This window comes from Epargyreus clarus, unplaced genomic scaffold, assembly GCF_041222505.1.
Source record: "Epargyreus clarus isolate Ecla_fem2 unplaced genomic scaffold, WU_Ecla_fem_2.2 ptg000007l, whole genome shotgun sequence".
NCBI lineage: Eukaryota > Metazoa > Arthropoda > Insecta > Lepidoptera > Hesperiidae > Epargyreus > Epargyreus clarus.
In genome coordinates, this window is record NW_027332215.1 from 10393811 (window position 1) to 10537989 (window position 144179).

Here is a 144179-nt window from a genome sequence, read left to right on the forward strand (position 1 = left end):
AGATCCCGGAGTCCTCTACGCAGCGCCGCGGACGGCCACCGTGGGGGTTTTAGTGCGCTAAGAATCCCACATAACCCCGTGCCGCTCCCACGGCATACAAAAAAAAACAAAAACGCCACACAAAAAAAAATGGCCCTGGGAGGCAAACTTCTTGACGATTTTTTTTTGTTTGCGATATTGTTAGCTTTCTTTTTAACGCGGGTAAAACCGCGGGGCACAGCTAGTTTTTAAATATTCTTCTCTTTAAAAATTCCGCGGACGAGGTCGCGTGAAATTGCTAATTTTTAATAAAAAAAAATGAATTCATTTGATTTTAGTAAAAATATTGCGCAATACTGACCCTACAAGATGCAATAAAAATGTGGTGCAATAACAATTAAACTCGCTCTAACATTCGTTCAATATTTGCGTAATATCAAAATCGACGCTGGAATGTGTAATTGCTGTAAATCCAAAAATCTTAAAATACTTAATATACATATCGGGAAAACACTCTTAGGGCTCGAACACAAAACTGCGATGCGACGCGATGCGAATTCGCAACGCAGAAAATTGCGATGCGAATTGCTGCGATGCGATATCGTGCGGCGTAGCGTCTCTCAGGGTGACGAACAACAACAACCACTGTGCGATGCGAATCAATTCGCAAGTTCTTGCGATGCGTCGAGGGAGCTCGCAGATTTTTGCGATGCGACGTCGCATCGCAGTTTTGTGTACGAACCCTTAGGGCATCAAAGGGACGCGTCAGTCAGTAATTCAGTATCAATAAAATAAGTTCTCATAGTCAGTCGGTCAAGTATATAGCAAAATAACAATAGCGATTCAATGCGTTAATTAGGTAAACCGACAGTTTTGGAGACGTGACCGGGTCCGTGCCTCACGGTAAACTACCCTCATTCTCGAATACGACTCGGTCCGCATGGCGCACCTTTTTTTAAATAAAAGTGACGTCACGGCTTCTACCTGAGGTACAGATAATAAAATTAGCAATCTTATCAAACAACTATATCGATATCCACAACATACATATTATTACTTCATATACATTAAAATGCAGTAACCCTGTAAAAATCCATCGTTTTATTGTACTGCGCCTATTACACTAATTTCACTATCATGGCGATATCAAGTGATACCACCAACATGACCTCACCCGGGGTAACTGTATTCTTCGCCTGGGACTTCTCCTACTGTATCACGTCTGCGGTGGATCTCCCTCTGCGGAATCTGAAATGGTTGTCAGACAGATCCAGACCGACATCCCCGAGATACCCGTCCTCGTCAAAAAACACGACGGAGCGGTACGCAGATTGGGATCCGCTGGACGCCCTGCTTTCCAGGGGGACCAGACGATCTGTCTTCCACTGTTTTAGTATTCTGGACTGATACCCATCTATAAATCAAGGTTGAACGCGACTGTTGTCCTTTGTCCAGTGGACGTCTAGACTAAAGTATAGAGATTTTTTTGCGAGCTTTGATGTATAGGTGTATCTGGAGGTTAGCTAGCATGATCGGCTGATGGGACCACGTAACATACGCCAACGGTTGGTCAATGCTATCGTACCGAACTTTCGGCCTTGGCTCTTCGCGAAAGGTCATGCAACATACCGGTTGACACAGATATTCACCGGACATGGCCGTTTCGGTGAGTATTTAAACAGGATTCCGCATAGCACACGCTGCAGTACTGCCCAGCGTGGGAGTCTCAGCGGTGGATCCTCGTGTCAGAAGTGGGACCGGACTTGTCTCCAGCGCCATTGTTGGAGCGAGAGATATGGTTAAGCGTAGCAAAGCCTGGGAGGGCATGATTTTTTGCGACATTGTCATATCGACGAAGGAAGACGCCGAGCGAGCTATGGAGCGCACAGCTCGGAGGAGGAGTCGCCGCGGGCGTACATAACGCCCATCTGTCCCTGTAGTTCCGAGACCAGAATAGGGTTACGGTATCCTCTACCTGTCTTAAGGCCTACCTGGGCTTCCAGGGTTGCGGATGGCAAAAGTGAGAGCTCGAACCGCCCGGGCAGCTACTCCGGGAAGGACGATAGTATGTGTGGTCGCATACCGTTGTGCACACCAGACGGAGTGGTGAACGTCATGCTCACCTGGGCGGAGCCCGACGGGTCAACGCGCTAAGTGGACTCCGGTTGCCCGATTAATATCCTTTGGAGATCCCGAAGGCCGCTACGCAGCGCCAAGGACAACTACCGGGGGGCTTTTAGTGCGGTGAGAATCCCACGTAACTCCGTGTCGCTCCCACGGCATAGGGGTACCTTTTGAAGGTTTCCCCTCTTATTAACAAAATAAGATGTATCTGGAGGGAAGTATAATAGGTACCTTTTTATGTAATATAGGAGTAGCAGATGAACATGCAGTGCAGACAGTAGCCACTTACCATCAGTAGGACTGATAAAGCCTTGTACTAAAGTAACAAGATTGTTTAAAAGAAACAGGCGAGGAAGATGATGACGTACAAGAAGAGTGATAACGAAAGAGACAAATTAATCAATGATGAGATGAAAGGTCTTGTGAGTTGTGTTGAGGCGTTAAAAAATCAGAAAAGTTTAATTGTTACGTTTAAGAGAAAATTATTTAAAGTTACGATCTCAGTTTTTTAAGATCCCATTACAATGTACGACTTTTTTTCTTAAGTTGTTTCAATTATATTTAAAACGTTAATGTATTACATTTTCATTACCTGCAATAAAAAATAAAGTAAGATTTTAAAGTGTTTAGTTTTAACCAGATCCCTAAATAAGTCTTTTTATTTAAATATTAATTTTGTTTATGCCACAACTTACAGCTTTTTTTCACGTAAAAAAAATAAACTCATCGGATTATAACTTTTTAAGGTAACAATGAGGTACATATATTTTTTTTATAACATAGGAGTCCACCTGATGGTAAGTGGCTACTGCCGCCCATGGACATCTGCAATCAACCCTAGATAGGATTAGATATTCCTACCTGAGTTTGGCCACAGATGCGCCGCTATCCCTGAGGAACTACTATACTAAGCTGGAACGCCTCGGAAAAGTATGTCTCCCTTACCACACCCTTCAAAACGGAACACAGCAGCGCTTAACACTGCTGTTATTAGGTAGAAATAGGTGTGGTGGTGGTGCCGCCGGAGTCGAACCACAAAGGGTTCTACCACCATCAAGAAATAGGTGTGGCGGTGGTACTGCCAGAGAAAAATATAATGTTTACGCTTTCCAAAAAAAGATTACAAATTTCTTATTCCAAACATTGATATCTTCTACTTACGACGTTTACGAGGTCTCAAAAAAAAGTTGCAATTGTCGTAAATGGGTTTCAAATCGAAACAAGCTAGTTTAGTCGATGTCTTCTTGAAGGTAGTCATGTATAAGTATAGTAACACATATGGTACGGAGTAACACTATTACAATTACACGTAAGTAAGTACACACTAGGGATAAGAGGTATTATAAGTATATCCCCATTATTAAACTGTTCTTGCTGATGTCTCCGACCAAAATGCCGCTCTATGTTAGCTCGAGTGCCGCCATAAAATCATCCCCACTTGACTTCCCCACTGCATCTGTGTTTGAACTATGGTAATGGTAATCAAATGAGTGACTCATTATTCTAAAGTACTATTATAAAAATGCGATATCGTTAATATCCAAGCTTCGTATTAACGACGATAACACTACTTTCGACGAAATCGAATTAAATAAAATAACAGCTTAACAAAAAATACACTATCTGCCCAAAAATCATGTTTCTAGACGCAATAAATAAAGTTATGTTTTTTTTTGTCTAAAATTAAAAAAGTTTTTTGGCTACAGCAATTAGGCTTTCTAGCGTCGATATTAATCCTAAACGGTCAATAACATTGCACAATTTGCAATATTGGACGATATAATAAAGGCGGTCTCTTAGTACTAAACAGATTGTGTTGTAATGTAACCTTTAATTTAAGTGCACATTACTGTAATGTTGAAAACTTTTATTTTGTATAATTTTACATAATATGTACTTAGTTGGTACGCCTATAATAAATAAATAAATAAACAAATAATAACCTCTCTTCTTTGGAAAGTCGGCTAAAAAATATGGCGAAAAGCAAGAATCTAAGATTAAAAACTTTTAATTTAGTTTGGATTGTCACAAGATTGAGTGACAGGCGTGACAGCTGACACATAAATTAATTGACAAATTGACAATTCGGTCACTCCGTTTAAATCGCAGGAGGAATGTGTATGGTATTGTGGAAATGTGGTTGTTTAGCGCGCTCACATCGTAACTGCAACGAGGCCGGACGATTTCGTCAAGAGGAATATTATCACTGATAGTAATTTATCTTGATATATTTTTTCTCCATGCGTTACATCTTGGTTTAGTTATAAAACTGTACATTTAAAATAAACCGGATCCGCGCAGTTTTTGCCCTTGCAAACAAAAGTTTGTGTATTCCTATTGGATTTTACTGGTCAGGTACGTAGTTTTTTTATTCCTTACACTGCTCAACAGGTTATTACGGTGAAATTGCACGCGGTTGTAGTTTTTAATACGATCTCCTTTAGTTTAAAAGTAACTTGAAGAGTATTTAATTTATCAATTTTTATTTATTTAGTAATATCTTTAACTTGGCATGTATTCTTAGTATTGGATAACCTGTTCGACGTTAATTCTCCATAGTCTTTCGTTTGTTAAACAGAGCAAGCGGTTGGTTATTAATATGGTCTAAATTAGAATTTAAATTAATACAATAACTGTGAATTCAAAATTAATTATTACATATATTGTGGATGTATTTCACAAATTAATCATATCTTTTCAGGTTTTGATGCAGTGGCCAAAAATGAAAATCAATAAAAAGCTGTTACCCATAAAGGGACACTATTTTCTATTTAATGCAGGTAAGATTTCTATTTTCATAGATTTGAAAACAAATGTTCTTATTATGTAGTATAATTAAAAATTTAGAGGACTTTATTATTGTAATTGGAAAAATACATAATATTAATCCCATTATAAATAATGGATTGATAAAAGCTATAACTATTGTATCAGAAAATTCTTGTACGATTTTTATTATACTTATAAACATAATTCAGTTATTCCTAAATAATTATTCAGCTGTTGTACTGTATGCTCATGCATCCACAAATTCGATAACATGCCTACAATACATAAACTTTGGTATCAGAAAATACCCAGCTTACAATTTATTTCATAAGGAAAAAACTGTACCTATTAGCTAATAAATATTTAACATAGTGCATATAGGGTGTCTTTATGCATACGTAATGAGCACTGTGATCTGTATTGGGAAATTGCAAGTTGGAAAATACCAGTGAATCAACATTTTTAGTCTCGAGTCTTATATTAGATCAGTGATTGTCAGACTTAAGGATATATTATAGGTCCTTTTATGTCTTAACTGAACATGTGACCTTCATGTTTCTTCATAGTCTAAGACAACCGCATGATTTCTTTTTCCATCTGCTGTTTAAAATATAAAGTTTGATAAATTATTATTTATAGAAGATGAATAAAGTTATGGTGGATTATTTAATTATACATTACAAGTAATAATTATTTAAATAAATCTTATTTAAATGGTTAATAGTATTCTCTACATGATAAACAATAGTTTCTTTATATCATAGGATAAATAATCAGTTTTAAAGATAGACTATGTATTATCGTGTTTCAAAATCGGTGATTTTCCATTAACAGCAGTGTCACAGTTTCAATAAATAATTGGCCAAATGAAAGTTGAACTCTCATACAAGGGCTTCTGTACCACCATGATTTATTTTTATTAAGCTATTGCATATTTTCAATTTTTTTTTTAAAGTAAATGCATTGTGATAATTTGAACAGTCAACCTATTATGGTTCAAAATATAAAGTGAATAATGTCGATAAATAGTTCTTTCTTGTTTGGCAACCCCCATTTGTTTATTATAATTGGTACTTTTTCTTAATATAGCCACCTTTATGCATATGCATTAAAACATTTAAATCTCTATTTATTAAGGTTCAAGAGATAGGGCCCTGTGACAGACTGGAGGCTTATTAATAGGGTTCCACTTTTACATTTTGGGAACCCTTAAAATAACATTTTATAATAAAAAAAAGTAATAAATAAATATGTTATACTATAATGTTTCATATAACATCATGATGTGTTCTGATACGTCTGTTATTGAAACTTGACCTGTATTCTGTAATTTATCTTTTATAGCATATTTATCACATCACTGGTGATGTGTGCATTTGAAATTGATAAAAACCATTTGTAAAATTATCATAAAGTAATAATGTTGTTATATCTTCATAATAAATATAATTATAATGTGGTATAAGTACAGTAATCCGGATGGAACTGGTTATAATAAAGTTTAATATGTATATTAAACAATTCTACTAGAAAATATTTGGCGCTCTTGTATAGAATTTGAAAGAATAAGGTTTTTAGTAAGCTAGCTTGCATTTAGTGAGCATGCAACATGACTGAAAATAGACCTTTGAAACCAATCCTTAGACAGCAATACATAAGGCACTTAATGCCTCATAGATTTCTTGTTGCTCTTACAGAAAAATTAGAATGCCATAAAAACAATGGCTGACATGTGCAATATACATAGAGGTTTATGTATACAATTATAATAATAATTTTGATGAACTTAAGACATCTAGATTTGTTGATTTCACACTCATTCATTCACTATTTAAGTTCTTTCAATTTTGGTAACTTATTTAGTTATCATCAAATTGGCATATAGATAAAAACCGAGCTAGTTAACGTATCTACTGATATTCTAATTCTAACACAAATATATCTTTATCTCTAGGAAATATCATATTAAATGTTATAATCCTAAAATATTAAAAATCTATGACTGTACAAAGTTTATATTAAAAGGGCCCATAATTGTGTAGATATTCAAATAAAATTATTTTTTGTCAGAATCTTTAGGATATCAATGGATTGAAATAAAATTATAGTAAATAGCCTTAGACAATGGAAATCCCAGACATGTAGGTTTCCTCACGATATTTTTTTACTGTCAAAGTGAGTAATAACTATAATTAATTGAAAATTATTCCACTTTCACGTGTTTCAAGAATGGCCCTTGGAGTTGAAGTTTTTTTACTTTTAGAAATGGAATATTAACTTTATGTTTCAGGTACCGCTCCGTTAGTACCGTACTTATCGACATATGCAAGACAACTCGGATTCTCATCAGCAACCGTCGGCTTAATATATACAGTACTGCCGATATTTGGTCTTATTGCAAAACCGTTATTTGGCATTATAGCTGACAGGTAAGTCTTAACCAAAATAAATTAGATATAAATAATATAAATTAAATATAATAAATTTATATGATATTAAAACTTGTAGGTTGAATTAAGTAAACCTGGGGACAATGCCGTGGCATATGTTTGGAACCCAATTTACGGCACCTTATATTTTAAAATCCATTAGGTAAATTATTTGGCCTGTAAAGTGTGCCAAAATAAGGCATACATACATTTAGAATGTACCTATGTACATTTTAGAAAATTTTACATCTTGGTTGGATAAATATACTTTAGTATAATAAAATCATGTAACAAATGTAGGTACACTTCGTAGATATAGTAGTACATTTGTAATAATAGTACAAACATTTAGAAAAATATCCATTAACTCGTAGTAATATAAGTTACGAAAAAAGAAAATCATATTTGACCATGATTGACATTAAATGTAGCTATGGAAATAGGTCCTTTTGTGAAGAATTTAATAACACTTCTCCCGAAATCTTTTAATTAACATAATTAGTTAATCGTACGCGTGACTAAATATACCATTCAACTTATAGTAACAGTAATATATCTGATACCGCAAACTCTGAAGCAAAATATTTGCGATTAAAACATTGTTGCAAAATTCAATACATTACCTACTATAGGTCAAATGACTTGCAACAATGTTTTATTGTGTTACGACGTCAGTTTTATATCACCAGGATCAGTAGAGTAGCTGTAAATTGTAGAGCTGGAGTCCATTATAGGGCAATTACGTTTAACGAGCTTCCCTTCGCGACTTCGCTTGTATCCTTCTTGAACTCCATCCCAAGATGTATATCAGCCTGTATTATGCCACCATAAAGTCTGTCGTTTCGTGACAATCCACTTAGAAGCTGTTTACCAGATTAGATACTGAAGAACGCAAAATTCAAAATTTCTGATATAGTGTTTTAGTACAAATAACAGCTTATAAGAAGAAATGTTATTTAGAAATTACAGTCAGTCACTTCCATTTATTTTCACAGATATCAACATTTTTACTATATCACCAGTATCAGGGACTCAAGTAGATGTAAATTGTGATGTACAGCTGAAGACCACAAGGCAATTACTTTAAACGTTGGTACATACTCTTTCGCAGTACCCGAGCGCGCCACCAGTACCTAAATATAGCTCAATTGATGCGGTCTCAGAAAGCTTAAGGGTCAATCCATACTCATCCGGCCTCGGTGCGTTCAGGATGCACAAGTTTTTGTGCTATTCATTTGATTGTCATCTACATATGACCTTAGTTGACCGATCGTAACTGGGCTCATCTCTGCTATATCTTCTGTACTGAGATGATGATTGGCAGCTCTGACCTGAATGAAATTGTAAATGCTCGTAATAACACCACTGCCTAGTTAGAAAAAAATATCTCCCGCGACCATTTCCTCTTTACGTCCATATTGGATACTTGTACTCCATAAAATATAACTTCCAATTTTGAGCCCTTTGAGGTTCATTCTACTGCTGTCTAGATTAGATCATGTGCATAATCTGCATCATCATCATTTGATCATATGTAATTTACCATACAAATATATATTTTAAAAGTTTGTAGAACGAGAATGGTTTCATTGATGCATCGCAGTCACATCTATTTCTAAAAGCAGTTGTTGCGTTTCGGTGGAAGGATGTTGATTACTGTGGATGCCAACTGACTTACACATGAGACAACTGTCTCAGTACTCAGGAGTGTTGCCAACGGCTGTGATAGGAGTTAGGTAGAGCTCCTGTCCTACACGAGTTTGTTAAGATGTCCATAGGCAGTGGTTAGCACTTACCTTCGCTCCTTTGCTACTTCAATCTTATGAAAAACCTTTCTGCGTAGAAAATAGGAGCGGAACGAAATATTATTCGTGCACGAACCACAAGAAGACTATACGCCTTCTACTGTGAAAAAAAAAACACCAAAGAAGTACATATTAAATACAATGCTACATCATTTCCCTAGTCCGTAGTGAAGTTTGATGAACGTATTATACAATTAGGAAATACGTACGCACGTCATACATAATAAAATGATATAATAATAATATTTCCCTCAAAGATCGCTATCAACATTGCGGACTGCTTACATTCTTAATCCCTTGTATTGTTTAATTTATCGTAAACCTTATCAAACCTTATCCTTTTCAAACTTCAATTAAAGTGTACGTAATCTTCCGTTTGAGCACTATTTAAGGTCATTTATTTTCTTGGAATGAAAACGATGAAAGAAAACTATTTATTTATTATTGCTAACTTGTTACATTTAGGGAAATGTAATCATCATCATAAACGATCATAAAAGTAAATAAGATTGACTAATTCAACACAGTACCCAATGTTCAACACGAATTACAAATGTGGCACATTATATAAATTTTTACAATAACAATGTGTTTATGTATCTAACTACTACAATCGCGTGATACCGTTCCTACCCATCTATGTACGAGGGCCAAACTGGAAGTTTTTAGAACTGGCCACTTAAAAAACATTATATTCAAATAATAAGTTTACTGTTTACCAATATTATTAGATACATATTTCATTAATTTGTCATTTGTTTTACAATTTGGCGAAAAATTGAAAGTTGTTTGTGCACGTCAGCATGAATATAAGCCGAGAAAATTTACGTGCAATGATTTTTTAAGACTTTCGATGAAATTTAAGTCAACAAGAAAGTTATGATAGACTTCGATAGACCTTTCACGATGAAGCCCCATCTCGTGCCACAGTTTGCAACTAGTTTAATGAATTTAAACGTGGTCGCACTAATCTCACCGATGATCTGCGTAAGGGACGCCCTTCTACAGCGACGACTGAAGATAACATCAGTGTTGTGCGGCGTATGATGGAGACTGACAAAAGAGTGACCTATCAGCAGATTCTGACAAGCCTAGGCATTGCTATGAGTCAAGTGCTCAAAATCCTCCATGAACATTTAGCGGTCAGGAAACTTTGTGCCCGCTGGATCATTTAACCGAGGTCCAAAGATGCCGAGAAATTATTAAAAAAATTAACGGAGGAGACTCAAATGCTGTGTTCGACATAGTAACGGGTGACGAAAACTGGATTTATTGCTGTGATCCGGAAACCAAAAGGCAGTCTGCTCAGTGGGTGTTTTCTTCCGAGGAGTTGCCAACTATAGTGAAGAGAGTTCGAAGTGTTGAAAAGAAGATGGTGGCCTCGTTCTTCGGAAGGACAGGTCATTACGCGACAATTGTCTTGGGGGATCATAAAACGGTTAATGCAGAGTGGTACACTAATAATTGTTTGCCACTTGTCTTGAAAAATTTCGCGAGAAACGACCACGCAGCAGGATCCTCCTTCACCACGACAATGCCTCGTCGCACACCGCCACGAAAACGATCAACTATTTAGCGACCTCAGACGTGGAATTACTGAGTCACCCACCGTATAGCCCCGACCTTGCACCCTTCGATTTTTATTTATTCCCTAAAATCTTCGAGGAACACGTTTTACGGACGCCGAGGAAGCAGTGGCTGCGTTTCAAAAGGCCGTCGAAGAGGCCCCCAAGTCCGAATGGGCAAAGTGCTTTTCTCAGTGGTCCCATCGGATGCAGCTATGTATTGATGTGAACGGACACTATTTTGAAAAGTTATAATAAAATAAATGACTTGTTAGTTTGCTTAGTTTTTGATTTTCTAAGAACTTTCAGTTTGACCCTCGTATGACAAAGTTAAACACACACACACAATAGTCAGTTAAAAATGGGTGTGTACAAAATTTAAAGTTACACTTGTTTATATATGTTATATATTATAAATATTTTTCATTAAAATAAATAATGATTAACTGTATATCATCTCTTGTTTCAGATTCAAAGTCCAAAAGCCGATTTTCATAGTATTCCAAATAGTGACGATAGTGAGTTTCCTAGCTATATACTTCATACCGGAGAGCTCGTCCAAGCTGACAGTAGAGCTGGACTGCGGCGATGGCGCCACGATGCTGAAGAGCTGCTTCCAGACCCCATACCATATTGACCAGTGCAAGGTTGGCTCGCTCGGAAACCTGAACACAACAGCTTCCTGTAAAGTGAGTCTATTATTGAATGTAGCAGCAATACAGGCTGTGATCGTATGATTTATGATCACATATACCACAATCTTCTAAAGAACATACCATACGTGCTTTTTTTGTTCTACTGTTGTGAACTAAAGTGAAAGTGAGGTTTTGAATTTGGAAAAAAGTGGTCGAAGTTTTTGAAAAAATATTTTGTAAATTCCCGTTTTATACGTATATTTTTTTTTTATTAAAAATAGATTTTTCTGTTAAAAATTTCAATCAATTTTCTATACAAACCGCTAATAAAATAATTTACTTAGATTTTTTAATGTACGAAACATTACTTTAAAAAAAATATGATTTTAATTTATACCATTCTTTAGAAGCTCATAACTCGACAAATAAGCACTATATAAAAATAATATTGTATGTCCACATTCCTATCCACTTAGAGTATAATTGATCCCAATATGAACAAAATTCAGAACCTTACTATTTTTTCCTGTCCGCTTGGCTTGAAATGCCCCAAATTAGTTGTCATAGTCATATCAATAAATAATTAGTCTTGTAGGCAATACAATTGACAGATTTCTTTAGGACTTCGTTGGAAGGCCTCCTGTTATTGGGCAATCTGGTAATAGTTTAGGCACAGAGCAAGAAAAAACTAGACAATAAGTATCAAGAAGTCAATAACACAGGGAAATCCTAAAATTTCACATTTAACATTCATTACATAATTATTTTTATTTTTAGATGAACTGTGACATGTCGTCTCCAAAGATGTGGCAGACGGTTTGCGAGCACTGGCATTTGCCGCAGTACTGTTATAACGGCATCGAAACTATAAAGTACACATCAGATATCAATACGATTACAACGAAAGACCATTGTATGTACATAGCAGCAAAAAATGTCACAATGGATGGTGAGTTTGGCGATTTATTTAGAATAACATGCGTTTGGTGTTCGGACTTCAGTCATAATCTTCTTTAACAATAAAGGTAAAAAATAGTTAGTAATAACACTAAGCTTGTCAAAAGCTAACAAAAAAAGGAAATAAAAAGAAAAATGTTTAAAGATTAAAATCTAAGATTTATTGACCCAATAGTAAACATTTTATTGCAACCGGTTACGCCCTTTGGCAGGAAATTATGTTCCAACTGCATCTTAATGTATTATACAAACTTACTACTATAACAACCGTTTTCCCTGAGTTTATTCATTTAATGATATATGATGCATAACGGTATTGACCAATATTGCATTGCCACTCAATGCTCATCGCACTGCTGTCGCGTTGTCTCTGCGCTGGCCTAACTACCTACCTAAATTATAGTACAATTATTTTTCTACATTATATAGCACAATTGACTAAAATATAATTATAGGAATAGTGGCAACCCAAGTTGGCCGCATCGTGTTAAACGTAACACGAGCGCACGGTGCTCACTGCGATAAACGAGAGAATATGGCCGGACACTCGCTTCTATTCGATTCTTTGAATCGCGCTTAAAATCGAAAAGGTTCGATCTCCGGGCATGCAGCGAGGCAGGATGAGCGCCTTGACGGAAGACGGGAAACACACATGACGTATCTGCCCACTTCCTTCAATAGTCATAGTGTGTGGCCGCATTAGTTAATATTTGTCACCACGCTTGAAGTATGCAGAAGATGCTTTTTTACCTCGTATGACTCACATTAAGTAAATAGTTTCTATTTGTAACACCCCACTCGAAGTTTTCTAAAGTAGTTTTTTTTCCTTTGATGAGTCATAATTAGTAAAAATTACTCAGAATCACAGATCTGTATTGCTCATAGTACAATGATATTGACGAAAAAAGAGGTTTTACTACTTTTACTATACCCTGCAAATTAGAGCACAACATTATTCAGCGGTGTATAGAAAAAGATGTATAAGGCGCATGTCATTTTAAAATATGGTTTTATTATATGTCAGATCTTGAGATATCCTATGTTTTGTATATCGAGATTCCTCACTTATTTTAAACATTATTTTCAGGATATACTTTCAAACCAAGCTGTCGAATTGGCGGCGGATACGTTGATATCAATGCGCCCTGTAACCTGAACTGTACAAATCAAAGATTATCATCGTTGGTAGGCACGAATAAAGCCAATATGACATGCTTGGATGACATCCTCAACTACCGCGTTTGCGGGAACGACGACCCGCAAGTCACAGATGTGGTCATAGGCCTACATGATCAATGCGAGGTATGATTTTATCCATGAAACGAGTGTATGTTTATAGTAGATTTTGTAAAAAGCAAACTAGAAATTAAATTTCGATTTCTGTTGAATTCAGTGTAAACTTTTTAATTTTATTTTATAATTCAGCTGCTGTACTTTTAGTATATTCCTCAATTGTCTGAAACACTTTATTATATTTAATTTAATATTAAGTTTGATGTCGATGAGACGACACTTTGATAGTAAGCAGCAAATTTTCTCCATGCGGTCTTAAATAGCTTACAAATATAAATTACAACTAGTACTTTATTTACGAGTACGCTAAGAATCATTTAAAGCACTTTTAACTATCCTATTTTAACACCCAAAAGAACAATGAGCATGTCCATATATTTATATTTTTTTCGCGAACTCGATACATTTTGTTTCAGGCGAGCTGCGACATTGATAAGTCATGGCAAATGATGGAGATCTGCGAGGGTTGGAACGCGGATATTACGAAAACGTGTGTTCCGAATACAACTTTTCTTCAACAATTGCCCCACAATCTGTCCTTCACTGGATCCGTACTACTGTCTTCCACGATAAAAGAGCACGAATGTGTTTATATGAAACTGAAACACGTAGAGATGCCTGATCGTAAGTTTTTGACCACTACAATGTTTGGGTGGTGGGGGTATACAATCACATGAAACTGCATTATTGAGTTTGGTTCATTTTTAAAGCAAATTCCATATCGTGTACCATTATAGCACTTTGACCGTCTTGTAACATTTTTGATTCAGACGATTTAAGAGCACAAATTTAAAGGTAAATTTCATAGATTAAAATACACATCTTAAGGATGTGACTAATAGAAGTTCTACAAGCTTTAAAAGTTACAATAACACTATTTATAATTTCCAGATTCAATACATTATCCTAATTGCATATCCAAGGCTCAATATGAAATGGAAGAACATCTGTTTCAAGTAGCTTGTGAAATTAACTGTGATAATACCTTGGTATGTATATCTTTGCCTGTTATAGTAAGTTCAATTAATTTCTTCGAAAAATCAGGGATTGCTGGGTAAACAAACTGGATCTCCAACGCAGGTGGTCATTCACTGCATTTCCACGTCACTATTAACAAAGCATTTGTTTATCTAAAAAAACAATTCATTTTTTTTATATATTAACTAGCAGAGAAACCCTTTGGTTTTTTAATTTTAGTAGTTGCACTTATTTTGGTACTTTCTAAATCTTCTAGAATTTTTTAGAACTTTCTAGATCAGTCAGCAAATTTTCAGAACTTTCTAGATCATTCTAGAAATTCTCTAAATCTCGAAAGATTACAACAATCGCACATATGTTGGAACTGTCTAGATCATTCCAGGAATTTTTCGATTTTTCTAGAACATTCTAGATTGATTACATCAATTGCACACATTATGAAACTTTCTTGACCATTCCAGAAATTTTTATAACTTTCCAGAAGCTCACATGAGTTAGAGAAGGACATTTATATTCACATTTACATTAGTTAGAGAAGGACAGATATATTATTACACATTTTCGCTACCTACATCCACCCACTTCCACCCACCCCGACCAAACTCCCTTACGCACAACAGGAGACCAAGGGGTATCTGCCATCTCAATAGGAAGTTGGTCAGAATTGCGGAAGATAGAGTAAACTCAGAATTTACTAACATTTGCATTTTATATAATATATTAAGATTTTAATAGGAGTAGCCAACTGATGGTAAGTGGATACTATCGCACATTAATATACAATCCCAAATGAGGTTAGATCCCTGAGGTCTGCCACAGAAATGCTGCTACCCCTACTGCTAGGACTAAGCTGAAATGGACCCGAAAAGTTGTTGAAAAACACTGTTGTTGTTATACAGAAATAGGTGTGGCAACAGTGCCGCTGGAGTCGAACAAGAGGGTTCTACCACCTGTTTATAAAGAACATGAATTTCTTGTTAACAGGCTAATGAACTGTTCATGGCAGCGGAGGAAAGCAAGAAAGAGAGCACCACACAGTACACTAAACAGTTCTGGATGTTCTTCACAATGATGATAATCAGCTGGATCGGACAGGCAGTTGTTGTCACCTTCGCTGATGCTATATGCTTCAACTTACTTGGTCAGTATAAGTATAAAGTTTTGGATCAAAATCTGCAATTCCGCCTTTGTAAGCTGGGGTAGGAAGGTCATCGAATGGAGACCACGTCTCGGCAAAAGGAGTACAGGACGCCCCCCGACCAGGTGACCTGAAGCGGGCGGCGGGTAACCGCTGGATGCAGACGGCTCAAGACCGGTCGGATTCGCGCAGACTAGGGGAGGCCTATGTCCAGCAGTGGACTTGTAAAGGCTGATAGATAGATAGATAATAAGCTGTTGAATGGGTGTGATGGGTCTTTGGATATAAACCATCTCACAATCAATACTTATAAGAAGTGTATAATTTTTAAAACCGATTGAATCGCTCGTTTAAAACTTTAATTCTATAAATAAATTGTTCATGCTGTGTTTGCCTTAAAAGGTATACACATACTTACTTTGAATTGGCTTAAGATACATGTGTTGTTATTATTGTATTTGATGTAACCTTTGGCAAACCGAATAAATAAATAAATAAATAAAGATAATATATTTATAATTTATTACTGAGTTGTCAATAGTACTCTTGAATTTCTACTACTGTATAATCCGCGTAAAACTGCTAGTCCGCTTTGAATATAAAAATGAATTGCGTCGCCAATGCAAATTGTACGAGTACACGTCCTCGCAACAACTTCGGAGCGGACTAGCAGTTAGGCACAGACTATAAATGCTCAAATCGTGCGCGCGCTGCGTCGATTGCTTGTTACATTACAGCAATCTGTACCCACCTTTATGATATTACTATTTATGAAAGGGTTTTCCAAAAATAATAAGAGAAACAGAATGATGCTACTTAAAGTTTTTTGTCAATACTTTTTTAATGTAAATTTATTTTCCAGGTACAAAAATATCTCACTACGGCAAGCAGAGGCTGTGGGGCTCAGTGGGTTGGGGCATATTTTCTCTCCTCACGGGCACTCTTATCGACTTGTTCAGCGATGGTGCCTACAAGGATTACACCATTGCGTTTATCCTCATGTTCGTCTTCATGTCTGGGGATGTGACCGTGTCCTGTTTCGTAAAAGTGAGTAAGATGATAAGGGTACCTTTTCACGAGAGATTGCGAGGTAGCTGAGCTATGGATGTACGTCGGATGGGCCGAAAGCTTTCAAATTCAAATCTTTATTGCTCATGCATATAGTACATAATTATGATGTTACAAATAGGATTTTCGGACATGTATGCACCCTGCCCTATGCCCTTTTTTTGTTTACGAGGGGGAAACCTTCAAAAGGTACCCTATGCCGTGGGAGCGGAACGGGTTTATGTGGGATTCTTACCGCACAAAAACCCCCCCGGTGGCCGTCCTCGGCGCTGGATCGGCGGTGGATTTGTTGATTTTTAATGAAATATATTTCTTTGAATAAATATTGAGCAACACTTCAAATCTTTGGTGAAAAGGTGTACTGCACCTACTCGTACTCCATTTAATAGTATGACATTCCCATACAAACACGCATGCACGCACCCACACATATATTTATGCATACGCATGGTTATGATTAGGAGACACTTATACGCGATATTGCAACGTAGTCCTCAGGAACAGCAAAGCACTTACACATAAATGTAAATAAAATGTACTAAACATACATAAATAATATCTATACTCGTACATACAGATTTACAGATTACATTACATACTACTTCGTCCCTTTTTCGAAGTCTGCAAAACTCGGACTAAGCTATAGACATGCTTACATATTGAAAACATTCCCATTTATTTATACTCCATTTAGTTCAATACTCCCAACATTTTTTTATAAGTTTATTGTTCATATAATCTTTTTAGAACTTATTTAAATAGTATATACCCTCAGAACACAATTTGTAATTCCAGAATGAGTCAACAAAGATGTCAATCAACATATTAGCGGATGTGAGCACACTGCTCACGTCGTTGCCAACGTTCGTGTTCATGCTGTGGACCATCGCAGTTGGTTTATGCACCGGTTTGCTCTGGAACTTCCTATTCTGGCATCTGGAGGATATATCTGGGAAGACGTGCGATGGCTCCGACTATATCAAAACGTTGCAGGGCCTCGTCAGTGCCATACAGACCTTCTGTGGCGAGATACCGTTCTTGTTTTTGTCTGGTGAGTCAATTTTGTTAACTTTTCTTTATGAGAATTCGTAACCAAAGACACAGGATGAGGTTATATTCCGTACTTAACGTCTAATCCAAAGGAAAGTAAAATATATCTTGAATCTTCATTGAAAACCTATATATATACATCTCAAGATAGCAAGTTGGAAAAAAGAGGTAGACATGACCTCCATTAAATCCTGTGATTTTTTTATCTTGAGTTATACACATTAATAAATATACATAAGATTATTTATCAACTTCATTAAAAACAAGATATGTGGTAAATTAAATTGGCTTAATTTTAATTCATATCATTGATAATCGATATGATTTCATCATATTAATGTGGAATTATTGAGTTCAATAAAAAAAATCAATGATGTACATTTTCATTTCAGGTTTTATACTCCGTAAACTAGGCCACGTGAACATGATGAGCTTAGTGTTGTTCGCGTTCGGTGTCCGTTTCATACTCTACTCGTTTCTGACCAACCCCTGGTGGGCGTTGCCCATAGAGATGCTCCAAGGGATCACCTTCGGAATGTTCTACCCCACGATGACGTCATACGCCAACGTTGTATCACCCCCTGGGACGGAAACTACGGTGCAGGTACGCTTTTCGTACAGATCAAAGTTTATTCGTTGCTCTGTATGCCAAGTTTAGTTAATGTCCGCAGAATATATAATATTAGTACAGATAGTAGGTGAACGATGATGAAGATAGTAGATGAACGTGCAGTCTATCTGATGGTAAGTGATTACTGCCACCCATGTACATCTGTATTAGATGAGATTAGGTTTCTACCTGAGGTCGACCACAGATGTACAGCTACCCCTTTGGATTAAGTTGGAATGCCTCGGAAAAGTATGTCTCACTTACGATTAAGCTGGAATGGACCCGAAAAGTATATCTCCCTTCAAACCAGAACAGAGCGACACTTAACGTTGCTGTTAATAGCCAGAAATAGGTTTGGACTTTATCGAAGGCACTCGAACACCTCCTCGATAAGCATTAATAATCCTCGTGTTCCTGATAAGGACAATGGGCCAAAATTATTAAAATCATGATATTGTGTAAAATTTTGAACTAACCTTTGACCGTTCAAAGTGGGTAAAAATCGAATTCAAAGATTCCGATCAAACATACGTGTCAAGCGTGGTATAAATTGTAAGGTAAACTACACGTGCGCATGTTTTCAAGCCAGAATGTTGCCTTTGTATACATTAAAACGATGAAATGTTAATAAAATTCATATAATATTTCAGGGGCTAGTGGGCGCAATATTCGAAGGTGTGGGCACGTCGTTAGGCAACTTCATCGGCGGTCATTTATACGACACGTACGGTGGTTGGAATACGTTCCGTTGGTTCGGAATAGGTGCCCTTATAGCGTCAATAGTCCACGTGGTCGTACAATACGTCTTGAAGGATAAGAACACGCACGTCGGACTACAACAAGGTAAAGAAGTCTACTCCGCTGAGTAATTTTGTACTACTACTGCTGCTAGGTCATAAGATTAAACTCTAATTATATACGTAAGAATAGGTGTTAATAAAAATGTGTGTTTGGGTCAATAATAATTGTAATTGCTTGCTCGTGTATTTACAATATAAAAGAAAACCATATTGCCTTGATCAATGTGATATAAGATAGGAATATGAAAAAAAGAGTTTCACGCATGGATGTGTAGAAAACGCGTAATCAAATAATTTTTCCCACCACCTATACGCATTATTTCAGTTAATATATCATAAATTCACACTGACATTTTGTCTTCTATATTATATTTAAAATCAGTGATGTTATTTTTTTATCTTTAAAACATAAGATCGCTGAGGGTGACGTTATTTCAGTTTATTTTTTTTATATTCCAACGAAAAATGTAAAATGTACCATGTTTCACTGTGTGTTCTTATCATATCAATAATATAATACTAAAATAAACTAAGATCATAAATTTAACCTATCATAAAAATGGAAATTATAGTTAAGAGGTTTATAAATCATTGCCTTATCAATAGACATAATAGTAAAATAATATAAATATGTGGTCTTTAAAATGTTTAATTTTGCTACTTTTTGAAAAATTCACCATGTATATTCGCTTAATAACATTGGTTTTCGACTATACAATCATGTCCAGTTATCATAGGTTATTATAGTGCTGGGGATTTATTTCAAGAATTATGTATTTACTTTCACAGTTATCCCCACACTTCACTAATAATAACATTTTAATAACCTGATAAAAGTTATTTTACGATTGATAAAATTTTATAGTTTTGTTATATCTTTATTAACCACATGCTTTATTTAATCAATACGATAATGTTTTCATTTCAGTAAACTACATTTTACAATATTCTCTTATATTTACTTCCATCAAACTTGAAGCAAGTTTTATAGACCAGTAATTTTATTCAAATATCCAGTGAATTTGTAATTGTTAGGACTAAATTATTGTTAGAAATTGTGATATTCCTTAAACCTGTCTTGGCTGTGTAGTTTATTTATTTTATAAACTTGGGTATAACTTGTTTCAATAAATAATGTTATATAATAAATCTGATATTTTTGTATATGAAACGTGAACGCTCACCAATTAGTAGGAAGGACGGGGAGATAGATAGAAATATCGCTGTTTAGAATTTCAACGTTTATTGAAATAAGTTAAATACTAAGTTTTCTTGTGACGAAAGTAACAATAATATTTGACGTAAATATTATTGTTCTGTGACGATTTTTACCTGTTCATTTACTTCTTTGTACTTATTTATTTTAATTCAATAATGTCAGACATTATTTTGCGGAAATCCTTGTTACAAAGTTAGGATGCAAACTACTTTGTTACAATACGCTACCAACATGGAAGACCGTATCTATTTTAAGCTGCAGATTATTTTTCTTATATAATAAAGGTAGTATTGTTGTATTTATTTGGTTATTTTAATAATTGGATTTAAAATACTTATAGTAATGTGCGATTAAACTTTGCTCAATGTATAATGAATGAGATTAAACCTTAAATTATAATAAAAAGGTGAAATGAAGAGAATTATCTTTGTTTGTACTTGTAAAATTTGGACTTACTTTCTTACGAATGTGTCAAGTGTATGTAAATTATGTAAGCCATACACGCTACGGTCTACAGTACCCTTGCCAGGAGTACATCCTGATCTGATACAATCCGCTAGGGGCGCTGATTGGAAATTGTATGGGCAAATATGTAAACAAATACCAAAACAGTCATATTTGTCAAAACGTAAAAACTCATGGTAAGGGTACAGGACAGTTCACCTGCGCAGATTTGCCTGTACAGGTTAACCGCACATCAGTAGCGTGTATGGGGACGTTCCGATGTATCGTAACGGTGACGGTGTTCAGTTCTGTTTGCGACGGCATCGATTGAAGACGATGACGTACTGTATGGTGTCACCATAGATTAGTAAAGATACTTCGCCGCCTTGAAATTGAATGAAGCCACAAGCGGCTGATTTGTCGGTTTTTTTTTTAATTCTTGACAAATAAAAACTTTTAAGAGAAAATTTACTAATAAATACCTAATGCTGCGTAATTTACGTAGTAAATAAATAAGTATTTCAAATATTTTAGGGATATTGTAGCACGGAGATGTGGTAAAACTTTTTTACGCAACTTTTGCAATACTCAAAACTGGTTACATTTTCTTGTTAGGAGTGAGTAACCTTTACTAATCTATGGGTGTCACTCGAAATAATTTATTTTTGATCTTGCCCCGGTCACCTGCATAGTTTCATAAAACTGCACAGGTCTGTTGCCACACTTACTCCGGTGTACCCGCACAGGCATACCTTAACAGGTGGACCTCTCCGGTGCTCCTTGGTGTGTATGGCAGGCATTAGATTGTGTCAATTGTCAAAAAGTGATTTTATATTTGTTTCGTCGCACTATTTATTTACCATTATTCAGCATATGTGTGAACAAAACATAAATAATTGGAATTATTGCATGCCATACCATACCAAAATTGACTGAAACTATCTATAAAAGATAATATTAGAATTTAAAACAATCGATTTAGTTACTATTTTATATTCTGAAGTTTACACATTAATCGTGAAATATTTTCTTGTCTTAAGGTCGGTACAGACTGCTGTAACGTAACATGCAATGAAACACGCAGTGAAAGAATTTACCGTCCACATTGTCGCAATATATCACGCAATTAAACATAATTCCCATAGTGTAGATGTCTTACGCGCACGGAGTGTGCACACCACGCGCGCAAACAGAGCATTTCTACTCGTACGCGTCGCGATCCGGCATTTGTCAGTTTTTTCGAACATCAACAATCATCGTCGCTAATATTTGGTCGTCACGATCCATTATTTTCGGTGTTCTCGACAGACTGAGCTATGTTCGCCGCGAGCATGCTGGAAACAGATGCGAGCAGATACATGCTTAGTTCGTGCGCGCGCTGCGTTCACACTCATGAAATGCTCCTTTCATGTTACATTGCATGTTACATTATAACTTTAGTGTATAATAACTATAATTAGCCATAGAAAATGTATTAATGTATGCCATTTGTAATTTTCTTCCCCGAAGTATGCAATTTGTAATAAAGATAAAATGAGAATATGTGTAAACTCATACAAATATAAAAACATAATGAACATACAACTTTTACTGTGATACCTTATAAAATAACTCGAATTGAAAACGGAATAAGAAACCTTATCTCGAAAAATATGTATTATGTATTCGTCTTTCTTATTTTATTTATGTAGATATATCTGGTATAAAAGATTGGAATTGACTGCTTCTACTAAGTATGAATGTAATCTATATAAACTGTGTCTTAGACATTCCTAGTTGTAGGTATATAGTATCTTTGCCACCTGCTGTTCTGTTATTTTGTTTTTAATATCAACTTTAAGCGTTCTTTTAATAGCTACTCAGATAAATTAGGCTTAGTAAACGAACCCACCACACAACCGTACATTTACAGACTTACTGTATTTAACTATCCCCATGGAATAAGTAATAATCAATGACTGAATAAATTAGCATTGTTTAGCCGTTGAAAACATTTTTTCAGCTTATCAAAATGCGAAACGCTCTCAAGAGTACTAGGTTTTCGTTTGTCAAAAGTGTCGAATAAAAATAATAAACAATTTCCACGAATTCCTATGAATTGTAACATATTATTTAATACAAAGATGACTTGGCTATAATTAAAACTGTTTAAAAAATTATCTCAAATACATATTATTATGTAATCTTAGACTTTACCTTATATAGGCTGATCTTCTTTATATTATTTATTCTCAGACGTTATTTATCATATTTATTACTTGGTGGTATTTTTAGAACAAAATATCAATGATATTATTGTGCATTTTGTGAATTTGTAAGTTCCTTTACCCAGTATTACATTTTAGATGTAAATTTATGCGTGAAATATATTATTGGACATTAAATATCACTTTGTGTTTAATTTTCTAAAAATCCCGTCGGTCCACTTTACTTACTCGTTTTTACTGTTGCTTTAGTTCTTCGCAAAAAAATAATTATAAAACATTTACTTCGCTTTATAAGAAAATACCATAGATAATTAAGAATAATTATTAAGTAATTTAAAACCTAAAAATAGTCAGTCTTTAGCTTTCTGTCTTTTAATCCTCAGAGTTGTGAGTAGAGTAAGGTTATGAAATAAAAGCAAGTACTTTCCAACCTTTTATACACCTTATCAACCGGTTAAGCCATTGTAAAAATTATATCAGCATTAACAACATTTATAGTGTAATTTGTTTAACAATGTATAATAAACGCTTGTAATGCATGTCATAATATGTGAAGATTACGTTAACTTTATATAACTTAGTATAATCGTGATCTTTGTTCCAGGTTACACCTCCATAATTCGATATGGACACACAAACGATGTGGTGTACATTCTCGATGATATGGCTGATAACAGCTAACCAGAGGCTCGGACGCGAAGAAAATTAAGAAAAGCCAGGCGTGGTTGAACTTTAAGGTGGGTACAGGCTGCTGTAACGTAACATGCAATGTAACACGCAGTCAAAGAAATTAACGTCCACGTTGTCGCAACGTATCATGTAATGTAACAGAATTCCCATGGTGTAGACGCCTTACGCGCACGAGCCGTGCACACCACGCGCGTGAACAGGGCATTTCATCTCATACTCGTCGCGATCCGGCATTTGTCGGTTTTTTCGGACATCGACAATCATCGTCGCTAATATTTGGTCGTCACGATCGATTATTTTCGGTGTTCTCGATAGACTGAGCTATGTTCGCCGCGAGCATGCTGGAAACACATGCGAGTGGGTAGGTACATGCTTAGTTCGTGCGCGCGCTGCGTCCACACTCATGAAATGCTGTCCTGTGCGAACAACAGTCTGTACTCACCTTTACACAATGTGAATTCAATGCATACCTACAATAATTTAGTGGCCAATATAAGTAGCAATGTATATCATGACAGCGACTTTTCTATCACAATCACTGCCTCAAGGTATGTATACTGTCTCGAATTCCTGTAATCTCAAACATTAATCTCGTCTTTAGATCCTGTAAAATTTGACCAAAATTGGTTGGTTTGCGTTAAGTATATTAGAAACATTGTGCAATTTAGTTTATAAGAGTAGAACGATTATGAAAAATGACATTTGGATTTGGATGATTATATTAATGGAATTGATTTGATTGAAGAGTAGGTTTATTTCAAATATCAGTATAATATATTCTTGCAATGCTACGGGGACCAATGACTTTGTAAACTATAACTTTACTCATTACATTAAAATATAATCCTACTATATTAAGTAAACTAATATTCTAACTTTAACATTAAGATTGTCATACTACAATAAATTAGAATAAAGGGGTCATCCATGAAATATCAGGACAAAAACTCTAAAGTTTTATTTTATTCTGTAGTGAATATTTTGTGGCAACCCTACGAAACGAACAAGATGAACATGACAGATATATTCATCACATATAAATACTTCCAAAATTTAAATCATTGTTTTTAAACTTCTTAGTGCGTCGCTCATGATACGTGGACTAGAGCGAAACTAGCGGTTGTAGATAATGTAAACCTAAGAGATAGAGGTAACCTAAAGTACACGGTACGGTAACGGGTCCAAAGAATATTGTTGAAGTGGTTAAGGGGAGCTTGTTGAATCGTGTTTTATTAGACTTAATGAATAGAGCAAATGTGGAGGTCCACGGTATGTACCTACTTGGCCTCTTTTTACCAGTTACAAGAAGTTTTCGACTATCGTTTATGGAGACGCTAGAGGTAATCGATTCTAAAAGTGGGTGACATACAAAATAATTTTGAGAAACCCTGGTGTAGACCTTATTAATCCCGGGCCAGGCAAACTCCTATTTTATAAATTACGATTTCCAATGTAGGTGTGTTTATCGTCTTATGTAATAAATAACTTATGGATGACCCCTAAGAATAAATAAGAAAATATATTCATTAATTTATGACTCGTATATAACTGTATATAAACCAATTGAAACAAAATGAAAAGTACAATGATTGACACTGAAATGTTAATTATTTTTGGTTAGTATTTATTAGGCTCGAAACTTTTAAAATTACATGCAAATATTTAAAATGTGATAAAACAAATTTTATTATATAATGTGATGTTAGTATTAGTAGCATAATGACTTTATATGTTTTTGCATGTGTAGTATTTACACTTTATTTTAAATGTAATTGTAATTGCATATCTTATGAGGCAGCTACTCCGTTTTAGTTTTATATTACCTATTCTTAAGTATTGTAATACCCTATAAGTTTATTGTATTTTATTTATAATTGATATTTTTACCTGACTTCTAATAGTAGGGGAGCCCAAGATGCTAAATGTGTACAAGCTCGAGCGTCATTGGGACCTATATGATTGTGTAGAGAATTAGAATGAAGAAAAGGTTATATGATATTTTTCAATTCAGCGGGGGGATTTCTTATTCTAACGACTTGTAAAAAAATGAGATCATGTATGAGAATTTATGAAGAATAATGTATTTTCCTAAAAAAACTAGCCTTTTCCTTTAATTTGTGTTACATCATTACTTTCCAGGCATTCATGCTAATAAGAGACAATATGAGATAGCTTATCCCCTGTATTATTATTAATACAGGGAGTTTTCTTTTCAAAATGTCTTTTTTTCACTACATCGACGTGTGATAATCGGCAGATTATGATGTTTCCTGTTTTCTAGCATTCACCGCGCTCGAGCATGTCCAGTGATCGATTTTTTTGTTTGTGCAAACCACCCAATATGGAAATCTCATTTATGGTTTAGGATACTCTACAGGATGTAAGGTATCTCCCACATCTTAATCTGCCGCCCTCGAGTAGATCCCGAAATCCCCTCTTGGGCTCCCCAAACTATAAGGAAAGGTTATATCTGCGCGTATCTGTTATGTTACTATGTGTGGATGAATTTCAACACTTTAGGTGTCATTATATCCATGTGAAATACCCAAGTGATCTTAGCTTGTTATCTATATCAAGAATTGTTTTGAACAAAAAATAACTACAGTTTTCATCTCGCTAGATTTCGAGATCTAAACCTTTGACACTTAATCCACATCACTTATCACTGTCATCATCAATATTTATTTTAAATCTTTAAATATAGTACCTACAAACATTATTTCTTTTATTAATTAAAATTATGCAATTGAACTGCAATCGGACTGCGCGTTTGGTTTGCAGTTCTTTTGCAGTCGTGTCAACTGCATTCAAACTGCACCTGAACTGCAATTTGTGGTTGGATTGCAGTTTAAATGCGGTCCGTCTGTCTAGAGCCTTAAAAATAATTATATTGTTCAATGTACCTATATACATACTGAAATAAGATAATAGTTTATTGTTTAGAATTAGATAAATATATACCTATTTATTTACTACAATCTTTTATTAATATCACCTATTTAAATATTGTACATTAGCGAATCTAAGTATTCACAAAAGTTAAAGGAAAATTATTTAATTACTAGAATTATCTTAAGGAATTTTCACATAATGGCAATATACCAACATAACATTTATTTCAAAGACGTAAACTTTAATATATCTTAAATACCTCAGATATATTAAAATAGTGTATACCCTACGGATTACTAAGTACGTTAGTAAATTAGATATATCCAAGGGGAACGTACAACCGCCATCGGATGGCGACCTCTCGTTGTGGAACGAGAGGCGCTAGCGGCGCTCCATAGAGAGCGACCGCTAGGTAGTTGACACTGAAGGTGTCAACGTATCATGAATACGACTAACATCGTCGGGAAGACGATTATCACCGGAATGTGGTTCGCCCCTGTGGGCGGCCAGAAGATTCTCCAGATCCAAGGAGAGTTTGTTACGAGCGTCGGTCAAGATATTTCTTGGCCGGCGGCAGTTGTGACGAGTAGGCAGAGGGGCAACGTAATCCGCTGCACCCTTAATTAAAGGGTTAGGATGATTTTCTGAGCGGGTGAAGAACGCTTCAGAGAATTGTTTGAGGACTTGTTGAATGGGAGCGAGCTCCAGGTCACGGTGTAGGTCGGCGTTCCTGACGTACCAGGGGGCATTAAGAGCCCGACGACAAAAGAGATTTTGTATGACCTGGAGCTTGTCTATGATGTTGGGATTCGCGTGAGCGAAGACTGGAGAGGCGTAAGTTAACACCGGTCGAATGCAAACCTTATACAGCGTTCGCTTATTTCTGGCTGACAACTTGCTGTGTCTACCAATCATGGAGTTAAGGCGGCTCATGTAAGAGCGGGCGGTATGGGTGACCTTGGTGACGTGGGCTCTAAAGGTGAGGCACGGGTCTAGGGTTACTCCTAGGTATTTTACTGTGGGCCTCCATGGAATGGGGGCCCCTAGTAATTTGACGGAGGGCAGGTCGAGTATGCGCCTGCGTTTGTGATCGAAGCGCATTGCGGAGCTTTTCTCCGCATTGACTTCGATGCGCCATTTCCTAAATCAATCTCCTAACTCGTTGACCGAGCGTTGGAGTTTGGTGAGGATAGCTGACTCCTTTTGCCCTTGGATGTAAAGAGCGGTGTCATCGGCGAAGAGTGAAAGTTGCACACCATTTTTAGGGATGGGAATATCGTTGGAGTACGATATGAATAAAGTAGGAGCGATCACTGAGCCTTGAGGGACTCCGGCTGTTATGGGGCGTGGAGATAAAAGGACACCTTCGTGCCTGAAGCGGAAGGTTCTGTCCTGAAGGTAGGAAGCCACGATGCGGACTAGGCGATCGGGAAGACCAGATATATATGGTAATTATTGATGTTAGAGCTGGAGTTGTCATACCATGCGGATTTATCATTTAAGTACTGATTTACATTATAATAAGCTTTTTTTCCTTAAAGTTAATTTTATAGTAGACTAGCAGAACCCGCGGCTTCGCCCGCGTAAAAAAATATGATATGACATACAAATAACTGTAATCGTAAATTTGTACCTTTAACAATTTTAACTATAAAGTAGCATTAATATTTAATTAATAAAATCTTTTTTTTCGTCATTGTGTACCTAAATTGGTCAAGCTTTCTTTAGAAACATACATTTAAATTCTTATTCATCACCAACCCCTTACTGGCCACTGCTGGGCACGGGTCTCCTCTCATAATCAGTAGGATTAGACCATAGTCCACAGCGCTGGCCAAGTGCGAATTGGTAGACTTCACATACCTTTGAGATTTCTCAAAACTTTTCTACAACTTCAAAGATTTTTTAAACTCTAATTAGTGGACTGAAACTTTCTTTAAAATATAAGTTTCATGTAGGATACAATAATTATTATTTACACTATTCCATAGGAACCGGCCATGTTATATGGGGCCTTACATACAGTGGTTCTTTCCAGGGTCTCTGGCTGGGCGCTTAGAGCTCCCATTCTTGCCGCCCGCAACTCCAGAAGTCCCCCTTTAGTCTCGTACGACAGGCAGGGGATACTGTAGCCCTGTTCTAGCCCAAAATTTTAATCCAAGGTCTATGTGTCTACCACATCACCATCGCTAATCCACGCATAACCACAACCACACCCCACGGCAGGACAAAACGTTGGCACGCAGTGTGTCTAAAGTAGTTGCGATGTACCTAATCAGTAAACCAAAATGTAGGCCAATTTGAATAAACTTACGCATTATCATATATGAAATTTGCACTCGTCCACATTGTCTGAATAGATTGGATCTGCGCGTTACTAATAATTGGCCAAGTGCAAGTCAAACCCGCACGTAGAGGGTTCCGTACGACCAAAATTTTCATTTTTTTAAATTTCTAGTATTTAGCCATTAAAGTACACACATTGTGAAAATTTGAACTGTCTACCTCTAACGGTTCAAAAATGGCGTTTAAGGGCGTTTAATAGGGGATGGAACTTTATTTTAAAAACCGTTAATTTGGAAACAAAGGATATAAAAAATGGTAATTGGCTTTCTGGTTGGGAATGAACTTTAAATAATGAATTTCTAATAATAATGAACTGGTAATAAATGAACTTTTCGAACACCATTTATGGAAAATCTACCCTTAAGAGGGTATAATAGGGGTAGAAACTGCGTTTAGAAGTCCGCAGATTTTGAAGCAAAGTCTATGAAAATTGGTATTTTGCTTTCTGATTGGAACTTTATTTTATAATCCGTTAATTTGGAAGCAACCGCTATGAAAAATTATCATTGGACTCAATGAAGCATCTGAGTCACTGTTTTTTTTAGATCAACCCTTAAGACGGCTGCTATTCGATATTTTTCAAACTAATTTTTGAACCGTTAGAGGTAGACAGTTCAAATTTTCACAATGTGTGTACTTTAATGGCTAAATACTAGAAATTTAAAAAAATGAAAATTTTGGTCGTACGGAACCCTCTACGTGCGGGTTTGACTTGCACTTGGCCAATTATTAGTAACGCGCAGATCCAATCTATTCAGACAATGTGGACGAGTGCAAATTTCATATATGATAATGCGTAAGTTTATTCAAATTGGCCTACATTTTGGTTTACTGATTAGGTACATCGCAACTACTTTAGACACACTGCGTGCCAACGTTTTGTCCTGCCGTGGGGTGTGGTTGTGGTTATGCGTGGATTAGCGATGGTGATGTGGTAGACACATAGACCTTGGATTAAAATTTTGGGCTAGAACAGGGCTACAGTATCCCCTGCCTGTCGTACGAGACTAAAGGGGGACTTCTGGAGTTGCGGGCGGCAAGAATGGGAGCTCTAAGCGCCCAGCCAGAGACCCTGGAAAGAACCACTGTATGTAAGGCCCCATATAACATGGCCGGTTCCTATGGAATAGTGTAAATAATAATTATTGTATCCTACATGAAACTTATATTTTAAAGAAAGTTTCAGTCCACTAATTAGAGTTTAAAAAATCTTTGAAGTTGTAGAAAAGTTTGGAGAAATCTCAAAGGTATGTGAAGTCTACCAATTCGCACTTGGCCAGCGCTGTGGACTATGGTCTAATCCTACTGATTATGAGAGGAGACCCGTGCCCAGCAGTGGCCAGTAAGGGGTTGGTGATGAATAAGAATTTAAATGTATGTTTCTAAAGAAAGCTTGACCAATTTAGGTACACAATGACGAAAAAAAAGATTTTATTAATTAAATATTAATGCTACTTTATAGTTAAAATTGTTAAAGGTACAAATTTACGATTACAGTTATTTGTATGTCATATCATATTTTTTTACGCGGGCGAAGCCGCGGGTTCTGCTAGTCTACTATAAAATTAACTTTAAGGAAAAAAAGCTTATTATAATGTAAATCAGTACTTAAATGATAAATCCGCATGGTATGACAACTCCAGCTCTAACATCAATAATTACCATATATATCTGGTCTTCCCGATCGCCTAGTCCGCATCGTGGCTTCCTACCTTCAGGACAGAACCTTCCGCTTCAGGCACGAAGGTGTCCTTTTATCTCCACGCCCCATAACAGCCGGAGTCCCTCAAGGCTCAGTGATCGCTCCTACTTTATTCATATCGTACTCCAACGATATTCCCATCCCTAAAAATGGTGTGCAACTTTCACTCTTCGCCGATGACACCGCTCTTTACATCCAAGGGCAAAAGGAGTCAGCTATCCTCACCAAACTCCAACGCTCGGTCAACGAGTTAGGAGATTGATTTAGGAAATGGCGCATCGAAGTCAATGCGGAGAAAAGCTCCGCAATGCGCTTCGATCACAAACGCAGGCGCATACTCGACCTGCCCTCCGTCAAATTACTAGGGGCCCCCATTCCATGGAGGCCCACAGTAAAATACCTAGGAGTAACCCTAGACCCGTGCCTCACCTTTAGAGCCCACGTCACCAAGGTCACCCATACCGCCCGCTCTTACATGAGCCGCCTTAACTCCATGATTGGTAGACACAGCAAGTTGTCAGCCAGAAATAAGCGAACGCTGTATAAGGTTTGCATTCGACCGGTGTTAACTTACGCCTCTCCAGTCTTCGCTCACGCGAATCCCAACATCATAGACAAGCTCCAGGTCATACAAAATCTCTTTTGTCGTCGGGCTCTTAATGCCCCCTGGTACGTCAGGAACGCCGACCTACACCGTGACCTGGAGCTCGCTCCCATTCAACAAGTCCTCAAACAATTCTCTGAAGCGTTCTTCACCCGCACAGAAAATCATCCTAACCCTTTAATTAAGGGTGCAGCGGATTACGTTGCCCCTCTGCCTACTCGTCACAACTGCCGCCGGCCAAGAAATATCTTGACCGACGCTCGTAACAAACTCTCCTTGGATCTGGAGAATCTTCTGGCCGCCCACAGGGGCGAACCACATTCCGGTGATAATCGTCTTCCCGACGATGTTAGTCGTATTCATGATACGTTGACACCTTCAGTGTCAACTACCTAGCGGTCGCTCTCTATGGAGCGCCGCTAGCGCCTCTCGTTCCACAACGAGAGGTCGCCATCCGATGGCGGTTGTACGTTCCCCTTGGACGAAGCTTTTAAGGAGAGTTTTTAGTGGGTTGGTTCTCCCTTCAGGAGGTCCTTTCACGAGCCCCACATGACGAAGGCACCGGCCGTCGGGGCCTGTAAGTTCTTGGATGCATTTTTACTCCTCCCTCTCCGCAGTGGGTTAGCCCAGTTTTCCACCTATTCGCTCAAAAAAAAATCATAAAGTTATCAGTCGCTTATCAGATGTTGACCTGTACACATTCCACTACCTGCGTTCATTATTTCGACGACATCATGGATACAACACCGGAATAGAGCGCTCAAGTTGTTGCGATGTTGCAACAGGGCCTTAAGCAGCGTTCAATTGCTCGACAGTTTTGTTTGTCGCAATCTGCTGTTTCAAGAGTTTACAGACGCTTTCAAGAGACTGGCGGCTTTTTTCGGAGACCAAAAATCAGCAATTATCGTTGCATTTCCGCCGTTTACGATGGATTAATTGTATCAACGGCACTTTGAAATCGCCATTTGAACGGCGTTGATGTGGAACAAGAGCTCTGACAAGTACGCGGAGTAACTGTCAGTGAGTGAACAGTAAGAAAACACCTGAGAGAAGCCAACCTCACTCCAAAATGGGCTGCCAAGGACCCCAAATTGGCCTCAAGACACCAGCAAGCTCGACTTCAATTTGCTCGGTAGCGTCACTATTGGAGCATCGACCAATGGCGCTCTGTCCTGTCCACTGACGAATGCAGAATGTGTTTGCATGACAATGACAGGATATATCAGGTCTACAGGCGTCTAGGAGAATGGTTTGCGCAGTGCTGTTTCAATGAAACAGTTGCCTAAAGGGGCGGTTCTTGTATGATGTGGCCCGGGATTCCTTTTGACGAAAAAACGTAGCTCGTTTTCGTGCCTGCAGGAGACCGAGGAGGAGGACTGACTGCTGACCTATACATCATAGATGTTCTCTCGGATCATGTCGTTCCGTATGCCAGGTTCATTGGGGATAAATTTATGTTAATGCATGATAATGCCCGGTGTCACACTGTACGTGTCACTAGGGAATTCCTCAATGAAGTCGGTATACCGACGGTGGACTGGCCTGCGCTCAGCCCAGACATGAATCCGATTGAGAATTTGTGGGATTTATTGTAACGAAACGTTCGGACCAGAAATCCGGCTCCTTCAAACGTTCGCGAGGTCCAAAGCGCATTATTAGAGGAGTGGGAGGCTATGCCCCAAGCCACTATAAAAAATGGTCTGTTCGATGGCAAATCAAATGCAATCAGTTATTAAGGCAAGGGGAGGTAACACCCGATATTAATTAAACCAACTCAATAATTTTAAAATGTTCGTAATGTCCTTTATTTCACTTCAACCACATCAATCCCTTTGGTAAAATTTCCTTTTTTCCTGCACTTTGGCTAAGATTATTTAAAAAAAAATAACTACCGTACAGATTTCCATGAAACAGATGTCATTGGAAAGCTAGGTTTTTAAGCTTTAAAAAAAATAATTTTGTAAGAAATTACATCTGGCGTTTTCAAATGCAGCGGCTCTGAATGCGAGCTTGGAGAGTGAGTCGATTCGCTTGCAGCCGAGTGTAGTATTAACATAAAAAAATTAAAAAATATATATCTGGATGTGTTATTGTCGAATTGAAGCAACCCAAAACAGCACAATATAGTCTACAACTTTTCTTCGCCATATTATTATTGAAACAAAAAAATATACTGCTTACAAAACCGTCACATCACCCGCTCGTCACTGTGGCACAATCACGACTGTTCGTGTACCAAGTAGAATTGTGTAGCTCGCGAGTGAGTGATATAAAAGATATATATCTTCACCAAAGAGCTAATCACTCATCAACTCCGACGGATTTGAATTATATCTTTATATCCGCATCACATGGTTTAGTTCACAGATTCAAACGATTCCGGATATAAGATCTTCTTCAACTCAACAGTGTTATACTAGCTCGCGAGTGAGCGATGAGTCAAATGAGCGACTGACTGAGAGTGAGTAGTGAGCCTGATTCGAGTCAAATGCGTTGATTGAGATATATAACAGTTACGGTTACGTATTAAACACTAAATTAAAATATTTTATTGCTAAGAACATGGAAACCGGGATATACAAATAGCGTTGGCTGTGATAATTCATATATAATTTCTTGTCAGTTTTGTATTAATTATAGGAATCAAAAATGTTGTCAAAACATTTTGATCTGATTCTCTGATATACTGATATAAAATGTCGCGTATCTTTACAGAGCTACTGAGCTAAAGTGAGCTATTGAGCTAAAAGAGTGATATATATCACTGAGTTCAAAAGATATATATCACTCTTTTCACTTTAGTGATACATTTTGCGCAACTCTAGTACCAAGTGAGTACCGACCTCGAGGCGCGTAGGTAGGTATAACTTGCGTTTCGTGCATTTGTATGAAAATAGAATACTGTTAGAGATATTTGTACTGTGATTTTAGTGATCACACAAAGCGTTATACACAGCTTCTAAACTATTCCTCCAAATTACATACTTTAAAGAGCAAATTTTATCGATAATAGATGCATGTTTTTTTATTAAATAATTTCTGAAACGTGTGCCAACTATTAGCATTTCTGAAGTGTTTGCCAAGATAGGAATTCGATGAATAATCAGTTTTTCAATTTAATCGATATTTACTAAGTAATTATAACAAAATATAATTATATTGCAATAAAAAAATGTTTCTTGATAAAAACTCTATCTATGAGTGAAAACTGCATCAAAATACGTTCAATCGTTTTCGAAATAACCGTTAAAACTTTTGGCTAGGCCTACAATCACCACATCAACCACTTTAAAGGACCTCATATATGTATGAGGTTCGCTGGATTAGGGAGGTCCATCAGGGAGTTATATTAATGATCAACAGGATTCGTTTAAAAAAATCCCATTGTAACAATTTATAGCCTAAAGCCTTCCGAAAAATTTAAAACATATTTAAAAAGATATTCAAATTGAACCAGTAGTTAGTTACTGCCAGAGATCTGTTCCTGTAGTACCGGGACCAGAATAGGGCTACGGTAACCCCTGCCTGTCGTAAGAGGCGACTAAAAGGGGCTTCCGGGGTTGCGGGCGGCAAGATTGGGAGCTCAAGCCGTCCAGCAAGCGACCCCGGGAAGGACAGCGGTTTGTGTGATCGCATATCGCTGTAATCACCAGGGGATGTGAGAGGAGCGTAAATTAGGGCAGAGCCCGATAGAAGGGCATCGCGTTAGGAGGACTCCGGTTGTGTTCCGTTGGAGATCCCGGAGTTCTCCACCTAACGCTGAGGACGGCCACCGGGGGGTTTTAGTGCAGTAAAAATCCCACATAACCCGGCGTCACTCCCATGGCGTCGGGTACCTTTTGAAGGATTCCCCCTCGTCAACAAAAAAAAATAAAGGTACTTCCAGAGATTAGCGCGTTCAACCAAACAATTTTTTCAGCTTTAATATTAGTATAGATTTATACTTGGTAAACAAAAACTACTTACTTTTTTATAATATAGGAGTAGCAGACGAGGATGCACTCCACCTGATAGAAAGTGGCTACTTCCGCCCATGGACATCTTTAATCAGACCCAGATAGGACTAGATATTCCTATCTGAGGTCGACCACAGATGCGCCGCTACCCCTAGAGACTAAGCTGGAACGCCTCAGAAAAGTACTTATTTAGTTTTTCTTTGCGTAGTACCTATATTTTCTTCAATTGGTTACCTACTTTAAATTATTCACTACATAATAAAACTACGAAATCCTACTAACATAAATTAACTCTTTGTTAACCGATACCGACTTCATTATCATCTCATCAGGTAACCATTTCGTTACCCTTTCCAAAACGTCTATACTTAGGTACATAGGTACCTAAGTATCGACGTTCTACATCTGTTTGTGCAGAATATTTGCCGCATGAGGGTGCTACGAGGGTGCGCCCCTCTGTCCTCGCGTCGTCTAGTACGCCGTAATAAACAAATAAGTACCTATATCATTGCCCATATGTCATCGTTTTTAGTTCGCAATTTGGCCGAGCTATGCTCTCGCTGGTTCGTGAACCGTGCGCGTGTTTCGTCCCTAGGGTTCATTGCGCAGGTGCAAGCGTATCTAGGTCGCACATTTGCTCACGCAGGTCATTCAATATCCCATTTATATTGATAGGTTCAGTATCCCGTCATCGTGCCTGCAACTCCGGTGCATCATACGCGTGACTTGGATATTTGGCCAGAGACCAGCCTAATCGAAGTATCGTCGAAACGTAAGTAAACGTTAAGGCTTATAATCGCATATCAATTTCTCTGATTTCCTGTTGTAGTTGCCTTACAGTAGCCGCGACTTTCAAGGGACGCTATATTTAGTGTAAGTACCTAATTGTAATTATACGTGTTTATGTACATACTATTTTTAAACAATAACAATAATTAATGAAAGGAGTGAAAATAGAAAATATGTTTTTAGAAAGTATAAATAGATCATTTATTCATAATTTACATACATAGATATGTAATTTGCTGAAATTTTGAAACATAATAGACTGCTTAGGTACCTACAACATGTTATTATTATTTATACCTATGGTTTCTTAACTTCGCAAGCAACAGTTGTCACGCGAAGAAAAATCTATTGTTTACTTACTTTGACCTGATATATGGTTGAGGACGCCGATATTTTTGTAAAGTAACTTGGTCTTTGTGGAATGTGAGAAGCGTTTTGGTGGGATATACAAAATATTAATTTAAAGGGCACAGTAATAAAGCAAATTGATAGATATTTAATTGAACATTCAAAACATTTTTGCATTAGATAGTTATCTCGCTCATCAGCTCATCGCCAACACCCGTGTAAAGTAAGGTTAAGTGACGCAGGACGCTAACTCGCTAAAGATAGAGGCGTACTATGGAGATACATAAACTCGATATTTTAATATTGCTTATCCTTACTTATATAAATTTTTAGGTCGGTGTAAAAACGATATTCTTTTCGTCAACCCGAAATGGTATCTTCGGTTCTGTGTAGGTAGGATACTTATTTATGTACTTAGATACATTGTAATTAAGGATGTGTTAACAGGATAGATTACTAGATTTGCACTAATGTCTATAACTAATGATTATTAGACTAAACGCGTCTTTTTTCTTTTCAGGAAGCGTCTATTGACTGATAGCGTCATGTTGGAAAATAACCCAATGGGGTCTCGCCGCCGCCGTCGGTTCTACCATCGCTGTGGTGTCGTGGTAAATATTGATTTAGTTTGGTATATAAAGTAAATTACAAGTAGGTACAGCGCAGACATTACTAAGACGAAGTACGACACACCTAATATTTTCTTATAGTTGGGATATTCTTTAAATTAAGATGTACACTAGAAATTAAACAGTTGTTTCTGAAAAATAAAAGAAATAGCAACAAGTAGAATCGACTTCAGTACACAATGTAAAAATATATATACCTACATGTTGGTTAGGTACATACTTCTGAAGTCGAAGCTTATGATAGACATAGTTTACCTGTGTCGTAATCTAGCGATATAAGTGCCGTGTAACAATATATTTAAAAATAAGTATTTTTTAAGCGCAGACTTCATAAGTATATGTACGCTTCATGCTTCAATCTATTTATGCGTGTTTAGATTTTTAGATATATGTTAAAACATTCATATCTTTGCAGCCACTTCCCGGTGATCAAATCAATGAATTCGTTGAAGTACCCAGCGGCTTCTTTACCAACGGTACGTAGTACACTACAACTGTTTTGGTTTTGATTTAAGTACTTAACAATATAACTACCTGTAAACGGATATATATAATAATAAATGTTAGTTACGTGGAAAGTGTTATTTTTCATAAAAGTAATGTGAGCATATAATTCATTATTAGTTATCTTATTCTAACATATATCGATTATTTTTGCAGAAGAGCCCGGGACGAGCAACGACTTTTATGATCCTAAAATCCATACCAACGTCATTAACATCTCTGCGCTGTTCTACCGTCTTTTGGATATCGTCAACAAGATGATCGCTTTAGCTGAAGCTAAGGAGCGAAACGGAAAAGACGAGGATGATGACACTTCTGAATCTGATGACGATCAGAATAAAACTGACAATGATATCGACATCGATGTCGAGCCTGACACCGATAATGAGGAAGAGGCCGAGGATGAAAATGAGGTCGAAAATGAGCCTGAGACTGATATGCAAACTAATTAATCATAAGCACGGCCTAACATTGGGTATAGCGAGAGGACCAATCCCATCTAGGTATCAAGTGACAAAGAGCCCTAAAGAGTCAAATACGAACATCAATGATTAATAAAAATAATGTTAGGAACTTTTTAGATAAGTGGCAAAATTAACATATCCCTATAATAACAGGCGATATCTGTTTAAGCAAAATAATAGCATAACACCGAAAAAAAAATTCAATTTAAAATATGAGGCGCTCAAAGACAATTTCGCTCTACCCTAATGTACCTCTTGATGTTAGCTACCTATTAGTATTTTTATATTAAATTTGGTAGGTAGGTATATCTATCGTTTCAGAAATGTATTTCAATAAAATAGTTAATCAATCATCAAATCAATCAAAAAAAACAATGGGACAATTGAGTCTATTTGACATATACTTAACTCTACTATTAATAAAAAATAATGTTCGTATTTGTATGCGGAATTTAGCTCTTGATGTTACTATTTCTTATATTCTATACCTACTTTTGTAATCACACACCTCTTTCTGCCTCAACAGCGGCGTTAAGCGCTGCTGTATTATGGTTTAAAGAGAGACATTTTTTTCAAAGGCGTTACAGCTTAGTCCTCTGGGGTAGCGGCGCATCTGTGGCAGGTAGGAATATCTAATCCTATCTGTGGTTTATTACAGATGGGCGGCAGCAGCCACTTACCATCAGGTGGACTGCATGGTCATCCGCTACTCCTATATTATAAAAAAAAAATATAAGTTATAATAACTTAATATGGCTAATAATCTATAATATATTTTTTTTACATTTGAAAGAACTGTGTGAAATATAAGATTGAGGACATATCTATTGAATGTTTCTAGTAATAAAAATGAATGTATCTAAAAAATATATTTTTTTAAGTAAGCGAGGGTGACCAAATCCGAAAGTTTGATAAATAAATAAAAAATGCTCCCACGCACTCTACAATGAAAATAATGTACAATCAACGCATTTTAAAAAAATCACCTTGTATACTTACCTACCTATCTACTAACTACCTATCTACTTGTAATATTTTAATCATCATACAAGTTGTACACTATCTACTAAATTACCTTCTTGATGTATCTAATGAAAATATAATTATACTGAATGACCACTGTGTTTACATTTCTACGATTTAAATGCTCCCTCGATAACGCTGATGCAATTTGTCGGTAACGATGTATGCACATTAATGACGTCATATCACACCCTGAGTGCACGCACCGTGCTGCTGCCTTTTTCAGCCTCTTTTTTGTTTCGTGTAAAGACTTGTAAAAACGTTTTGTATATGATACGATCGCTGTAAATGCACTTTTCTTTAGATTACATTTTACTACCAAGTCCATAACTTGAGCTTACAAGACTATCAAAATAATGAAAGAATTATTTGGGCAGACAGCAGAATATTAAGTGTAAGTTTCCAGACATTCACGTATTATTCTATTTCGTAGATATTTGAAACATTTGCATATTAAAAAATCTTTATAGCGTAGAGGATACGAAGAAAGTTGTGTGCAAAGTCATATAATCACAATGCAATAAAACATTTTGCAATGAGACATAAATACTACACATAACTAATAAAATTGCTTATAGTCATTCAGTATAATTACAACGAGGGGACACTCACATTTGTTTTAATAATAATATTACTTATTTCCTTGATAATAAGATAGATTTATTTATTTACAACACCAACATATTAATATCCAGCTATGCTTGTTTATAGTAAATATTGTTTGTTGAGTTGATACAAAAGTACTGTTGCGTGTATATTGTATATTACCAATAATAAATTGTAGTTTATTATATTTTTATAGTACAAATCATTTTTCATTTGAGTAAAAGCAAATAATATGATTTTGTTTATATTGAACGCAGCAGCATGAATAATATTTTTGTCTGTGGTAATATTTTCCTTCCAGCGTGAGTGAGTGAAGTGAAGTGGTGGTTTGTGAGATTTTTTAAGAGAAATACACGAAAAAAAAAGATTGACTGACTCAATAACACAGTCTTTCATAACAGCTTTCAACAGTGGATACGCTGAAATATTTTTGAAAAAATGGTTGCCACGACCCGAGAGTGATATTCTATGGCTTGCGATGTTTCATAATATGTGTGTTTTGCGATAAGTTACTTTCAAATAATTGCTGTGTAAGATGTGATCAAAATTACGAAGGGTCGAGGTCCAGACATGGGTTCCAGACTAAGGTAACATTTTATTTATTATTAGGTATTTTTAACTATTTATTAACCACTTTGAACCTCGTATGGCGCTTAGCAGACCACTTGTTTTTACGGAATTTATTTACATGTTGCCAAATCATCTAACCTTATTGGTCGTACACTATTTTATAACATTCAGATACTTATTGAAATTTAATTTTGATCCTTTCTTTTATTTACATTTGTAATTTGGCGTTCTTGTATTTTATAAGCCATATTTGGTAATTTATACAGCTCATACTGCAAGAAGTCGAGGTATCTTGTCTTACATGTGTCAAACTGTCAATACAAAGCCCAATACGGTTTCTAATAATAATTAATATGTAAAGACTATTGATAATTATCTAATATGTAATCTAATCTTACCATAATACACCAACTTCGCAACTGTATGTTGTTTTATGATTTAAAACAAGATGTGTTTTGGTCCATTGCAATAATGTTAATTGTTATAATGATTACTCATTACCCACTAAGATTCTTAAAAGCCAACATTTTATTAATCCCTTACAATAGTATGTCTAGATCTATCATTAACTAAATAGATAGTTTAGTATACTGCCCAGATCCTTATTCAATAAGCAACAATTAAAAATTACATTTATGTTTTACAATCTTGTGCAGTAGTGGTATTATCCGAGGTGTTTCAACTTTGTCCTCAAGAGTAGCGGTGAATGTGTGGCTGACTTCAGGTAGGACTTTAGTCTTATCTGTCGTTGATTTCATATGTTGATGGGTGGCAGTCATGACTTACCGTCAGATGGACTGTATGCTTATTTGCTACTTGTATAATAAAAAAAACTTTATAAAACTATTTTGAGGGCTATATGCCATCCATATGGTTGTATATTGTATTATGTTATTATTGAATAATTTTATGAGAGACAATTACTTAAAGATGTTATGGATATGGTTAACAACCTAGCAATGTTTGATTGATCTGTTATAAATAAAATTAAATGACAAAGTGTTCTAATCATGGCATTCTGTTTACTTCCTCAGGAGTAATAAATAAAGGTATCATAGTTCATCATGTACATATTATAATTATGTATTATTTTTGGGTATATTGCATTTTGGAATTAAATCAGAACTTATAGTTTATAATTATAATAGTAAATATTTGGGTACCTTCCCGCACAAATATGCGAGGTAGGTAATCTTTTGAGGTGTATCAAATTTAACAATACAATTGCTTGATTTTTATTTAATGAAATAATATTCAATAAAAAATCAAGCAATTCTATTAGTTGTTATACACAATCGTAGCTTAGGTACATCAGACATCTCTGGTCTAAAGGCAAACTTATATTGTGATCATTTGATTGAATGCGGTGACAATTGATTCATGTAATAATTGAATGCTGAGTTGCTTCAGCTCAAACTGTTGTTGATAAAAAAACATGTGGGTGGTAACAGAACAACTTATTGGCTATTACTCATTAACGTGATAATGACATTGTGAGATAAGGGATGTCATCATTGAATATGTTTATATGATGGTTTAAAACTTTAAAATGAAACAACAATTATTTCATATGTGTACAGGATATTTTAGTTTGGATCATTAACAACCCATTAAAGTGCCATTGTGGAGCATAGGTCTCGTATCAAAACTTTTTTGGGATAATATGAGGAACTCCATAAACTTTTCAAATACATAGAAAGTTTATAGAAATCTTAATTTGTGTGTGTTTTAATGGCAATAATTTAGACTTAGTTAAATTGTTGCTTAAAAAAGCTGCTGAAAATTCCCTTATAGATGTTAATTACAAGATGCCAGTCCAATCCCATCAACATTTTTTATGAAATGATTCACAAAATCATATTATTAAAAGAATTATCTTTTTATGCAATAGAAGTAGCAAACTAGCATGGAATAAATATGCCCCTAAACATCTGTGATCAACAACAAACAAGGACTGAAGATCTACAAGATGAGGTGATGCCAGAAATAGCTTAACACACAGCTTATGCCCTTTAAACCCCAGCCCAAGCTACTATGCATTTTAAACTCCTTGTTATTATTTTAAATTTCAATAACTTGTGTCTATATCGGACTTCTCTTCCATTACATTCAAATAATTATTTCATTGCCACCATGATGAGTAAAATATTAGGCAAATTATTAAGCTATACTTCATTATTAAACAACAGACATAGAATTACCATAAAGATCTATTTATATAATAGTGCTGGATTTGTGTTCATGTATAATATATATAATAATAAGTAATAAAATAATAAAAATATTTCTATATTATATCACTAAACTCGTAAGCACAAGATGGTCATCTTGTTTCAGTCATCGCACATGTATTGTACACTTATTATATTTGGCATTGCTATATGACAGAAGTCCTTATTTCATCCTTGTATGTTTAGAATCAGTTATTTGGCCTTTGTTTATTTGCTAGTGCCCCTTAAAATCAATAAACAATTTGTGTTTTATATGTAATTTCTTCTTTCTTTGAGAATAATACATGTACATTCCCCAATTTTTGCTAGAAACACCACCGCGCTCCGCTAGCTCTTTAGTCTACACAAAGGTGTGTTATAGTTTGAGAAACACTGCTATAATATGGTCTTGATAATAAGTTCAGAATGAAATAATGTTACCTATAGCTATGATGATAGCACTCAAGTGCCAGTTTTTGCCATAATATGGACTCTATCAGTTTTCATGGGACAAGAAACAGACTGACATGCTATTCCAAGTAATATTTATACATTAAACTCTTGGTACTATATAGAATAAAGTTATGCAATACAATAAGGTCTATACTGCATAATTTAAACATGGGAGAATAGTTGACACACCTATCCTTTATCAGTCTTAAACTGTACCTGGCCGTGCATACTGGCTCATAGGTGTTTACATTTTGAGGCTAAACTTATATCTCTTTATCATGGCATATTGCGGGTGAATTTTGTTTCTCAATATAAGAGTCCTTTTCTCAATTATAAATTTCACTTAGTAATTTTCATTTTTTTCTTTTCAGAGACACTGTACGCTTCTTATTCGAATTATTTTGTGAAGTATCACCTGGTGATCATACAAAGGAACCTTACATAGTGAGAAAATACCCAGATGCATACAAAAACGAGGAGGAGTTGAAAAATGTGCCCAAATTTACCTTTCCGTGCCAACTAGATAAGTAAGTATGCTCTTTATTATTTCTTCTACCTGGTACTTGGCATTAGATTTTCATTATCCTCGGTGATTTGATTCTTGCAACATAACATGTATGCGATGCTGCAAGAATCTATACATCTATTTCTGCCTAATGAAAAATGGCGTTCTAAGGGCGTTCATTAAGGAATTATTTAAGAAATTAAATCAAAAATGATCTTTTACTTAGTAAAATATATAGTTCAGTCATATTATAGTCGTCACAATTTAATAGGCCCATTTTGACACATGCCATCCTAATGTCATTAAAGTTTTGAACTAACTTTGTGTGAACGTACAACACGTAATTGGAAAGTCAAATACTTCTAAATTTACAATAACACAATAATTAAAAAAAATACTAATTAATAAAATTTATAAATTTTATTACACATTTAAATTCAGTTAAAATGTGTCCAAAAACTAATTTATTTCGTATTAAGTCGTTGCAATGTTTTATCAGTCGGATAATTTCAAAGGTTCAAAGGAATGATAGGAGTATGATAACATCAATGTAATCAAGGACATCACTGTAATGTCACTGTAATCAAGGATATTTATGAGATTGGATGATGTGGTTCTATAATATTGATAATAGACATCGGATTATAATGCACTATCAAAAATCCAAAATATGCATGCAAGTATGCACTATAAAGAACGAAATATGCATCTTTAGGGCAAAACATGCACTATCAAATGACAGTTTATTCATAAGTTTTACGTTTATTACGCAAATTGATATAGGCTATCCAGTCAATGGTCAAGTCTTTAGTCAATGACATTACGGTCAAGTTTTACGAAATCACGGACACAACAAATCACGAATTATTTATTATTTTTACCATACTTAGATGACACCCATATTATTATGTTATCGAAATGTGCACATTATAAATACAATTTTTTTAACAAGTGACTGAAAACAATTATCAAAAAGCAATATTGGGAATAATACACCTTAATTAAACCTATTTTTTTTACTTTTCGGAATTTCTGAAAAATCATTGTCTTCGTCATCTTAACTTTTATGTAACTTTCATGTAATACTTATGGTAAGATTAAATATTGTATGGTTTTAATATGGGATGATGAATTACTACGACGTTAGAATTATACTAGGTTGAATATGCCCCCCTAACAACTGTTTACTTATTAGACGGGAAGTGATTCTAATGGGGCGTCACTAACTGTAATCTAACAGTTATGAACCATATAAACAACACGCTGAACATGTAACTACTGATACATGCACTATCAATGAAAAAGTACTAAAATATGTAATAACGCCAAAAAATAGTTTTATGCATTTGCATATGCAATACATATAATCCGATGTCTATTGATAATAATCGTCTATTGATAATAATGTTAAAGTCATATTAAGTATATTTGAAATAAACTGGTATATAAGGTGTTCATGACTTTTCTATGGAATTATCGTTATACGAGTAAACATTTTCAAACAATTCATTAACTACTGGAATATTCAGGAGATTTGCATGACTATGTTGAATACAATGCAAAAGAGCTAAAAATTAATTCAAGGAATAGTTTAATGGTTTAGCCCAAACCTATTCAAAAAATGTTATTTTGTTTGTTTTTAGCACATTCGTTCAACACTACTCATTTGTATTGACATCTGTGGACTCCAAGTATACATTCTGCTTTTGCCGTTACGACCCCAGAGCCAACACTGCATTGGTGTTGTTGTCACATCTACCATGGCACGATATCTTTTACAAGTAAGTCATTTACAATCATTAATTCAATAATTGCTTGTGTAGCGTAGATTTTATTACCAATGTAAGATGATCCATTGTTTCATCTTGAATTGATAGTTTATAAACACTGGTATCATCTTACATTGGTAAAAGCTTCGTGACTATACCTTAGGATCAATTCGCACAGCCTTTTATATCCTACTTATCACAAACTATTTAAATTAGGGTTAATTTAAGGTATAACACTACAGCCTTCAATATATTTACATACATCTAAATAATTGTATTTCATATATCACTACTCAGCTCTTCACTGGGGCAAGTAGACCATTAGTGTAATAGGAGACGTCAATTGCCATTTGCGATATATCAAAAATTATGGTACTTTAGGCAATGTGAACATGGCAATGTTGTTTGGCAAATGTCTGTATTGTTCTGTGCTCTTGGTTCAGCCCCATGAGATGAAATGGTTTACTTGACAATCTTTAACAAGTTTAACTGATTAGGGTCAGTTAACTTAATGTCGTGTACTCCCGTTCTCTCAAAATATGTTTCATTCTGATCTGAAAGGATGTCACGTTCGGATCAGATAATCATAAGGTACCTACAGTTATTGTAACCGGTTCGGTTACAACAACTAGTGCACTATTCTCTGAATAGGGTGAGCTGAGCGACAATAGCCAAGCGTTTCCTGTGTGTGACGTTCAACGATTTGCCAGCGTGGTCCTCATCCGATAAATATTTATGATTATTTGTGGGGCATTTGATGAGATGAGTGATTGTTTATAAAACCAATTGATTTCAAAAATCTAAACCATGTACTCGTACATAGTTGCCAAGTTAATGCTAGATTTGCAGATAATTTTACTTTTATGTATATGGTACGAAACGTTACTTCGTTTATTATAAAACGAAGTATTGGTCAAATTCCAAAAAGTAAAATTGAAAACAAAGACTTAATACCAAGAAAAACATGAATTACAAGGTTTGGGGTATAAATTACGATAAATATAGATAAGAGCTGTATTTAAAATGTTTCAAATGGTTCAATTTGCTCAATAAATATGGGGTGCAGGACGTGCTAAGGAATAATACATACATAGATACGCTGGAAACACATTTCTCCTTTATAGTAGGGTAATAATATAAAACACATTACGCTATTTTTATGAGATGGCTATGATAGAGCGCTTCTACAGTTTTACGTATAAATATATTTGGGTAACGTTTTTACATAATTATAAATCAAAGAGAAAGCAACTTCAATGTCAATGATTCAGTACGAGCACTGATTGCCCAACGAATAATACTTGAGTCACAGAACATAGGTGTTGTAATGCTGGCGTATATATGATGACGATCCTCGGAATTTCAATTAAATTAGAATTACATAACCCCATAAAAGAATATGTTAGATCCGTATTCTTTTATATCCGTAAGCAATTTGATTTTGTGAAAGGTGGTAGAGCCAGTATGTTTCGACCGGGGAGGTACCCCTTTCAGTTTCCTGGCTGACTTTTTTTTTTATAATATAGGAGTAGCAGACGAGCATGCAGTCCACCTGATGGTAAGTGGCTACTGCCGCCCATGGACATCTGTAATCAACCTCAGATAGGATTAGATATTCCTACCTGAGGTCGGCCACAGATGCGCCGCTACCCCTGAGGACTAAGCTGGAACGCCTCGGAAAAGTATTTCTCCCTTACCACACCCTTCAAACCGGAACACAGCAGCGCCTAACACTGCTGTTATTAGGTATAAATAGGTGTGGCGGTGGTGCCGCCGGAGTCGAACCACAAAGGGTTCTACCACCTTCAAAGGGTAAGGGTTCTACCACCTGACTTACATATGACGCGACCATCTTAGTCCTCAGAAGTGGCAATGTATCTGTGAACGGCTTTAGATAGAATCTGTTCTATATGGAGTTCATCACAGATCGTCATGAACGGCAAGACGATTCACGGATGTGTTGTACGAGGGAGTCACTAACACTAGAATATAGACCTTTCCTCTCGAATCACGATAACATTTGCACTCTGATTGGAAGTAGTGAAATATTACAGGCATTCTTTTGACCGTGTTGAATCGCTTAAAACAGTCTCATCACACTCTCTGACTAAGTTACAATAGGTAAATGTAATATCAGCTATATAATATCTGCTCCGGCAAAATTTCTTGAAATATCTTTGTGTTTCTGCTGCACATCGCAGTTGCTGCAATATTTAAGGCAATGCTTATTTTTGCAATATTTTTGTAAGCAAACGTATTTGCGAGTCTCATACCTATATGTCCCTAATATAAAGTATAATGTAAAAAATATAAAGTAAAGAAACGACGTAAGAACGATTAATAGAGTGGTCATAAATTATGTCTATTGAGAATCAATGGGCAGAATATTTCTATATGAACTTATTTTATACCAAACCTTGATTTTGTACATAATGCCTTATGTTTATTGCTAGTGCTCTCGGAAGAGGTTTGTTGAGCAAACAGCGAGCTAAGCGAAGCGTGGCATATGGATAGAAACATTATATTGTGCTTAGCCTAGCATATAGACCTCATAATAATTACACCGAAGGATCGGTTTGTGAACCCTAGATAGATAGCACACGACTAAAATTATTAAATATGATATTTTGTCTTAATTAATGATTGAAGATATCTTTTTGTTACGATATTATAACTGCAAGATCTTTATGTTTTATTATATTTATGTCGAATAGTTGCTTTGTCCTTGCGACAGAAATTGTCAATTGCATTCTCTTCGGGATTCTGTTCGAGAAGTAAATAAGAATATATATTTGATCTATTTCGATACGCCTGAATGCGACTAAGTATACGTGGTACTAATTTGGTTTTATGTGTGGAAGCCGCATTTGCGAAAACAAACCGATTTAATAAGTTGCAGTGCGTTTCAATTGCCAAAATTTTATATTACATTGCAGTGCATGTAAATGATGATGTTCATGGCAAATGTTCAGTTTTGTGCGTTCCAGCCACTTATCTTTCCAGGTTTAGTTATTTCAAGTTTTTATTAAGGTCGCATACACACACAGCAAGAGCGATGAATAAGGTTATGCCTCCTCTTAGACCTAACCTAACTAAACCTAACTAAACCTAACTGTCCCAAACATTGAACTAAAAAGTAAGAAAAAACAGAAACAGAAATTTTGATAAAATAGATTTTTAAATCAGTATTAAAACCAAACTAAACGTTTTATAAAAAAAAATATTTTGTAATATCAGTAATATTCATGAAAACCCATGTATTCAGTTCTACTAAAAACCTCGGATATAAGGCGATATAAGGAAAATTTACGAGACACCGCCCCATTCCATGTTTCAGATTGTTAAACTGCATAGCGAACCTCATCAACAGTCCGGAGAAGGCGGAGCTGACGTCGTTCCTGGAGACGTGCCGAATGCGCCCCCCGATGCCGGGGCACACGCTCCAGGTGAAGTACAACGCGGGCCACAATGTCTTCTCCTGCCAGAGTCCCGACAACAAGCTGCCGACTATACCGGAAAATGTGAGTTATAGATTTGTAGTATTTGAAGGTCGTAGAACGCTTTGTGGTTCGATTCCGGCGACACCACCGCCAAACCTATTTCTACCCAATAACAGCAGTGTTAGGCGCTGCTGTGTTCCGGTTTGAAGGGTGTGGTAAGGGAGACAGACTTTTCCGAGGCGTTCCAGCTTAGTCCTCAGGGGTAGCGGCGCATCTGTGGCCGACCTCAGGTGGGAACAACTGATCCTATCTGGGGTTGATTACATGTCCATGGGCGGCAGTAGCCACTTACCATCAGGTGGACTGTATGCAAGTCTGCTACTCCTATATTAAAAAAAAAGTATGTTTAAAGAATTCGATATTGATGGTGGCAGAATAGATAAATCTTAGTTTTGAATGTGGTGTTACATCTATTCGTGATGTTTTATGTTGCGATGACGTATGAAGGCTGTGGTAAGGCTATGCTTACTTATATGAGGTATTCATGCCTGTCCTTCAGGCGGAGTATTTAATTTGAAACATACTTCATGTTGCATTCGGAATTCAATTACTGTGTTAATGCACTATATCAGGTGAACTGCTTACATAATGTATCTATTACATCGAATAAAATGCATTACGTATTATGTAGTTTTAAAAGATATTTGTTTTAAAGATAAATTAAATTCATAAGTGTAAAATATACGTGAAGGTAAGTTTAGAAATTGAACCAATATTATGATGTCAATTTTACATGTCGGTTTCGTAAAAAATAACTGTCATCACACTTACCAACCGCCAAAAGTAGCACATAAATAAGGAAAATCGTTAATCCTGACGATCTTACGTTTAAAGACATTTGATGAGGCATCTTGATGAGGAGATCGGGAGAAAATTATTAAAATCGTGTGTTGTCATCGGTTCCTGATAAGTGTTCAAAATTTTAAATTAATCGGACCGTAAAAATGGGTAAAAATTGAGTTTAAAGATTCCTTTACACACATACATACAGGTCAAGCTAATAAAAGCGTGGCAAAAAATGTCACCATTGTTTTTGTCAATGTATAGTCCGCGCCAAACTGCTAGTCTGCTCCGAATATAAAAACGAGTCGCGTCGCAATAGCAAATTGTAGATATTAGCGGGATGAAGACAGCGCGGGACCCTCCTGGCACCCGCCCGCTACTCGCTCTCGCCCGCGGGTACATATCTGCGTTAGTGGGCCCGCACGTTACAGAGTATATGCTAACTAAACCTGCGCGCAACAAGTTCAGCGCGGACTAGCAATTTGGCGCGGACTATAACTAAAATTCCCGTGTCACAATGTTAGTTACCGTACTGCTTCGAAGCGGCTTTACCGATTTTCACCAAATTTTATATGCATATTCAGTCAGTCTGAGAATCGGCTACTATCTATTTTTCATACCTCTAAGTGATAAGGGTTGTTCACTCTTAACATTTTTTTATTTATATGGCAACACAACGTTTGCCGGGTCAGCTAGTAAATATATAAATCCAATTCTATTTCCCCAGTGCAATCTCACGGAGTACTTCAGCGCTATGGACGCGAAGTGCATGGCGGGGCTGTGGGCGGCGTTGCTCCACGAGCGTCGCGTCGCGATCGTCGCGTCGAAGCCGTCCCGCCTCTCCGCGTGCGTGCAAGCCGCGAACGCGACGCTCTTCCCGATGTCGTGGCAACACATATTCATACCGATACTACCGAAACATCTCGTCGACTACCTCCTGGCGCCCATGCCGTTCCTCATCGGCGTACCGAGAAGTGTTATGGAGGTATGTCGCTACGTGGAAATGGCTTATAACTCGTTAATTTAGGCTGTCGAGCTTTCTTGTATCAAAAACCGGTTATATTTGAGTAGCTAAAAACTATGATACAAATAAAGTGATAACCTGTAAGTATCGAACAGATATCAAAAAGCAGATTAAGCTAACATATAAGAATTCCCAACTTAGTTATTAGGGATAGCAACATTAACCGAATGAGCTTTGAAAGGACCCTCAATAATCTGGAACCATTTAGAGAGAGAGACTGGAGATTAACTTTACCTCATAATCGATTAATTTTTAAACTGTGTACATAAACTTGAGCAAATGTTATTAAATGTGTGGAATATTTGAAATGTATATAAATATTTCTGTTCCAGACCGTGCGTATGACAGAAGTGGGTGACGTGGTCGTGTTAGATGCTGATGCGAATGAACTGAGATCCCCATTCCATGATCTGGAAAGTCTTCCTCCTGATTTGGTGAGTATCTGTAACAATATTACTATAACTGGGTAATTTGGTGTTATTATTATCATACGTTATATTGTTATGTATATTTTATGTCAATATATATGAGCAATTTGTTTTTATTACGCTGTGAATGCTTCAGCAATTTAGCAATCTAAATTGTAGTTGGCACGCATGCTATGCCGTGGTGTAGACTTAAATTGGCCTCAGATATGCAACGTACAGATAAAGTGCACTATTTAGATTAAATTTTATAGGTGAACATACCTAAATCGTAAAAATAATTGTCTAGAAAAAACCTTATTTTATCAAGAAAAATGAAAACCTAAAAAGGGATAGCATAACTTAATAAAATTTATAATAAAGGTAATTTGTAGGTTTTATTTATGAAAACTTAATAGTAAATAAAATAAGCGATTGAAAACCGTCTAAATGTACCAAAGTCTGTTTAATTGCGCTCCTTATTCAATCCATCCAATGTTTACCTACAGTAATCCAAATTTGTTAATTTAGTATGAACAAATGGTTAAATGTAGTTTTTTGATATGCAAAACATTCTATAGATTGGTTAAAAAAAAAACAAATACGACATTTTATTTATTTTAAAATTCGATACGTATTTTATTTACACGTGTACCATTTTGCAATAAGTATTCTATCTGATCGCAAGTATTATTTATTCTTGATTTTAATATATATTTCTTTACACGTGTAACATTTTGCAATACATTCTATCTGATCGCAAGAAACTGATACAGTAAATACGTTATTTATGTTCGCTGACACCGGCCTCGACCTTCACGATTCACTAACGAGTCTCACTTGACACGCATATTGTTCGCCGGGGACCAGCTTCCCGCTAAACCGATGTTGAGTTATGATATACTATTTATAAAAATAACTCGTGTCGTCTTTGTTGTTCCTTCCTTTGGAACGTGCCTTATCTTCGTTTGTCTGGTTACAATGACTGAATGTCTGTGTCTATTTATCTCGTAAATCTATAGGTAATTTTTGGATTATGTAGAGGGTGGTTTGTTTTATGGTTTCTTCCTCTGACGTTGGAGTTGCACTAAGGCAATAAAATTGTCGGTTCTAATTAGATGAAAGGAGATGAATTGATTTCTGTCATAAAGTTAAATGAAAAGTTAGGCATACGTCTCACTTTTTGCAACTTATCTCATGGTTTTGATTAACTCATTACTGGTCACGGGTATCTGACAGAGCGAGAGGGGTTTAGTTCCTAGGCCATCGCTAGCCAAATGGGAATTCGTAAGCTTCCTACACCTTTCAGAATATTTTTGGAAACAATTCAGGCGTGCAGATTTCCACATGATGATTTTCTTCACAGTTAAAGCAAGTGATACTTAAATTCTAATTCTAATACTATAATTTTATACATTTTGAAAAAATATAAGTGCATGTCTGGGATTAACACCTCTGATACTTCGATTGAGAGACTGTGTTTCATCACTAGGCTATCACTGGTAAGGTCGTAGGGTGATAGAGCGTTTTGTAGAGAGTCATCTGAATAATTTGGTACATATAATAAAGATTCAGTTTTAATATTTGATTACTATTTTTGCGCTTTAATTATCTTAAATGACATCACAAATGTTTTTTCACGCATCTTCACATATGAAAATGTGTTCTGTAATTGTTGGTAAACAAGCGTCGTAAAGATAAACTAAAGTTTTGTCATAAAGTGTGTCGCAAACGCCGGAATATGACGTGGTGCATAACGCGGATTTCTGCTGCATCGTCAAAATCGACGACTCCTCCCGCCGCAACTTGATTATGTGCATACAACGTGATTGTGTACTTTACGTCCCTATTTAAATGTTAACGTTATAAGACGATATAAACATCGCGACTATGTTGAATTCAAAATGATATTTTGCCTTTAATTTACGAATTATGATGTGGTTAAATTATTGCTATTTAATTCTACGTTTTGCAGGCTATAATACTACTCGTACATTAATAGGCGAAAAATATTGTATGAAAGGTATTAAAATATATATTATTATGTTTTTATTTATTTTTGCGTAGAGCTAAAAATGCCTGGGTAGTGAGTAAAAGTATACCTTGTATGTTGTACCTCATACCGTTCTACACTATAAGCTAGAGTCAATTCGCCCTTGTAGATATTACACTTAAATAGAACCCTGACACTATATTATTATATCTTGTTGTATACTCAATTAAGTGAAATAAAAATGAATAATTAAAAATTAAATTTTAGCAACATTATCAAGTTTTCTCCGCTTGCTGAAAATCCTATATACTAGTTTAATATTCCCTAAATATCCTTTTATTGTAAAAGTATTAATCCTTTTCTCATATATAGGTATGTATAGAATTCCACAAATTCTATGTAACGCTTTTCTTTTTGTTTTCAGGTGGCAAATTTGAAAAAAGCTTTAAGTGATAAAAATGCTCTTGGGGACGCTGTATCTAGGGCGTTTCTACGCGCGCTAGTGTGTCTGATTGGAGGCTATCGCGATGCTATAAGGTAATAACAAATAAAATTATTAAAGGTTGTTATAAAAAAAAGCTCTAATTCCATAAGACCGCTATCTTAGATGATGAATTTAGAAATATCCTTGAAAAAATGTGTCTACATTACATAGAGTACTATAGTACATGTTTTTTTCGGTAGCGATGGACACTGTATGTCACTTATATTTATGAATATCTAAGATTATGTATTTATGAATAATTAAAAGGTTATTACAAGATGTTCTTAACAATCGCAATTGGAAAACCATGGTGGAGCAAGGTCTATACTTCCCCCAGTTTTGAGGACATCTATGTCCAGCAGAAGGGCTTAAAAAGAGCAGCCGACGTTTAATTAATAGTGATTAAAGAAAATAATAAAGGTTTAATATTCGTTAATTACACAGCGATGCAAATCATTCAATAAACACTCGAACTTTATACAGATGTCCTTTTAATTGATATAGTATATGTCCGCAATAAATACAATTGATATCTTTGTCCTCGAAACCAATCAATAGTAATAGACACTAGAACACCACTAGAATAAATTAGTTATGCATAGAAATTACTCGAAAGGGAATCATAGTCAATAAATTCTAACACTTAACATTATTTAGGCCTTGACACAATCAATTGCACCACATACAACGATGCAAAACACTTACATTTTGTACAGCTCAAAAACAATATTTACCGACGCAATAATAAGAGTTGTAATTATATTTCCAAATTTGATTTCACGGGTAAATAACGATTTTATATAAATTATAACGAGTATTCCCTCAGAGGTCGATTATGGACCTCAGTCATAAATTTACCAAATTTTTCGATTTCATTGATGACTCGGTGATTGATCACAGGCTCAAAGTCAATAGCTACCAAATAATATAAAAAACATAGATAGTCAGTTGACAAATAAAAGACACAACATACTGATTTGTTTTGCCTTTATTGGTTCGCAAATAGATTTATGGGTGTATTAGGCCATATGCAACGGACCAACTGATATTGTGTTTATAGTTTAGTGAATCAGATTTGATTCCAATTATGCTTTGTGTGTAGTCCTGTATGTAGAAATTTCGAACTCCTAGGGTACAAGTCTGAATGCTTTCATATTGTCTATGTCTGAGAAAAGACCCCTATCTAGATTGTAGGTCAGCAATGATAATTTTGAAACTTTGTGGGGCAAATAAATAATTCTCTCTGAAATTAGTGTATGTAAGCATAAATTATTTATGTGTCTAATGTTATTGGCGTTTTACATACGAAACGCCGTAGAGTTTCTATATTTTTTTCAGCTAATATTATATTATATCTATTGCATTTCTTTCTGTTTCAGAATCGAGAAAGGTCAACTAATAACATTCAATCCTGAGGCTTTTGTGAGGACACGAAAAAATATGCAACCATTTCTCAGAAAAATACTGCAATCGCAAATATTTCAACAAGTATGTATCAAGAAGTTTATTTTTTATTATTTAAAGGTAAAATCTTCATAGACATGTTACATCTTTTTTATTATTTGTTATTTGTGGAAGGATGTGAATGCGACTTATTTATCCATGTTGAAGGTGGTAGCACCCTCTATTATTTGACTTTGGCCACACCACCGCCACGCCTATATCGGCCTAATAAAAGAAGTTGTTAGCGCCGTTGTGTTCTGGTTTGAAGGGTGTGGTAAGGAATACATACTTATTTCAGGCATTCCAGCTTAGTCGTCAGGGGTCACGGCGTATCTTTCGCCAATTTCAAATACTTTGTTTGGGGTTGCTTACTTATCCATGAGTGGCTATAGACACTTACTATCAGGTGGACTGCATGCTCGTCCGCTACTCATACATTATAAAAAAAACCGTAATAACGTTAATGGGCTGCATTACTCATTAGTGGATTGTACGTACACGACTTAAAAGTGGTATGATTATAATAACTGCCTTATACCGATATCACTGTAGTATTTTGGTTTTCATAGTATGGTAAAATAGGTTATGGTTATTATAGTGTACTACCCACCGTTTGTATATGATTTATTATTCTACCTGCCATTTGTACAAATGTGACATTACACTGTGGGTCGACTCGAGTCAGTTCTGCTCCGGTAGCGGCGAGAGACGAACATGTCGTAGGTGCACGAATCATAAATATATTGTTTCCCTGAGTTAAAACCCATGTGTTAGAATCCGCAGCCAAAGCAGTTTGTGGGTACTAACGTCGACAATCTTTGCGTCTATAACCTATATTATCTCTACCATTAACATGACTATTCAACGATATTGGTTGTAATATAAAAATCTACGCTTAAGGATTTTATTATTAATGTATTTTTTTATAATTGTATGGTTGGCAACATTGGTACGTTAGGGCTATTAATATTGTATCCCTTTAATTTGACTCTGTAGCGTAGTATTTCTCAAGTGTATCTGTATGTCTTATTTTTGGCACCCACTAGAGCCCAAATGGCTTGACGGATTTTGACATAAGAGGTGTTATGTATGATCGATTGCTTGATAACATTGTCTTTTTCGATTTCAAACAGTTCATCGACGAGCGACTGGAACTGCTCAACTCGGGGCGGGGTTTCAGCGACGAGTTCGAAGTGGAATGCAATAACTACGCGGAGAAAGTGAGCACCGGCAGCGGGCAGCGGCTCAAGCAGCAGTACAGGGAGTGGGCGAAGACTGTGAAGAAGGAGGGCGGGGCGTTCTTCAAGACCGTCAAGGACAAGGTATGTATGTGCGTGTACGTGTGTGTACGTTCGTGTACGTACGCGTTCGTACGCGTCGCACGCTTGTGTGCGTGTACTGAGCTGGTGTTGGTTGAATGTTCTTTTTCTGTTTTGCCTTAATGATTTTTAACAGTATATTTAATGATACGCTATTACTTGTAAGCTACGTAATAACCAACTTCATTAAAATGAAACAACAACTAAGTGAAGTGATTGGTGGGTTGTTCAGTCCGTTTTTCTTGCACTAATGATATCTTTGTTGCAATCTTAATTGTTTCGCTATGTTTATGCTATATGGTAATAGACTAACTTAATTCACTGACAATTACAAAATGATACAACAAATACAAGGTATGTTGCTTAGCGGGAAATAACAACCTTAACATATCACTTTTACATACAGAAAAAATCAAGATATACAATAACATTCATATCATGAATTGATGAAGATTTAAATTTGTATGGTGATTCTACGATCAAATCAATGAGGGTTGTCAAAAATATAAATTGGATTTTTGTCGATGTTTCGCAAATTTGTTATACTGTCACTGCATATGTCTCACCATTGCATGTAGAATTGTTGCTGTTTGTTTATTAAACTATATAACCGTCTATCACAGTACTAGCTAATGTCACTAACCGGTTTAGAGCAATTTGTTATTGCATCTATTCATTTTTAATCCACCTGATGATGAGCATGGTTTAACAAATGTTAGTCAATGGTAACAACAAATTACCTTATGACTGCCTTCATTGGACTTATAAGCTTGTTTTCTACTAGTAGTCACCCATCCAACGACCTGTATTGGTACTTTTGATACCTTGGCAGCACAAGTAATATATTGTTCAGCTTTCATAGTAGCATATCACGGTATAAATTATTTCACTCACTTATACTAGCGACTTTGTGTGAAGTAACAGCTATAAAATGCTTGTCAATGTATTTGGATATATATTAATTTATCATTGACCTTTATGACGGTATGCAAGCACACATACCGCCATCCTTCCCGGGGTCGCTTACAAGACGGTTCGAGCTCCCACTCTTACCGCCCGCAAGCCCGGAAGCCTCCTTTTAGTCGCCTCTTACGACAGGCAGGGGATACCGTAACCCTATTCTAGTCCCTGAACTACAGGGTCAAATTTACCATTGATCGTTGATAGTTTTGGTCGACACCCAAAAGTTTCCCAGAATTAAGGAACTCCGAGCTGCAAAATGAAAATTGGGTAAAAATATTTTGTGTACCGTTTAAATATATAAGAGTATCAATTACCAATAATCGCCTTTATTAATGGATATATCTTACAAAAGAAGTTAAATAAAGTTAATAAATATTTAAACTATTTATTTAACATCTAAATACATCAAAAATTTTCACTAATGACAAGCGAAGGTAAAACGAGATATCAATTTATTACTAACTAACTACTAACCATAAGGGACTCGTAATAATTCATTTCGTACCGTCCGGCTTATTCTCAATCGCATTAACCTTACCACGTTCCTACACTAACAGATGTTCATGTTACTCTAATGCATGCATGCTGTAATTACTCGGGTTTTCTTTTTGCTTTAAAATGTGAATATTTGCAGGCGAACCCGGCAGTACAGTCGGCTGTGAAAACGGTGAGTGCTACAGAACTCTGTCTATACAGATACACTTTGGATTTGTTCAATATCCGGTTGTTATTCACCACTTGGTGGAACATACTTTGTTGATGCACTGTAGTGGCAGAACTGATAGAGACGTAGAGATTTATATACTTATTTACATTATTGGGTAGTACATAATTATTATTTCTTTTGTAGTTTTGATCTAATAATTTGACCTTTTTTGTTTATCTATTGAGTTTTACATACGAGGGTGCGTTTTTAAGTCCGCGGAATGGCAGGGTTGGAGGGGGGATAGCGGGCTCGTTAAGGGCGGTACGTGTTAAGTGACTCATAAATAGTATAAATATAAAGTTTTATCACAATTGCATCATTAGTTTTAAAACTATCGACAATTAAATAACTCAATCCGGAAGAAAATTGGAAGTATGGAGAAAATCGAGCATCGCGCCGTTATAAAGTTCCTTACCAAGCAAGGAAAGTCTGTGCAAATCATAATGGAAGAGATGTCATCGATTTACGGGGACTCTTGCCCTGGAAAAACGATGGTTTACAAGTGGAACAACCTTTTTAAGCAAGGCAGGGATTCACTTGAAGACGACCCACGACCAGGACGGTCTGTTGAGGTGACCATTCCGGAAACGATAGCGGAAGTCGAAAAATTAGTACTGGAAGATGCTCGGCTAAAGAAGAAACAGCTTGCAGAAATGGTTGGAGTATCGGATACAACCATTTTTAAAATTCTGCATGACCATCTTGGCATGACTAAGGTCAGCGCGCGGTGGGTGCCGAGAATGCTCACGCCGCCTCCGAAACAACAGCGCGTTGAATGTTCCCGTGCGTTTTTGAACCTCTGTGGAGAAGATAAGGATATTGTACTGCATCGAATTGTTACTGGAGATGAAACTTGGGTTCACCATTATGAACCTGAGTCTAAACAAGACTCCATGCAGTGGCATAAAAAGGGTACAGCACCTCCTAAAAAGTTTAAGGTGTCACAATCGGCCGGCAAACTCATGGCGACAGTCTTTTGGGATGCAGAAGGAATTTTGTTAATAGATTACAAAGATAAAGGTGTCTCTATAATCGGAGAATATTACGCAACAATCTTGGAGCGGTTAAAAGAAGCCATCAAAGAAAAAAGACGAGGAAAATTATCCAGAGGTGTCCTGCTGTTGCACGACAATGCGCCCGTACACAAGAGCCGTATTGCACTGGCTGCCCTGCATAAGGTGGGCTTTGATATTTTAAATCACCCACCCTATAGTCCAGACCTGGCTCCCAGCGATTATTATCTCTTTCCAAAAATGAAAAAAGAGCTTCGTGGAAAGAAATTTTCTACAGACGTACAGTAAAGGACGCAATTTCCTCGTATTTTTCCGACAAGGACAAAACATTTTTTTATGAGGGTTTAAATAAGTTAATACAAAGATCTGAAAAATGCATTCGTCTTGCAGGAGAATATGTAGAAAAAGAAAAATAATTTTGACATTTTATTTTCGCTCCTTGTCCCTCATTCCGCGAACTTAAAAACGTACCCTCGTATATGAAGGTACATTTGAAAGTTTTGCATATATTTGTGCATACTTACGGAAACATTTCGTGTCAAATCAAATAATATTTGTTGATGCTAGCTATAAATGCTAAACTTTCATTGTAAACCTTGTTATGGAGACAATGTTATGATATGCCATGACCTTAAAATATCTTATAGTTTTCCCTTTTATATATATATATATATATATATTACCCTTTCATTATTTTGCATGTTAGATACATAGATAAATAATATTATTTACTTATATTTAGTAAAGTTTTGTAGTATTATGTGGGAGGTGGTTATCATTTAAACACCAATCAACGTATTTGTATTAATATCTACGTAGGTCTATGTATAACTAACTATATATCAGCTATTTGTTTCTTAACTGCTATAGTACGTTTTTCTTCACGTGTGTGATGTAATTTGGCGTGTCTTTAATCGCGTGTCAGTATGGTTCGACTGGGGAGGTAGCACCGCTCATTTTAAGCATAAATAAGTTTTGCGTTTCAGTTGATTTACATATGAAACTACCACCTTAATCTTAAAAATTGGCTTTAGGTAGAACCTTCTATATGGAGTAGGTCGCAGTTGTTAATAGGCTGCAGTTATAAACCATCAGGTGGACTGCAAGCTCGTTTGCTCCCCCAATCTTTTTTTTTATAATATAGGAGTAGCAGACGGGCATGCAGTCCACCTGATGGTAAGTGGCTACCGCCGCCCATGGACATCTGCAATCAGTCCCAGATAGGATTAGATATTCCTACCTGAGGTCGGCCACAGATGCGCCGCCACCCCCGAGGACTAACTCCTTCTCCTCCTGACGCCTCTTAAAAGTCTGTTTCCCTTACCACAATCTTTAAAAATAGTAATAACTGAAGTTGATTATACTCTCAGATATTCAAAAACGATTAAATGATGAAAGAAAAGCGTACTATAATAGGAAGTCCATTTAGAATGTATGAGATTGACCAATTTTGTAGTTCATAGTGTTTCATGTGTAGAACGCAAAGTATGTACATTCCACAAAGTCGCGGATACCAACTGGCATCAAAATTGTCGTGGAAATTTATATGCACAGGGTTTCAGTAGCCATAGTGACGACTGAACGGTATTTATTGCATGCAGCATATTGTAACTGTTCAACTACAATGCGATAAGGTTGCGACCACTGAAAACGGATGGTAACTTTAGTTTTGTATATTTATTTCTTTAATATTAATCATTCTAAAGTTTAAGAATAATGGTGAAAGTATGAGTTATTTTGCATTTCATATTTATTTATATTAACTTCTTTTTCAAACATGATAATTTTCTGCTAAGTCTAATTTCTTTTTGTATAGCATAATAATTATTCATCATATCTCACACAATTATAATTAACGCTAGTTAAAAGAGAATTTAAGGGCAGATTAATTTAGCACACATATATAGAGATTTTTTTATGATGATTGAAAAAATAAAATCACTTATCTTAATAATTTGGAAAATTAAATCAATTGGGTTCATCAGACCTGTGACAGACGGACATCAAAAACCTATTAACAGTGTCTAGTTTTTACCCTCTGGGTACGGAACCCTAATTAGTTTATTTGAATTGCTATTTTTTATTGCATTAATTTGAATTGCTATTTTTCACTAGCTTTACGCCATCCGGTTTACGTATTAGCGACCTGATCGAAGGAAGTGGTGGGGGCTTCGAAAACAATATTGCGCGCTTAAACGGTTAAAGATGCAATCTTTTTAAGTAGATGGAACAAAACATTTCGGTATTTCCACTCAAGGTTTATTTTAATCTTTTGTGATGAAAAGGAGAATCTCGTCTCTGGTAAACAACTACCAATAAATGTATATTCGACGTTGCTTCATTATTTTCATCTGAAATGATGAAAATCTTGCAATTTGGTGTTTTATTAAGCATGCTTGAAGACTCTGAATCCACAAGCACGCCTCTGACGTCAGATTTTCAGGATCCGTTGGCATGCCTTTTGGCAAAGTGTTTCCTGAAATCGCATCTGATTGTTTAGAATTGTCTTCATTGTTAAAGGTTCAAAGATGGTTAACTGTGATGATTTAGAAAGTGATGATTAACGGACAAAATGTTGTATAATGATTAGATAAAATTTGAAATAACCTAAGAGGATATAGATAATTTCTTGAGACTAATCGAGCAGAAATGAGATTATAAAGTAACAAATTAAATTAATATGAACATTGTGAAATAAAACATAAAGATGAAAACTGTGAGTTGGTTAAAATTAAGATTTCATATTTTTTATTATTAGAAATCGTAATTGTATTTTTTTTATTATATATCAACAATAATTGTGTGTAAATGTCGAGTAAATCAGATGCGATGGTAAGGATAACGACCGGCTTTATACACGATTTGAATGAGCGTGTCACTAAAGATTCATTCACTGGCTTTCGTGTTGTCACTGGTAGTATCATCCAAGCTGCACGGACCTATCGGAAAATGGTGTAATGATTATTCTCATATATGGAGGTATCGCCTGTCTAAATGTCTGTGCAATTATTCGGTTACCTGATTTATTAAATAAGGATTTTTTAATAATGCAATTAATTTATGGCTTAACATATTTTAAAGTATTTACCTACTTTTTCGTACATTATTTTTTGATGAATTGTGATTTTTTATGATTTAATCAATCAGGTGCCTATTGAGTGTGTTATCAATGTCTAAATATGCTTTTATTTAATTCTTCCTTCTAATAAAGGTCCGGCAAGGGGGTAAAAACATGAAATCCGCCGTGAAGGGATTAAAAAACAAAATACCCAAGACTGGATCAAGACCATCGTCCATAAACACTACAGACGACAGCAGGTAAATATTGTGTGTGAAAATAGCTTCTGTCACACTAACCGCCACATAAACTTCATACTAATGTTATAAACAGGAATATGCATCGTCAAACGAGACTGCTTAGATACGAACACATCTAAGTTGCGTGCAACATTAGGCCGAAATGGGACACAGTAAGAGGTGTAGCTTAAGCTTGTGGCTCTATAAAAGCTGCCACCTCAGGTGTGAGTATAATCTTGCCGTCCAGGAGACAGGTTGACCAAATGTATTATATTTTAAGAGTTTATGCCGCCTCGACAATTCATACATCAGGTGTTATACAAATAACTACCTATTTGTTATTCTATCTGTGCGCAAGTGATTAATAAAAATATAAATGCAATGCACATTTGCATGACATCAGTAAATAAATTTTCAGAATTTTCCTTACACGAGGAGATTTTGGAAATGCGACTTCTTTATAAACAGGCCTCGTTTATTTAGTAGATATAAATAAGAAATTAAACTTTTCAGGCACGGGCCAGACACTCATTCTGTACAAAATTTTGACAGGCCACGTGCGTGTGCGTAGCTGTGTTATGGTTACAGACTGTACGTCTGCCATGGCACTCATCTGACATACTCTATATATCTACGTAGATTTAAATGAATCCTTACACTGTAACAGTCTTGCAACGCAGACATTGCAAATGAACACAATAACCTTTTCGTTAAATTAGTATATTAACGGACGGCAGATGGAACTGCGATTACACGCCACCATGTTGTATATAATATTAATGGCTCCAAGACAACTAATATTAGTTGGTATATAGCCGTCATCGTTAACTTAACGGCGGTGCTCATATCTACGGCAGGTGGGAACAGTTAACGTAATGGGCCTCCGTAAGATTGACTATTACGGGGCAATTCTTTGTTTCTCTTTTACGGTACAGCTATTATTGTCTATTACTTTATGGCTGTATTACACCTTATATCACAGTTAATATTGTAATATCTTTATCTATCTTCTATATACGTGCTCAGAAGGTGTTTGGGAAAATAATTGGGGAGCTAAACTATAACAGTTTAATTGAATTAGGACTTGAAGTTCGAACGTATTTATTTTTCATAAAATGATCGATTTTTCAACCCTTTACGTCAGTCACTTCTGTATTTGGTGTTTTAGTTCATCTTTATATTCAATCACATCACAATCACATATGTGTTGCTACCCTTCCAGATTAAGATTGAAAGTAATATCTTACCATCACTGCAACTAGGCCACAGTAACGCCTTACTCTGCTGTTATAATCCTAAAATAGGTTACAGTGTGGCCTCTAGTCATACCAAGTAAGGTTCCTCGAAATTTATATTCACTGTCCGCACAGTTCATATCTCACGATGGCTTTCAGCTGTGGCAGCGATTGCAAAATATCAAACATTGTACACTTAGATTGTACGACAGGTTCTCGTGCGGGTCAGCGACGCCCGTGTCGTCGGACTCGTCGTCCGAGTCGTCGCCCGCCCACGACGGCCAGCCGCGCGAACCGCCGCCAGCTCTACCCCTCGACCTACTAACAGAAATGGAGTTCCTCTTCGCAAAAAGAACCCAACGACGCGACAGCTTCCCGAACAGCACACACAACTCCGACATTAGTCTACCCGACAAGGCCGTAAGTACAATACCCCGTAGCACCTCTCTCTAGTCTCATTTTTATGTTGCAAGTTCGTTAGTTGCTCGTTTTCCTTCGTCCTGCTTTTAGCGTATCGTAACTTTCGACACTTTAAACTTGCCCGACTCTTCGGTATTATGTTGCGTAGTGTAGTTTGGGTATTTCGTGGCTGTAAATAATTAAACATGTAATCACTAGACTTTCGGTGTAGAAACAGTTTCAGATATTTATTTTGCACTACAACATGCGTGTAAGTTTTTAATGATTTTTTAACTTTAATTCTTCGATAATTTCAATATATTACAGTGATATTTTAAATTTGAATGTGTCAAAAGTTATGATAGGTGCGGTAAATATGCCTTTCAATTTGTGACATGTCTAATTTTGTTACATTCAGTGGGTAACATTATTAAACGGCATTCCATCGTACATAAAATCGTCCAACTCGTTCAAACGCTGTACTTGTACATCGAGCTTTCAGACACTTGTATTGTACCCAGCATTTTATTATAATGTACATGAATGCGCTCGCATGTACGCTCCTAGGGGCACCGTGGCACATTATCAAATTTTATTTTGCAGAAAACACTGTCACCAAGCCTCCCACCCCGGTTACCGGAACGTCCCAACCTCCCACTCCGTTATCCAATAATTTCCACGAGGAAACTAGTCGATTTGTCCGATGCGCCGACGCCGCCACCGCGAACTACCACGTTGCCCTCGTCACATTTCATAAGTAACATCACAAAGAATGACGCGACCGCCGCCGCTGACTTCCACACGAGCACCATAAGGTTCACAGAGGGGAACGACAAGGCAAAATTAAAACTGACAATGTCGACGAATCAGAGGAAGCCGCAAACGAACGCGCACGCACCGTGCAACGGGAGCGCGCCCAAACTCCCGGCGCCCTCTGTCGTCAGTAGGCAGAGTCAGGACAGCGGTAGGCCGCGGCCGGTGGCCCGACCTCTACAAGTACCTCCGAACAAGGGCAGAACTCAAGAGGTAATTTTAATATGCGCATTTGTAATTATATCGATGTTGTACCTTTTCATAAAAGACAAACTGATTGCATACGTTCCTTAAGCGGCGAGAGTGGAGTTTGTTTGGCACTAACACGGTACATTAAATAATGAGTTACAAAGTAACATGTATTTATTGAAACATTAATACTGAATACTTAATTTATTGTTATTGATTATGGATTAATATATTTATAACATTTGCAAGGTTGTCCCTTTATTCCCTTGGGTGTAGTTTTTATTTCCCTTTATTATTCATTAGTAATTATTCATTATCATGAAAATTGGAAGGTATTAAGAAGAACACGCTTAAATTTAAGTGCCTGAATGAAGCTCGGACACATTAATATCAGGAAAAAATTGCTTACCAAGAATTAATTTTATACAGTAAAGAACATCTAAGAATTAATTAAACAGACTCTTCAAATACTTATACACAATTTATTTCTGAAATAAACGCCTCGGAACTGCCTCGGGTAACGCTGACTAAAGCTGGTGTAATTATTTTTTTAATAACTTCAATGATTAATGAGGTTCCGACATTTTTACATCCAACAATCTTGCTTCTTTCTAAACGCTTTTAATATTTTTTTTTATTTTCGATCACCCTGCCTGTATATACGGAATGTGGAATGTTGTTTGTGTGTCACACGTTTGTTTTATTCACCGTTTCCAATAGTTGTTTGGTTTGGTATGTGATAGCATAGTGTCTTGATATTTTGCTACATGTAAGTATTTCACTTTATAGTATAAGACTCGAATACGCGATTACCATGTCCATTAGGTTTTTTAATTTTAATAAAATATAATAATTATTTCATTATAATTCATCGTCAATGCTTATAAAATTAGATGACCTATATATAATTATTACCAATTAGATGGACTTAGTAATCACGCTACTATCCTATTTTCATAATTACTGTTTGTAAGCAACGATCGTTCCTAAGTATTTCTATATCATGTTTTACGATTTGGGTGCTATCATAATCTCTTTTTTATCACGATTCATAACCTTTTCTTAAGATTTTCATTGTTTAATTAATACAGTACGCTAAAGCTCAAGTACGAGTATTTTCCTTCTTTGTTAATTAATAACATGAACGTATATTTTTTCATTTACTTCACTGTTCTAGTACTTACTTACTTACAGTACTTTAATAAATACTGAATTCATTAGAATGTTATAAAAATAATTAAAAATACATTCGTATATGTATGTCATAATATCGGATAATTAAACAACATTATAGTTGGTAGGGGGATGGTAAATAAGAGATACCATTATAAATATTCATACAAAATACAAATACCAACATGCGCATTGTACATGCATACTTATGTACAAAGTGTAACAATAGAATTTGGTATATTTTGTTGGGCTGAAGGAACATAAACAAAACGTAGTTTATTTTTCGCTCTTGCCCTAAAATTTTGTTCACGTCGCGTTGTGTCGCCAAGTGTACCAGGAACATAATAGCTATCCATGCATTTTACTCAGACTCAGCGCGTCGTTAAGATAACTCTGTACGTTAGTTCGTATACCGGATGTGGTGAATCATATAATACGCAATGAGCTTTACAATCAACAACGTAGTGTTTACATATATATGTCACAACGCACGCATGTTAACGCAACGCAAATACCTTATACGTTAAGAATTTCGCTTCTAATAAACAAAATATAACAAACTAAATAAACGCTTCGTAAGCTCACTAAGATTACTTGGTGGCCACAAAGTATTTATAAAAATAGTCTGACTTAACGGATAAGCACTTTTATGCAATCTTTTGATAGCAAAGGGGTCGATCTGAACCCTTTGCTTCTCTGGTTACATCGCTAAGCCTTACACTACTTGATAAACTAATATTAATTAAATCTTGCAACTAAATACAACTAAATTTGATGCAACTAAATTTTGATAGGAAATATATTTAGTTGGCCATACTTAAATTGTATCAGCCCATTTGATTATAATCGCATTTAGAAACAACACTGCTGAGCAACTAACAGACAAATTTATCAATAACACTGTCTCTGAGAAGGATTATAAAAAATGATAACGTATTCATTTATTATTTTTGTACAACGATAATGGAAATGGGTACAAATACCCACTAAATAGTAATTATAGTTTATAAACCACCCTAAAATCGCACAAGGAAAATCGCTAATCCGGATTCCTGACTATCCTGATGAGGAGAGTGGGATAAAATTATTAAAATCGCGTATTGTCATGGGTTCTTGATAGTTGTTTTCTAAATTTTAAATTAATCGAACCGTTCAAAGTGGGTAAAAATTGAGTTCAAATTTCCGTTACATACATACAGTCAAGCTAATAAAAACGTGGTAAAAACATAGTCATTCGTTTGGAAGTTTCCGATTTACTAAACATTTTGTAAGTGCTAAATATGTATGTGGATTCGCTGATTTAGTGTGGGTCTTACTATCATGTAGGATATTTACCCTAATTTGTCAGTATCACAAGGAATTAACATAAGGTGGAATATGCCCCTTAGAAATTTGTTTTATATAATTAATACCCCGAAAATAAATCAGATAGGTATTCCAAGGTGACAGCTTAGCGAGAAAATTAGTATCAAGTCATAAATTTCAGATAAAAGACTCGCGTAAGAGAAAATTACTTTAGGATTAAAAGCGGTTAATGTTGTTACCGAGGGAATGAGACCGTTAGTCTTTCCAGTCTTGGAAAAATCCTTGGAAAATGGCCATTAACTTTCCTTACAGTTTTGTAATGAGTAATGACATAGTTCATATCTCAGGACAATCTTAAAATAGAGCAAGGTGCTTATAATTTGCAATATTGATTTCGAAACTTGATAATATATATTACTGTGTACTAAAGGACATCCCAAAAGTTTCGTTTTGAATTTTTGTATGTTCCTTTTGGCTAATCTAGAAGATAGATTTAATTGCGTGCAAAAGGCTGTACAAAATAGTATATAACATCGATCTGAATAAACATAGAGAGATTTTAAAAAAAGTTAATGTTTTCGTTGTAAAAAACGTAACGTAACACGTGGTATTTGTTATCATTTACCTATGTTATCAATTTACCATAAAAAGCTAAATGCGACGTCTAATAATATAACATCAAGCCAGATGTTTTACGTATTAGCTTTAGCGCGCAATATCGACTTAATTCACTTTAGATGCATACTCGATTGCCTGATCATTCCCAGATTTGCATATAAAAGACCGTACGACGCACATTATTACGAAGATCTTATATAGGGGTTAGTTTAAAAATAGATCAACTAGGGTTTGCGAAAGATGTTTAAATTCTAATATGAATCTTAATGTTACGGTTTGAAATAGTTACGTCGAGAAAAATTGTAGTACTTTGTAGTATAATTTATTACCTGGCAGGTGGCATTACTCCCACAGCTTCGTTTTATAGTTACAATATTGGCGAACGTACAATTTAAACAGTAAATATTTTTTACAAAGTTGAATCGCTTTTTAAAAGTAATACTTACTATAAAGGTATAATATGTATGATATTATATTACTATAAAGGCATGCATCAGCCGTAAGTTTTGTTGCCATTGTTTAAATTATTTCGTTAATAATTGAGTATTTCTTTGTTCAATCATATATGTCAAACTCATATGAACGCATAAATAATTTATTAAAACGAAATAATCCAGATTTCTACAGATAATACAAAACTGAGCATAACGCGATTCAAGACAATAAAAAAAATATACGCGACGAATAGATAACCTCTCTTCCTTTGGGAAGTCGGTCAATAAAATCAATATCTTTAGCAGTTTCAGTAATAGCCAAATATGAAGGCATAGTTTATTTAAAGCTACATAACTGTTATAACGTAGGTTTTCGTAAAATTCGAGATCATAATAAAATTGTATTCTCATCGCTACGAGTAGGTGTAACGAAACATCGTCTGTTTCATTTTGGTAAAAATTGGATTTCCACGTTTATGTACTCTTTACTTTAAGGAAAATTGCACTTTCCAGAGACATAAAGCGCTATTCTTCTAAACAAGCAATTTCGTGACATAGGGTCAAAGGTAAATGCAATATCGTAGTAACAACTTTACAGTGTAACGGGTAGATGGGGGATTACGTTGCGCTATCATACAAAGCTCCTTATTGAAAATTATTGTTAGTGCAGTTAAGTAAACTGGCAATAATGCGCTTTTATGAGCCTTTTAGAGATTATACTAAACGACCTGTGCCTTGCTTATCTATACTATAAGCGATTGTGCCCAGGACTGCGATATATTATTATTTATCCTAGTAAAATAAGAAGATACTAATTAACGTTCAGTGTACATATTTAAACTAAGTTTGGCCCAAGACATACATATGATTGGTTTAGCTCGGTTAAAATTAAAAAGACCAAATTGAAAAAATATATAGAACCCAATTTTTGTAATTTGACTCGTATAAATAGGTAACCTGCCTTTCGACGTCCTGGTATAATGCGATTAGTATACTTTTATCTCAGTAAAGTGTTCCCGTGAGTTAATTTACTCGTACAATGCTTTAAATTTGAACGCCTTCGAGCTTTTATAATGATTTCCGTCAAATGGCAAGACTAGCAAAATATGTCAAGAATATCTATATTTATAATAGCAATCTATAGTACGTCGTTAGTAACAGGGTAGAGTTCCGATGGGAAAATTATAGTTATAGCTAATAATGGGAAAATATGTTGATGATCCGTCAACTTTACAAATACCTAATTATTCATATTTAATGGTAAATATTTTATTAAATAAAATTTACCAGAAGTACAATATACAATGAACTCCACAGTTTAAACATAATGTACATAGTACATTTTATTTCGCTTGTAAACGATCTGTAGCACTCAAATCTCGTATTAGAGTTTGCAATGTAAGTATTGCAGAAGTAGGTTTTAATCTAATTAGGAAAGAAAACATATACAACAGATTCTTAAATCAATTTTTAATTATGTTACGTAAGATTTTATTCCATCGACTAACCCTGTTTCTCTAACAAGGGGTATCCTCAAAGGGGCAATATCGTCTTACACCATCTTGGCGTTTAGGTATAGGAGTGACATTACAAAGGCCTCGCAATACGAGTAGAGGAAAGCTGTGTTTCAATGATTATCGGATAGTTAATAGGAGTCTATTACTCTTTATGATAAAAAAACTCTCGATGGAACGAGTAGGCGCTTCATATAATTATTTTCGATAAACTTTCCACCGGGATCGAGTATCTAATCGATGTTTTATACGACGTTGTCAGACAGATGTTCGAAATCGATACTCTAATGTTCACAAAGGAACGCAGATGCTTAAAGAACATTATAGATTTTTAAAAAATAATACATACCTACGTTATAAAAGTTTTGCACCTAGATACCGCGTATGTAGTAGGCATACTAGCTCATACAGCGTAAGGCCTAAACGAAAGCCTCTAGAGAACGTCTGGGTATCGACAGCTAGCAAAATACCATGAATCTTGATAATTAACAAATAGATTTTGATGTAGCTATTTATATTATATAGCGCATCCCCCGAGTAAGGTTTATATGAACTTGTTGCAGACTACATTTGCAGGCAAATGCTAGTTTCAAATAAAGCTAAGCTACAAAGTTATTCCAATTGCGGCATTAGTCACTGCATGATGAGTTTCGCATTACATTTTACTGGGAATAGGTACATAAGTCCTTCAAACTAGCTATAAAGGTTTGCAAACACAATACATAACACATTTATAAATTACCTCGGCAAAGGTTCATGTTGAAACAGTCCAGTTCAAATTTTGGCAGGGTCGAGGTCACAGATAGTAAAAGGTGAAGGTTGCGAACATTAAACTCGACTTTCGACATTAACCGCCCTTTGTATTTCTGTCTGCAACAATAAGCACCTTTTGCTACATTTGTACACACGTACAATTAAGTATATCAGATCTGAAACGATTGCGAACCCCGAATTGAAAGTTTTATAGTGGTGATTGTTCTACACCGCATACCTTTTACACTAAACTGTAAGTACTATAGTTTGCCCTTTGTAAATATTATCATTTATTTTTTAAATATTGTAAATACGCACGGTGTGTACCTACTTATACCTGTCTCCGATACTTTCACTGCTGCATATGTATGTAATATTTCTATCGCATGTATTTTAATGTCGATTTTTGTAATGTCAGTGCATTATTAATAGTGACTAACGAATATAGGTGATTTTATTGCTGGAAATATTAGCATTGTCTACCATTTATTGTTCTAGAATATTTTTGGAAATATATTTGTAAATACTCATTTAAGTATACCTATTATTATAATTAATTATTATTAATATAATTACATTTCCATTTTTTATGCCTTTTCCAACCGTTCGCCTCCTGTGACATTTTCAAATTTGGCATAATTGCAAATATGTGATAACTACACCGAATTTTGTTATCATTTATAACGTACATTTTTATTTTACATCACGAAGTAAATTACCCCACCATGTTACGCCGTATTACTTTTTAAGGATTCTCTTTCTTTTCCTAATTGTGTGATGTAATTATACGGAGAATCCCCTATAACTATATGTTAGAATGTACTTAAGCATATAAAAGGAAAAGTGACTGTTCGACGTTTGATTAATTATAGTTAGTGTGTACTGTCTGAAAACTTTCTTTTTGCGGGCAAGTTACCGTCCGAGCAATTATCTTTGCGAGTATTGAACCCTCGCTTCTCCAGAAGGTTATCACGTTTGTTTTTCAGATAAGAAACTCGATTTTTCAAAGTTTTAAAATCATCAAAAACTGGCGCATTTATTAAACTATTACATTCTTCAAATTCCCGTAGGCCTAGGATATAGCGATGCATCGTTTATATAAAATTAAATTCACCTAAAGTAATTAAATTGTTAATCTAGTTAAAAGTATTGCCATTACATTTTCAATGTCATTTTCCATTCCTTCAATACCATCACCGTTTTATGTATCGTCACGTATCCATTGTCGTTTGTTTGTGGATTGTCACCTGTATGCTCTTAATGTACTAATGTTTTTAATTAAGAAAATTGTCAAGTTGTAACCCTGACCTCTGATTGTCTAACGTTTTCCACGGCCGACGAAGAGACAGTGTTTTTTCCAAGCTTGGCTTTCTTTGCTGAATGGGGACTTGGGATATATATAATTTATGGAGAATTAGTGAAAATGGTCAAATGCAAGTCGTGTCTTTTGCTGTTGGGTATGTTCTTGTACCCCGTGTGTTAATAACTCGGCATGAGTGTGAAGATTCTTTAGGACGCAACATAAAGGTCATCTCTGTATGTACCAGCCTACAAAATTACCTATATAAAAAGTTCCTATTAACTGCTAAAAATACGCCAGCCACATTTGTTCTGTGGTTACTAAAAAGACTATACACATATTTATAACGCACATTAACGGGACAATTGCGCAAATTATGCGTAGCTAATAACACTTATAAGGTTTTAATGTTACTCATTTAGTGTTTCATTTCGTTCCTGTGTTTTGTTGTTTCGTTTTCTTACTATTGTGTCATTGCTCTTGTAGTAGCTCTGCTAGACTCATTAATTGAACCCTTATTGTATAATATCACAATGTCGCTACGTCGTGTAGAACTAGACATTTGAAGCGCTAAGCTAGTATTGCCAGTTATACAATTAAAATGATTGATTCAGTATAATCAGAATGATAAGTTAAAATACCTGGCTGAATCTTTAAAGATTATTTTTTATTTACTAGCAAAATAAGTACATTTAAGTGAAATATCAATTCTTATTCGCCAGCGTGCAGAACTTTGATATATAAAGATTAATCACAGAAAAATATGACACAAACAAACACATATTTGTACTTAGATATGACATTTGGTGGATTACAAACACTTTACGTTCATAAATATAGCTTCGCAGAATATAAGGGACACAATCGCCTAAATAATTGCTTTGGACACCTTTACTGGTCGGTACGAAACACAAATGTGCAACTGCCGACTCGCATTTGACTTTTCCTCTTTCAGAAACTGAAACCTTTCCTTATTGGACTAAGTGACACGGAAATTTTTTAAACATTCGTTATAGTACGCCGTCTCCGGTTGATAATTTACAGTAAGTAATAATTTCAATTAGATTTTTTGTTGCCGTTCGTTACTTAATGTCATAAATTATTTATTATTCGTATTTTATACAATGGGCTCCATTGGAATTTGTGAAATGTAACATTTCGAATTCCATGTTGCAATTTAATAAATGTGAAATAATAGTAAAATATAAATATTTGTTCTAATTTCTACATTTTCGGTGCTTCATAAAAGATATTCAGAAGTGCCTCGCTAATTTTATTTTTAAATTAGCACTAAATGTAATGAATGTTGGGGATTTATTGTAAGTTTATGTTAATAGCAAACAAGAGTAGAGACCAAGATGAAGATGAGTCGTTTTGCCGTGGGACGCGTTAAAATAATAGAGTCAGGGCCTTTATCGTTTTGTGTTTAATCTAAGCGTTTCTTTTCCAGTCTTGTGGCTCGGTATCGGATCTCATTAAACTGGACGATTCGCCAACAGACCTCGAAGATTTTGATCCGCTCAAGTGTCGGGATAAAAAAGAAATGGTTGAACAAATCAAGTCGTCTACGGACAGTGCTCTCTTGCACGAGTACGGATTAGATTTCAGTCAGTTCGGTTTGTCTGATTTTACAGCTAGCTCGAGCTCAGTGCCAGAATCCTCCTCCAATGTGCCCAAAGGCTGGACAACCTTCAATTAGATCAAACCTCGTAGGGTCTCGGCGTATTTGATATAATTTTATCGTTTGAAAACTACGTTTGGGGTGCCGCTTGCAGACGATGCGTCACCGTTCAAAGTCGCCCGATTTCCCGATGACATTTTTCAAAAAGTGACGAACATTTTTTTACGGGGTAAATATCAATCAGGTTATGGAGAATGCGAGCGTTAGTTTTTCAACTGATCCCTACCAGTCAGGAGAGCCGGCGTTGGTAGAAACGGGCTACCGACACGCAAAGATTTAGTCGCTTTTTCGGATAATACATCGTCTGCAAACGACATAATATAACGCTTTTGGTTTTAGTACTACTTTTAGAACTATTTATTTTAACTGTTTTTCGTTTTCTATGCGTGTTGTAAATAATGTTACATATCAGTGAATTGTAAATTTTGTCATCAAATTTTATGTTTTATTATATCTGTATATTTAGATTTTGAGAAGTCGTTTGTGTATTTAATTGTAATGAATTCCATGTAAGTACCTCTGTGTAAGGGGTGATTAAGTTTATAATCGTTTTTTAAACGATAATGTTATGTGCTACTGGTTCTTCCGAATTGTTAATATTGTTTTTGTTATTATTTCGTATAAATTTATGTGTTTTGATACGTTTACGACCCTGAGCTATGTTTTTTGTGTTCCTATGTTTGTCAAATTTTATACTAAATATTATTTAATATATTATTTTCTTAGAAACAGTATTTTAGGAGCTTTGACTTATTTTATTTTGTCTTATTTCAGAATAAATGTTAAAATATTTTTTCTTGAAACAAATATGGAATGTTTGTAAGTGGATACTAAGTTAAAATAATGGTTTTCGGCACAAAAGAAATGCCAGGTTCTTTTGTACATTAGCTGAGAGTTTCTCATGAAAGTCGTAATTTTAATAAAGAAAGTAATCGCGAAAAGATTTCTCGGGTAGTACTAAAAGATGTTCACATTTTATTTTAGAAATTAGTCCAGATTTTTAGTTATTATAATATAGTCACAAATAGTAGTATTTTTGATGTTTCTCATAAATAAAATAAAAAACTTTTAAACTCTAAATGTATGTGATTTTTACACTTATTGATGTGATACCATTTAATAAACCAGTGAACATTTTTAATAACTTATATTCTATGTCTTCTTCATGGCTTAAAATATCTCATGAAAATAAAAACCGTAGAACATTAAAAGTCCCTGAAGTGGAGTTCGTTAGACAAGTAATTCGTTTTAGGAATTAGTACTTCGGATATATATGTCATTGTATCTAATTGGGGGACATTATTGCATAAGAAAACTTTGGTTACCAAATTTTTTGCCGTTCTTTTCACGTCTCCTATATATGATTTTTCTTTATTGAACAAGGGTCTGATGATTTGTCTAATGTGCATGCATGCATTTTCGTGTTAAGTCTATAATAAGTACCTACTGTATATAATTTATAAGTTGATATAAGCTCAAAGATCGCGAGAATCTTTCTGATTTTAAAATATTATGACAGGAAGCTCTTGGTACGAATTTATGTCAAAAAGTGGATAGCTACATTTAATCATATTTTTTTTCTGAAAACCGTAATTTTGCATAACTTTTAAGTAAAACTTTAATTTTTTTTAAATGCTTATGAATATCATTTGATATTATTAAATTTATTTACGTTATAAATGAAAAACTTAAAAGCTAATATGACACTCTCCGTAAATCAAGAAGTAACGGAGACAAAACTAGGTACGAATGGAACGAAGTGTCTTACTGCTTTCTTTTTATGAAATTATATAAGTCGGATCTAAAATATCCTTAGTGTATTTTTTCAAACGAAATTAAACATTTCATTTTTATAAATTCATTCATAGAATTATACATATTTAAATTCCAAAAGAAGCTGTGATGAATTTAATGAATAGTCGAAAATAAGAAGATGAAAAGACATTGGCAAGGAAAAATACTTTATTATTAACATTAATATAGAACTTTAAATCTAAATATTACGTACATGTAAATAAGATCTACATTAAACAATGCTTACGAGTACCTCGTTTTTAAAATGTGCGAAAAAATAAGTAAAATGAAGATTTTTTAGTTGGACATAAAAAGTTAATAATGATAATGATATACCCTATGCATTACACTGTTTTTTAGTATTGTCTTTTACAAATAATGTCAAAAAATGTTGTCCTATTTAAATATTTGGGTGTCTTGTTCTTTAAGTTGTGTCCTAAGAGTTTCCTGTTATTTCACAATAATTTATTGTATGTATAATAGCTCTACGATTATATTTGGATTTAACATGATTCCAAATATTGCTTGGCTGTGCGTTGGTTGGATCTTTCATGCTTCGTCAAAATATGATGCGCTTTATACAAATTAAAATTTTCAAATTCTATTTTATCCATAGTATTGTGAGATAACTATTCGATTGATGGTTTATAACGCGTACTCCAAAAATTACTTGATATAGATATATAAAAATATGTATGTGTAGTAAGCGAATAGTAGCTACGGTTGAGGCGTATTTTTGGAGTACGCGCATTAACGTCACATATTTTATTTTTCGAATATAAAACATAGCTCAAAGTAATCGTTAACACTTGTGTTTCTGTAATAAAATCGAAGTACAATTAACTATTTATAAGAAAAAAAATATTTTGTCAATATTTATCCAATGCAATTTTTGTATAATAAATCTATATTTTTGTAAGGTGCTGAATCGAATGAAACGTGTCGTTTTAACTGTTGTATGTGGTAGGACAAGTTTTGTAAGTCCAATCTTATAATAAGTTGCAGTCAATAAGCATATAATCCTAGCTTCCAATATTTCCCATATCGTAAGCGGATTAATTATAAATCCTTAAATGTGCGTTCTCATGACCGGTCGGTTATTTTGTTTAGTTTGAATAAATCGGAATTAGATACTAGATATTTGAAATATTGTAAAATCATATCTTTTTATTTGATAATACGGATGACGTAAACCATTTTTTTTTATTTTACATTGTACCCTGAATTTTAAATAGGGCGTTATGCCGTGTTTTTACCGTAAATGTACTCTTATGTTTGTTTTATAATGAGAGCACTGTAATCTGTATGTCTGTATATATAAAGCGCATTAAAAGACAAAGTATGATGCTAATGAGAAAATAATCGTAATATCAAATTCTAGAAGATTGGACTTACAAACTTAATAGTGATGCTTTAAATGGTAATTTTAATGTACATATTTATGTCTGATCTTTCATCGCAAAAACAATATTGCTAAGAAGCAAAGTACCTAGATGTATTTATATGTTATTTGTCGTCTCGATGTTTATTCCCATTGCTATAGAAAATTTAATAAAATCTAATTAATAGTACATTTCCTGTTGAATACAATATGTAGCTTGATCTTTTAGATTAGTCTTGAGGATATCCAATTGTTTCTCAAAATAAAAGGCATATATTTTAATGATCGTCACATATTTGTCGATTGTGCTCCAAATTTTCCTAAGTTTAGGTGAGAAACACGTGACCCATACCCATTGGGCACGGTGAGTATAAATAGTCAATATTTGAAATAAAAAATATACAGTATACCCCAAGTCGACGGGTGATTTAAAGACAAATTGACTCGCCGGAGCTAAACATTGAAATCATGCTATAATAGACGAACGTAACAAGGTCTTCAGCAGCCGGGCGGGACGTGCATTGTTATGACTACGGGATTGGAGAATTACATAGAAGTTACTACCAGAACTTTTAGTATTGTATTGAGTGGAGACTAGAACTAAAACCAGTCAGCCGGTATTTGCAGTACCCCTTTTATATTAGATGAAAAACTGAAAAAAGTCTAACTTGATCCTTATGTTCTTGTGCCCGCAAGTTGCTACTCACGTCCAGCATAAGCTTTCATAAAACGGGTGCCCGACGTAGCGTATGGACGAACCAATGATGGGACAAAGTAGAAGGGGGGAATTGGAAAGCAGATCACAGATCAGTCACCACCTGACGAGTCACCAACGAACAATATTGCTCGCACGTCGTACACGGGCATTATAAATATTTTTAATGAATGTATATGGAAGATACAATTTAATAAGTTTGTATAGCCTTTTAAATTTCCCCAATCTTCCATAGTGCCGTAGTTCTTAAATCATTATGTATATATTTTGAATACCTACTGGTTCATAACGAGAAATACCTATTTATTGATTCCATTGACACCCTTACACTCATTTCCAATGTAGTTACTAAGATAACATTTACAAAAAGCAATTTTTTAATTATTAGAAACTTTGTTGTCAAAATACGGGTTGAATGATGTTCATTATGACTGGCCTTTATTTTACATGTATAAGAAGCACTAGATACGTCATTAGTATCTAGGTATATTTATGAAAAAAATATATTTATATTTATGCGAGTTAGGAGATAGTGGCATATTTATCTGCCATAGGTATACATACGATGCAATAATTATAACGTACATAGATTTAAATTTTAAAGATGAGATCCCAATTTATCTGGGTATTTGTGGCCCTTGCAACTTCAGCAGGCCACAAGGGTTGAGGATATTATAATGGAAATGAGGTATGGTATCGAAGAGTTTAACCACTCTCAAACTCTTATTATGTATTGCAAACAAAAATCTCTATTAACGAATAAAAACACATGAAAATTGCATACAAATATAGTGAAACCTTTTCGTTTGAGAGGTCTATCGTAGAAACAACCTCCTTTCTCATATTTACTTTTCATAATGTCTGTTATGAATAATAAAATATTGAGTATGTTTTGAATACTGAGTGATAACATTTTTTCTTAGCCACATTTAGTATAAATAACTAATCGCAAATATTTCCGATATATTTGCATTGTAGAGTAGGTTTAAATTGGCGAAGGCTGTTGCAATTACGAACGCTGCCTGCAATGCATAGTATCTATTTAAATAAAATTGAGTAGGTTTTGCATACGATTATATTGGTCGATTTGTAACTGATTTACATCGAAAATGATCGTCTACAAGTGATAGATTTATCAAACCATTTTAGACCATTTTACTTAAGGCCTCATAGTGGTTGCGTGATCGTACCACGTATGATCTTTGGGGTACCATTGCTTGATCAGACTGATATTTTGAGTAATCTATCCAAATAAGGGAATGGCGGCTTAAAGCTCGGTGTAGATAGCGCTATTATCGGTTCCTTTGATGTTGGACGATTTGCTACTTCTAGCGATCATTTACAATCGGTTGCGCTATTCTGTAAGGTCGTTTTATAACCTCAAAAGCTGACTTCTTGGTGAAATATCAATTCAAGACACGAAATAGACGGCGCCGCACTTAAAATTGTAGTGATGAGTCGAATTTGCACATGTATGGAATTCTTACATTACACCTTTTTATTTATAGCACTTGGCTGGAAAATTCTTTGATGAATCCTAAACTTTTACATCTATGGCGTACTAAAGTAAAAGTGTTAAGATACTTGGCAGGTGGTTACGCGTAGATAGCTGTGCCAATTTGAACCTACTTTACGACTTAGTCTCAGTTATAATTGTAAATATAGAATTTAAATATTGAAACAGTGTGAACGTGACGTGTGCAACGAATATGAACCTGAGTCTTTAAATGAAACAAAATATTTATTAAAATGTTGAACCGGATGCAGCAATGTGTGCGTGCGCCGTGTGTGTGAGTGCGACTGAAACAGAATATAACTCCGCACTGCTCTCGCTTTTGTATCCGATTATGAAATTATAAATAATGGTTGAATGTGAATTTAATAAACACCATATGTATGTATCTAAATGAATATATGATGTTACAATATTTTTTGGCAATAATTATAACAAGTGGATTGTAGAATCCCAACTTGAATGTTCATTACGTAATTGTACACAAATTGTGGTATTTATCTGAAAATATATTAAATAAAGACCATTTAATTGATTTTTAGTCTTTTTCATTACCACTGAGTTTATCCTCTAGTACCTAATGGTCATCTCTAGTCTGTCTACAGATATACTTGATAGTACCTATATTAAAATGGTTGAATTAAAATATTCGTAATGTCATAGTTCTGTTCCATAAAAAAGTGATTAATGACTTGGTTACTGACAAGTCGAATAAGGAGATACCTGGACATCGACTAACATCTTCAAAAAACTACATGAAGAATTTGAGTTTCATCACCTGATGATCAAGTGGGCGTGCCTGGGATACTCGAAGACTTGGAATGCTGCGTGTCTTACCCACACCACGTTCTGGAGCGTTAGACATTATTTACCTCCAAGAATGTGGTGAGGCACAGACGCGACAGCTCAACATCGCTAGAAGACCGCTAAGAAGACCGAAGATATTGTGAAACTGCCCTAGGCCAGCCAAAAATAATTCTATCAACTACGCCTATTAAGGTACGAGTCAAGATACGAGTAAGTTATTTATGTAATAACGTACGTAGCTATCTTATAACCCTGAAGGTGGGTACACTGTTGTAACGTAACATGTAATGTAACATGAAAGGAGCATTTCATGAGTGTGGATGCAGCGCGCGCACGAACTAAGCATGTACCCGCTTGCATCTGTTTGCAGCATGCTCGCGGCGAACATAGCTCGGTCTGTCGAGAACACCGAAAATAATGGATCGTGACGACCAAATATTAGCGACAATGATTGTTGATGTCCAAAAAACCGAGTTATAATGCTTGGATCATGCGCGTGGTCTGCACGGCTCGTGCGCGCAAGGCGTCTACACTATGGGAATTCTGTTACATTGCATGATACATTGTGACAATGTGCACGGTAAATTCTTTCACTGCGTGTTACGTTGCATGTTACGTTACAGCAGTCTGTACCCACCTTAATAAATAACTGGCTTACATCAGCTTTGTAAACCAGGGTATCTTTCCTTAAAAACCGCTATCAATATCAGTTTGCACTGCGAAAGAGAAACTGCTAAGCTGTTCAAAACATAAATCCATATAAAGTACAGGTACCTTCTTGTACACTTTATTATTCGTAAAGTTTTTTTGGAAATATTTGTGGATATTATTTTAGTAGTACAAATCCATTGTGGTTTATTGTTTTGTTAATAACAAATTAATTAAAAGTATAAGATTATACGCATTGAAAACAATATTAATTTGCCAGGTTTTTTGGGAAAACAAACACAATATACCTGTCTTCCAAGCACCTAATCCTCTCATTTTCAGGAAGTTAGTATATCGACGTCATAACTATCCTAACAGGAAGGAGAATGCTGTATTACGTCATCACTTTCGTTACAGACGGGGTCAATATCAGGTCACGATAACAATTTTATTTGTAGTGCTTTTATAAATGGTCTTCCCAAATTGGAAACACTTACTTCTTTTCTAATAAATAAATACAGTTGGATAGGACACGCGTTGGACCGGTATGAAGACGACCGGCATAGTGGACCGTGCCCCATGGGTCGCAAATTCACAATGGTCTGAGAAAAGGGGTGCGGGTTCGATTCCCGGATATCAAAATTATTAATTCAAATGTATTAATTCTATTCCCAATCTTAATGTTTATGTATTATTTCGTAGGATATTTGTAAAAGACGTCAGTGTTGTGTATATGCAAAGCACGTAGAGAGTACCATGGGTTCAAAAAGCTGGAAGTACCTTAATTAACTGTTCTCCATCCATCCATGTATACATAAGTACTTGATATTAAGTAACAACCTTTAAGATTAACTACTGCCGATGGATATCTGTAATTGACTGTCAATACCTAATATCAAACTCCACTTAAGGTCGATCATATACTACATCGGATAGCCTTAAATTAGTCCACATATTACCTTTTACCACATAATTCGAAACAACGGCAACGTCACACTGTATTTAACTTTTAAGAAGAAAATGTGAAGTAGAGGCAGTCGAACAAAAAAAAACGCTTTCTATCCCGTTAACCGTTGCAGGAATCCTAAATTCATCATTTAGATTTGTAGCCAAAAGGATCGAACCCGGAACCCTCTGCACGACAGACCGGCATAGTGACCGCCAGGTGGTGAAATTGGAGCTTCACCTGATGGTGCCTATACTCGAAGACTGTTGGAATGCTGCGTGTCTTACCCACACCACGTTCTGGAGCGTTAGACATTATTTACCTCCAAGGATGTGGTGAGGCACAGACGCGACAGCTTGACACCGCTAGAAGACCGAAGATAAACTGGAGCTGCTGGACTCTAGCCATTAAGAATTCTACCACCTACCTCTAAAATGTAGAAGTCACATTAGGATTCAATCATTTATATTTGTGGCCGAGGATCGAACAGCGAACTCTCTGCGCATCAGACCGGTACGGTGACCGACACAGGTGGTGAAAATATTTCTAGCTATGTATCGTACTTTTAAGTGAATAGAATTTTAAGCTCGTAAGTTGAAACCACCCATAACCAATATCATAGAGCTTTTAGATAGGTACACGAAGTATTTTTAAGTCTTGTTATAATGTAGGAGTTGCAGATGAGCATGCTGATAGTAAGTGGCTACTGCCGCCTATGGACATCAGTAATCAACCCCACATAACATTGGATTGCTACCCGAGGTCGGCCACAGAAAGTGATTGATAAATTGTAATGTCTTAGAGTCATTGAGTCAAGTACCTACCTATAAGAGTTACGTAGAAAAAATATTTTAAATAAATAATAATTTTATTTCATTGTTTCTTAGTTTTTTAGTTATTATCACTGTGTCTATCCTCAAGCAATGCAAATCTCTACAAAAATATTCGTTACGTCTTTTGATCAGTAAAATAGGACGATACTTCACCTCCTTGAAATTGAATGAACCGACAAAACGCCGATATGTCAGTTATTTTTTGAACTTTAACAAGTAAAAATAATATTTTTAGAGAAAATGTATATGTAATGTATCTAATGCTATATAATTTACGTTATAAATAATTATTTGTAACATTTTAGGGAAATTGTAGAACGAAGACGTGGCAAAATTTTAATTACGCATCAATTTCAATTCTCAAAACTGGTTACATTTTCTAGTTAGTAGTGATCTATTTATGTATTTTACTCAATTAAGGTTACCTCATACTTTTGTTTGCATAATAAAGTGATTAATAGCTTGGTTAATAATAACCGGCATAAGCATTAATAAACGGCAGAGGTTCGAATGAGGATATACTTGGACGTCAACTTACATCTTTAAGAATGTACAAGAAGAATTGAGGCTTCATTTGATGATCACGTGGGCGCGCCTATACTCGAAGACTGTTTGAATGCTGCGTGTCTTACTCTCACCACGTTCTGGAGCGTTTGACATTATTTAACTCTTAGGATGTGGTGAGGCACAGACACGACAGCTTGACACCGCTAGAAGACAGAAGATATAGTGGAGTTGTCGGAGTCCAGCCGTTAAGAATTCTAACACCTACCCCTAAAAGGTACAAGGCAAAATACGAGTAAGTTATTTATGTAATAACGTACGTCTTCTTAACCCTAATAAATAACTGGCTTATATCAGAGTTGTAAACCAGGATATTTATCTTTAAAAACCGCTATCAATATCAGTTTGCACTGCGAAAGAGAAACGGCTAAGCTTGGAAGGTTTGGGTACAGGTGGATATTATTATAGTATATGCATTTTCTATAAAAAAAAAAATAGTAGACTAGGAGCATGATTTCCATGCTCAAATTGAGGACCCGGGAATTAAATTCTTACCTTAATCTATATATCGATGGATCCTATGTATATGGGCCAAACTAACAATTTGGCCATTTTGACTTTTTTATGGTAAACGCATCTTATCTATATAATTAATCATATGAGCTATTAAAAAAAAAAAAGATTTCTGCATGGAAACACGATTTTTTATCACAGTATAACGGTATATGTAACATGAATTTAAACGTACAAGGTCCTAAGAGTAGCTAGAGACTTATACGCGGGGAGTTCCCGCGCGTTTGTTTATGGTTTGGACCAATCAGCCGACTTGACACTAATACGTTGAACGGAGCAACTGCCGCACTGTGACGAATACAAAATGTAATTCTCGTTTTTGGGTTACAATTTAGTTTAATAAGCAAAATATGGCATCCAATTATCGCGCTAAGTTGTGTAGACGTCGGAATTTAGTGAATTTGGCATTGGGAAATGAAAATAACAGTGCACAGAAAAACGATTTAGGTTATGAAAACGACGATGTTATAGAAAATAGCCGTGATAACCTTTGTAATTACTTCAAATTTTATGGGTAAAAAATAAAATATATATATATACTTTATACTAATTAGAGTAATACGCGTATAAAGGTCAATATGACTCATTGGCCCTTATAGGGTGTGTTTAAAGAAAAATAATTATAACAAAAACGAACGTACAAGGGCCAATGTGAAGTAAAAGAAATCTAATAAATGTATATATAAAATACTATAGTATAAATGAGGAGGATAGTTCTCTTAGCAAACAAGCAAAGATTTTTAAATTTCAGTTTTATCAATTTGAAGTTATAGTAAATTTAAACTTTGGGAGCCTGTCCTGTAAAGTTGTAATTTTGCATTTTGGCCCATATACATATGACCCATCGATATATAAAAGCGAAAAGATACTCACGTTCAAAACGTATTAATCAAGGTTTTGACTAAACTACTGAAATTATAATCATGAAATTTAGAATATAACTTCACTTTATAACCTACAGTGGGTATCCATATTATTAGGGACAGTTCTTAGAATTATGTTATTCTCGTTTATAGCGGTTTTATCAGAGAATTAACATATTTTTCTGTGGTTGTTTTATTTGACAATATTGTTCATATCTGGAGGCACGGCAGTGCCTCCGCCAAGTCGAGCCAAAGCCAAAAAAAGCGGCACGGCCGTAGCATACTTTTCTCGAAGCAATTCGGCCCATTTTCGACCTCCTGTAACTTCGTTGCATATGAAGCTAGAAGCCTGAATTTTCAGGAGCCAAGCAAGCATTGTGTAGACACGGTATATTTCAAATTTCATTAAATTTGAACCAGTAGTTTAAGAATTACAAGTAGTCAAAGTTCGTAATTTTGTCACTCACTCACTGACTGACCGATCATCAAAAGTTTAAGGCACTTCTAGCAGACATAGAAGGTTGAAATTGAGAATACAATTAGTGTTTAGTATATAACTCATGGGAAAACTAAAATATTTTGCAATTTCTGTCCAGTTATCTAGATACACCAACTACATTAAATAACTTTGTATCCTATATAAGTTATATAGGATGACAAAGTTACATTTGCAGTTAATGAATCTGTGTTTCTGTCCGCGAAATGTAAGAGTAGTAGGGGAGCCGATGATGTTAAATGGGTAGAAACTCGAGCGCCGATAGGTCCTATACGATTGTGTAGATTACACGTTAGAGTGAAGAAAAGGTTGTGTGATATTTTTCGATTCACCGTGGGAATAGTGTCTAGATGATTCGAAAGATGTTAAAAGCAGAGTCAGACATACTCAAGGCGCGGCAGGTTAGTGATAGAGTATATATCTCTGATGCCGGAAATATGTTTATCTGCTGGTTTGGGACAGTCATACGAGAGGTAAAAATGGAAAAAAAAGTAACCAGCGCATTAGATTTTCAAAGGGGATATGAAGCTACCTCAGATGAGTCGCCCATTCGAAAAACTGACGATTCGATTCGAAAGACTGTCAGTGACTCTTCGAAGATTATTATACAGGATAAGATTATTATACAGGAAATTCCAACTGATGTTTTACTTATCATAACCCTTCATCTGACGATTTAGTGGAGGGGTTTTTTATACTGACGATTTGAAAAAAAAATAGAATGAGAATGTATGAAGAATAATGTATTTTCCATAAAATTTGCCTTTTCCTTTAGTTTGTTATACACCATTACTTTCCAGGGATCCAAGCTAATAAATGGCGCTATCAGATAGTGCATATTTTCTAGCATTATTTCCTTTATATTAAAAAAATTACTCGAGTATGTCCAGGTATAGATTTTTTTGCAACCTTATTACTCCCTAACGCCGCCCTCAAATCATCAGATTATAAATTTATTGTTTTCAGAATGTAATTAAGCTACTATAGATAATACAATTTTTTATTAATAGTCTGATGGACTTCCCTGGTTGAACCCCCCAAATGGATAGTTTAAGATATCTCTATCTAGGATGTAAGGTATCTCCCATATCTTAATCTGCCACGTTCGAGTCACTCTCGAAATCCCGTCTTGGGCTCCCCTACTATTATAGGCGACGTCAATTGTTTTTATTCTCGAGACAAAAGACGTTTTCAATTCCAACTTCAATTTAAATTCAATTCAAATAATGGGTGAAGTGCGAATCGAACTCGTACACTGAGGGTTCCGTACCACAAAAACATTTGTTTATTTTATTTTTATTTTTACTAATTGATATTATAGCAGCCATATAATGCATTGTGAACATTTCAACTGTAACATCTATTACGGTTCAATAGATAAAATGAAAAACGCCAAAAAATAGCAGGTCCTTATATATTTGTCCCTGTAGTTCTTGGACTAAAAAAGGGCTTCGATATCCCGTGCCTGTCGTAAAAAGCGACTAAAAGGGGGCTTCCGGAGTTGGGAGTGGCAAGAGGGAGCTCGAACCGTCCAATAAGTGTCCGCGGGAAGGACGGCGGTATGTGTAGTCGCATACCGTCGTGAACAAAGTGTTTGAAGGTGATAGAACCCTTTGTGGTTCGACTCCGGTGGCACCAACGCCACACCTATTTCTACCTAATAACAGCAGTGTTAGGAGTTGCTGTGTTCCGGTTGAAGGGTGTGGTAAGGGAGACAGACTTTTCCGAGGCGTTTCAGCTTAGTCCTCAGGGGTAGCGGCGCATCCGTGGCCGACCTCAGGTAGGAATATTTTATCTTATCTGGGGTTGATTACAGATGTAAATGGGCGGCAGTAGCCACTTACCATCAGGTGGACTGCATACTCCTCTGCTACTCTTACATTATAAAAAAAAAAACACCGGATAGTTTAGGAGGAGCGAAAACTGTTCTCCCAACGCAGAGCTCGATCGAGGCATCGCGCTTAGAGGACTTCGGTTGCGTTCAGTCGGAGATCCCGGAGTTCTCCGACAAACGTTGAGGACGGCCACCGAAGGATTTTAGTGCGGCTAAAGTCCCACATAACCCGGCGTCACTCCCACGTCGTTGAGTACCTTTTGAAGGTTTCCTCCTCTTCATAAAGAAAAAGAAGGTCTTTGTATGGCAACTCTCCTTTATTTGAAAGTTTTTCTTTTTACTTTTATTACTTGTTGTTAAAGCGGCCACCATTATATATATGCCGTAAAAAAAATTAAGTTTCTATCTATTAAGGATCCAGAAATAGAGCTCTATGTCAGACAGACAAACGGACAGCTTAGAAATAGGGTTCCGTTTTTACTCTTTGGGTTTGGAACCCTAAAAAGTTATATAATATCAAAAACATTCCGAATTTCTGACAAATGTCATAAGAAGAAAACTAGATGTTACGGCTAATGTGCCTAAATCAGTTAAAACGCAGATTAGCTTGTCCATTACCTAAAGTACAAAACGAAGATTGTATCAATTTTTACCCCTTGACGTCGACCCATGCATGCTATGATGCGTCGTCGTGTCATGAATTTACGACAAACTTTGTATATTTTCACGAAACAATATCGCTTTGCGGCACGATGTCGCTATGTATCACACTACGTCGTCGTGTCGTAAAAAGGCATGTGTTTTAGTCCTAAGAACAAGTCTGAAAAGATGTTTCAAATTTTAACTACATAGTTAATCTGCATATTTTCTAGCTAATCTTAAGACTGCCTAGTTAATGTGTATGCTAACGTATTCTACAATCTAACGGCAACATACACAAAATACAATAACTGTCGTGAGGTAAAGCAACTGTCACCGTATTATAAAATAATAATAAGTTTGTTTCCAAGGAAACAAGTGTTTAGGCAAATTTCGGCCTTATTGCGCATAAATAAATGTCTATGAAAATAAGCTTACATATAAAAATTTACAATGTTCACAATGGAAAATCCCTAATAACTTCTAAAAGGATTACCCTAATTACACAATTCCTTTTGCCCTATCCGTTTTAGACCTAAACCTACCAAATGGCATTAAAGACAAACCAATATATATACGAACAAAAAATCATGTTTTCAACTTACGTAATATTAGGTACCTAACATTTCAACGCAATATTACAAAAATTTAGTTATATTCATTTCAAGTGATTCGAAATAGGAAACTGTTATATAAATCGAGCTTAGATAGCCACTTTATAACATATTCTTGCCATGATCACCAAAAATATCAGATCCTAGTGGCTTGATAATTGATAGCTATAAAAAAAACGAAAATCCACAGTTTAATGTTGAATTTAAACAACCGTCCATTGCACAATTAGGGTATTTTTTTGCTCCATTGCTTGTACAAAACAGTTACAAATGCGTGTAAGAAATGAACTGACAGTCGCGCACGAGTCGAGTCGAGTCCCCCCGAGATAACTAGTCGGTAAGTGGTGTCTATGTGTGCGTTACTCCAGCCCACTTTGTATGAAGATTGACTTCTGTTAGTTTTTATTTTGTGGTAATACCTACCCGGAAAAAACGTGGAAACTTTAATAAGAAACCTTTTTAATATAAATTATTTGTAATCTATAATAGCTATATATAAAATTATATTGTACGGTGAGTTAAGTTTTAAATAGAAGTGAATAAAAATATAGTCTAGCTGAAAATATGTATTATTAATATACTCTGCAAATAATAATTCTAAAAATAACTACAGTTGAATGCAAAAGACAAATGCAGACTAATAATTTAAGTATGAATTTGTTAGCGGTGAGTAAACTTATTGAAAAAGGATTTACTGTTAATTTCTTGAAAAACGGTTGCACTATTAGTAACTCTATGGATAACATCATCGCAACTGGCCACAACGTACATGGTATATATAAATTTAAACAATTTGTCAAATCACCGATATGATATTTGACAATGTCAAATAAATATTGGCATAGAAGACTAGCCCATATTAATCCGGAATATAAGAATATTATGACCGGGCTTGATGATGTGAACATTACGACGGATATGACGACTAGTAAGAAACCATTTCCAAACCTCTGAACGCGAACGAACGATATACTGGAGATCGTACATACAGATTTATGTGGTCCCATGGAAGCTACTTCACTCAACGGTTCAAGGTACGAGTACATGTTATTATTTATCGACTATTATTCACGAATGACACATGTTTATTTTCTCAAATATAAGAGTGAGTATTTACGAAATTTCAAAAATATAAAGTGTTGAAATGGGAACTAGCAAGTCGAACAAATGTATGAGATCAGATGGATGAACGAAATTTTGTAATAGAGCTTTCAATATTTTCTTATCAACAAATGGAATTCTACATCAGAAGGCGATGCTATATACCCCTAAACAAATTGTTGTGGTTGAAACAGCTAACAGAACTATTATTGTAAATGCGAGAAGTTTAAAACGAATGTTATCATTATTAAATAAACATTTCATTTCAGAAGTCAGAAGTATATTATAAATTGAACCGAATTTGAGCAAGAGCAGTAAATACTGTGGTTTATATAAAAAACCGGAGTCCGACGAAGTCAGTGAAAGATTACCAATGATTTTTGTCGGATATTCAGAAGAAAGTAAGGGATGTCGATTATTTAATACGAAGACACGTTAAATCACAATAAATAAATAAATCACAATCAGTAGAGATGTTTTTTCCTGAGGACAATGGGAATAATTTCCGTAGTCAAAATAGTAACTTTTTTAGATTTAATTTATTGTCATGTTCGAATGAAAGTGATGATGAATGGCAAGATTATTTACATAACTACAAAGACTTACTACAAAAATTTAATTGGCTTTAAAAAATCTGTTGTTGAGATTCAACTAGTAGAAGGTACCGGAAAGGAAAAGAGTAGAAATATCTACAAAAAGGAATGAGATGCCATCAAAAACAATGCTTGTAAAAAGATCCAAGTCTCGCCATTCAGTTCTTCTACCGTAAAAAGTTTTGAGATCTATGTAAAACCAAGCCGGTAAATGTATGCAGTCCCTACTTAAGGGACCTTCTGTCTTAAGGTATTATCTCACTATCTAACCTAACAACATCTCATGGGACCATACCAATATTAAAAATCTTTTATGTTCTAAATAAATTGACGTGGCAATCGTACTAATGTTACCTGTGTGATGCGATATGATAAGATGAAAACACAATGTGACTTGCAGTACGATTGCCACGTTAATTTATTTAGAACATAAAAGATTTTTAATATTGGTATGGTCCCATGAGATGTTGTTAGGTTAGATAGTGAGATAATACCTTAAGACAGAAGGTCCCTTAAGTAGGGACTGCATACATTTACCGGCTTGGTTTTACATAGATCTCAAAACTTTTTACGGTAGAAGAACTGAATGGCGAGACTTGGATCTTTTTACAAGCATTGTTTTTGATGGCATTTGCTTTTTCATGAATGATAATACCGAAACTTGTGACTTTCAATATAGGTGAGGTGAAATCACAATTGTTTGAAGTTTGTTGAAAATCGCTTGTGCATTGCAACATTTCCAATGTTGTCTAAAATCTTCTGTGATTATTTTCCTAAAGTTTTTTTCGCCTTATATTATTAAAACGTAAGTATTATTGTGCATTATATTTCCTATATTTTATGTTTGTATTTCACTTTTATGTTCAATATGCGGTAATAACTTGATATTTTTTTCTGCAGCACGGACAAGACTTCAGACTCGTCTAGAAAAAAATGGGGATATTCAATCATTATTACTCTATTCCACATGTATGTCTCTACATATAGTAACTATTTCAGGTGTTCTAAATTCAATCGTTAACAAAAATAAAAAATAAAATTAACGAAAATAAACCCCTTGACGAAGCATGTGCGGAAAAATGCGACAGAAAAATTGTCACCACTACAGATAATGATCGTAAAATTATAGATATTTGCATTCAAGTCGTAATATAAGTATTGATCGTTTATCTACAATAATTAACGACGAAGAAGGAAAAGTTTTCGATAGGAAAGTTCCAAGGTGTCTAAAACAGTAGGTCCTGATCTGTTGGCGGCCCACCATAGTCACAACTCGCCGTGGCTATGATGAAGAAGATTCTGCGATGGGCCTGACAACACAGATATATGGCTTACGATGACTGGAGTCGCGTAATTACAATATGCTAAGCGGGCCGGTTTGTCAATAACATGTCTTTTGTAATATTTGTAATATTTAAAATACTTTATAGACATTCTTCTCCGACAAGTCGATATTTCAGATTAAAGACTGGCATGAGAACACTGAAACCTAGCTCAATGCCCAATCATGCACAGAGCGTAGGCCCTGGCGTAATATAAGTCATAATTATAGCTCAGGATAGCCTTACTAAATATTTAGATTAATATTAGAGTTATTGCCATAGATTTTTATTAATTTCAAGTATTATTATTCTGGTTGTTCTGGATATGAACTTGCTGTTTTTATTATCATCATACCATATTCTTGTAACAAACAAATACCTAGGACCCCTGCAACAAATGATTTTGTTTGAAAAAAATAGTTAAAGTAGGAAATACTGAGTTCCAACAAAAGTCTCCCTAATAAAATGGACACTCACTGTAGATGCGCACTAAGAACGGATTTTTGCTATTTCACCGTTAAGGGGGTTAAATAGTGGTTGAAAGTTAGTATGAAAGTCTCTCAATTTTAAAGCAAGGTTGATGAAAATTAATATTCAGCTTTCTAATTTAAAATAATAAAAATCTCAAAGAACAACGGTTTTTTAGTAACGTGCAGACCCGCGGGCCACAAGGGAGAGTCGCGGGCCACACGCCACCCGTGGGTCACGGGTTGCCGACGGCTGGTGTTAAACATTCAGAAATTTGCTGATAAAATATTTATTGATACATAATAATATGTACATAGGAATGTTTTTGAGATTCCGCTGAGGAGGTAAAAGAAGTGGTTCGAAGTTAGAAACGTGAATTTCAGATAGGGTCTACTCGTAGGTATTCACACGTAAGCATACGATAACGTGAATGGGTGCAAATTTCATATACTATAATGCGTAATTTTATTTACATGGACCACATTTTAGTATACTGATTACATCGCAATCACCTTAGATACACTGCTTGCCGACATTTTGTCCTTGCCGTGGGGTCCCCTGCCTGTATTAATAGACTAAAGGAGGACTTCTGGGGTTGTGGGCGGCAAGAATGGGAGCTCTAACCGCCCAGCCGGGGACCCTGGAAAGAACCACTGTATGTGAGGCCGCATACCTTAAGCTAACCACCAAAAGTTGTGCGAGGGGGTTTTAGTGCGTTAACAATTTGCCATACGGTTGGCACCAAATAGTTGCTATACGGTTCCCATGTATACGTTTGTGTTTTGTTTTTCACATACTAAGGGCTCGAACACAAAACTGCGATGCGATGCGATGCGAATTCGCAACGCAGAAAATTGCGATGCGAATTGCTGCGATGCGATATCGTGCGGCGTAGCGTCTCTCAGGGTGACCAACAACAACAACCACTGTGCGATGCGAATCAATTCGCAAGTTCTTGCGATGCGTCGAGGGAGCTCGCAGAATTTTGCGATGCGACGTCGCATCGCAGTTTTGTGTACGAACCCTAAGGGATCGTTATGGTTTTTTGCATTGTGGTGGTAAGTGGGTGGTACTTTATGGGTAAGAGAATAACATGGATGGTTCCATGGAATAGTATAAATAATTATTGTATCCTACATGAAACTTATATTTTAATGAAATAAAATATGAAATGAAATATGAAATGAAATGAAATATGAAATACATGAAACTTATATTTTAAAGAAGTTTCATTACAGTCCCCTAATAGAATTTTCGTGTATGTTTCTGAAAAAAGCTTGACCAATTTAGGTACACAGTGACGATAAAAAATAAGAATAAAAACTTTTATTAATTAAATATTACTCCTACTTTATCGTTAAAATTGTTACAGGTACAAATTTACAATTACAGTTATTTGTATGTCATACCATATTTTTTACGCGGGCGAAGCCGCGGGTTCGGCTAGTTTTTTTATAAAAGCAGGGTTTTAATCAAAGTCATGAGGTTTTGAAAGACGTAGTGTAGCATTTACATCAGGTGTTCCAACTTTGTAGAAGGGGTCAGTAATCATTGCAGGGTTAGCAATGATTTCATAATATATAATATGATCTATAATTGTATTGAAGATCACTAACAATGAACTTTAATTAGTTTTGAACATAAATTATATTTTACATTCGCGCTGAAGGCATACACTACAGTCTTGTGTGGAAATAACAGGTTACAATATATTTTGATGTTAAATATATTTATTTTTAATGTCTTACTTGACATTATTGGCTACTTGAAACTTTTTGGGAAACTGTTTTAATGAATTCATATACGTATTAAATATGCCTTTCATTGATATTTTTTTCGAAAAAAGGGCTATTTATTAATACAAAAACGAAATTTCTTTACGGTGAACGGAACGTTGCACTAAAACAGGCGGTCAAGTATCATTTCGTGGCAAAATGTCATCAATACGCTATAAACATACAACGCTACACTGATGGCTACACCCAATACGTAATATTCAGAAGTAAATTGGAAGTTATTTAGCTTTTATAACTAAAATTGGAACAAATGACAAATTATGAGAAGTGTGCAGTGACAATGTGTACAAGTACGACCGCTAAATATCCTAACAAATTTGCTCATACACGTTTCTAAATCGAAATCTCCTAAACGTTAAAAGAACTTGCAGACAAAGGATTTAAGCACATAAGAGAAGTATTAATGAGAAAAAGGAATAAGGAGTGATTCGTCTACTCTAAATCATCAAAACCGGATGCAATCAGAACTAAACAACAAGTTGAAGTATTCTTATATATAATATATTATATAGACGTCTACGATAATAACAGAGTTAATAGAGGAAATTAATTATAAGACGTCTATGAGAATTCTCTATTTTAAGGCCTCATTCTGTAATTAATAAGAAACAAACTATTTCGATGACTTTGTTGTTATTGCTTGTGCACTGATTAACTTACAGGACTGTATAATTAAAAATACATGATTTGCTAATATTAGTCTTTTATTAACCGACTTCTTTGTTTATTTGTTTTATATTCTATTAGTGAGTAGGTACACACAGTAGAACTTTTGTATATATTTATCATATGTTACAGTTACAATAATTCCTACAGATCACCTAAGCTAAATTTTTGTGCTGCTTGCGTGTCGCTTTTCTTCAATACTAAAATTATTTTCCGTAACTAATGAATATATATTTTTATGACTGTCATTTTTAGAATTAAATCTGCAATGCAATAATAGGAACTGTATGATCATTTTCTTTCCTTCATCTTGTTGAGTAGGTTACGCAAGTAAAGAAGTACTATTTCCCGAGTCCTTTACTTTATGTACTTTAGACTGCTGCCCACTTTCGAAACTTTTGGCTCCTCACTTCTTCTAGGCAGGACAGTCATAACATTTAATAATACTTTCATTTTCATTGATGTACCTTGTGTTCAGGACAACTTTTACTTTTCATGAAACACAAACTCGCCTTCCTCTTAAACTGCACATACTCCATAACGTCGTCACTATACGACTGTCGGGAAGATCTGTAAATATAAATAAAACCAATTAATAACCTTAAAGCAGTTCACATAAGAATATAAGTATATTTAAAAAAAAAACTTAAAGACAATTTTTCTTCTGTCTGAAGTCAGTTAAGAAATGTTTTAACTGTCCGATATGATTAAATGTAAATATAAAGAATGTTTTACTTACGTTGTTTATTTGTTATTTCCATAGGTTATCTCACGGAAGTTTTTGTATCCATTTTGATTTATTGGACTGCATATATGGATCTTCTTTAAGCAGATTCACGCTATCAGCTTTAATATAGTATGGCTTCATTTCGGTTTACAACATAAATTCAACCAACTTTAACAGCAAACGATTTAATTATCATTTGTCTTGTGTGGTTTGGTTTATGTGTGGTGACGTCACATGACATTTGATGCAGCACTGTCGCCGTTTTGGGATTTAAAATCCACAGATAAAATTTCTATTTAAAAATTAAAATACTTAGAACGTATTAAAAATTAAACTAAATACCGTATAATTTATGTTTACTTATAAGCTATCATATCCAACATATTTCATATTTTATTGTTATAACTGTCAAGTACCCAATTATTGTCTTTTGGTGCTAATAAAATATGATTAAATGGATGCATTAATTAATTATAGTACAATTACAAAAACATACCTACCTAAAACATAACTAAAACATAACATTAAATAGTTTTCATATGATATTTATTGTGTGCAAATTAAAAAAAATAATCAAAATTACTCTTATTGCAAAAATATATAAATTTTATTAAACTACAATAAAAATTATACAAATTGATTATTGTCGTACAAAAATATAAAATTAAATTAAAATGTTTCAAATAAATCTATATCGAAAATGGCTGGCATTAAATAATTGTGTCTTACAAAATAATTTACAAAAAAGCCCAACGTGAACATGGATGACTCCGACGTGACTCGAACACGCAACCTTCCGATTTGATGTCGGACGCGCTACCATTGCGCCACGGAGTCGTTACACAGCGTTGCAAAATTTGAGAACACCTTATTCGAGTGGTTTTATGTTTTGGTCAATTTATAGGTGAAACAAAAACTTTTTATTAATGTTCTCATTCTAATCCTACTAATACCATAAATGCGAAAATTTGCATGGATAGATGAACGGATGGATGTTTGTCGCTTCTTGTAGTAAAAACTGCTAAACGGATTTGAATGAAACTTTCCAGCATTATAGTTTGTGGGTACATCAGAATAACATATAGACTAGAAGTTATAAATATACTGCGTGGTTTGGCTATAAAATAACGATAAGCATCAAGTCGCAAAATTCATGCCCTCAGAGAGCTGTCTGGGCGAACATTGCCTAAACCGGTAAAGTTACACAACAGTAATGTATGGTGGGATTGTTTGCCTTAAATAGAGCATATATGCCTTTAACGTAGTAAACATTACAGCTAAAATAGTCAGTGATAAAATATTAATTATTTGGGTACTTACCTTACTGTGCTTATTTTATAGTATTTACTTAAATCTTACCGAGATAAATACCTTTGTTGTCACGTCATCAACCCATTATTGTCCCACTATTGGGTAGGGGTCTCCTCTCAGAATGAAAAGGATTAGGCCATAGTCTACCGCGCTGGCCAAGTATGTATTGGTAGACTTCACATGCCTTTGAGATTGTTTTAAATAAATCTCTCAGGTATGCATGTTTCCTCACGTTGTTTTCTTTCACCGTTTAACCGCACATAACTCCGAAAAATCACAGGTGAGGGCCTAGGATTGAACCTCGGACTCCTCGTTCGAGAGGCCGCGTTTCTAAACCATTAGGCTATCATTGCTTTTTTTGTGGTTTAATGTTTTGTAAATAAAGACAACCGTAAATTGACAAATTAAATGTTCCGTATTGTGAGTTTGTGCTTATACAATACTATAAGATATGACGAATTCCATTGAAAGCAAATTTAATACAAATATACCTGTCGTCCAAGCACCTAAACCCCTCATATCCAGGAAAGTATAACGACGTCATAAGTATCCTAACAGGAAGGGGAATGCTGTATTACGTCATTACTTTGGTTACAGACGCGGTCAAGATCAGGTCACGATAACAATTTTATTTGTAGTGTTTACTTATTAATAAATACAGTTAGATAGGTACCTATACAGTCACGACTATGCGTCTGACCAGTATCGAGATGATTGGCGTAGTGGAGCAGTCGCCATGGGTCGCGATAGTCTGAAAAAAGGGACGCGGGTTCGAACCCAGCCAGGTAGACGTCAAGAAATTCTAGTGTGGGACATATATAAAAGACGTCATGTGCGAAGTAGACATTCATTCATAGGTAAGCATCTGATAATAAGTTACTGACTTCAAGATTCACTACGGCCCATGGACATCTGTAATCGACTCTCAATAACTCCACTTAAGGTCGATCATACATAGATGTGCTTGTTTTCCTAGTACCAATCAAATACTTCTATTTGATAGGACATTTTTATTTATTATGTTCTATTATGTCTCAAAAACCAACTGATGAATTTTTCGTCAAAAAATTTATCAACTCTACTGATAATAGAGCTCTTTAGATTAGAAACTGTCAAAGTAACACTTGAAAAGGTCTATCGTCTGCTCAAGTAACTTAGCTATTCAACACTCTATTCAGATATTTTCCTAGCGGAAAACTGCGGTGATTTCTTTGAATAATGTTTTATCGTAGACCGGATTTATAACGTATCGTCTGAGTTACAAAAAAATTAGACATGTTAGCTAAGCTATGCTTTGTTTTTTATACATTGTTCGATTGAAATTATGTTTGCTAAAAATTTTGTAATATTTTGAAGGTATTTTTATAGAAACAAAATTTTGAACTTATTTAGGTACCTCTTCCTTTGGTTGGGCAAATATATAGATTCTCCTAAGAACGTCTAACTTAAGCAATATTCATAATGTTCACGAGCATGCAGTCTACCTTATTAAGTGATCGCTGCAGACGATGGCTTTCTGTAACTATGCTTAGTTTACTATATTAGTAAAATAATGTAATAATTGTCTACCACGCAATGGATTCCCGGGTTTGATTCGCACCGTACAGATATCAGAATGATGAATTTATATACGTTTCTGTAGTGGGTATTTGTGGGTGTTCTGTAGCGGGTATTTGTGTTTGTGTGTGTTAAACACGACATAGGAAATCTGAGTGTGAGGCTGTGGGTGAAAAAAGCCTAAGTATTTAATAAAATCTTTTTAGTTTATAGTAGATAATATTATTTATTTAGCCATCTGTTTACTGTATTTTATTGATATGTTTGACATTAAATCTACTTAAAATTAGGTAAGCGCCGATTGTAGATGTTGTCGTAAGCGTACGAAGGGTAATTGCTCTTTTTGCTCTCGGCTTGGAACTTCGCTAGCAGTAGTGGCCAGCTTTTCTCGCTGTCTTGTATGTTTGGGTTTTCTTCGATCCGTTGCCGGATTTTTGCTGCCTTAGCCATTACTTCGGCGTTCAACATATTCTCCAGATACCTCAGCTTGTGCGGTAGAACTATTTTGCAAATCTGTGAAGAAAAATACAGGGATTGTTATCTATTTGTAGGAATTTAGGTTGCAGATACCTACTGCAGTATAAATTAGCCAAATTTAGGACAGATATCTCATTCATTGCTCAGATAGATATCGGCATTTCTGTACGTATCATACCAATGAGCCATGCAGATAATATGCGATTTCATCTATGTTCTACTGTCTGTCACGTAGTTTGCGAAACGCCGGCATTATAACTATGAACGCATGTTGTGGAACTTTGCAACTTTGCAGTGTTTCAAACAGAATACCTTCATCTGTAAATTCTTTGAAGAGTGTTATATGCATAAGTAGCATATTTCTATGAGACATTTCATTTTTGTAAAACGAATCAAGTATCCTTAATCTTTGGATTTACCTACATTGTAGTTACATAAATAAACAATGTAGTGTAAACAAGGTATCAGCTTGCGAGCTAGATAACCTGAAATTATTTATTTACAGTGCCTTAGTGGTAAATATCTCACTGACCAATTAACTAGAGGCACGGACAGGACACAGTGACAAAGTGGACAATTACTCAGTGTACTTAACAGCAAGTAAAACCGAGACTCACGGGTCACGGGGTAACAGACTTAATAACAGTGTTGTACCTTTATACGGCTAGGGTTGCATCCCCTATTATAATATCGATACTCTAGAAGAACGTGTAGAGTGCAAAAAATGCGCCTGTGATGTCAATTAGCATACACTTTAATACATATAGGTACTTAAGGTGTAAGGGATAGAATCTGATATCTTGATAAGAGCAAACGAAAGTCTTTAATGCTTAGGTATTATATTTGGCATTAAAATGTGAAAAATGCCTTTAGTACCAGTAACGCGTCTGTCTTTTAGACCATCAGTATATACCTACCTAAGATATCGTAATACATTTTAGAAAACTACTGAAACGCCCACGGAGCGCAACTGGAAAATTTTAGAACGAATCACATTAAGGGCACCTGCTTGGCCAAAGTAAAGAGTAAAACACATACTTTTCAAATTTAAACTCGAATTGAATATCAACTACATTTATGTTTTCAAAATTTTCTGTAAGTACTTCATCATCATCGTCATCATCAACTGTTACTGTCCCACTGCTGGGCACGGCATCAGAGTGAGAAGGATTAGGCCATAGTTCACCGCGCTTGCTAAGTAAGTATTTATAAGTACTTATTAGAAATTAAAGTACTTACTATTTTTCTTAAAAATTTGGCAACCCTATTCACGTTTTGTAAGGGAGGATACACACGGGCAGAGGTTTAATATTCAGAATGTGTATTCTTGCCTAATCCTTTATATATTTTGAGAGGATGCGTCCATTAATGGGACGTACCTGCTGGGTTGTATAAGTGAAAAGTAGCCCAAGAAGTAAAGGAAGGGTTTTACATTAACGTTGTTAAGTTTTAATGGTGGTACCATTGTCACCTCTATTCCTAGTATCAGTTGGATGACCCTGAACAGTAGTGATCACTTACTAATAGGTATTACTATGTAGTTCTTTGTTCGATTTCTACAACATTATTTTAATCACGCTTTGTTTTTTGTTTGACTACGGAGAAAGAATTAAAACTCACAGCTGTGCGTTGTGTATAGATACTCCGTTTTCTTTCCACTTGTGGGTATTAGATTTGTTGTATACATTACCTACGTACCATTACCATACTACATTGAGTTGATAAGACCGTTTGTTGATATAAATCTTTTCAGGCAAGAGCAATATTCTAATATTCTTGCGATCGAACACTTTTGAACAATGAAGAACACAAGCTTATGTGAAACCATCTACTAGTTGCGTTTCGTACTTTTTGCAATTACTTCAAAGTAAAAACCAGCACAATGACCTAACGTAAATTAAAAGGATAGTATAAATATGAATACAAGTACAAAATTACCGTTTACAAGGCGCTAACCTGACTCCCGATTGGGGTCGGTACAACACGAAGCTCCCGGTGGGCTTTATCTACAGTCGGTTATTCGTATACACCATTTTGCTTTTTAAGTGGCTTCAAATATCGCTGTAAGATTGATAGAGGTAAGTATACCTACCACAAACCTGTATTTCTTTTGTACCCTATACCTACTGTGAAATAAGCCTACATACCGTGACAAAATATTTGTACTAAGTTATTGTGAAAGATTCATCAATTTTTATTATACGAGTACAACTTTTTAAGTTAAAGTTGTATTTAAACCAATTCTATACCTAAATAATAGCAATGACTATTTTATTAAGTTAAGATTAAAACTATTTATAAACAATCCGCTACAAATATATATGATGGTATATATTATGTAACCATGCAATATGTACCACCATCCCTCCCACAAAGGATGCGTGCTGATGCAAAAAAATAAAAATATACATCAGCATACATACCACCACCAAGACGTGTTTTGCTCCAAAACGGAGCATCATCAGGGTAAGTTGACTCTACGAAGGTTAATCGTTAAGTGACGCTGTCTTTTTTTTTCGATTTTCGACCTGTAGGTACAGCTTCACCGGGTTTGGGAGGCGAACCTTAGGCTCAGCTGGGACAAGAAGACTATGGGTTAGAAGGGAGGGATAGCTTTGGTCACCGTTGCCGGTTCACAGATCTATATTTTTTTATGATTACTATCTATTCCATCATCACAACAAAATTATAGATTTGAATTAAATACCATATATTATATTGCGGTTGCCAATAGTAGGGGGATGGTGGATAAGCTTATCTGTAAGAAGCGAGATTTGTTGGTGCGTGATCAATTATATGCGGCACCAAGGGATATGGTTATTTTTAAGTACAAATCCAGTTTGACTTATCTCGGTCCTATTTCAGAGCGTATTGCTAAAACACTTCGGTGTCATAACATCAGCGTTGCATTCAGAACAAACAATAATATTAAATCCATCTGTAAAGAGGTAGACATGAACAATCAGGCGTTTACAAAATTGTTTGTTCTGATTGCAACGGCGCATACGTCGGTCAAACTGGGAGAAATTTTAATATTCGATATCGCGAACATCTAGCCGCGTATACAAATAGTCACGCAGACAAGTCAAATTTCGCTAAACATCTAATAGACGCGGGCCATAATGTGCCTAGTAACCGTACGTATGAAACTTTACACACGGATGACAAGGGCTGTGGACTTATTATTTTTTTTTATAATATAGGAGTAGCAGATGCACATGCAGTCCACTTGATGGTAGGTAAGTGGCTACTGCCGCCCATAGACATCCGTAGTCAACCCCAGATAGGATTAGATATTCCTACCTGAGGTCGGCCACAGATGCGCCGCTATTTCTGAGGACTAAGCTGGAACGCCTTGGAAAAGTATTTCTCCCCTACCACACCGTTTAAAAAGGAACACACCAGCGCCTAACACTGCTGTTATTAGGCAGAAATAGCTGTGGCGATGGTCCCGCCGGCGTCGAACCACAAAGGGTTCTACCACCTTCACATACTAGAACAACGAGACATTATTAAGCACAATAACAACAGTAGGATCAACACTGTTGAATGAACAAAATAATGTATCCAGCTCTCCTTTACTTCATATTTTTACCAACAATCAGTAAACGGATGATTATTCGCAGATTTAATGCGAATAATTAATCTATAACCTTATTATCGCACACTGTCATCAGTTGTTTACATTTCATTTAAAATCTGCATGCTTCGTATCATATACTAATTATTATACGAAGCATCTGCAATCTTATTTTTTTTGCATCTGCGCGCATCCTTTGTGGGAGGGAGGGTGGTACATATTGCATAGTTAAAAATATATACCATCATACATATTTGTAGCAGATTGTTGCGAAGTAGTTTTAATCTTAACTTAATAGCACGGATTTCCGCAAAATCACGCCTGATACATTTAACTAAATGACTATTTTTTTATGCAAATGAATCCGATTCCCGTATGTGTAATAATCACGTTTAATTAAAGCTCAATGCTATTGGTATGCCGCTATCAGCAAAATAGAACGACGTATAAATTGCCCAAAAACCATTCCAAAAGCTTAACTACATACATTTGACAAATAGATCGAAACTGGGAATGGTTTTGCGGATTAAAAAGTACTAAACATTGTGCCCGACCCAAATAGGGTTTTAACAGGAATTTAATGGAAAACCGATTGTTTGCGGCGTCGCCTGTTGTTTCATGTGCCGTAATTGATCTATTGCTTATTGATTTTGTAAGAACATTTACGGTGAATTGAGACGTTCAATGCTTTCTCGAAATCCCACAGAAAAGCTGATTGATTGACACTTCCTTATTACTTTTTAAACGTTCTGCGAACACAATGCGCCGTATTGTAAAGGTTAAGTCGCTTTTTCGAAATTTAAATAATTTATTTTAGGGGATTACAAGTACTGGTATGTTAGTAGAAATAGAAAATAAAAGGTAGAAACTTGTGGTAGACGGCAAAGCAGCGGTACACCATGACATCGTTGCTATTTGAAGTGTAGTGACTTTGTAAGATCCCTTTAAGTACATACCTACCTGCTAATTAAACATAATATTACATAGCGTTCTTGGGAATAGAATCAGAATCAAATTAGACTTGGGTTTATACATTGTTGTACATTAGCTGTGATAGTAGATACTAACAGCATGAAGATTAGCTACATTTATGAAAAAGAAAATTTGTTAATAAACAATTATTACGAAATCAATTATTAATCGTTGCCTGCATGTAGTATGTACTTATCTATATATTCATCTAGGTACAGGCGTAATTAAAATGAATATGCGACTGTGGCAACGTTAGACTCTAATGAGCTTAAGTTGAAACTGAACTTACGACGTGTAATATAGAGCGCCCCGCTGCTTATAAATTGCCATATCACGTTGAAACATATCATTATTAAATAAACGTAGGTAGCTAACGTAATGAGATTCTACAAATAGTACCTATTTTTTACAGTATTGTAGCAGCAAACGAGCGTGCAGTCCACCTGATGGTAATGACTACTTAAATTGAAATGATATACGAGATTTATTTGTAAATAGGCCTACAGAGGCTATCCCTGTAGTTCCGGGACTAGAATACGGTATCCCCTGCCTGTCGTAAGAGGCGACTAAAAGGGGACTTCCGGGGTTGCCGGCGGCAAGAGTGGGAGCTCGAACCGTCCGGAGAGCAACCCCGGGAAGGATGGCGGCATGTGTGGTCGCATGCCGTCGTAGACACCCGGTGTGCGGGAGGAGCGAAAAGTGCTCCTCCCAGGGCAGAGCCCGACCGGGGCATCGCGTTCGGAGGACTCCGGTCGTGTTTCATCGGAGATCCCGGAGTTCTCTAGCAAACGCTGAAGACGGCCACCGGGGGGGTTTTAGTGCGGTAAAAATCCCACATAACCCGGCGTTGCTCCCACGTCGTCAGGTACCTTTTGAAGGTTTCCCCCTCGATAACAAAAAACAAAAAAAAGGCCTACAGTGGCACTTACAAATTGTCAGTTACAATATTTTTTCTTAAACTACTAGCGGATCTGACCGCGACCTCAATTGAGAAGATCCGGTAAGAAACTCAGTGGGTTTGTCTTTTTTACATAATAATTATTACTCTTTTTTAACACGCTTTTATTAGCTTGGGTTGTACGTTTGTATGTATGTATGTACGTAACAGTAACGGCATCTTTGAGCCCGATTTATATCCACTTTGAACGTTCAGTTTAATTCAAAATTTTGAAGAATTATTTTTCTTTTTTTTAAATGTCAATATTTTGTACATATGGTTAATTAATTAATTATAGCTGCCTTGAACATTTGAAATCGATTAGATTCCGACCTGAGGTTAGCCATAAATGCATTGATACCACTGAGAATACCTCGGATAAGTATGTCTCACTTAATTATTTATTGGTATTAAGTCAGTATTTTTTTGCTAGATATATCAAGATTAAAATTAATGAAAAATTAATTACGTTTAAAATTTTATATCAAAAATACTTACGTAAATTAATAAGATATTTAACAAGAAAGTTTTAGACAGTTTACCATGGCTTAGCTGTTCATTTTAAGTTATCTTGATTGCTTGTCAATAAACTGATGTCGACGTTTTAATTATTACAAGCTTACGTTCCCGTGGAAGTGGCAGCCATCTTAATTGGAAATGACTAACCAATGATTTTAAGAGCTTTCTGATTTAATGTTGTTTAAACCGTTTTTCATGTACGAGTAGGTTTATGATATGATTTATGATAAACGGGTGATCTTAAACCACTATGATATTCAAATTAGGTACCCAGTGTCTGTTTGTGCTTTTTGTCTGTAAATATGTATAACAAACTTTTACTTACACTGTGTGGGTGTAAAAAACCCTCAGTTAACTCCTATTTGGTATATAGGAGTATATCTTAGGGGTAGAATTTCCAAAAGGCCTTTCGCTCGCTACGCTATATAGAGAACCTACGTGCACAATTTCAGAACTCTAAGGTCAGTGGTTTCGGTATTATGGTCATGCAAAATGCGCCTTTAGCGGCTATGCCTAGTTTTTTGTTTGGTGGGCAGGTTAACTTATGTTTGTGGCGTGTATTGTCCATGTAATTTTTTAAAGAACGGTCGGCAACTGTTTGTGAATCGTTTGTGAATCGTGCAATCCTTCCTTCAGAGTGTGACGGATTTAGGCTATAGTGCACCGCGCTGACTCAGTGAGAATTGGTAGGAATCAACTTTAAGAACTTTTTACTCTCAGGCGTGTAGGTTTCGTGGCGATGATTTCCTAATTTGTAACACGCACGTTATTAAAAAACAGAGGTGCGTGTGGGGTTTGAATGTCAGACCCCACGATTGAGAGGCCCAGCTTCAAATGCAATGGTTGTTTTACTTTAAGATCATAGATTTTTATAGGTTTTCCTGTTATATATAAATAAATCCGATTTAATAAATTTAGCAGCATTTTCTTTTAGTTTCTTCATCAGCAAAATGCAGAATACTGAATAATACGATGGGCGGGGGGAGCGGAAGGGTTGATCCGCCCCGCTCCGATCCTGGGGGAATCCAAACACAGTTGCAAAAAAAATGCTCAAAAAATGCCGAATCACAGGCGAATCATTCTATAATACATTTGTCATTATATTGCTTAGTACGATTGCCAAGTCAATCTATTTATTTAAAATATACAATATTTTTAATATTGATATGGTCTCATAAGATGTTGTTAGGTTAGCTAATTACGTAATAGCTTAAGACAAAAGGCCCCTTAAGTAGTAAAGTAAAGTAAGGACTGAATAAATGAACCTACTTTGAATTACATCGATCTCACAACTTTTTACCGTACAATAACTTAGTTGCGAGACTTGGTTTTTTAACAAGTTATGTTTTTGAGCATTACTTAAGAAATATTACTTTAAAGTCAGTTTTTTATAGATTTTTACTGAATACCTAACTTAACTGGGGAAACTTTATTGCGAATAAGAATATTTATTTAAATATCTTGAAAAAAAAAGAACGAATAAAACTACAAAAAAGTGGCTACATTCGACATTATAATGCCGCGGGCTGGACTCGAACCAGCGACCCCGGATACACGCCTGTATCCGTTGCTTTACCAACTAAGCTACCGAGGCTGTACTCAGAGTAGCGAAATTGACGTACACTACTAACTGATGCGTTATTGAACCCTGTTATAAATATCAATGAAATATAAGAAAAGGTCAATTTCTATTTGAATACAACCTTACACAATGCTGTCTGGAAAACCGAAAGTATAAAGAAATTTACAAACATACAAGATACACGCGAAAAACATAACCCTTCCTTGGCAGTCATGTAAAAAATATTTATATTTTTAAACTTCATCACGTTCTATTATATTTTTTTCAATGTTTGGTCCAGAATTCGAGGTCAGACATATTATCCTCTTGTTAGTTCCGCAATCTAAAGTCAATTTCTATTAGAGCACTAGATGCCGCTGTTAAACTATTTACGCCTACGAAATAACAAACATGAAACATACGCAATAAAGAAGTTTAAGTATATTATCAATTTTATAAATAAGTCTTAAGATTATACAAATAAAGAACATTGTAATAACCTATCTATTTTGTTAAATATTGGGTTTAAGTACGGAGGTGAGTTTCCGAGGTTTCAGGGGTGGTGTGACAAATCCAGGTAGAGACTAGGTGGCGCTGTAGCCATTAAGTTTCTCATTTCCATTGTTTGCTTTTTCTTTTTTTTGTATCATATAAATATTTCGAATTTAAATAAGAAATCACCGAACTTGTAACAGTAGTTTTTTAATCAGTAATATTTTATTGTTTGATGATATTTGATACAACATTATTGTTGTTGTTTCATTGTATTCGAGAAGGAATAGGTCGGCTTAAGGTCGGCCTCAGGTAGGAATATAATCCTATCTGGGGTTGATTAAATATGTCCATGGACGGCCGGAGTCTGCTACTCCAATATTATAAAAAAAATGTTAGCTAAACAAGAAATGTTACAAAAATGTTTGAACCTTACCGCACTAGCGCAGAAGCTAAGAACCAAAATCAACACGAAGCTCTTGAAATTCGCCATTGCAGTCTCAAAGCGTAATGACGACGTTACCGTTTTGTTTCGGTCAAGTGCACGTTGTTTTCCAAACTACACCGTTTATGTTTGTTTGACCAAACAATGGGCTTAGATTGTACGGCGATTAGTGATGTAATTTTGGATTCGAGGCTGTAAAATGAGAGATTGCGACTGTAAGTTGGGATTTTCGTGAATTGTAGTTTGAAATCTGTTGACTAACCGTTCTGATAATACTGAATAAAAAGTATGTCATTTGGTCTTTCTTTTTTAGATTTCCGTAACCAAAGGGTAAAAACGGAACCATTTTTCTAAAAATATTCTTTCATAGTATTATTAGGTGTTATAGATACCATGTTAAATATTTATAACAGAATAGTTAATATTTTCCGCTAAATATTCCTAGCAACATTATGAAGGCCAGTGGAGCCCCTGGCATACGCACAGATAAGTTTATCACCCTAGGTGTACCTACTTACATACCTTTTTTTCAAATTTAATTACAGATCTGCCCGTCAGTGTCACACTCGTTTAAAAACAGAGTTACGTAATTCCTTTACCCCTATCATGACTCCCTTATACTCGTAATAACGTCTTTGTTGAAATGCAACATTGAGAACGTGAAGTAAACAAACTTGGGCAGGTACTTACTGCATTCCCTTTTAGGGTTTCGTGTCCAAAGGATAAAAACGGTACCCTATAACAAACCCTCCGCTTTCTGTGCATCTCTCCCTATTTCAGAAATCGCAAGAAATAGATACTTGATTTTTTTACAGAGTATGTATAACACTCGATTAAAAGTCAAGATTCAAACCACTAGGTTATTGCTGAGTGCCTTAATAGCTTAGCTAATTATTAGCTAGTATATTATTATGTAATGATTTGAGACAGTTCAGTATCGGGGGAGGGGTAGTAAGTACCTAGATCAACTTCAAATATGATTTTTGTTCTGGCTGTAACTTCTTTGTCAAAGTATTTTTTCCTTCTTTTTTAATTAAGGGCTCAAATATCCTCTACCACCGTAGCAAGTTACTCTAAAGTGAATTGGTACTATAGTTAATTGTATCAGACTTTGCGGAAATCCATGCTATTATTGGCTATGTGGCTTCCATATAAAATTTACGTATGATAGTATTGTACATTAAGATAGTTCTGACAGCTAAGTATTAGTATAGCCAAAACACATATCTTTATAAATTGTATCCTCCAGGTTATTCTGATGTACTTATAGGCTGTAATTTTGTAAAGTTTCATCCAAATCCGATTAATATAAAGCACCAACATACATGCATAATTGCATACTCACAAACTTTCGCCTTTGTAATATTCTTTGCATAATATAAAGGTTTACACGCGGTGTAGGTAGTTTCAAAAATTCCACATGTCCGATTAATCTAAGTTTTTGTTTAGAATCTATCCGCAAATTTCTATATATATATATATTCTTTCTTTATTATGTATATAATAGAAGCCATTAAACCAAGCACGTGTACTATTTAGTACGTGTTTTTTGTGTATAGGTAATACACATTAATGCCGCGCATAGAAACTATATATGATATTATATCTACATAATTGTACATCGCGCGAGCAGCAGTGATAGCCTAGTGGTTAAGAAACGCGGCCTCTCGATCGAGGTTCAAATCCCAGGCACGCACCTCTGATTTTCAAATTTATGTGCGTATTAGAAATTAATTACACTTGCTTAAACGGTGTAGGAAAACATCGTGAGGAAACCTGCATACCCGAGAGATTTATAAAAAAAAAACTCAACGGTATGAAGTCTACCAGTACGCACTTGGCACGTCGTAAGTCCTTTCAGCATTTTTCACTAATCGTTAGTTTCGGATTTGGCCCCGAATGCCCATTTGATAAATTCACCCCGTATATTCTGTTATTAAAATTTGTAAGACATACTCGTAAATGGGTAAATGCATTGTTCGGGACATGTTTCATCGTACCGTATCAAATCGCGGTGGGACGGGGCATGGTCTCTTTATTCTGTGTAAGGGATCATGCATATATAGTTTGTAAGACATACTCGTATATATCATATTATATTTATATATTGTAATTTGTATACCGGGTACCTAAGCGTCATAGAATCGTGTCTAATCCCGGTCCTATGAGGCTTTGAGTAGCCTATTGATAAAGAAAGTCCCACTTGCGAAAACAACTATTTTGTACAGTGAGAAATAAGTAAAATTGTGAGTGAGAAATATATTAAAAAACAAAACAGTCCTCCAATATTTGACAAACTTTGTTCTACAAATACTAAGGCATTGATGGTAAAATATTTTATTGTTATAATATATAAAAAAAAACAAAGTAAATATGAATATACAAATAAAAATATACAAAAAATAAGAAAAAAGCAAAACAATCACACTGCAATTGTACGCTCTCGGGAGGGTTCGAACCTCCGACCTCTCAGCCTATCAGCCGAGCGCGCTAACCACTGCGCCACGAGAGCTATGTTATTGAGTGGCGAAAGTATCCTATAGATAATGTTTTGTTACTTGCTACGGAACGGACACTATTTTACTATGCGTTTGGATACGATTTTTATGCGGTTTTCAGTATGGGTTTTGATTTGATTGGTGCATGTTTTTAGATAGGTGTTACGATAACAACTCAGCAAATGGCGTTGCAGTAAACATTTTTTTTTGCAAACCAATGTTAGCATGTATCTCAAAAATTACTAGTCCAATTTTGATGCGATTTTCAGTTATACATTTTGATTAGATTGTATTTAATTTTATTGATTATGTATATTGGTGAAAAAAAATAATATTATATTCGATTGGTCAAAGGTCTTAGATAGGTGTCCTAAAACAATTTACCAGGGGGGCGCTGCAGTAAACATTTCCTTGTGCAAAACCAAAGCTGGTAGTACGATTTGGATGCGGTTTTTTTCGATAATGGGCTTGTTATGGATTAGTGAGTATTCTTAAATACGGGTTACGGCGGCAAATCATTAGAATTACTACAGTCATATATTTCATTTTAGTTATTACATATTTCAGTATACTACTTACTTACCTATTTGGTTCTCGAAAATGTAGATGTGGCAACAATATAGGTATTCAACTTCCAGTGAACATAATACAAAAATAACATTATAACAAAACAAGTGATGCCCGTGGCTTCGCCCGCATTTTAAAGGAATAATATGACATACATAAAACGGAAAATTTGTACCTGCATTTTAATGACAGTGGTGCCATCTGTCGAAAATTGGTCTTACCAACTCAGAAACCTTCGTGGGTTCTTGGAAAACAACTTTCCTAAAGATCATCACTTCATGAAATGCATAGTTTCCAATTCTAACAAATATATATAGACAAATATTCATTTTTGTATAAATAGATGATCGACTAACATAGATAAGTAAAGTAACTGTAGGTAAATTATGAAAAAATCGAATTTCGATCTTCTGGGTTGAAAGATCGATACACTGAAGCGATCCATTGCTGGAGTTCGGTTAGAATAATCGATTTTTTTGTCCAAAAGATCGATTCTCCGATTAGTCGATCTCAGATCCCTATGTCCAGTTCCCGTGGGATTTCCGGGATAAAAACTATCCTATTTCCATTCTAGGGTCCCAGACTATCTTTGTACAGAATTTCATTAAAATCGGTTCAGTGATTAAGGCGTGAAGAAAAGACATACAGACAGACAGACAGAGTTACTTTCGCATTTATAATATTAGTAAGGATAAGGATTAAATTAAAATGTAAAACAAGATAAAAATATAAAAGGTTAGAGAATATTGTAGGTGTTTCAACTTAGTCCTCAGGGGTAGCAACGCATCTGTTGCTAACCCGATCTTACCTGTGATCATAGATATCCATTAAGTTAAGATTAAAACTACTTCGCAACAATCCGCTACAAATATGTATGATGGTATATACTTTAAACCATGCAGTATGTACCACCCTCCCTCCCTCAAAGGATGCATGCAGATGCAAAATGCAGACGCTGTCAACCTGTCACAGGTTGACAGCGTCACTTAGCGATTAACCTGTCACAGGTTGACAGCGTCACTTAGCGATTAACCGTCGTAGAGTCAACTTACCCTGATGATGCTCCGTTTTGGAGCGAAACACGTGTTGGTGGTGGTATGTATGGTGGTGTATATTTTTAATTTTTGCATCTGCATGCATCCTTTGAGGGAGGGAGGGTGGTACATACTGCATGGTTTAAAATATATACCATCATACATATTTGTAGCGGATTGTTGCGAAGTAGTTTTAATCTTAACTTAATAGCATGGATTTCCGCAAAGTAACGCCTGATACAATTAACTACATAGATATCCATGATTGACAGTAGCAACTTACCATCAGATGGACTGCATGCTCGTTTGCTACTTCTGTATTATAAAAACCACAAACCATTCTACCGCTTTAACAGGATTTGAACAATTTTATTTTTAGAAGTTTGGGAGAGATTCTACCCTTTGCGACCGACCTTTTTGTTGAAAGATTTTGCATTTGATCCAAAGATTCTATATCATTTTTGGCGATGAATATAAAGTCAGTCATGCATAAAATTGTTTAAAGTTCGTACCACTACGTGCTTTTGATATGATGATGTAATACAACGAAGTGAAGTGACATCTTAGTCTATGAAATTTATAGTGATATGTTACTATATTAAAACTGGCGCGTGTGCGCGGAGCGGGCATCCGCTACAGAACGCCTGTTGTTGTTGTTGAGCCGCAGGCGACCTTCGCCTACAACACGCGGTGTGTTGTAGCGATGCTCAAATGATTTGGAAAACATAAGTCAAGTGGGCGCCCACCGCGTGCGAATCACTTGCGACCTCATATGGTGCTACTCATATTTCAATACAAACTCGCGAGCGTGCATCACCCTTTGTTTTAGTGGACTACCGCAATGCTTAAAATTCCTGATATTGCCTGTCAACAATATCTATCTATCTACATATATACAAATCAATGTTTGTCTGTATGTCCTTTATACATGAAAAGTTAGAGGTGGAAGTGCTGTTATCGTTAAAGAAAGTTTGTGTCAATACGAACAATTTAAGCACCAAGAACATGATATTCAATCTGTGACTATTGGTGTTGAAACTAAAGACTACCGTATAACTATTGCTGCGATCTATTGCCCACCTAGATATTCCATAAAGAAAGAACAGTATGTAAGATTTAAAAAAAAATAACGATAATTCATCTTAGGTGGTGATTTTAATGCCAAAAATACCTACTGGGGCTCGAGATTAACAACTCTCAAAGGCAAAGATCTGTTCAATGCCTTGAAAGAGACTCAGTGTGAAGTTATATCAACAGGACAACCCACATATTGGCCCACTGATCCTAACAAAGTTCCTGACCTAATCGATTTTTTTATATACAAAAGTATATCAGGAGATGTCATGAGCATTGAGGGTTCATACAATATGAACTCGGATCATTCACCAATCATACTGACACTAAATCAAAGCTTTGTGCATAAATTTTTTTTAACAAAAAATACAACCGACTTCTATGTCACTACAAAGTAAAAAATAATTCAAATAAAAGTTGGTTTATTTAGTACATATTTCTAAGTCATCAATTCGGCCGGTATCTTTTTTTTTATTACACGAATTACTCCGCCGTTAGTGGACCGATTTTAATAATTCTTTTTTTATTGTGTAGAGACGAGCTGGAAGTTGGTCCCACTTAAATATGGTTGGGATCCATCGAAGGGTTCTGAAGAAAATGAGGGGAACTCCTCCACCCATGTAAATATAACAGCCATAACTTTGCCGTTTATGAACCTGGGAATGATCACGCTGAAGCAGCGGAGAAATGCCAATTAGCTATCAACAGAGTAGTTAACTGGACGAAGAAGTGGCGAATTAAGCTCAATGAAAGCAAATCAGTGCACGTCGACTTTATAAATAGGCATAATAACTATCAACCTATATATATAAATAATACACCCATACGAAATAGAGCCAAATATCTTGGCATGACTCTTGATGCGAAGCTGCGCTGGAAAGCTCACGTCAAGAAAAAACGGGATGAGCTAGAGCTCAAATATAGACCTATGCATTGGCTGCTTGGGAAGCATTCCTCGCTGTCTACATACAATAAGTTATTATTATACAAACAAGTCCTAATGCCAGTATGGACATATGGTATTCAACTCTGGGGCTGTACCAAAAAATGTAATGCAGAAATTATTCAAAGATTTCAAAATAAAGTACTTAGTGGTATTGCAAATGCACCTTGGTATGTAAGAAATGAAGATCTACATCGGGACCTTAAAGTAGACGTTCCGTTTTTACCCTTTGGGAACGGAACCCTAAAAAGGAATTGGGTATAAAATAAACGAAAATGTGACGTAGCTTTAGTTTCATACAATTTGATAACTTACGCTTATTAATTTTATGAGAATGACAACTAATTATTATAATTAATCCCTTAACCACTAATCCAATAATTATAAAGCATAAGAAGGTGGTAGAAACCTCTGCGCTTCGACTCCAGCGGCACCACCGCCACACCTATTTCTGTCTAATAATAGCAATGAATTCCCATAAAACAGCTATTGATTGTCCCAGAAATATAAATATGCGCTACGAATAGATACCTTTTTTTCTTTCGAAAGTCGTTTAGCTTGTATAATTGACCAGTTAATAAATCATTAACTGAAAAGTTGTGAAACAAGAAAGCCATTAGGGCGATAGAGTGGGCCTGAGAATGGGACTTACTTACGTAAATAATTATATGCTTAAAAACATTACTCTTTTCTTCTCTAATACAAACTTTAATGCCTATAATGTAACCCTGTATTTATTATAAAGGGCATTACACTTTGTACAAGTATTTCGTGAACACAATAGACGAATTGAGTATATTATCATTTTGCAGTCTACGATGTTAATACTAATCAATCAGTGCTACGAAACTCGTAGCAGATAGCTAAGATAGCGTAGATGAGTAAGTTTAACTCACTGTGTAAATAATGTAAATTAAGTAAAAATAAGCCTTAACAATTGTTAACAGTTAGAAGTATGTGGAGGTAGAGATACTTTCAACGGGTGTTCTAACTTAGTTCTCAGGGGCAGCAATGCTGTTGGATAAGGAGTGATTCCACATGTCCGTGAACGGCAGTAGCAAGTTATTTATTTTAAAAAATACAACCATTTAAACTAATAGAATATACTAAACTAAGATATTATACTCAAACGTCACTCAGACGATGAAAGGTATTCTCACAATGTGTTTCCCCAACTATCCATAAAGGCAGACGTCATTCCACATGAATGAATGCCACTGCATATATTCTAGACTAAACCGAAATACTGTCACAGGCCTAGCTTCGATAACCACTCGGTAGACAGAAAACGTCCGGTAGGTGTTCACTAAGGTATGCATAGATTAGTAAAGATTACTCACTTCTAACAAGAAAATGTACCCAGTTTTGAGAATTGAAATAGTTGCGTAAAAAAGTTATGCCACGTCTCCGTGCTAAAATGTGCCTAAAATATTTGAAATAATTGTTTATTTATTACGTAAATTACGCAGTATTAGTTATATATTCGTAAATTTTCTCTAAAATGTTTTTATTTGTCAAGAATTCAAAAAAAGAACTTACTGAAATAAGCTGTTTGTGGCTTCATTCAATTTCAAGGCGGCGAAGTATCTTTACTAATCTATGAAGGTATGTGACAATATACGGGCATGTATCTTACTGATAAAACTTAACATAGACAACACTAGTTTTACATATTGTCTGAGGGTAATACGATAAATCCATTGTCGGGTTTATAGTCTATAATGTATATGACACCTGATGGTTTGAATTTTGGCATCTCGACCTGCAAGGCTAGTAGTAACAAAGATGACAAATATACTGGACGCCTGTTTCGCACATCGGCAATAGGGTTGGCACAAGACATAAAAATACGAAATTAAGATAATATTTTCGCTTAACTATCATAATCACAGTGCGTGTCCTCGTCGATAGATGTTGTGAACTTAAAAAACTTAACTTTTTATTTATTTGTGAAATAGCATTATTCCTAACTACCTTTTACCTGTAGCTTCGTTTGCGATTAAAGGTTTTATCTATCCCTCGGGAACGGCACTTTTTTGGAAACACCCAATGTCCTTTTCTGAACCCCTGACAAAGTATATAGAAAGTTTGACAGTCGCTTATGTAGTTAATTCGTGAAAGTGTAACAAAAATACACTCGCATTTACACTCTTAGTTAGGATATCACAATTTTCATTATTCTATTCCTTATTCAGAAAGGCGATGCATACTGCAAAGTCAGACAGTACAGGATAATTTACATGTGAGGCCGTTACAACTTGCCGCCAAGTAGTAATTTTGTTGTATTGAATTTAATTGTGCGTTTTAGTATAATGTGTATTACTAACATTAGTTTTTAAGTACAAATTGTTACTAACCATAATATGGATTTACATGCGAAATAAATTATTATTAATATAAATGGTACACTTTAGGACAGTTCATGTTATCAAGACCAAAAGGTTCATCAAAAAATGTGCACTGTACCCTTACCAGGAGTTTTTACGTTTTGACAAATATGACTGTTTTGGTATTTGTTTACGTATTGGCCCATACTATTTCCAAGTTTTGACACAATCCACTAGGGGCGCTGATTGGAATTTGTATGGGCAAATACGTAAACAAATACCAAAACAGTCATATTTGTCGAAACGTAAAAACTCCTGGTAAGGGTACTGAACCTAAGAATTTCAATTTGTTCCCGCTGGAGCAATTAAATCGCTACGTCGATTCCGTAATGTTTGGCACAAACACAACCTTATCAAGGTTGCTCGCGACAAATATTTATTACGATTCAAGACAACATCAAAGGCGCTTTCGAACGGAATATTTCACATCATACATAATTACAATGTTTCAAACTTTTAAAAATATTTATCCCGCAAACGTTTTCAGTAAGTATTTTTGTATGTATACTAGTCAATTAAATTTCTTTAAGTGTTTTGAAATCGGACGAGGCTTGTATTTCGATTATATTCAGTTCACCAAAATTCAAGACAACTATAGCTTAGTGGTTGCAACGCGGCCTATAAATTAGGCTATCTAAGTTCAAATCCCAGATAAGTTTCAAGTATTAAAATTAATTATCATTTGCTGCAATGATGACAGATATATACCTGAGAATTCTTTTAAAAAGGTGTGTGAAGTCTACAATCAGTCTACTAGATAAGTAAAGCGAATATAGCACCTACATTTGACCGCAGTTTTTCGTTGGTAACCATTGATGGCAATATTTTACGTATCGTATTTCGAATACCAGTGAAAAGTAATAAAAACCGGGACAGCCTCTTTGTTGTTGTATTGGTCATTGTCGCTAAACCATATTGGATGCTGTCGAGTGGAGTAACGTGTGACAGTTTTTAATAAAGTGCGATTTCGCCTGTATATTGGGATATTTTTTTTATAATAGTGGAGTAGCAGACGGGCATGCAGTCCACCTGATGGTAAGTGGCTACTGCCGCCCATGGACATCTGCCATCAACCCCAGATAAGATTAGTTTCCTACCTGAGATCGCACGCAAATGCGTCGCTACCCCTGAGAACAAAGCTGGAATGACTCGAAAAGACTAACCTAACCACACTCTTCTAACCAGAACAGCAGCGCTTTGCTGTTATTATGCAGAAATAGGTGTGGCGGTGGTGCCGCCGGACTGGAACCACAAAGGACTCTACCCCAAAGGTTTGTATAGTCTTCGATTTTTCTTACAACTGAATAAAAAGTCTGCGCCTATAATGGGCGTATTAAAAGTAATTAACACAGGAATTTTGAGGAAATAGGAACACAAGTGATAGCCCAGGAGTTAGAAACTAGGCCTCACGATTAGATGAATACCAGGCACGAATTTATCTCTCATTTATCAGAAGTTATATGTGTATTAGAAATTAATTGTAACTTGCTCAAACGGTATAATATAATAAAACTATTTCTTGATCCAATTTACAACTTTTATTATTCCCCATAGATTAGTAAAGATTACTCACTCCTAACAAGAAAACGTAACCAGTTTTGACAATTGAAATAGTTGCGTAAAAAAGTTTTGCCACGTCTCCGTGCTAAAATGTCCCTAAGATATTTGAAATAATTATTTATTTATTATGTAAATTACGCAGTATTAGTTATTTATTTGTAAATTTTCTCTAAAAATGTTTTTATTTGTCAAGAATTCAAAAAAAGAATTTACAAAGAATCCCTTTGTGGCTTCATTCTATTTCAAGGCGGCGAAGTATCTTTACTAATCTATGTTATTCCCGCGCGAAATACAAGTCAAACGTCAAGAGTGTTATGTTTCTTTTTTATGCTAACTCATACAATAGGACCAGCCAATGACTATATAAATGGGCACTTATTATTATAAAAAGACATCATGAAAATACAAAAAAAAAATAATTAAGATAATACCATAATTAAATAATTTCAATATATTTCTAACAGGTGAAGGGAGACATCGTAAGGAAATCGACACGTCTAAGACTGTGTTTCCCCCGCACCGTTACCGACCGGTTGCGGTGGACAATCAGCGTAAGTATTCCTATAAAAAGGTCTCAACGGCGTGTGAAGTCTACTCATCCGCACTTGGTCAGCGCGTTGTGTGGTTTAAGCCAGGTAACCTGCAGCTTGCGAGCCACAGCGGCTATTTCTATATGAAGCTGAGGCTCTGAGCATACGCAAATATCATTTAATTTATCAAAAAAATCTTTCGCACGCACATTGTTTAATAAAGATTACATTTTCTATTTTAATAACCATGCAAAGCTATGAATTTCTTGATCATTGCATTTGTTTTCTCAATAGTTTGTTATTGAAGTACAAGTTAATGTTGTAAATAAATGTTGGGTCAAAATATTTATTTATGCAATAATACTATTTATTGTTAGCGAGTATTAATATTTGTAGCGCTTTAAAAACATTGAAATTTTGTAAATTGTAGTTTTTAACACTTGCGATTCAAAAGGTTACCGACACCTAGTCTAGGCCGTGTCTCTGAGAGGATACCTGAGGCCTGCAGTGGGACATGAATAATTTAACAACTGAGATATAGGTACTTACTTAACGACTAATGAGGTTTTTATATTTCTTCATACTTTTCTGACTGTAAATGTGAAATTATGGGTCTTGAGAAACAAGATCATATTTTTTAGAAAAAAATTGGTTTTGTAAAAACTAAATTTCACTGGAATTATACTTATCGACAGTCGTTTAGGAATACCAATTGGAGTATAGGTACTGAAAAACCAGTCGAATAGAAACTTTTATATTATAATAGTGGATGGAGTTTAGTGGTTGGCTATTGGGACTTAAAAAAAGTCCAATAGAACCGCTAACTTTAAAAAACGAGGCCAAACTAATACGAGACTTGCGGAAGTGAATAGGTAAGTAGCATTACCATGAGTTGGCATAGAAACGCCACTATAGAAATGGTAAATAGAAAACTATTGTCATTTTGCTAGTGAATAACATAACTACTATCGTTACGGTATTTCTTGACAACGTCTGTCAAATTAATGACTCATGGGACCGAATTTGTATGGCAATAGATCATAATGACATTCGCTAGCGATTTGATTCGATAGGTTTTTTACGTATCGAGTTACGTCACTACCGATTTTAGTTCTACGAGTAACCACCAGAGGCGCTGTACAATTTTTCATACATTTATTTTACGCAGTCGCTAGCGAGTAATACTTTTGTAAACTCATGGTAGTCCTACAGTTAGTTTCTGTAAAACTTCTCATCGCATTGAAAATTGCCAAACAAAAGAGTATCGCGTCCTATAGTCCCTACCTAGAGTGTAACCGACTTTAGCTGGCGGTTATATTTCAGGGTTTACGAAGCCCTTTATAATTTGGAGTTTTTTATTTCAGGTCGGACTAACCAACTTATAACTCTAACAAATAATTATAATAGCGAACGTAGTTAATTATAATAAACAAAATATAATATTATAAAAGAGTAATATGTCATAAAATAAAATATGAAATATGTCAATCAATTGTGTTATTCAAAGGTGGCAGGACCCAGTAGTTCAACTCCGGCGGCCCCACCGCTACACCTATTTCTGCCTAAAATCAGCAGTGTTAAGCGCTGCTGTGTTCTGGCTTGAACGGTGTGGTAAGGGAAATATACTTTTCCGAGGCGTTCCAGTTTGGTCCCCGGGGCAGCGGCGCATCTGTGGCCGACTTCAGGTAGGAATATCTAATCTGGGGTTCATTACAGATGTCCAAGGGCGACAGTAGCCATGTATCATCAGGTGGACTGTATGTCCGTCTGCTACTCCTATATTATACTAATTGAAATTAATTTTAACCCTATTCAAAAACTTACAAATAAAGGCCGAATTAAGTATTCTGGTGTTGTAATTGGCAAAAGCGAGCTCCAGGGTAGTAAGGGAAGACAAGATATTAATTCCCGGCGGTTGTAAATTTGAGAGTTAATTGTCGGAATCTCGGCTCGAAACGGTCTCGTTTTTGTATTTGGTAATGTAAAGCCTGAGTAATCAAATACGAAATGTTCGCGATAATAACAATACTGTGTAACAATTTTAAACGTATATTTTAAAGTGTTTTCTCACTTTATTAATAAGGAATTTTCGCCTGCAGTGGTCACGCGGTATACTCTTAAATGCACATTGCACACAATTGCATGTGCACCATTTTTCGAATATATAATTGGGAGAGATACTATTACGTTCTTTTCAATCTGTTTAACTGCATTTATGATAAACCCTTATAAAAGATAAGAGTTTTGGTACTATCAAAATGTTTAATTACCACAATTAAACATTTTGATAGCAGACATACATAGTCCACAAATACATGTAAGAAGTTGACATGAATTATTTTAAAGGACTTTACAGTGTTAAAGGACATTACAGTGTGTTCAAGTCTTTTGTGAAAAACTAGAATGAATTAATTAAGTATAATTATTATTTTGCGATAAGGTCTACGGTGTTAATACTGAATCAATCAGTGCTACGACACTCGTAGCAGGTAGCAGTACCCTTACCATGAGTTTTCAAAACATCCCACTTTACGTTACGTTTACTCAATCCATTATTCTGTTTTGTTTGCTTCAGTACTCAGTAAACGTAACAATAAGTAAGTGCTCAAGTCGTTTTGTCTGCCTCACATGTTGGCAAAAGAAAGAGAAAACATAAAGCGCCATTTTGTCAATTTAGACATTTAATGTTACGTTACTAACACTATAGTTCTGATACAATCCGCTAGGGGCGCTGATTGGAAATGGTATGGCAAATACGTAAACAAATACCAAAACAGTCATATTTGTCTAAACGCAAAGACATGGTAAGGGTACAGGTAAAGGTTAACTCACTGTGTAAATATAAATAATTTACGCGTAGTGGCTACGAAGGATATAGAAAAGCGTAGTAGAAAACAATACAACGCTACAGACCTCATCTATAACATTGTTGGTAATAATTAAAATCATCGGTAACTGTTTAAAATTGTATTGGCGTATCAAATGAAAATTGTACATTTTTACTTGGTTACTGAATATTTGTAATCAACCACCGTAAGGTAAGAGTCCTTAAGTCACATGCGTGTTGCCGACCCCCCGAGGAATGCCTAAGTTGGAACACCTTGGACTTACTTATGTCTCCCTTAACATAGTCTAAAATCGGTACACAATAGCGCTGGACATTACTGCTAATAGGCAGAAATCGGTTGGTGCCGCCAGAGTCAAACTAGAGAGGGTTCCATCTACCTTAACTGATAGTCAGTAGAAAAGAGAAACAGGGAGGGTGGTACATACTGCATTGTTTAAAATATTACCTTCATACATATTTGTAGCGGATGGTTGCGAAGTAGTTTTAATCTTAACTTAATAGCATGGATTTCCGCAAAGTAACGCCTGATACAATCTTTATATATATATATTTCTTATGTGCGTGTGTATGTCACTGAACTCCTCCTAAACGACTGGACTGATTTCAATGAAATTTGTTTGTGTGTGTTGTTGTGTGTTCAAGGGCACTTGAGAATGGTTTAGATTCACAATTTAGTCCGCGGGAAAAGCTTTTTCTTAATTATTTTTTAATTCGTAAGTAGTTATAGAATCGGAAACTATGCATTTGATCAAGTGATGATCTTTAGCAAAGTTGTTGTCCAAGAGCCCACGAGGGTTTGGGAGTTGGTAAGACCAATTTTCGATAGATGGCACCACTGTCATTTCAATGCAGGTACAAATTTTCCGTTTTATGTATGTCATATTTTTTCTTTCATATGCGGGCGAAGCCACCACTGCGGTAAGTACGGGCACCACTAGTTAACTATAAAAGAGAAAGAGTTTAGAAAAAAACACTTGACAATAGTCTTACTACAAAAATGCAGTTATACTCGTATTCTGTTTCGAGTACTTTATCGAGATTAGGCTTTAAACAACAACGATCAACAACGAATAGAGTTTTAACAACAACGACGAAATACAATCAGGGCGCGGAAACCTACTAGTGCCGTTGATTGCTTTTTCGACCGATTTCAAAAAAGGAAGTTTTGTTTTGTATGTAAATTTGTATATCCTCGATTTTTTCAACCACTAATCTGTTACGGGGTGTAACTTCTTATTCATTGTTTTTTCATAATTTATGATAACTTAGCTTCTGCCCACTCAATTATCATGAAACTTGCAATGAACATTGAATAACTGAGATAACATGATAATTCTAATAAAAACTATAGAAATCAGTATTTTTTTGGTTACCTATGTGTAATAAGGTTGCTAAGCAGACACATATGGTGAAAAAAATGACCTTCAACTTCTTAGACCTGATGATGCATAGGTGCAACCAATCTAAACTATATAAATCAGCCATTTGTTGCTCATGAATATGTAATAAGCTTGCTGTGCAGATACATATAATGAAAATTTTGATCTTTAATTTTGATTTTTTTATAAAATATCTTCACGTTCACTGCTTACAAATATAAATAAGGTTCTTAAGCATTTTATTTTAATATTTCCGGCATATTATGACCTTGAACTACTAAGCCCTGAAGTAGGGGTATTGGTAAGTCATCACTAAAAAGGGTGAAAAATTAACAAAAAAATATAACTGACGTCTAATTGTATAAGGTTATGGGTTCGAGTCCCACCGCAGTGGCGTGCGGCAACGTGTTGTTGCTTTGAGGCCGACGTGCACTTTATGAGCTTTTTTAATTTAAATTTGATTAATTATGTGTAATTCAAGAAATTTTCATTTATTATAAAAACAAAATAAAATAGTCCTTCTATAATTCGAAGAATTCGTCGAAAATTATATTTGGTAAATCGCAGCTAAATTTTAATGTTGTTAAAAATCTGTAATGAACCAAAATTGGATATTTCATGATAAAACTAACCTCATATCTGTTCCAGTAGATCTTACGGCTTACGATACCAACTGTTGGTGATCAAAGTATTTAATTTTAGTTCTAACTACTATAGTTGTAAGAGAATTCTAATATCACGAGTACCTTCAGTGTACTCGTAGATAAGGTCTTAATTAATTATATTAAGCAAGGTTCTATCCCTGGAAGAACAATTACCTAACTTAGCTTTATAAAAGACGCTAACTTGATTGAATTTTCCTTTAATTAAATCAATAATGAAAAATGCTAAAGTAAAGAAGTTTTTTCTGACTTTAAAATGTTTCAAAAACTGAAAGCTGTATTGTGTTTACTTCCGCGAAGAAAATAGATGGAGACGGTGTTTTAATCTGTTTTAAGTACTGAACAGCTGTTTAAAATAATTTAAAATTTAATTAAGTAGCAAAAGCTTGCGATGCAACGGTGAAATTAAGAAGAAAACTGCAAAGTTCTTTAAAGGCTTTGAGTTTTACTGGAGATTATAAAGAACATTTAAAATGTAGAAAATTATTATCTAGGTATCTTTTTCTGTTTAAAGAATAAGGAATTCTTTGCATGCTGAGTCAATGTGGTCGTGGTATATGAATATATACGCTCATATTCTAAATCCCACAACAAAGTCAGATTAAATTAAGTTAAGTATTTCCAGACTTAATTTAGACACGTAAAATTGTTGTTTACGTACTTCATAATTTTAGGAGCGTGCAAATAAGCTACGCTTATTCTGTAGGGCGGTACCTACTAGCCCTTATGAAAACTCCGAGAATGAATTCTGCCGACCGGAAGGCCAATTATATTGTTGTCGTTATATTTGTTTTACTCCAAAATGAGAAAAATAAAGTATGCAAATTCAGAGATTTACATATTTTTCTGCGTGGTTTTTATTTTATTCAAGTAAAGCTTTCGTGAAAATATTTCAGGTTCTAGCTAAATGAGTTTTATAATTATTTCACACAATTAATATTCGGCATAAAATTTTCATAGTTCGTGAACTCTGAAAATTTTATCGCAATTTTGGTGTTTACTCCTTAACATTGAATGTGTTTGTTTTGGATGCCGGATTCCGGATGTGCTGGATGATCGAAAAATACTTATATAATTAATTCCCCGATGTCAGTTGAAATTACCTGTTATGTTTGATGGCTTACAACCTCTTAAATTATACATATGTTACAAAAAGTAATCGAACAATGATTAAATTACGGCACACTCTTGATTATCAAGTCTAAAGGTAGTGGAACCCTGTGTGGTTCGACTCCGGCGATACAACCGCCCACCTATTTCTGCCTAATAACAGCAGAGCGCTGCTGTGTTCTGGTTTCAAGAGTGTGGTTAGGTTAGTCTTTTCCGAGTCATTACAGCTTAATTCTCAGGGGTAGCGACGCATTTGCGGGCGATCTCAGGTAGGAAACTAATCTTATCAAGGGTTGATGGCAGATGTCAGAGAAATAATTAGAGCGTTAACTAGGTACCGTATACGAGAACGTACCATTTGCAGTTTGTAGAGCATAATGCTATTTGGAACATGCAATTATCGAAAATGTACATACATATGTGTGGGTGTACAGTCTGCGTAAAACTGCTAGTCCACTCTGAATATAGAAATTTTTCGCGTCGGCATAGCAAATTGTATGACTACACCTGCTCCCAACGAGATCAGCGCGGACTAGCAATTTGGCGCGAACTATACCTGCTTTGTCTACAATGTTACGAGTTACATTGTTTATTAAATATTTTACGAGTAAAATATTTGTACTTTTATATTATTATGTACAATATCTTACACTAGATAATTTAAATGAAATGTAAGTAGCTTTTTATTCGAAACAGTTTTTACTCGGTATTTGAGGAAATTAAATACGGTTCGAATTTAACAAACAATGGAGAATTTCTTGAGTTAGAATCGAAATAGTGGAATAAATCACGTAGAGTGTTTTTATTGTATCGACGCGTACTCACATAACAATGTCCAATTAACCTTAATGGTCTAAAATAATAACATATAGCTAGTTATTTATTTCAATTATATTCTTATTCTCATACTAATATAGTTTTTATAAGACGAAGGTTTTTTTTTATAATATAGGAGTAGCAGACGAGCTTGCAGTCCACCTGATGGTAAGTGGCTACTGTCGCCCATGGACATCTGTAATCAACCCCAGATAGGATTAGATATTCCTATACCTGAGGTCAGCCACAGATGCGCCGCTACTCCTGAGGACTAAGCTGGAATGTCCCGGAAAAGTCTGTCTCCCTTACCACACCCTTCAAAACGGAACACACCAGCGCGTAACACTGCTGTTATTAGGTAGAAATAGGTGTGGCGGTGGTGCTGCCGGAGTCGAACCACAAAGGGTTCTACCACCTTCAAAATTTACCGATTTTAACCATTTACTGAACTGGCAATAGACAGGTAGTTAGACGTGGAAAATGAAATATATAGATTTAAGTAATATCTTTTGAGAGAAGTTGTTCGTCTTATAATAATTAACCAAACATGTTCAATACGATATAGCCTAAGTATCTGATGTTAAGACAGTCTTATTTCAATACTTAGATAATATTTTTAGTGCTGTTGATACGTTTTTGTACAGCCGTATGGAATACGCATAAAACAGTATTTAAGTGGATAGGCTAGGTCGAAAAAGTATTCTGATTAAATTTGAAGCATTGTACGGACATAGTTTTCTAAATATATTTATTTTTATTTTACAAGTTTTTATACACAGAAATCTCAAGACTAAGAATACAGATATGATAAATTTAAAGTACAAAGGATTGCTCATTTCAAAATGAAATTTCTCACAGCTTTCTTTTGTAAGAATGTAATTTTATTTGAAGTAATTTTTCTTACCAAATGTTGATTAAATTAATCTATTTTAAATGCACGTTCGCGTGACCTTGTTGGCTCCATCCCTTAATTAAAGGGTTCCCAGCAAAAGGCGGAAGATCGATATCAACCCTTATTTCTTACAACTGGTTGGTACGGTGAACTGTACTTATATACTTGTATGATAAAAGAGATAACTTAATGAGTAGAACCAATGATAGCCTAGTGGTTTCGTCTCAAATTAGGGGTTTGAGGTTTGGTTTCTAAGCACCTTATATGTTTGATTTTCTGAATGTATGTGCGTATCATACATTACTTATCGCTTGCTTAAGACGGTACAGGATATCATAATGAGTAGAGTTATCGACATGACCTAGTGACAGGAGATATTGGCTGGATAGTGGGAGAGTAATTTAAAGTTTCACTTATGGCATCCTCCGCAGATCCGCTTGTGTTTATTAATAATTAACAACTGACTTTTCTTCCTAGAAAACTTTTTGTTATTCTATTTCTTATGTAACAATGTTTTAACTACAAGCATTTTATCGAATGTTTTTGCTGTAGTGACCATTGAAGTTGCTGTTATATTAGAACAAAAAATAATACACAAACTTTTTTACTTTGAATCGATTTACATTTGCAACAATATTTTCGTGTTTATATTTTATTAATACTATTTGACGTGTATAAAACCTGTGTTTTTATTACCAAAGCTCTATAGCATAACAGATGACAATATAATAAAGTTGGAAAGCCGTCACTCAACTAATCCGTTGTCAAGCGGGGTAATATAGTCCGCAACAAAAGGCTGAAACCTCAAAATTCCCACACGATCCATATATCATACATCAACGCATTCGTCCTTTGAATATTCATTATTCAGCGAAGCAAAAGTCACTGTCCGTACTGCGTAAGGCCCGTGCCAGACATAGCACAAACATTTGAACACATATTTGAACACATGTTTGAACAAAGTGAAGCACGGGTATTTGAGTATTTTGCCATTTGGTGTCGGATTTTCGAGCGCACCAGTCTACAAACGTTACATATGTGTGTAGCAACACATGCGCAAAGTCTAGTTGCTAGGAGAGTATGACATGAGTGACAGATTTAAAAATTTAAACAATTAAGTGTTCAAATGTGTGAGCAAAGCCTTTGTCCAAATATTTGTTTATGTCTGGCACGGGCCTAAGGCTTAGCACGAACTACGATTAAACGCACGCATTTAACCGCACTTCTAAAACCGCAAAAGTAACATATTGCTTTCTATACAAGTGCACGCATTGGTGATTTTTTCAGTGACTGATTTAAAAATCGTAAATTGTTACATTTTGATCGGGGCTAGTTTATCATGTTTTTGTGTTCCATAGTTATAGCAATCTATGTAGGTACTGAAATAAAATTCAGCCAATAGTCAACCCCAGTGCGTGTTCGTATGCGTTTTTGCGTTTTCAGCCATTTCTGTTCCGCTTGCTTTTAATCGTAGTGCGTTCTAAGCCTAAGTACAAATGTATACAGCCAAATTAAATTGTCATGTGATATACATTCTTTGCAATTTGTAACAAATATATCTTATTTTTGGCTGGATAAGAGGAAAGACTGGGTTCAATCCAATTCTGTTTCGGAATTCATTTTGTCGTAAATTGAAAATACAAAGAATGACATTATCGTTATTATTATCAACTTGTTAGTGTACTTATGGTTGCTAAAATAAAGGCAATCATATTCTATTATTTTTGATTACAATACTTATATAGATTTAATTTGAGAGTATTCACCCAGAAAATGGGTTGCCTTGCGTTTAATAAGTGATGTCACCTTATTAGTGATATAAAATTTAAAATTGCAAACAATGCAGACATTTAGTCAGGGGTTGCCCCTGTACACTGAGCTGGAATTTCACGGAAAAATATTTCTTCCTTACCACTCACTTCAAACCATAACACAGCAGCGTAACAACTATTTCTGCCTCATAACAACACTGTTGTTATGAGGCAGAAATGTTGTGGCGGTGGTGTCAACGGAGTCGAACCACTAAGAGTTCTACCACCTTCAGGTGCGTTGCTATCTACAGATTAAGTTAGAACGTCTCATACATCTGACACCTTACCACACCTATCAATCTAGAAAACATACAATCTACTGTTCTAACACGGAAACAGACGTGGCGGTACCGCTGTAAACGTCACATACTGCATTTATTTGTATACAATAATACTACTACAGTTTCCGTCACTGCATAATTACAATATCCCGTTAGTGATTGCGATTGCGATTTCCATCAAGAGGTGAGAGGAAAGAAAACGATTCCCCGCGCCCTTATCGGTCCCTACATCCGTAATGTGACGTCAGCTATACCTATGTATAATCCTTTGCCAACGCCCGACCTATACACCTCCCTTTATAAATAAGCATATCTATAATTATTTCACGCTGTTGTTTTATGCATGCCAACCCTTAATTAAATGCTCAATTATTTTTAACGCGTCTGTCTTATCATGCTAGTGCTTTTTGCAATACGCTGAAAAATGTTTCGTGTTCAAATTATCTGTACGATGTATGCAATGGATTAAATTACATATGGAAAACATATAGGCATTGTTAAAAAGGAGCCTAATCGCTTGGTACGTGTCACCGACGAGGAAGTTTGGTCTGTCTATCTTGCTACAAGACTTAGGAGATCTTATCACTAAAACGATTAAACCAAATATGAAAGTAGGTTGCTACCTATCTGCTAAAGGTAGGTAGTTACAGACTAGTGGATTAGTTCCCATTTACTATTGAATTAAAACAACAAAAGAATATGTGGTAAGCTTGCATAATTAACTAAAGTGCTTTGCTGGGAAAGCTACTTAAAAATCCTATCTAATTATTATCAGATAAACGAACATGTAGAGTGCTCCTGACAGCTTCGAACGCGGCTGTGTGCTTATGTTTAGGAAATAAGATAAAATTAAAGCGTTTGTAGTGAAATTCATTATTAATATGTTATTAAATTAATAAAAGTTTGGTTTTATTGTTATATCGATGTTGAACTCGTTAAGTTTAAATAAAAAATTCAAATATTAAAGCATTTGTAGTGAAATTGATTATTATTTAAAATGAATATATTATTAAATTAATGACAATCTCGTTTTTGGAATTGAACTCGTTAATTTTAATTAAAATGTGCAATTGAAATTGTAGCCGCATAGGTGAGCTAAGTTTGCGAATCTCGCCCAGAATAAATTTATTTGGGCTTCGATGTTTTTAGGCGCTTCGCCGCATCTAAGGCTTCTTTTCGCCTGATCAATGTGAGGAGCATCTGAGACATAGGTATACGGTTATGTATATAACGCGGTTGAGCGTTTACGGGCCGAAAGACGCGCGGGGAGCGCCCTACGCTTGGCTTACGCATAGAGATGGGATATAATAATATAATACATTTTCGACGTTCTGTCCATCGCTACTTTTATATTTAAGCCAAAATTTCATCACCGGAGATTTTAATTAAATCTTCCTTTGAAAAAATAAGATTTCAGATACTTCTGCAGTAATGTTTAATTAAACATTGAGTTGACTGTTAATTTAGCGTTTAAAATCGAATATTACACATACGCCTAAATAAGTCCGTCGAAGAAACTATGAAAAAGCTTTTTATTTATTCTAGGGGCCTACGGAGTTTATTCATGGCGATAAAGCGGACCGGTTACGCTTTAGGGGGCATTAGGGTACGCGCCAAAGCGGAGGTAAGGGTTCGGTAAAACTGCGCACGTCACTATTGGAGCAAGCGGTTGTCCCAAGCAGCGACTAGCAAATTCGAAGTAGTCGGTCGTCGCCGCGAAGCTGGCTGGACGCACCCTCGCCGTTCCTCCCTAAAATTCCGAAAACATTCGCGTTCATCAATAAACAAACGAAACAGCCGTTGTTTCGTGTTTCTTATGAAAAGCTCGGCCAACTCGCGGTGTATCTTTGCAAATTAATTTCTTTCCGCAAATTATGAAAGAAAAGTCTTTCAAGAACTTTGTTTTCAAAGTAAAGTGCGTTATGATGAGGGACTAAATTAGGTGATCAGAGAACCAAATCAGCATATTCGCATAAAGGTACGTGTAAATTGTTTAGTTTTTACTACTTAACACTTTTTCTCCACTGAAATATATTTTTACATAAACGGAAACATCTGAGATATTTCAGAGTTTGTTTCGTTTTGTAATGACTATGATGAATTTATTTATTTTTGCAGTCCGCACGATATTAAATTAAATTTGTAGTCTGTTTATGAGTTTGAGGTACCAATTTATAAAATTTAATTATGTTAAGCTTAATATTCAGCGTAGCAATGAACTTTTGACGCGAATGTTTTTACTTTGTTTTAAACTGATTAAACCGTAGCACATGAGTAGATAATTGATTGTAGTAAGTAATCGAGTTTTGGTAAGTTTTTGATAGTGTTTTTGCCAAAACAATATCAAAACTTTCCTAACTTTGCAGCGAGTTATCAAAGTATATTATAATGTCATTTTACCATAAAAGCTGAAGATAGGCTCTTGAATATTACATAGGAAAAGTTTGTTTAGCAAACTTAGGCGCGGAATTACTTTATTATTTTTGTTCCTTACATTAAAAAAGTTACTTCTTCATTATTTATATTATTTTCGTAGTATTAATATCCTTTACTCGTTTAAACTTTTTGTGTAAATTTGGTTAATCTAGGCGTCCCAGTGTCTATGTACTTATTAAATTAATAGGTAAATGTACAGTCAGGTCGGAAATATTTTTATATTCATTGTTGTACTCAATTTTATTATGTCACTATAAACAAATTGTGACTTATGTGAATACAAAAACAAATCGCTTTATGTTTTGGGTGACATCAAATATGGATTTGGATTTAAATTTTAAATTAGCCTTAATCCAAAATAGTGGAAATCATTTCATCCTACCAGGCACACTATTAAAATTATATTGAATTAATAAAATTAAGAAAAAATATATTGATAGGTATGTATCAGTTTTCATATCTATAACTGAGCAGATTTTGTTCGACTTAGTAGTTTTAATCAAAGCATTACATAAAATATAGTTAAAAAATTATTTTCGAAATTATATAAAACTTATCCGTCTGACTAATTAAACTCGTGAAATATTGTTCAGTGAATCCCTTGTGAATGCATGCATGCAGAAGGGCCATTCATCGGTCGATTAGTTCAAAAGTGAAAATTATATCAAATTTTAACAAAAATCTGAACGGGTTAGTTTCGTAAAAGGTAAATTAAAGGTTTACTAGTCAGAACTCGATTTCTGACCACTTATAATTTAATTTTTAAGCGCAAATTTGAAAATATTGGGTACCTAGGTTGTATTATATTAAGTTACCTACATATCTACTGTGTCTTCACTACAATATGTTTATTGATAGCAATGATGACAGGAACAATAAATAATATTTTTATTTTACTTCTATGGTCATTCCTGTCCATAACTAATTCAACTTATTAAAATATTAAACAATTTAACTTTATAAAATTGGGCGACGCATTTATAACATAAAAGTATAATTTTATTTATAACATAAAAACTTACTTTCATACTTACTTACTCCGCAGCGACCCAGAATGAGTCTTGACAGGAGATTTCGCCACTTGTCCCTGATTTGCGCAGTCTCAAGCCAGTTATTGGCTTTAAGTTCGCGCAAATCTGCCTTGACCCTGTCTGCCCAGCGGTATTTTGGGCAGCCAACAGGGCGTCGACCATTTGAACGCCCCAGGTACGCGCGCTTGACGCCGCGATCCTGGCTCATTCTTACAACGTGGCCAAGCCAGCGAAGACAGTGGGATTTAATTAATTTTACATAAAAGTAAAATGAGAATACCCGATTACGTCGTCTATAATTATTCCCAGTTAACAACAGAATCCTATATGAGGTCTGCTACAGATGCGTTACCAACCCTGAGGGCTAAGTTAGAACGCGACAGATAAGAATTTCTCCCTTACCGCACCTTTCAGACCACAATACACAAGATTTACTCCCAACACAAATATTATTGGCAGAAATCGTCGCGATGGTGGTGCCCCCAAAATCGAATCACAAAGCGTACACCATCAGTATTTACTCACATATTACTATACCTTAAGCTTCAAAGCAAGATTCACCTGTAAATCATCGGAGATTGACTGACAACGAAAAATCAGATATCACTACCTAATTTAATCTATTAAGAGTTATGTACCATACCGTTTGCGATACGCTCTACATAGCTTTTAAAGGTAATAGTAACTACAACTACAGTAATACAATATACAAAAAATACAATAACATAGCCTATAATTTGTAGCGAAAATTGTATCGTCGCTTTCGCTCGTTATTGTAATGTTAACTGAAATTTGTATCCACATTCGTTCGGTCTACCGTCTAATCGAAAAAGCTAAGCTAAAACGGACACTAGGTAAAACATATATTATTTAACTTTGTCGTCAACGCTTTATTATCCCACTGCTAGGCAGCGGTCTTCTCTCAGAATGAGGAGGAGGAGGATTTCGCACACTCTTAAGATCTTTTAAAGATCTCGCAAACATAGGTTTACTCACGATACTTTCCTTCGCCGTTACAACAATTGATACATTAAATTTAATACGCACATAATTTTGAAAAAGCAGACGTGCAGATGTGCACTAAACTGTCACTGTATTTATTATATTACTGTTTTGTATAATTGTAGTGATGCAAGTTTTCATAGAAAGCCTGTTTCGTGCGAATGCTTTATTGTAATAAACCTTTTTAACCGACTTCAAAAAGGAGGTGGTTATCAATTCGGCCGGTATCTTGTTAGCGCGCATACTAATTGTGTAAAATGGATTGACATATTTCGTCCATCTATTTTTTATATCTCCATACAAGCTTTTATTAACTTTCTATGTTTCAAATTTTGGTGCATTTCTTTAATAATAAATTAGCAAATGTATTGACGCTAAGTGACCTCATCCGCCCACGGGCATCTATAATTAAACCTAGATAATATTAGACACGTTACGTTAGCTCATATATGTACCGTTGGAGCGTTTAGGATAAGTATGTTTTTCTTACTACACTCTTCACCAGCACCGTTAATTAGGCAGAAATAGGTGTGACTTGAGTACCTCCCCATTTATAACGTTTATATTCATTCTACCGTCCAATTGCGTTTTACATTCATCATTTTTGCTAGTGGAGGTTGCTTAGAACGTTATGATCACCTTTCTTACATCGTTTTACATTAGCAGAAGATTTCCAGAAAACAAAAGACTCAGAAAGATCAAAGCAATGGTATATTCATCATGCTTATCCATTTGCTTTTGAGCTATCAATGACTACCGATGATGGTTATTGATCATTTTTAAGGCCGTCTTTCAGACACTGCAACGTAATTTACAAATAACTGGAGATAACGTCGGCGTTACGTAAATCAGTGGAGGATTTTAATTTCAATCGTATTTTAGGCATTGCGTGGCGACTTAGAAGATTGCTTGCAATCTTTTGTATGGGACATTGCAGTATGCATGCTAACTTGAGGAAGACTGGAACATCCTCCATCACGCCGTCCAAATACTGACTTTGGTTAATAACAAACATATTAATATTTAACAACAATATTAATTGATAACAACACTATAAAAATTTAATTTATAGTGTTGTTATCAATTTATTTCAATACTGTAGAAATAGAATACCAATTATTATTGTATGACAAAGAACTTGCTTCCTTGTATTACTCTAACGTGGTATTAGCAGAATGAAAACTTATTATTAAAATGTAAATTCAGTACGTCTGTACCCATTAAATTTATATTGTGTGTTATAAACGGAAGTACACTGAACAGAGGTTGTGAAACCGACGACATATAATTATTATGTAGCCCTGACACGAACAAATGTATTATAACTGCAAGTATCTTATATTGTATTATAAAATATAAGTATTTCTATAAAACTGTACCTATACTTATTGTAACACCTAAATTTAGCTAACTTTAAGATACATATTGTTCTTCCGATTCTAAATCCGCCCAAATATCAACTTATTTTAGAAATTATTATTAAACAATAATATTCTTAAGAAATTGATGAAAGTAAATAGGGTTAAAAATGAAATATGTTATGTTCTGTTTAACTTAACTTCATTAATGATCAATAATAAGTTTGCTCCATAAACTGCATTTATTTCAAAATTAGGCGCATCGCCAACAACACGTGATATTAAGGTCTCAAGTAAAGTAAATGACTTCTATAGTTCTGCAAATTCCCAAAACGCTTATGACAAAACAGTTCAGCGCCATTTTTTGTTTTGCTGCAAATGTACCCTTACCATGTTTACAATTTCCATGTTCTGACACAATCCGCTAGGGGCGCTGATTGGAAATTGTATGGGCAAATACGTAAACAAATACCAAAACAGTCATATTTGTCAAAACGTAAAAACTCATGGTAAGGGTACTGTTTTAGATTTTTTAACAGGCACGGTGTTGCTTTTAGTTGCGCTGTGGTTGTATGTGGTTAGTATCGTCAACACACGTGATTTATACGGCGAAATGGTCGTATGACTAACACTATGTATTTTCATACAAATTTGCGCCCGCCCACGAAGTTGCGTTGTGGTTAGTTGCGGTTGTGGTTGTGTCAATGAGCAATTAGGGGCTTTTCCTATCATGCGGGTTCGCGCGCTCGCGTTCATAGACAATTTTCACATTATAGAAGTCATATGCAGGATGCAGAGACTGTAGCAACTCAATTTACACACATTTACACAGTGAGACAAATGCGCATACAAGAGCCCCTTATAACAAGAAAAAAGTCATTCAATAAAAAGTTTTCAATAACTTTTTTTTACAGTATAGGATATCAGATGAGCATGCAGTTCACTTGATGGTAAGTGGCTATTGCAGCCCCCGCCCGTGGACATCTGCAATCAACCTCCGATAGGTTTAGTTATTTCTACCTGAGGTCGGTCACAGATACGCCGTTACTCCTGAGGACCAAGGTGGTACGCCTCGGAAAAAAAAGTCTCCCTTACCACACCCTTCAAACCAGAACACAATAGGGCTAAACATTGCTGTTATGTGGCAGAAATAGGTACGGCGGTGGTGTAGCTGGAGTCGAACCACGAAGGGTTCTACCACCTTCAAAATACTTTACAGGCACAACTTTTCCGTCAAATTGATTCCGAAAACGACCTTGGTATGTCATCAGTTATTTTTTGAACGAAGATATTTTTTGAACACAAAAGATATAATGACATTATACAGTATTATGCTACCAACCTCATAAGAGCCCAAGGAGACGACCGTAAATAAAATAAATTATTTTCACCTAGTGGCTTGGCTCATTGTCTTGCAAATCAAGCCGATTCACAGGCTGGCAGGGTCCGGTTTGAAGCCAAATTTTGTACACAAACGCACAGGGTATTATGAAAGGTAAGGAAAACGAAATTTTTATACCAACCGACACCTCTACAAAGTAAAATTTTGATGATAACCAAAGTTTAATTTATAAATTGTAAGTAGAGTTTTCAATACGATTTTTTGTTTGTTATTTTTCTATTTTTTGTTTAATAAAAATTCTTTCATCTTCATTATATAATTCATAAGCATAACAATTTGTTTCAGGGCCACTAATGATTCGCTTTGAAGTTAATATTTAAAAAGGGACAATATGGCGAACTTTTAGGAATTTCTAAAGTAATTTGCATTTTATTCTTGTCATAACAATTGTTTTACCAATCAGTCAATAAACAAAATTGTTATGTTTTCGGCAAAGGAAAATTTACGGCTGCTTGAAGAAAATGTAGCACTCAACATGTAAAATTTGAAATTTTATCGAGATAATGTCATATTATTTTGTGAATACTGAAATTGAAGGTTTTATATTTTAAGAGGATGTCTAAATTTCTATCAATCTGTACGTACGATACGATAAAATAGGCAAATAATTTCGGATTGCTACGTTTAGGTTGACAGTTAGTAGTAATTAAGTTAAAATATATTTATATGTCATATTTCATTCATCATTGAAACATAATTAAATAAGTGAAACATGAAAAAAATGTTTATTCACTTATATCACTTTACTTTCATATAGGAAAAAATGCATTGCATTACATTGCATTGTATTGTATTGTATATATTAAGCAGTTGAATGCCATTTTTACCCGACCGTGGAGGGTAATGTTTATTGAGCGGGCATTCCCAGGACAGCCAAAACCGCACACAATTTCATATAAGGTGTTGTAGGATTCCTCTTAATTGTAGGAGTAGCATATACTTTATTTTGAGCACTCAGGTTTCAGCTTTAAGAATAATCCTCTAATTAAATATACACACAAAATATTTCAAAATATTTATTACATAGTTTGTACCATAGATATAGGATGTCAAAGATATACAATGTCAGTTTAAACGCATTACCAAAATTTATGTGTATGTGTGCGTAATAGTGTTGTTACCTTCATACTTTTTATCGATTGACATCTAGTATTAATTTGATGTTTCCAAATTATTACACAAATTAATAAAATAGATAGATAGATAGATAGATATTCTTTATTGCACACTTCAACAGAACATAACTATGAATATAAAAATACCATATTTTCATAGATGATTATTTATTAATATTATTAAACAATTATTATAATATACAAATTAATACGACGACTTCCTTGGTATAAACTATTTTTCCTCAAAATGTTTGTTACATATTACCGATGATTTAATAGGAATCCATTCTGGCCGATTTATTATTCTTATCCACTTTTCACGTACCTCACTTGATCGACTTGGTATCCTTGAAAATATATAGGTGATACAAATATTATATAATAACATAAAAATTCAGAATATGTAAATTCGTTTGCAATACGTCAACAAAGTTTACTTTTATACTACTTTTGTGATGCATGAAATTATCGTTATTATCAACACATTATCGATATAATATGACGTCACCATTTTGCCAAGCCCTAGCGTATATAAATAATTTAATTCTCGTATATATTTTGGTAACTTTTCATCTATCTATGAAATATATGTATTTATAGCAAGATAAATGAATATAAAATTGTAACAACTATGTATGAAATCAATTAATATGAAATTTGACCAAATATTGCTTAAAAACCTGGGATAGAAAAATCGCATTTACCTGTGAAACGTATACTTCCGTGGATTATTTTTCCTTGTAACGGTACACTTGACAATAGAGCAAGACACCCTTGTAACAAAAACTCAACAATATATTAATACTAGTATTAATTTTGGTAAAATAGCAAAACGCGCCATAGTCGGGGGAGCTTAAGGCCGCTTATTCGAAGAGAAATTGACACGCCGTCACTTTTCTTGGCATCTCTTTCTCTAGTAGATTGTCTATATGAGTTGACATACGAGTATGTCTTTCTCATGCTTTGTTGGTCTTTAGCGTAGCGAATAATTCTAAGTCTATGGTTAGTACAGTTGAATAATTTCATATTGAAATATATACTAATACTAGTTGACCCGGCGAATGTTGTGTTGCCATATAAATAAAAAAATGTTAAGGGTGAACACCCTTATCTCTTAGGGGTATGAAAAAAAGGTAGTAACGATTATAATTTCATATAAAATTTGGTGAAAATCGGTAAAGCCGTTTCGGAGAAGTACGGTAACTAACATTGTGACACGAGAATTTTATATATAAGATTGACCTACACAGTCAAACGGAAAATTAATAAGGCGGGTTGTTTATATATACTTTATGAATATACAATATACATAAAGTATAACATAAATAAATAATGATGAATTCCCTTGGGTTCTCCCCGGAGTACACTCAGTTCTTTCTTATTTATGAACGTCAATTTGTGACCACTACAAATTGTCGTTTTTAGGATTCCGTACCCAATTGGTAAACACGGAATCTATTATTAAGCTTTCGGTTTCTGTCCTTCTGTCAGTCTATCACTGGGCACTATCTCAAAGTATAATATTGGATTTTTTTTTTTTACATTAAAACTATGCAAGGTATCCACTAGGAAAAAGTATGCATTACCACAAAGGTATGGCGTAGTGGCTAAGTTACTTAAATATTGAGGAGTGAAGTTTTATAAAAGACTAATTAGATTTTTTTAATTATTGTTTTTCTACAGTGACTCCTAATATATTTAAGAAATCAAAAAAGTTTCTTTCTGAGAGCTTTGGAACTTTAATCACCATAAATCATTATACTGAAAAAGTTTTACCAAAAGATCTGTAGACACAAAAATTCTGTATTTTTGTGGCACGCACGTTGCGAAATTGCCTATCTGAATGTGTTGGGTTCCTATTGAACCACGAGAACAATTCGATGGACAAAGTTTAATAGAATTCTGCAGTTTTATTCTACGGCTCAATCATATTTGTACGTCAGTTATATTTGAACATTTTGCTACTAATACATCGAATAAGGTGGTAATCTAATAATTTTAAGGTGGTAGAACCCTTTGTGGTTCTACTCCAGCGGCACCACCGCCACACCTATTTCTGCCTAATAACAATAGTGTTAAGAGCTAGTTTGTTCTGCTTTGAAGGGTGTGGCAAGGGAGACATACTTTTTCGAGGCGTTGTAGCTTAGTCCTCAGGGCTAGCGGCGCATCTTTGGCCGATCTCAAATAAGGATATTTGATACTATCTGGGGTTGATTGTAGATGTCCATGGGCAGTTGCCACTTACCATCAGGTGGACTGCGTGCTCGTATGCTACTCCTACATTATAAAAAAAATACTGATCGTAAAGCAACTCTATTTTTGATAGATCATTTAGTTCAGGGTGCATCTATAGAAATAGAAAAATTGAATTTTTGGATAAAGGCCTAACAGGTATCTAAGGACATTTTAGGCATTTTAAGTTCACAGTTATTCGCCGTGTACAGCGATGGTACTTCTGATATAAGAGAGATACGAGTACATTTTTATAAGGTTTAAACGCTTTTCAATAAATATAAAGTATTCCGTGCTTTCCCTTGCTCACGTCAGAGTTCAACTCAAAAATATATTCAAAATTGGCAGCATCCAAATATAATTTAAAATTTCACCAAATTGTACATGAAAAATCTTCACAATGATTTTTAAACCACTGTTATTAAGCTTGAGTCAATTCCATTGCGATTTTTAATGTCAGCGCAGTGTATAGCAATACACATGATTATATAGATCGATGTGTCTGCTGTTGCTTGCATTGCAATGTGAGTATGTGAGTGATTGTGTGTATAACGTAAGTAACTATGCAAATTTTGCTTTTAACAATACTACGTTACATATTTACACCAGTTATTTTTGTCTACCAATCGTCGATATTTCCAATTTTTGCTTACTTTGATAGGCAAATAGTGGGGAAAACATTGGATAGATTGTTTATTTATGAATGGTAATGGATTAAGTTCGGACTTGTTAGAAAATTTCAATGATTGGTTGAAATACCAAAGAGAGATAAGATTCATTTAGTTATATTTTATTTGACAAAACATGTTGCTATTGTGAATCCATCCATCGAATTGGTTGATGACTGATATATTTCAAAGCGACTTAATACCATTAATAATAATAATAAGGTAATAACCAAGGATGTCACATTACCTTCTCTTCATTGGTCTATTTCTGCTACATAGTGGAATGTCTTTGTAAGATATTTCTATCACTTTTAATATCCTTAAATTTGTCAACCGAAACATTGTTTTATGTCGTAATTAAATGGTTAATTACTCGAATAACACCAATCCCAGTACCATTCAACTGATTAACATTTCCGTGTATACCCGTAAAAGAGCTATTTCCGATGTTGACAACATAAAAAATAGCTTTCATTCCTTTCACTGTAACCAAAGGAAGAAAACACTTGAAATAGGTAACAAAAACACCAGTGTTCGCTGTTTCTTCAACCCTTCTCACATGTAGCCAATAGTGTCTTGGGAGAAATAAGGTAGCCAAAACAAATATTTGTTTGTCTCTTGTGTCATTAGACTTAGCTTGTCTATAAGAATTAGGTAAATAGTATTATGTAGGGTAAATATTGCTTATTTTACAACATAAGGTATGAAGGTGGTAGAACCCTTTGTGGTTCGACTCCGGCGGCACCACCGCCACACCTATTTCTGCCTAATAACAGCAGTGCTAGGCGCTGTTGTGTTCCGTTTTGAAGGGTGTGGTAAGGGAGACATACTTTTTCGAGGCGTTCTAGCTTAGTCCTCAGGGGTAGCGGCGCATCTTTGGCCGATCTCAAATAAGGATATCTGATACTATCTGGGGTTGATTACAGATGTCCATGGGCGGCAGTAGCCACTTACCATCAGGTGGACTGCATGCTCGTCTGCTACTCCTATATTATAAAAAAAAACATTTTTATTAGACCAATATTCTAAATAATGGCCATGCGTTTGTTTTCAATGTTAAATTTAAAATACTTGTCAATCAATTATTTACATAAGTGCGTATTTTCTGCTTATTTATTTAAAATGCCTTGCATATTTTTATTATTTCGACTGTAAAGGATAATGCATCGCTACCGTTTTAGGAATAAAGTAAACACGTAAAATAAATAAAACTTATGTCATAACTTTTATTATTTTACACGTTTTTAGTGGTAACAGTCACCGACTATTACAAATGAAATGAAATATATTTATTTTGTATAGCCCAACCGCGGCACTTACAAATTGTCAGTTTCAACATTTTCTTAAACTACTACCGGATCGGAATGCGATCTCTACTGAGAAGATCCGGTAAGAAACTCAGTGGGTTTGTCTTTTTTAATTTTAAAAATCAAAAGCAGTGATATCCTAGTGGTTAAGAAACGCGGCCTCTCGATCGAGGGGTCCGAGGTTAAAATCGCAGGCACGCACCTCTGATTTTCAAATTTATGTGCGTATTAGAAATTAAATATCACTTGCTTAAACGGTGAAGGAAAACATCGTGAGGAAACCTGCATACCTGAGAGATATATAAAAAAAAAAAATCTCAAAGGTATGTGAAGTCTACCAATACGCATATGGCCAGCGCGGTGGACTATGGCCTAATCCTTCTCATTCTGAGAGAAGACCCGTGCCCAGCAGTAGGACAGTAATGGGTTGATGATGATGATGATGATGAATTTTAAAAATAATAATAATTATTATTATTCTCTTTTTAATTTTTTAAAATGCCATTATTTTTACATATAATTGATAAAGCATTATGAATGAGAACACCACAGGTGAACGAGCACTCATAACTTGCTTCGGTAAAGAACCAAGTTCTTTAGCTTTTAGTTATGGCTAAATACGATAGCCAAGTTATATCGTTTATCGTTTTAAGCAATTATGGTATTTGTAAAGTTGTAAGACCTATTTGTACACTTAATATTTTCTGTAATTTTGTAGTTTTGTTTAAGAATACAGTGAAATTTTCGTGAAGTATACAGTACTGCGTGCCGGAATTTGGGTAACGCACTCCGTGCTTCTTGATGAAAAACCTTTTATGTTTTATGCATAATTATTTTTTCATTTTTCATTTTGAGAAAATGAGTTTATGATGCCCGGGTTCCGGGTCCCGGGTTCGATCCCCGGATAGACAGATATCTAAATGATGAATTTAGATTTCTGTTCCTGGGTGTCTGTGTATTTGTCTATGTGTGTGTCCATGGCACCCACGACACAGGGAGTCCTAGTCTGGGGCTGTGAGTGTAGAAAGCGTATTTTATATATTTCACCCGTTTATATATTGAAAAATTATTCCAGATTTATTGTTCTCTGTGCCTCTGCAAGGTAATATAAAATTTCAATCGCGAATTAACAAGTGCATTGCAAATTGCGATTTTTTGTGTAATATTCTAATTTATATCATTGCTATGTGATTACTGTGCATATTGCGAAGGAGCAGTTGATGTAAGTAAGTGTGTTTTTACCACCACGCTAACTAAACAGCAATGTATCAGAATTGCGGAGTATTGCTACCAGTGAATACTTTTAGCGTATCGCAAACCACATATGCTACTAAAGCAATTCTAATTTATGCTGATCAATTCTGGGGGATCCATGAATTGGCTAGTGGAAAGGGTGTCTTCTTGTTTCTGATGACACGTCAAGTGGTACGTAACGGACGTATTGATAGCTTAGTGGATGAAACTCCTGGTGTCCGAGGTTCAATTCCCAAGCACCACTGATTTTACAAAGTTATGTTTCTATTAAAAAATAATTATCATTTTTTTATAATATAGGAGTATCAGACGAGCATGCACCTGATGATAAGTGATTACTGCCGCCCATGGACATCTGTAATCAACCCCGATAGGATTAGATATTCCTATCTGAGGTCGGCCACAGATGCGCCGCTACCCCTGAGGACTAAGCTGGAACACCTCGGAAAAGTATGTCTCCCTTACCACACTCTTCAAAACGGAACACAGCAGCGCCTAACACTCACCAATGGGCAGAAATGGGTTAAAGACGGCAGGTTATTGACGGGTGATAGCTGTGCTACCAAATACTTAAGATACTTTACTCACTACTGAAGACCGAAATAGATTAGTTTCCCAACCTTATCGTGTCATTTGCAAGCTAAGATGCTGGTAATATCGCTAAAGTTCCAGGTAACGAGTCTGCCTGGCGCTGATATTAAGTGATGAATAATTCACTACATCCACCGGTGAGGGGTAGCCACCCCAGGACACAGGTCGTTTAACGCTACAACTAATTGAATTAGATGTCGTTCAAAAATATCCATGTATGCCGTGTAGGTTAATTGGGTAAGAATTTTTAATTTTGAACCGACTTCAGAAAGGTTCTGTATTACCATTATGTATGTATGTGTGTATGTAAAGTATGACTACTGATCCAATTTGGACGAGTTTTATTTATAAATTTGTAATATATTTTGTAATTATAATTTTATAAATGTTATTTTCTTGCATAAGCCCCACCATAATTAAAATCCTGTTGTTATTAATGTTATTTCAATTTCCAATGTTAAATGGAATGTCACAATTAAAAATACTTTAGTAAAGGATGGTACAGTACCACACGTAATATCTGACTAGTATTAGCGATGTTAAGCGCTGCTTTGAAAGGTGGGCTAACCTCGAATAGCAGTTCAATCTAACATCATCAACTAGTTGATTGCCAGCGACCACTTTTTACAAGATTTAAATAGTAAACAACTTTGCTATCCACCTTATGGTAAGTAATCACTGCTGCCCGTGAATACGTATCCTACGTTGCTATTCATGAACTTAAAGATGTTAACTCATATGTAAGTCACGCGACATCCACACCCAGCCAGCATCCACACCGAAATCCAGAACTGCTGTAGGCTAAAAATACGAGTGGCCATGATACCTCCGGATCGATTCGTTTGACAAAAAATATATAAATTTCTCCGATACTTACTGAATATTTAGATACACATTTTCTTATAACCTTCAGGTAAGTTTGTGCCCGTCCATTATGACGTAACCTATCATACGATACGTCTAATGAGGGCGGATAGTGTAACATAAGTAAACGGCGTTAATGGGGTGTTGTGATGTAGCAAAATTAGCCTGGTACCAGTACCCTAGTATGAGTTTTTACGTTTTTACAAAAATGACTGTTTTGTATTTCTTTACGTATTTACCATACATTTCCAATCTGCTCTGATACAGTCCGCTAGGGGCACTGATTGGTAATGTATGGGCAAATACGTAAACAAATACAAAAACAGTCATTTTTGTAAAAACTCATACTAGGGGTACAAACAAGGCATTCTTTAAACTAGTATTTGTAACACTGAGAAAATTATGCAGAGACGTGACCGCGCGACCGCCGCAAAAGACCGCGCGTGCTGTTTTAACGAGGCGTCAACAATACATAGCTGGGAATTTATACATATTTTTATAACCTATAAAGTTAAAGAAAATTTTTTTTGGCGGCGATGTGCACTTTTTGTGATGGCTAAAAAATATTAAACTTGCGTCAGGATCAAGTGTCCTGATCGAAAATTCTTAAGACGGCAAAGAAAACTGCACCCGTCAAGGTGTCATCCGGTGTCAGCATAGAAAAAATATGTCAATGGGTGTTCGTTTCGTTTTTTAATTATTATATTTTATTATACAGGTAATGTTTCGAAAGTTTTTACCTCTGCTGGCACCCTCGGAGTTTGATTTTTTAAGTAGCATTTAATAGTAAAGCTAATTGTAACAGGCGTTACTTTGCGAATATCCATGCAATTAAGTTAGGATTGAATTTACTTCGCAACTATCCGCTACAGATATGTACGTATGTACGATGGTATATATTTTAAACTTCCAGTTTTATTTCTTGATTCTGCACGCATCCTTTGTGGCAGGGAGAGTAGTACATACAGCATGATTTATTATATACACCATCATACACACGTATACATTGGTAGCGGATTGTTACGAACTGGTTTTAATCCTAACTTTATAATTGTAATGTAGTGATAGCGTGGTTTTATATTCGGCGTCTCACACTGAAGAGGTGGGGTTCAAATCCCAGACTAGCTTAGTTTATTTGATTTTTGTGCGTGTAAGCACTATAAACCGCGTGTTTTAGAGATAAAGAAATGAACATCGCGAGGAAACCAATATTCTCGTGAGTTCTGAAAAAATACTCAACGTGTAAATCCTCTTAAAATCCTTTCATAATAAGAGGATTAAAAACATTACTGTAAAATATTCTACTACTACATATTCTACTGAATAAGTAAAATCCTCTCATTCTGAGAAGAGGCCCGTCCCAGTTAATGGTCAAACTCACTGCTTCCTAAAAATGGGGAGTTTATAGCAGTGGCTTAATAGAGATAAAAGAAAAATAAGGTGGTCTCCAAAAAGGGAGGGTCTGGTATAAGTTGCTTCTGAAATTTGTAGACACGATACAGGAAAGTTCCCATAGTTAGAAGTATTTTTCATGCTAAGGTTGCGGAACCCATAACACCCCGATATACGACGATGCTTTCTATAATGTAATTGTTACGCAGGTCATCTCGATGAGATGAGCTGAGAATTACTAAAAGTGATTTCGCTCGCTGTGTGCATGCGGAGTCAATTACCCGGCTAAATGTAGTTAACGCCGACGTTCTTGCTTAGGTATTGCTTTATATTGCTTGCGGTCGATGCATATCCCATAATATCTTCGGATCACAGCACGTTACTGCCTTTGAAGCCTTGTATGAAAATGTAGGACCTATTGTTCAAACAGCAGTAGTGCAGCGTATAATACTGTTGTTATTACGAAGAAAAAGGTTTAGAGGTGGTGCTTCCAAAGTCGAACTACAAAGATTTCTACCACCTATAAAGATACATCTCTTTAAAATATTTATATTAAAAGTCATTTTTGAGTTATATATATTTTAATATATAACTCAAAAATGACTGACTGACATAGTGATCTATCAACGCACAGCCCAAACCACTGGATGGATCGGGCTGAAATTTGGCATGCAGGTAGATGTTATGACGTAGACATCCGCTAAGAAAGGATTTTGATCAATTCTACCCCCAAGGAGATAAAATAGGGGATAACGCGAGCGAAGCCACGGGCAAAAGTTCGTTGAGATTATATGTATATTTAAATTTAAAACTCATAATTATCTAGATTGCATTGATAGCAAAGACAGAACTACATATGCTTCAAACTTTGTCTTCGCTTACTAATGTTCGCGTCAAAATTAATGAAGCTTCTCACACTGTGGCAAGTCTGACACAGTTTGGGGATAACTTTACACGCAATTCCCTAAAATACGTCTC

At 35.3% G+C, this 144179-nt stretch overlaps 3 protein-coding genes and 1 non-coding gene across 12 annotated transcripts; 3 read left to right on the forward strand and 1 right to left on the reverse strand.

The window, feature by feature from the left end:
* The first annotated feature begins 4183 nt into the window (after window positions 1-4183).
* Sugb (Sugar baby transporter) lies at window positions 4184-26732 on the forward strand. Of its 2 annotated transcripts, none has more exons than XM_073074551.1 (14): window positions 4184-4458; window positions 4805-4883; window positions 7163-7301; window positions 11141-11360; window positions 12084-12255; window positions 13351-13565; window positions 13973-14180; window positions 14448-14545; window positions 15519-15675; window positions 16535-16719; window positions 17536-17791; window positions 18183-18394; window positions 19051-19243; window positions 23675-26732. In XM_073074551.1, the coding sequence occupies exons 2-14, from the start codon at window positions 4811-4813 to the stop codon at window positions 23749-23751; spliced, it is 2205 nt and encodes a 734-aa protein (XP_072930652.1). In that variant the 5' UTR covers window positions 4184-4458; window positions 4805-4810; the 3' UTR covers window positions 23752-26732. The 2 variants fall into 2 exon arrangements, with proteins under 2 accessions (XP_072930652.1, XP_072930653.1); XM_073074552.1 differs by lacking the exon at window positions 4184-4458 and adding an exon at window positions 4538-4689.
* An 8604-nt stretch (window positions 26733-35336) lies between these two features.
* On the forward strand, window positions 35337-39110 carry LOC140743370 (uncharacterized). The gene is made up of 4 exons (XM_073074553.1): window positions 35337-36032; window positions 36918-37008; window positions 37442-37502; window positions 37687-39110. Exons 2-4 carry the CDS (start codon window positions 36943-36945, stop codon window positions 37980-37982), a joined length of 423 nt encoding a protein of 140 aa, XP_072930654.1. The 5' UTR covers window positions 35337-36032; window positions 36918-36942; the 3' UTR covers window positions 37983-39110.
* An 819-nt stretch (window positions 39111-39929) lies between these two features.
* Window positions 39930-79412, forward strand: LOC140743371 (DENN domain-containing protein 1A). Of its 8 annotated transcripts, XM_073074560.1 has the most exons (15): window positions 39930-40210; window positions 43228-43383; window positions 45005-45142; window positions 48468-48651; window positions 50141-50398; window positions 50770-50871; window positions 53259-53371; window positions 54698-54806; window positions 55895-56083; window positions 57678-57710; window positions 61974-62080; window positions 63495-63714; window positions 64297-64719; window positions 72748-72835; window positions 73243-73378. In XM_073074560.1, exons 1-14 carry the CDS (start codon window positions 40194-40196, stop codon window positions 72793-72795), a joined length of 2097 nt encoding a protein of 698 aa, XP_072930661.1. In that variant the 5' UTR covers window positions 39930-40193; the 3' UTR covers window positions 72796-72835; window positions 73243-73378. The 8 variants fall into 8 exon arrangements, with proteins under 8 accessions (XP_072930661.1, XP_072930655.1, XP_072930657.1 ...); XM_073074554.1 differs by lacking the exon at window positions 72748-72835 and having other exon boundaries at window positions 73243-79412; XM_073074556.1 differs by lacking the exon at window positions 72748-72835 and having other exon boundaries at window positions 63507-63714; window positions 73243-79412.
* Window positions 79413-108595: 29183 nt separating this feature from the next.
* On the reverse strand, window positions 108596-108669 carry TRNAI-GAU (transfer RNA isoleucine (anticodon GAU)). Its single transcript has one exon. It is a non-coding gene; the product is annotated as a tRNA-Ile (tRNA).
* Window positions 108670-144179: the final 35510 nt, after the last annotated feature.

Excerpts from the sequence above, each read along its gene's own strand:
- Sugb (XM_073074551.1), top strand. The coding sequence starts at position 4,811 with ATGCAGTGGCCAAAAATGAAAATCAATAAAAAGCTGTTACCCATAAAG. Across the intron at positions 14,546-15,518 it reads TTAACTGTGATAATACCTTG|GCTAATGAACTGTTCATGGC; the intron begins GTATGTATATCT and ends TCTTGTTAACAG. Across the intron at positions 18,395-19,050 it reads GGACGGAAACTACGGTGCAG|GGGCTAGTGGGCGCAATATT; the intron begins GTACGCTTTTCG and ends ATAATATTTCAG.
- LOC140743370 (XM_073074553.1), top strand. The coding sequence starts at position 36,943 with ATGTTGGAAAATAACCCAATGGGGTCTCGCCGCCGCCGTCGGTTCTAC. Across the intron at positions 37,009-37,441 it reads ACCATCGCTGTGGTGTCGTG|CCACTTCCCGGTGATCAAAT; the intron begins GTAAATATTGAT and ends ATATCTTTGCAG. Across the intron at positions 37,503-37,686 it reads CAGCGGCTTCTTTACCAACG|AAGAGCCCGGGACGAGCAAC; the intron begins GTACGTAGTACA and ends TTATTTTTGCAG.
- LOC140743371 (XM_073074554.1), top strand. Across the intron at positions 45,143-48,467 it reads TGGCACGATATCTTTTACAA|ATTGTTAAACTGCATAGCGA; the intron begins GTAAGTCATTTA and ends TCCATGTTTCAG. Across the intron at positions 64,720-73,242 it reads ACAAGGGCAGAACTCAAGAG|TCTTGTGGCTCGGTATCGGA; the intron begins GTAATTTTAATA and ends TTTCTTTTCCAG.